Raw genomic sequence first — 142,916 nt, forward strand, 5'->3', positions numbered from 1 at the left:
GCAGCCGCCAAGGCTACGGTGTCCTGCCAGAGGGCCCCCTGTGCCATGCAGCCGGTGAAGATCAACAGGAAAAACAAGCACGCTCCCCTTATCCTGAGCAGGAAAGAGGAACTCACCCTCAACGTCACCATGTCGTGGGATTGCCCTGAAGCCATGGTCATTCGCAAGAGCTGGCTGTACTTTACGGTGGCCTCTGTGAACGACACGCCTGACTGGAACCATCCTGTGCACCTGCCCCGTGTGCGGGTGATGAAGTTTTCCTCCATCCACATCCCCAAATCAGCCCTGCCTTACGGGGTGTATGTGTTTAACTTCACGCTGTCCATCATCAGGTGGGATCCCACCTTGCCCCCGCTGACAGACTCGGATATTATCTACATCTGGGTTAAAAAACGTCCCCTGAAGGCTGTTCTTCTTCCCAGCGCCACCAGCATGACTGTGAATTTCTCCGATGAACTGATTCTGAATGGAACCATGTCCTCCGACCCAGAGGCAGACATCCCCACGGCGGGACTCCATTTTTCTTGGTACTGTACCACAAATCCTAGATACTATGGTGGCAACTACATACCAGTGACCACCCAGGATGTCTGTCACCCAGAGCAGGATACACTGAACTGGCCTTGGGCAGTGGGCCCCGTATTAACCATTCCGCCAGAAACTCTTAGGGGCAACGGTGTGTATTACTTCAGAATGGTAGTCCGGAAAGAAAACAGAACTGCATTTTCCGATAAGACTGTACAGGTACTCAAAGGACTTCCACCCAGGGCGCACATTTCATGCATTGAAAATTGTGGTTCCGCTTTAGTTGTGTCCGACAGATTCTCTCTGTTTCTGGATTGCACAGGTTGTGCCAGCCATGATTTCTATAGGTGGTCCATTTTGTCTCGATCAGGTCAGGAAGTGACATTTGACTGGGCAGGACAAGCTGTCACCGGGAGGAATGGGGCTTATTTATCTATAAAAGCATTCGCCTTCAGGAATTTTTTGGAAAATGGGTTTTGGGTTTCTCTGCATCTATTATCTTGGAGTGGGACAACCTTGAATTTGAGACATCCCTTTTTCGTGAACCATGGCCCTCAGGTTGGCAAGTGCAAGATCGATCCAGTTAAAGGGATTTCAATGGTTACTAAATTTGTTGTTGAATGTAGTGATTTTAAGGATAAGAACCTCCCCCTTGAGTATAAGATAATAGTATCTGAGCTGGACAGCATTGGCGAAATCAGTTCAGTAGAAGAGCAGACACTGGGGCCCATCGTGTATTTAGGGGCACAGTCCACAACGCCCGCCTTTTTTCTTCCTGTGGGTGTGATGTCAAACCACTACAGTTTGAAGCTGTATGCTCAGGTCTATGACTCACTAGGGACTTTTTCTCAGGTGACTTTGCATGCCACTGTACAGGTGCCTACTGTCAGGGACTCCTCAAAGACCATTTTACAACAGCTGTTCAATTTCACCACAGACCCAACATCTCCACTCTCTACTTTGTTTCAAAAGCAGGACTGGCTACCTGCAGGCTACTTGATATATGTGGTGGCTTCTGTCTTGAATAACATAAAATGGGAGTTGGAACTCCAAGGCGATAGAGCCCATCTCCTGGAGCACCTTGTCAATCAGTCTTCTGTGCCCGCCATGAACACCCTGGATGAGATCTGCCAGGTGGTGATGGTGATTACCAAATTAACCCAGGAAGCCTCTGGCTCTGGTCAAGCAGTTTCAGAGGGCGCCACGTTACGACTGTGGCAAGCAAACGAAGCCCTGCAAGCGTACCAACGCAAGAACCAATATTTTCACTCCCGGCACATTGAAATTGTGGGCACTGGCATCCTCGTCAGTCTATCTAACATCCTTAAGCTGATTAACCCCTACTACGTGTTCCAAGATCCTTTCTATGTGGTCGAAGCCCTATCAGACACAATACTGGCTAACAAGGTGCCAGGGAGCGAAACCACTGTAATGAGGACCAGCAACTTCAACATGTACGTGGAGAAAGTGGAAAATTCCCATGTTGCTAAGGTCTTCAGAAATGAGACACTCTGCCCAAACTGCCTGCATGCGACACTGAATGCCAGCAGGGTTCCCAGTCTGCCTTCCAACGCTCCAGTTTCGACGATGTTTTGTGAGTTCACCGATGACCCCTTTCCTTGGTTAACTTACCCGGAAAACATTTCTGCAGAGGTGGTGGGGTTCAGGATGACAGGAGCCACAGACAACGGTAGTGTCATAGAGATCACACCCGACGTAGCAGAAGTGTACGTTGTCAGAAAAGATTTGACCTTTGCGAGTTTTAACCTTACGGTGGGACCAGGCATTGACAGTGCTGGGTTCTCAAAGATAACGACAGGTGGAATTAGCTTTGAGGTGGACAGCAGAGGCACTGGAGGGGTACTGATCCACATTGTCACCAAAGTGACAGTGTTGTTCAAGGCCTTGATATATGCGGGCAGTCAGGTCACCCCCACCAATCTGGTTGGCACTTTCCTTGTACCTCATGACATCCCTCCCATCGTCAAGTGGAGCGGCCAGTTTGACTCGACCTGTCCAACCAAGGAGGCCCGTGTGGTTTGTCTGCCCTCATCCCTGCTTCGAATCATAGCTGAGCGCCACCATTCATTCAAGTATAACATATCCATGGTCCTGCAGGCACCTCGTTTTGTCTTTAAGCCCACTAACAAGCTAGTGAGAATTGCTCTCTTCATGGTTCACTGTCTGGACATGTACGGGATTCAGAGTGATTGGCGAGAAGGTACCTGTGTGCTGGGCGAGAAGACCACGTGGAGAAAAGCACACTGCGTCTGCAGGAATGTGGGGCGGAGCCGGCGGCAGCTGGCCTCTGTCAGGATGGCTTACCTTCATTTGCACACCCACTTTGTGACGGCTAAGGTGATCGTGGTCCCTAACCCTGTGGATCTGCAGCTAAAGGTCATTACAAACCTTGACCAAAACCCTGCGACCTTCCTGGCTGTGATCTTCATTATGATCCTGTATGTTATTCTGGCTTTCTGGGCCTTGCACAGGGATGTGATGGATCAGTATCTTCGGGACCATGTGGTAGTGCTGCCCGATAACGATCCTTTTGATAACATATGCTACCTGGTTACCATCTTTACTGGGAGTCGCTTGGGGTCGGGAACCAGAGCCAATGTCTTTATCCAGCTTATGGGAGCAGAGAGTACCAGTGATGTGCACTGTTTAAGCCATCCATATTTTAGAACTCTTTACCGAGGAAGCATCAACACATTCCTCCTGACGACAAAAAATGACTTGGGGGACATCCACTCCATCCGAGTGTGGCATGATAACGAAGGCAAAGCGCCTAGCTGGTACCTAAGTCGAATCAAAGTAGAAAATCTCTTCAGCAGACGCATTTGGCTGTTTGTGTGCCGAAAGTGGCTCTCTGTGGACACCACGTTGGATGCAACATTTCCTGTCACCAACCCGGATGAGCCTCTGAGAAGGACAGACTTCTTCCTGATTGACCTGAGCCATAAGCTGGGGAAAAACCACATGTGGTTCTCTGTTTTCACCGATGTTGTCCCCAGACCGTTCAATAGGCTCCAGAGGCTGTCCTGCTGCTTGGCCATGTTGTTAAGCTCTCTCGTTTGTAATATCATGTTTTTTAATCTGAACAGAAAAGAGCAAACCCAATCCAGAGAGGGGCGTATCATCAGGTCCATGATGATAGGAATCGAAAGTGTCTTAATCACAATCCCTGTGCAATTATTGATAACCTTTTTCTTCACCTATTCCCAGAAGGAACCTCGAGTGAATCTAGACAAGGTGGCACCTCAGAAGCACCCCCTGATGTCAGAGGAAGGTCTCTTCTGGAAAGAGCGATTGGACAAATGGCATAAGTATGAAATGGAGGCTCTCGCCAACAAAGCCAAGTCCACCTCTGCTGCCAGGGCAAAGTCTTCAAAGAGGGCCCCTAAAACCTCCCAGAAGAGTAAAAAAGCAGACAGCATGGCCCCAGACACCCAAAAGTCCAATAGAAACTTCAGTAACAATAACATAGAAGACAGTGAAGATGCCTCTTCGAAAGCTTCCTCTACCCAGTTGGAAACTACTGAGCCTGTTAAAAACAAGACCCAGATTATCCTGCCCAGATGGTGTGTTTACATAGCCTGGTTTTTGGTGTTTACCACTTCTGGCATATCATCATTCTTTATTGTGTTTTATGGCCTGACTTATGGCTATGACAAGTCAGTCGAGTGGCTCTTTGCATCTCTCTGCTCTTTCTGCCAGTCTGTGTTCCTCGTACAACCAGGCAAGATTCTATTGGTGTCAGGCACCAGGACAAAAAATCCCAAGTACTGTAAAAACATCTCGTGGTCCAGCAAGTACCATTACACAGAAATCAGGCTGCAGGAGACAAAGATGTCGCCAGAGGAGATGCAGCAGCTCCATGAGGCCATGGACTACCTCCGAGGCTCGAGCATATACCAGCCCATCACCGAGGACAAAATACAAATACTCAGGAGGAAGAAGAGGATCAAGAGGAGGTCCCTTTTGTTCCTGAGCTACCTTGTGACTCACTTCATATTCCTGACCCTTCTCCTACTGCTCATTGTCTCACTGCGCCATAATGACAGCTTCTACTATAACCAGTTCATCCGCCATCAGTTCTCCGTGGGTCTTGCCACCGTGATGAAGCTGGGAGATATCTACACATGGCTCCACAGTGTGCTCCTGCCTTTGTTACACAATGACCTGAACCCAACATTCCTTCCAGACAGCTCATCCAAAATCCTTGGCCTTCCGCTCATGAGGCAAGTGAGGGCCAAGCCTAGCAACAAAACATGTCTGTTGGCCAAGAAGTTTGTGCAGAGAAGCATTGCGGGAGAAATCCATTGTCACCCACAGTATGGCATTGACCCAGAAGACACAAAACACTATTCCAGTGTTTGGAATAAGGCTGGCAAGCGGTCTACAGACCAAAGCAGCAATGGGTTTACTTACAAGCCTCCCGGGAAGAAATGGGTGTATCATTCCTATGGCGTGTTAAACACCTATGGATCTGGAGGCTACACATTCAATTTCTTTCCAGAACAGCCGATGTTTAATTCCACACTGAGGCTCAAGGAACTTGAGGGAAAGAATTGGCTTGATGAGATGACATGGGCAGTGATTGTGGACCTAACCACCCTGAATCCAGATGCCAGTCTGATGTGTAGCGTTTCAGTTGTATTTGAAGTCTCTCCCTTAGGTATCGTTAACTCCAGCCTCTCTGTGTACTCCTTCTCACTGGCTGATTTCAACAGAGAAACTTCGGCAGAAATCTACCTGTACGTAGCCATCCTCATTTTCTTCTGTGCCTATGTTGTGGACGAGGGCTACGTCATCACGCAAGAGCGAGCTTCCTACTTCAGAAGTGTATACAACCTGCTCAACTTGGCTCTGAAATGCATGTTTACTCTGCTGATAGTGCTCTTCTTCCAGAAGCACCTCCTGGCCACCAGCATGGTCCGGCTTTACCTGAGTGACGCCGAAGCCTTCATCCCCTTCCATGCCGTTTCTCGGGTTGATCAGTTCATGAGGATCATCTTGGCTTTCTTGTTATTTCTGACTATCCTGAAGACACTCAGGTATTCTAGATTCTTCTATAATGTGCGCCTGGCCCAGAAGACCATCCTGGCCGCCCTTCCTGGCATCTGCCACATGGCTTTGATGGTATCTATGTATTCCTTCATGTATGTAGCTTTTGGGTACCTGGTGTTCGGTCAGCATGAATGGAATTATAGCAACATGATCCACGCCACCCAAACCATCTTCTCCTACTGTGTGTCAGCCTTTCAGAACACAGAGTTTTCCAGCAACAGGGTTCTTGGGGTCCTGTTTCTGTCATCTTTTATGTTGGTGATGATTTGTATCTTCATCAACTTGTTTCAGGCGGTGATTCTGTCTGCCTACGACGAGATGAAGCAGCCTGTGTATGAGGAGCCATCAGATGAGGCAGAGGCAATAACCTATCTGTGTGATAAGCTAAGATCTGGGTTTGACTTTCTCACCTCCCGATCTAGGGACAAAGATCAATCTGAATTCTTCGTCGACATGATGTATGGGCAGCCAGAGAAGAACAGTCGCCGGTTCCTGGGGCTGAAGACCAGGAACATCAATGGGAAGAAAATGGTTTACCTTGTTGTCTGACTGGTGAGGATTGTAAGGGCCACAAGCAAGAGTGTCCCCAAACATTAAGAATGTTTGTTAAGGGGACTGAAGAATGTTGGATGGCTCGGTCATACACGTCTCCACATCTGAAGTATCCCCACTCTGGGCCCCGCTTTTGGGAGTAAGAATATATGAACAGAGGGGAATGTTGGGGAGCGAAGAGGATGGCAAGGTGGGATTCCCTCTGGATGGGATTCGGTGACTCCTTTCCTGGGAGCCTGCAGCAGTGTGGAGGATGACGGCCACTGATTTTGAGATCCAGCTTCAAGGGAAAGAGGTGGCCAGGTCCCGTAGTGTTTAGCCTCAGGCCAGCTGCCTCTAAGCAGAAACAAATTGGCCAGCCTTCCTGGGAGTCTCCTTTGCAGACCATGCCTGGGAAGCCCCTCTCCTGCAGCCTTCTTGCGGGCCAGGGCTAGAGGGGTCCTGCAGGGGAGTTCCAGGACTGACTTTAGAGTTTGAGAATGTAGAGATGAGAGCAGGGGACAGGGATCTGAAGCTTCCCACTTAATTCCCCCAGGCTAAGCATTTCTAGTGCAACCGGTAACATTCCCTGACCAAGAGACACGTCTGTTTCCAACAAAGGTGCACAAAGGTCCACGTGGGAATATGGTACACATTCTATGTACTGAATATAACAGTATGTGTCTGATGACTTGGGCGTTTGGTTATTATATTTTTGACTTGGTGGATGATTTAAGAGTAAGGAAATGTGTCAAGAAGAACAAGGGCTAACAGTTTATTCAGAAGCAGGTGCCTTTATGCTGACACCACTTTAAGTTTTATATGAATTAAATTCGAGATTTCTCCTGTGACCTGTGCAGTGATTTCTGTGTAGGGGATCAAGGCATCTATGTGGCTGCCTTCAAAGGTAAGGGCCAGAAGAGGAAGACACACAAATGAGGCCATGGCTGCACTAGACTCACATCAGCGTCCTGTGACTTTTAAGACTCACCTGGACGGCACTCTATACTTTTTTGGAGACAGGACCTCACTACATAGCTCTGGATGTCCTGAAACTCACTATTTAGACCAGGGTGACATTGAACTCACAGAGATCTGCCTGCCTCTGCTTCCCCGGTGCTGGGATGAAAGGCTTGTATTACCATATTCAGCTTTATTTTGGAATTTGTTCTTGGACAACTGCATACAAGTATATAATACACCTTGAATCTATCCACTCCCACCAATCCCTTCCACTCCTTCTGTACTCACCCAGCACTTCCTCTTCCAACAGTCATGATGCCGCCATCATCATCATCATCATCATCATCATCATCATCCAGAATCCTGCCTACTTTGGATGGGTTTAGGACCATGACCAACCTATAAGTGGCCACACCCCCAAAGAAACATGACTCCTCTTTTCCCAATAGCCATTAGTTGCCAGTAACTCCTCAGATAGGGTGGTGCCACCTAAGTCCCTCCGCATCCATGCTGGAATGTTGACTGGCTTGGTCTTAATGTAGGTTTGTACAGGGAACCTGCTGTAAACTCATGAGGCCAACAGCCATGTCATGCCCAAAAGACAGAATTTCACAATGTCCTCCCCCCGACCCTCCCTCCGCTCTTATGCTCTTTCTGACCCCTCTTCTGAGATGTTCGCTGAGCCTTGTTGGGGTTGGGAGTGATACAGATGTCCCTTTTAGGGCTGAGCACTCAACAGTCCAGTTGTTTTGTGTTGTACTGTACGTTGCCAATGGCTTTGTTATAGACATCCTTCTGCTGCTTAATCTCAAGCTCAATTGGTACTTGCTTGGAACGGCAGGTACTCAGAGATTCTGCCCATCTTCTGTAAGAGGGTTTTATTACATCTGTGATGTAGTGCTAGCCATCAGCTAGTGGCTGGCGGTCATAGGCCCCGGTGGGGAGAGTACCACTCTTGTTAAGTGAACAGACATACCTGTGAAACCTGCCTTCTCAACGCCTGTGTTTCTCAACCCACAGATGTCTGCTGCTGTTCTTTTGGCAGTGGTAGTTACTGAGGAGACTCAAAATCAGTCAAACGACTGTAAATAAATACCTATTCCTGTGGCACAGCCGTCCAATGCCCAATCGTAAATGCAAGAAAGTAAGCAGACTTCTATGTAACCCCTTCCAAGGTTCAGGGAACATTACCCACGAGGTGGAGAAATAAGAGCCGCAGAAAGAAGTTACACAGTCCCTTCCTGGAGATGGAAGCATTCTCTCCTGGAGGCAGAGGAGGATGTACAAGAATCAGAAAACTCACCAAACTTTTACTTTAAAAATATCCATGCTGGGCGTGGTGGCACATGCCTTCAATCCCAGGACAGAGGCAGGAGGATCTCTGTGAGTTCGAGGCCAGTCTGGTTTACAAAACGAGTACCAGGACAGCCAGGGCTCCGTTACAGAGAGAAACCCTGTCTCGAAATAACAAAACCAAACCCAAAACAAACAGACAAACAAAGACTATCCACAAAGCCCCTTCCCAAAGTTAGAGAAAGTCAGCAACTGCTTCGAGACAGGTGGAAAGTCGTGCAGGCAGGTCGTCACCCCCATTGGGTAGGCTTTTCAATGTTGCAGTTACTTGAGTCACCTTTAGCCCTGTAAACAACCCCAATAAATTCACTGGTTCACCAAGCAACACTTGGGGAGGATCAGTTTTTGTTTATTTTTGCCCGTCATCAGTACGGTTTGTCCTGGAGAAGCCCAGATAGCCCTCAAGCAGCGATCCATAACCTCTATAGACATCTGCAGCGGAAACGGAAGCGGCCGGTGAAGCTCTACCCGGACAAGGACGCTCCTTAGACTAATCTTGAGTTCGGAGGCGGGGACCGGGTGGAGCCGGGTAGGCGCCGTGAGGCTCACACCCGCTCTGCGGGGCGGGACCGCGCAGACACTATAGACGGAGGGCGGGGCCTCGGCGGATCGAGGGCGGGGCCTCGGCGGATCGAGGGCGGGGCCGCGTAGGCCCCCCCATGGGGCGGAGCTAGTGTTGTGGGCGGGCCACGCAGGCGCCGTGGGACTCTCGGCGGGGAGGTGGTGAGTGCGCGCCCGGTCGCGTGTGGCGGGGACGCGCGTGGTGAGCGGCACCGTTCTTTCCCCACGCCTGGGCTCGCTGGGTCTAGCCTCGGCGCTTCTGGAAGCTGAGAGGGAGGCGTTAGACCTAACATACCCGGCTCAGGGCGCAGGGAGGGTTGCGCGCGGCTGGCTGGCTGGTGGGTGTGAATCCGAGCCGTAGGTGTCTCTGGTCGCCAGGCGGAGCCCTGCTACTGACCCGGGGAGACTGAGCGGGAGGCGGAGGCTCTGGCGGAGTCCCGCTGTCCTGGGACTGTCTCCTGACTGTCACCTGCTGCAAGGGCAGCGCGCCCAGCAGCCTCGGCGAGGGCCTGCGACGTGCGAGTTAAGATACCAAACAGAACTAGCTAGGTTCGCGCACACCCAAAATAGGACTTTCATTTTTAGACAATCATTCGGAACCCCGGCCAGTTTCCAAGGCTTGTTCCTTCTGGCCCCAAATCCGGTTCTGCAGGACCCGAAGGGGTAGAGGAGGGCACAGCTGGGGTCAGGGGCTGCTTACGGGTTGTGCGGGAACTTTGAAAGTCGAGGTAGGAATTCTGATACAGCGCTGTAAAATAGTCTATGAATCGTGTTTTCTTCAACTCATCAGACAGCTGTTGTTGTGGGCGGACCACTTTTAGCCAGCAGTCTGCAGAGAGGCAGGGCCTCCAAGACCTTAGATACACATGAGAATAGGCGTGCCATCCAAACAGATAGGAATGCTGCCACACCGAGTGGACCAGGACTCGACCGCGGGGAGCCACGGGGGAAAAAAAGGGACTTCGCACCCACCGTGGGCTTTTCACCAGCATGCACTGGGTGCTGGTAAGAAAGGCTGAGGACAGAGCAGGAAGTCTAAAAGCTTTCCTGTAAGCCTACCTGGGGAAGGTTGTGGTTGCTGTAAATTTATCTACCTGGATCTCCAAGGGAACAAAAGTTTCAGACAACTTAGGTGGGGCAGGAAAGTATGCTCTAGGGCAAGGGAAGATTCTTGCATCCAGTGAAGGGAAGGTGCAGGAGGCACATGAATCTTTCCTTAAATAGTATCTGAGAGGCCAATAAATCTCACATAATAAATCTCTAAGCACAAGTAATGCTAGAGAAATTTGAAGCCTGTACAGAAGGACAACCAGGAAAGCCAAACCTACCTCCGTTACTCACTGGATTAAGTCAACCTCAAACAGCACAGGCCTGGCATACATGCCCACTCTGGGCCATAAATACTGTTTTTTTCCTCTGCCACCTTATAGACAAGTCCCACTTATAACCCAGATTGAGACACAAGAAAGAAGAAGGAGACCGCCTTGCTGCCAAGGAGCAAAATAATCAATAGGAGCAGAACCAGACATTGCTCAGATGTTAGAACTATCAGATGGGAGGTTTTAAAAAAGCATCATGGACGTCTTAATCATGCCAGTGGAAAAGATCCATAACAAGCATACACAGATGGGGATTTCAGCAGAGGAGGAGTTAACAGTAGAGAGGAGGAATGCCTTCAAGGGGTCTATGGGTTGATGTGAATTGCCCGTGAACTTTAAGGAAGTCTATAGAAATGATCCAAATCGGGGCTGGTGAGGTCGATGGCTCAGCAGATAAAGGTGCCTTGCCGCCAAGCCTGACCTGAATTTAATCTCCAGGTCCCACATGGTGAGAGGTGAGAACTGGCTCCACATTGGTTCTGTGGCACATTGTGGTGGCTACTCTTGGTTGTCAACTTGACTACAGCCGGAATGAACTACAATCCGGAAATGGAGGGCACACTTGTGATCTGGATCTTGAGGCAAGAAGACAACATGCCTTTGATCCAGATGTTGAGGCAGGAAGGCACACCTTTAATCCAGATCTTGAGGCAGGAAGGCACCCCTTTAATCCAGATCTTGAGGCAGGAAGGCACCCCTTTAATCCAGATCTTGAGGCAGGAAGGCACACCTTTAATCCAGATCTTGAGGCAGGAAGGCACCCCTTTAATCCAGATCTTGAGGCAGGAAGGCACCCCTTTAATCCAGATCTTGAGGCAGGAAGGCACACCTTTAATCTGGGCCACACCTTCTGCTGGAGGTCTGTATATGGACAGTGGAAGAAGAAAGGCTTCATTCATTCTTCACCTGCTTGCCCAAGCCTTGTCCATTCTTGGCCTGGGAGCCTACTTTATGATTCTAGAATATACAGAAGACCAGCTGAAACACCAGCCTTGTGGAACTGAGCAACTACTAGATTCCTGGACTTTCCATTCATAGCTAGCCATTGTTGGACTATAGCCTGTAAGTCATTCCAGTAAATTCATATATATATGGAGATTCATTCCATAAGTCTTATGACTCTAGAGAACCTTGACTGACTAATACACTCATGCATACCTATACAAAATCAGTTAATTAAAATATAATTATGGCTGGTGAGATGGCTCAGGGGTTAAAGACATTGGCTGCCGAGGTTGATGACCTGAGATCAGTCCCCAGGACCTAGACCGTAGGAGAGAATTACTGCAAGTTGTCCTCTGACCTCTTCATGAATTCCATGGATGCATAATCTCTCCCCAAATAAACAAGTGTAAATAATTATCCAGTAGAAGTATGTGGGAATGGAAACCATACTCTCTGATTTCACATTGTTTTGTAGCCCAGGCTAGGCCCAGTCAATATTTTTTGTTTTGTTTTGTTTTGGTTTTGGTTTCTCGAGACAGGATTTCTCCTTGTAGTTTTGGTGCCTGTCCTGGATCTCACTCAGCTGGCCTTGAACTCACAGAGATCTACCTGGCTCTGCCTCCCGAGTGCTGGGATTAAAGGCATGTGCCACCACTACCCAGTAGGCACAATCAATCTTATACACTTGACAAACCTGGGTGACGTTGAGCAGGTGTTATTTGCTCTGGATTTGGGCTTACTTGTCAAGGAGGCTTGCATTTTGTGGATGAGATATGTACAGCAGGCAGAGCAGATTTGAAGTGTGATGGTTCTTGGTTCCGATGGTGATGCCCCCTCTCTTGGTCTTACAGATGGCATCCGAGGCAGAGCCCCGCCCCCTGGGCATGTTTGAGTGCCAGCTCTGTGCCTTGACAGCTCCTTACAGCTACGTGGGGCAGAAGCCCCCAGACACCCAAGCTGTTGTGTGAGTATGCACTCTGGGCCAGTGCTCAAGAAGTTCTGTCCAGTACTGCTTGGCAGGTGCTGTGTAGAGTATGATACCTGGCTTGGGTGTTGTACTTTAGATCAGTCCTTGCCCTAGTTCTGAATACTCCAGGCATAGCCCGAGGAAGTCCCAGGCAAGGCTGCAAAGCTTTTTAAAAAAAACTCCGTGAGGACTCCCTGCCCTCCCTGTAGGTGCTGCTGACAGTTAGGCACTCGATCTGCCTATGAGGTGGAAGCCTTGTGGCCCAGGCCAAACAGCAACGGAGGAGCATGGTGGCTTTTTCATGGGGGGTTGTGCCCTATGCTGTCCCTGCTGGTGGTATCTGGGCTGGGTAGGTTCCCAGTGGTTCCTAAGGACCAGCTTCCTGAGGGTCTGCTTCATGCAGGCCGGGAGCAGAGATGGTCCCAAGCTTGTTGATGTGCGTGGCTCATCCTTCTTCAAGCATCACGTGAGAAAGCGGCAGGGGACCAGGCTCATTTCCTTGTCGTCCCTGGATTATCATTGCCACTCGATTGCTCTCATCCTGATGTGTCCGGGACGGAGAAGACTGTCCCCCTTGCTGACCTCATGAGCCCACCTAGTGACTCCTACCTGCTCTGGGGTGTACTGAGAGGCTTCTTCCTTGTGGAGCTGAGGCCGGGTCAGGTCTCAGTTCCCACCTGTCCACCAGCCGCCAGGCTGTCTACCATTTCCCCTCTGCATAGGTCAACTCGTTCCTGCCTGCTGCGGCTCCTGCTGCGGCTGTACGGCCCTGCCGTAGCTCACAGCAGAATGCCCCTTTTCCACAGCCTCCTGGAGGAGAGCTACATCATGAAGGATCCCTTCTCCTCAGACAAGGCCAGGTTTCTGGTCCTTGGCGCGCGGTGCAGTGTGTGCGGCAGGCTGGTGTGCGTGGGCCCGGTAGGTACACCTGGGGACTTCCCATTTGTGCGGGCCCTCCCCCGCATCTGGGGACCCCCTGATCACCAGCTGGAGAAAGGGTGGGGGTTCTTAGCTGACAGCTAGCCCATCCTTTGGGTCACAAGGGCAAAGGGAAGGGGGCAGTGAGGGCAGGTAGAGCGTCTCAGCCTGGGGTGTGAGTAGAGGGCCTCTTAGCAGTAGTCCTGAGAGCCCCCGGGGAACCTGCTGCAGGGTCAGTGCACACAAGGGACCTTGCCACAGGTCATGCCCAACAACTGTCCCCTCTCTTTGCTGTCTGGTTGATGTACGGGATGGTGGCAGGAGTCTCAGGTCCCACCACTTGGAGGGAAGACTGAGGAGGGAGCGTTTGAGGTCAACAGACTGGGAACGTGGGCGGGGGCCAGCCTCTGAGGAACCTCAAGTGCCACTCCTTGGATTTGGGCTGCACTTGGCAAGCAGATGTGGGGGTTGCCTCAAGAATGCCATGCATCTTCCCCTTTCTTGGATTAAACAATACTCTGTTAGTAAGGTGATCTCCATTGCAAGGGGTTGTTCCTCAGAACTTCAAGCAGGATGGCCACCGCCAGCCCTTGGTGCTTTTTTTTGTTGTTGTTGTTGTTGCTCAGGTTGCTGAATCTCCCTGTGCCTTATGTGGGGGAGGCGACACTGTGTCCCCCAATGTTCTAGCCCTGTTCCCTCTCACAGGACTGCAGCCTGTTCTACTCCAAGAGGGTCTGCCTCCCCTGCGTTCAGGAGAATATCAGTGCTTTCCCTCAGGAAATCCGGCAGGATGTGGAGAAGAGAAAGGGTGCCTCCAAGAGACCTTCCAGCCATCCCTGACTGGCAGGCACACAGCCTCCTGTGCATTGTTGTATTGGCTCGGCCAAGGTTCTGCCTGGGAGCTGTGTAGCTGGCCTTTTCTGAACTGTGGAGTGCCTGCAGCCCTGGGAACCGAGGAGCCGGCCAAGACTGAGGACAGACAGCAAGAGTGGATCCAGCTGCAGCTCCAGGGCTGGCCTCTGGTGGGGGTCAGGAGTGAGGGAGAGGGAGCCTCCTTCAGTGGACAGTTGGTAGATGTGAAACCTCAAGTAAACCCCCCACTTCAAAGAGAAACTAAAACCAGGATTCTTAAATGTAGATAAGAACTTAGACGCCTTTTTCCAGGTGGCTTTATCAACTACAAAAGAACTTCAGGAAACACAGAGTTAGAGACTAAGTGACAGAGTTAGAGACTAAGTGACAGGGTTAGAGACTAAGTGGCAGAGTTAGGATATGCGACCATTTGGCAGAGACTAAATGGTCATAAAACATCCCAAAAACCCCCTAACCCCGGAAACAGCTCATAGAACCCCAAACACGGTTGCTGAACAAATGGGAAATAAAGATGTAAACTTCAAAGAGGGATGCGGGCGGTGGGAGATGAATTACGTGGTCTGTGCCTTTAAAAACTAGCCTCACAAAGAAAGCGCGCGCTCCTTCCAACCTCCCTGCCGTGTGTGAGAGGTTTGGAACGAGCCCCCCTGCCGAGGCTTGTAAACTTTATTTGAATAAACCTTGCTTTTGCAGTCTGTACCTGAGGTCTCCGGTGGCTTCTTTGGGGACACGATCTGGGCACAACATTTGGTTCCCTGACCGGGAATCTCCGGAGATTCCACCGGGGACTTTTTAGGGTCCAGAGGTCCATTGATATCTACCGGTAAGAGCGCTCCCTATCTGTGTTTGTGTCTCTCGTGTTGTCTTGTTACGTTTTGCGCTGGTCGACCGATTTGTACTTTGTAGGATTTTGCAGGCTCGATTTGTACTTTGCAGGCTCTCACTGGGACAGACGTGTCCGGGCAGTGAACCTGGCGGCGAAGGGAGACGTCCCAGAGCCAATTGGGGCCACCTCAGAGGTGACCGTTTGGTTTCGGCAGCCTCCTCCGGGAAATGACCAGGAGCCTCTCCTGTTCATTAGACGACCTGTTAGGAGTGCTTTTGGGTATCTTCCCCCGCTGAAGGAGGAAGAGCCAACTTGTATTTGGACCCGGGAACTTGTCAGAGCCTTCTTGTGTCAATTGTGTCTTATTGTGGTCGTTATCACTTTCTTTTCTCTCTCTTTCAGCTACTATCTTCGACTTCCCTCTTCTACTATGGGGAACACTCCGTCCTCACCCCTAGACTTAACCCTTGCTCACTGGCAGGATGTCAAGGAGATCGCTAGCAACAAGGGCGTGATTATTAAGAAAAAGAGATGGGCCACCTTCTGTTCAGCTGAGTGGCCGTCTTTCAACGTCGGGTGGCCAGAAGGGGGATCCTTTGATGCTGCAACCATCCACCGAGTAGAGGAGATTGTTTCTTGCCCTCGCTCCGGCCTCCCTGACCAAGTCCCTTATATAGTCACCCGGAGGGGCCTGATAGATAAAAAAGATGGACCCCTTCCCTGGGTAAAGCCATTTCTACCCCCACAGCAGGTCCCAGGCACTCAGGTTTTGGCAGCCAAGTCCAAGAGTTCCTCAGTGAAGCAGATGGAAGGAACGAAGAAGCCTGCTGCTGTACTCCAGGGAGGAACTCCTGAAATGGAGCTTTTTCCACCCCCCTACACTCCTCAAACTCGCCCCACCGTGCCACCTGCGCTGCCTGCAGAGCAGGCCCCGGAGCCCCAGCCCTTAGGGGCAGAGGGAGGGGGGCCAGCTCTATCCATCCGCAGCAGGAGGGGGGTAGGGGCCCCTTCCATGGAGTCTCTCAACCAGATTCCACAGTAGCTCTTCTCCTTAGGCCTGCTGGCCCTCCGGATGATTTGGGGAACCAGCCCTTCCACTATTGGCCGTTCGCCACTAGCGACTTGTATAATTGGAAAGCCCAAAACGCGCCGTTTTCTAAGGACCCCAAGATTTAACTAACCTATTAGAGACAGTTTTATTTACACATACCCCCACTTGGGACGACGTGGGCCAATTACTGGGGGTCCTCTTCACCACCGAGGAAAGGAACCGGATCCTGGAGAATGCTCGGAAGTTAGTTCCAGGACCCACAGGCGCTCCCCTGACAGATCCTGCTCTGATTGCTGCTGCTTTTCCATCTACCCGCCCCAACTGGGACTATAATACGACAAAAGGTAAGGAGAATCTCCGAGTCTACCGCCAGGCTCTGTTGGCAGGTCTCAAGGCTGCAGCACGTAAGCCCACTAATATGGCTAAAATTTATGATGTGAGACAGGGAAATGAAGAAAGTCCAGCCGCATACTTAGAGAGGTTGATGGGGGCTTTCAAACAGTACTCCCCCTATAACCCGGAATCTGAAGAAACACAACAGGCAGTTATCCTAGCGTATGTTAATCAGGCAGCACCAGATATTTAAAGAAAGCTACAGTCATTAGAAAGACTAGGAGAAAGAAGTCTGAGGGACCTAGTGGCAGTAGCAGAGAAGGTCTACAACAAAAGGGAAACCGAAGAAGAAAAACAAAAAAAGAGAGAGAACGTCAAAAAAAAAGATAAAAGAGACAGGAGACAAGAGAGGAACCTGACCAAGATATTAGATAGACAGCAGACACAGATGGAGAGAGTGCTCCTAGCCATAGAGGCGAGGAACTATGAAAAGGAAAAGAAACCTCGGCCTAGAGTGGGGAGGAACCAGTGTGCGTATTGTAAGGAAGAAGGCCACTGGGCTAGGGAATGCCCCAAGAACAAGAATAAGAAAGACATGGCAGCAGAGCTAGGGAAGCATACCCCCATCCTCACCACCATGGACAAAGACAGTGATTAGGGGAGACGGGGCTCGGCTCCCCTCCCCGAGCCCAGGGTAACCCTGAGAGTGGAGGGGAAACCTATCCAATTTATGGTGGACACGGGGGCAGAAAGTTCAGTACTTTTGACACCTCAGGGCCCCCTGTCAGGGAAGCAGACCTGGGTACAGGGTGCAACGGGCACCAAACCTTATAAATGGACTACCCGAAGAACGGTGGCCTTGGGAGTGGGACGGGTAACCCACTCATTCCTGGTTATTCCTGAATGTCCATACCCCTTGCTGGGGCGTGATCTGCTCACAAAAATGAGAGCGCAGATCCATTTCACGGATGCAGGGACTCGCATCGAACAACCAGATGGAAAAGCCATTGGAGTATTTTTAACAATGCCCTTGGAGGAGGAATATCGCCTCCATAGGCAAAAGTCTAGCCCCAGCCCTAGTATGGACATCTGGCTCCGAGAATTTCCAACCGTCTGGGCCGAGACGGGGGGCATGGGGCTGGCCAAACATCGGCCTCCAGTATATGTGGAACTTAAAGCTAATGCGGACCCAGTAAAAGCCCACCAGTATCCCATGACCTTAGAGGCCAAGAAGGGAATCAACCCCCACATACGGCGACTTCTGAAAGAGGGGGTCTTACGGCCTGTCCAGTCTGCATGGAACACACCCATCCTTCCGGTTAAGAAACCACAAACGAATGATTATCGACCAGTCCAAGATCTCCGGGAAGTCAACAAAAGGGTAATAGACATTCACCCTACGGTACCTAACCCGTATACCCTGCTAAGTATGCTCCCACCAGACAAAAAATGGTATACTGTTCTGGATTTAAAGGATGCTTTCTTTAGTCTTCCACTTGCCTCGAACAGCCAGGGCTACTTTGCTTTCGAGTGGCATGATCCAGATATTGGAATAAGAGGACAACTGACCTGGTCGAGGCTGCCACAAGGATTCAAGAACTCACCTACTATTATTGATGAGGCCCTCCATGAAGACCTAAGTGAGTATCACATCCAGCACTCCCATGTCTCTCTCCTACAATATGTAGATGACATACTGATAGCCACTAAGTCAGAAGAAGAGTGCCTAAGGGGAACAAAGGACCTCCTAAGAACACTGGGGGCACTAGGTTACCGAGCCTCTGCGAAAAAGGCTCAGATCTGCAAGAAACAGGTAACCTACCTGGGATATGTACTGAAACAAGGAAAAAGATGGTTGTCAGAGGCCAAAAAACAAAAAAAAGGGGGGGTGGCAAAAGGGGTGCTGACTCAGAATGTCGGGCCATGGAGGAGGCCCGTTGCCTATCTATCAAAGAAATTGGACTCTGTAGCCGCAGGGTGGCCCCCATGCTTGCGCATCATTGCAGCGGTGGCTTTGCTGGTCAAAGACGCTGATAAACTAACTCTGGGACAGAACCTTGTGGTGGCTACCCCCCATGCCTTAGAGCCGGTGCTAAAGCAACCCCCCGATAGATGGCTTATCAATGCCAGAGTGACTCATTACCAAGCTTTGCTTTTAAATCCAAGCAGAATCACATTCCAGGCACCGACCGCTCTACACCCAGCCACCATACTGCCAGACCCAGACCTAGAGACCCCTATCCACGATTGTGCTGAGATCCTAGCCCAGGCACACTGTGTCCGACCCGATCTCCGTGACACACTGTTGACAGATGCAGAAGAAACTTGGTATACGGATGGGAACAGCTTTGTACGAAATGGACACAGGTATGCTGGGGCTGCAGTGACCACCACCTGTGAGATTGTCTGGGCAGAAGCTCTGCCAGCCGGCACCTCAGCCCAGAAAGCTGAGCTGATAGCACTCACCAAAGCCCTGCGCCTGGGCAAGGATAAAAAGATTAACATTTATACTGATAGTAGATATGCATTTGCTACGCTACATATCCATGGGGCAATATACATGGAAAGGGGGTTGCTCACCGCTAAAGAAAAGGCTATTAAGAATAAACAAGAAATACTGGACTTACTACAAGCATTATGGCTCCCAAAGAAACTTGCAGTAATGCACTGTCCGGGCCACCAAAGGGGGACAGATGCCGTGTCAAAGGGGAACAACCTGGTGGATCAGTCAGCAAAGAAGGCAGCCTTACTAGAGAGCACAGCGGCTCTACCCATTCTGACAGATCCATGCCCCCGCAGCTTACCCCCCACCCCGCATTATAATTCAGATGAGGAAGCCTGGGCCTCTCAGATGGAGGGAGCATACAAAAAGGATGGATGGTGGCGACTACCCACAGGGAAAGTGCTTCTCCCAAGCCTACTGGGAAAACGTATGCTTCAGAGGATCCATCAGAAAGCTGAGAAGAATTGATCTCTGGGTCCCCCTTAAAAATTCGTCAAGCTAATCAGCTGATTGACAAGATTGTAATGGAATGTAAGGCTTGCCAATTGGTAAACTCCTACAAGGTAAAAGGAGAACGAGGCACTCGAGTTAGAGGGACTCGCCCAGGTACGTATTGGGAGATCGACTTCACGGAGATTAAGCCAGGTAAATATGGATATAAATATTTGCTGGTCTGTATTGACACCTTCTCAGGATGGATTGAAGCCTATCCAACTAAACATGAGACTGCACACGTGGTGGCCAAAAAGATATTAGAAGAAATCCTCCCCAGGTTTGGTTTTCCCCACCTGATTGGGTCAGACAATGGCCCAGCTTTCATCTCACAGGTGAGCAAAGGGATAGCTGCTGCATTAGGGGCCAAGTGGAAACTACACTGCGCTCATAGGCCCCAAAGTTCTGGACAAGTTGAGAGAGTTAATCGGACCCTAAAAGAGACCCTAACCAAATTAGCCCTAGAGACTGGCGGTGACTGGGTAACTCTCCTCCCCTTTGCCTTGTTCCGCGTTAGGAACTCCCCTTATCAACTGGGGATGACACCCTTTGAAATAATGTATGTTCTACCTCCACCTCTTGTACCTAGCCTCCAGACTGAATTGATTCTGCCATCGGAAGAAGTCGACCTCCTTGAAAGTCTAAAAGCTCTGTCCAGAGTGCAGGAGGACATTTGGCCTTGACTACGGGCCCTATACTCACCCTCCTCTCTCCCTGAGCCTCACAGTTAGGAGCCTAGAGACTGGGTTCTGATCCGGAGACATCAGTGCAGATCCCTGGAGCCACGGTGGAAAGGACCCTACCTCGTCATCTTGACCACCCCAACGGCCCTCAAAGTGGACGGCATCTCCACCTGGATCCACCACACCCACGCCCGACCTGTGGTGCCTGCGGCTGAGGAACAGCCAGACGAAACCTGGAGAGTGTCCAAACATCCTACTGACCCCTTGAAACTCAAGCTCCAACGCCATGATACCAATCCTGTTACTATGTCTGGCGGGGACCCTCCAGGCAGGAAGCAGAACAATGCTCAATCCTCACCGACCCCAGAAGGTAACGTGGGCAGTGGTCAATGCCGGTAATGGGGAGGTCCTTAACAGCACCACCCGCGAGACAGTTCCTGGAGTATGGTGGCCCGAGCTTTACTTCGACCTCTGTGACTTGGCTAGAGGCTCCTGGGACGTAGGAGACTGGACACCAGCCCACAATGGACGACCAGAATGCAGTGGAACTAAGGGATGCACTCTCTCTTTGACTGGTGACCCAAACAGCCCAGGATGTTCTCATGTATTAAAGAGGGCTGTGTTACGGGACACCCCTTTTTACGTATGCCCTGGAAACAACAGAACTGCAAAGGAAGTAACTAAGTGTGGGGGTGCAGATGAGTATTATTGTGCTAATTGGGGATGTGAGCAAACGGGGACGGGACACTGGATAATACAAAAGGGTAATCTCAAGGTTCAACGAGTCGCTCAGACTCGTCTTGCAGCCAACCCCCTGTATGGCCGGTGCTCTAAATATAGATGCAACCCAATTCAGGTAACCATTACAGAGACAGGAAAAAAGGCTGTCAACTGGGATATGGGAGGTATGTGGGGCCTCCGGCTATATCAGGGGGGACGAGACCAGGGGTTGCTTTTCTCGATAAGAAGGAGTGTGCAGCCTTCCCAGGAGCCCCAAGTTATTGGACCTGTGCAATATGTTCCCCAAACTAAAATCACAGCACCCCCAACGAAACTAGTCCCAGTAGAGCGGGCCACTTATACCATCACTCACAAGGATAGGGCACCCCCCCAGCTCTACCAATTGCCTGAGGACGAAGGGCTTGCCCTGTCAGCAGTACATATGGCATTTCTAGCCCTAAATTACTCCCGACCAGACTTAACCACCTCCTGTTGGATGTGTTTGCACAGACGGCCCCCCTACCTCGAAGCCATAGGGGTAAAAGGGCGTTTCAATACAGAAAATAGCCCTTCAAAATGCAAATGGGGTGACCCAACTATAGAGGATCCCACTGGGTTCTCCTTCCCGTTGGTTGCCACTAATATGACCTGCGTTACCTCCAAAAATTATCAGGATGAATATTGGTCTGGGTGCCAAAAGATTAATTCCACCACTCCTTTATGGCTCCGACCCACAGATGCAGGTGTGTACTGGCTCTGTTGAAAGACCGGACTATCTCCTTGTGTGGCTACTGAGCTTTTGTTTTTATGGAATGATTCTTGTGCCCTAGTGTTGATGCTTCCTCATGTGCTATATCATAGTAATGAAGAGGTAATGGCTCGGCTAGCCCCACGATCTAAAAGAGAACCCCTGACAGCCCTAGCAGTGACTACACTCCTCGGCTTAGGGGCCACCGGAGCCGGATTAGGAGCCGCCTCCATGGTTTTACAGCAAAATAAGTTTCAAGAATTAAGACATTTAGTAAACGTAAACCTCGATAAGCTAGAAACTTCTGTTAGGTTTCTTCAAAAGTCTCTTGACTCACTGACGCAATTTGCCCTGCAAAATCGAAGAGGCCTGGAATTGTTATTCTTACAGCAAGGGGGATTGTGCAAGGCTCTAGGAGAAGAATGCTGTTTCTATGTTGATCACTCAGGAGTGGTTACTAAAAATTTAGATGAAATCCGTAAAGGGATAAAAGATAGACAAAAAGATCAACAAAGCTTCTGGTATCAGGGGTTATTCAATTGGTCCCCCTGGTTAACTACCTTAATTTCTAGTCTAATAGGGCCCGTTGTGATTCTTCTTATCTTACTCATCATCGGGCCCTGTATCCTTAATAGAGTAGTACAATTTATGAAACAGAGGCTGGGCACCATACAACTCATGGTACAGCAGAGTTATACACAAGTCAGGACCGCCGACAATGAGTCATATGCAGACCCTGAAATAAGAACATGGGAATCTCTTGAATTAGAGCAAGTTAGGGGCCCATGATTGAGCCCCTCTAGGAACAAAGAGAGGGGGAAATGTGAAACCTCAAGTAAACCCCCCACTTCAAAGAGAAACTAAAACCAGGATTCTTAAATGTAGATAAGAACTTAGACGCCTTTTTCCAGGTGGCTTTATCAACTACAAAAGAACTTCAGGAAACACAGAGTTAGAGACTAAGTGACAGAGTTAGAGACTAAGTGACAGGGTTAGAGACTAAGTGGCAGAGTTAGGATATGCGACCATTTGGCAGAGACTAAATGGTCATAAAACATCCCAAAAACCCCCTAACCCCGGAAACAGCTCATAGAACCCCAAACACGGTTGCTGAACAAATGGGAAATAAAGATGTAAACTTCAAAGAGGGATGCGGGCGGTGGGAGATGAATTACGTGGTCTGTGCCTTTAAAAACTAGCCTCACAAAGAAAGCGCGCGCTCCTTCCAACCTCCCTGCCGTGTGTGAGAGGTTTGGAACGAGCCCCCCTGCCGAGGCTTGTAAACTTTATTTGAATAAACCTTGCTTTTGCAGTCTGTACCTGAGGTCTCCGGTGGCTTCTTTGGGGACACGATCTGGGCACAACAGTAGACACTTCCTGTAGCTGTACCTGTGGAGACACCTCACTTCTCTCCAGGACTTCCAAGTAACATGATGTCATCTGCCTGTAGGAAATCAGCCTCTGAGGGCCAGTGGCAAGGCCTGAGGATATGCAAGGGTTATGTCACATCCTGTGCAATGACTGGGGAATGATTTAAACCTTGACCTTGTAGCATGTTTATAATTAAAAACCTGAAGAATAAGCTAATGGTTTAAGTAATCTTTTCACTGACCTGCTTGGACACTCCGTGCATCCCATCAGGGCCAGTCTGTAAGGCTTGGTCTGTGCAAACCAGCCCTGTCCCAGCATCATTCAAAATGAACCAGCTAGTTTTTAAAAATAGTTTATTTTTTTTTTAAAACCATTAAGGCAAAACTGTACCCTGAAATTAACTCTTTACATTCATCAGTCTTACAGTAGGACATTCCAAACATACAGGTTCCCATAAATTCAGGATATAAATCAATGCATATAGTCAGTTCAATCTCCTATGGAGAAAATGAAGAAGACTCAGTATTTTTTTTTTAATTAAGGTTAAGTTATAGCCATTTTCTAATTGCCTGGAACCAATCAGTTCATATGACTAGAAAATTCTATTTGCCCTTCTGTGTTCACCCTGGATTCCTGATGTCCTGGGTAGCCCTGTATCCACAAACAGCTGGGAGGTGTGAGAAGCCGTTGGCACCGGCTCAATAATCCCCACTCAGAACTGTTCTTATCACAGAGGTGAAGGGCTACAAGCCCCTAGGTCGGGCACCAAGGACAGTCGTGAGCAGGTGGCAGAAAGCCGGGCTCAGATCTTGCTTTGGAAATGCTCATGTCCTTGTGTGTGTCCATCAGACCCCTCCCCTTGGGCTCTAGTGTGATGGGACTGTGGAACTTGGAGGGTGTTACGAAGACACACCAAGAAGAAATGTGGCCAGGACACTGGAAATGACATGGGGACGCAGTGGGACAGCTCAGATTGCCATAGTTCTTTGGTAATTCATAGGTCACAATTCCCTGAATAGCAGACAGCTTTTAACCCGACAAGCCTGCTCAGTGGCCTTGATAGAAACACTGGTGTAAAGTTGGTGACTTCCAGCCAGGGTTCAAAAAGGCCTGGCTGGCAGAGATGGATACAAACAGATTGGTTTACACTTGTTGCAAGGGGAGAAAAAAAAAAAAAAAGAATCGACTAAAGGAGCAGATTCACACATTGGGGAGAAATGGTGCACAGTTCAGGTGTGAGGTGTGCACTCATGGGCAGCGGTGTGTCGAGCAGGTTCAAGAGCCAGGCTTTGAACGTAAACCTCCCTGAACCCTGACTTAGAAGATTCCAGGTGTTGGCGATTAGACACACGATCACAAGCTAGTCAACTACTTGTATCAAAGTGTTTAAAAAACAAAAACAGAAATCACAGTATTTAAGATACAGCTAAGAAGAGAATTCTTTTTCACTCAGTGCAGAAAACACAGTGACAAGTAACATGGATAATACTGACATCTTCCGAGAAAGGTGCCAAGTGGCATTCATCTGTTGTGAGGTACACTTAGTTTCAGGCCTGACAAAAGAGCTGGCTGTGCCTTTTTTTTAAAGTGAATTTTCCCACAGTGACAACTTCACTAGGTCAGCAACTCACTGGTCTTCAGGGCCCGAATCCAGGCTCTCTGTGACTGGACAAGTCCCAGGGGCCAGGGAAACATGCCCAAGTGCCCCCCCCCCTGCAGGCCAGGGAGCCCAGAGATCCACCTGCCTCTGCTGTGGCCTCACCACCGTCAGGGTGACCTGTGCCCTGGGGATGAAGCATGTTTCACTGAATAAATGAATTGGAAGCTGGGTACAGGGGAAAGAGAAGAGGAGATCATTATTTCCCCTCTCTACAGAGAACTCCAGGGTTTTCCTATTTGACCCCAACTGGCAAACTTAAATAAAAAAAGATTATGAAACAGAACATGGTTATTGTGTATGACATAAAACTTGATGTTTCTCATTTCCTTTTGCCAAGAATGGCACCTGGCAGCCACTAAGGTGTTGGATGCTGTCAGCTGCTTGGTCAAGACATGGCCCTGATCATGGATGCAGTTTGGTCCATTCTGGTTGGCACAGGACTCCCCAGAAGGTGCTCCTCACTATGCAACCATTCTCCCTGACAAAATGAATTCTCTTGGGGGAGCAAAGCAACGGGCTGTATTTCTCATGTCTCAGATGAGATTCTGAGAAGCGGATGAGACAGCTGTTGGGGTCTGATGCTGAGAAAATGTCCCCGGGGTCCCAGGATGGTGACAGGCCAGGTGGCAGCAGCATCTCACACTCTGTCCTGATAAGGGGCCACACATCACTTCCTGATGAGCCTGAAGCCCACCCCACTTAGGTACAACCAGAGACGCCAACACATTCCTCAGAGGAGGCTCAGTGAGGAACATGATCCACTTATTTAAACCCAAACCTGTCCTGACGCGGATTTTATGGTGTGCTGTGTTTTCAGAGAAAGACAAAGGTCATCTCTGTTCTGAGTTCAGGCTGTTGCTCTAATAGTCTTGTCTTACTCTGTCCCAGGGTGTCAGTCATACAAATGCATACTGGGGGCAGAGTGGGGCCAGGTGGGCCACCAGGAAACCAGGCTGGCCCTCCAGCCATCGGGCTGGTGGTGTCTACTTAAAGGTTGGTCTAGGTTCCTGTTCTCAGCCCTCCAGAGGCTGTGCGAGGGATGCTCCATGCTGGGTGAGCAGCTGCTGCATTTTCCCAGTGGAATCTTCCTCTTGAAAGGCCACACAGGTTAAAGGGAGATTCCGTGAAGGTGGTAGGCTTTCTAGTTGTAGGAGGCCCCGGGCCAAAGGCTGGTCAATCTCGGGGCAACAGAAAAACTTTCAGCTGAAGTTCAGCAAGACATGTTCAAAACGCATGGCCGGTGAGGCAGGACAGAAATCCCTCTCTACCATGCATCAGGCTGCTGAGTGTCCAACAGACCCCACGTCATGGTGTGTTAAGATAAAGGCTTAACGTGAGATATGTTTGGAATCCGACAGATGCAAGGGCCATGTTTTCCTGAAAGGTCTGCTTCAAGGAAACTCTGCTGGGGAAGGGCCTAAGAGACTTTTGGAAAGAGGTGGTGAGGAGGGAGGCCTGGTGGAGAGGCCCTGTAGACAAGATCACAGAGGAAGTCATGATGGACCTCGGTTCAGTAGATGACAGCAATTTCTGCACATGCTCCCTTTAACAGCAAATGTTTCTACACACAGCCTCCTGAACACACCAGTAGTTGAGGAGGGACAGCAAGGCTACTTGGTCCCCATCGGTCTCCAAGGAGTCTGGCACCAGGGGAGTTTTGCCATCAGTGCCGGGAAGTGGCTCCACACCCCTGCTCTAGGGCGCCAGGAGCCAAGGTGGCATCTCTTATTGGGCTGTTGGCTGATGCCACTGACACCTTACACACCATAATTCCTAAATGTGCCACAGTATTTGACCTGGCATGTCTTGGGTTACTGTCACCTTGATAAGTCTGACTAGCGACCTGATTATGTGGCCACATCGCGAATATCCTTCCCATTAACAAGAGTGCACAAAGCCAGTGACTTTCAAGCCGAGGCCACTGTGGTCCCTCCTGGCTTCACTGAGGATAACTTACTGACTCTCTGAGGGAACCAAATCTTCATGAACACCACTGAGCATCAGCTAAGATGCAAACCGACATAGAACTTGTCAATCAGCTCTGTGGTCCATGCTGAAAGCATACATACAGCAAGGGACTACTTTTCATAAGTTTTATGAAAGTTCAAATAGAAAAAAAAAAACTATGACTCAAGACTCACTTTCCAAGGTCACCTACACTGGAGCGGCATTTGCCTAAGGCCCATAAGAACAGGAGCCTACCCTGGTGGGGGACAGGGGCACGGAAGAGATTTGGAACTGGAATCCAACCTTTGACCCTCTAAACCTAGGACCAGCTCTAGCTCTGCAGGAAGGGCCAATGACTTGGTGCCACAAAGGCTGGCTTCTTCCTGAAGGAGCTCAGCCCTCACTGGGGTCATACATGGAAATGGTTTGCTCTGCCTCTGATTCTCAAAGAGCCTGGGCAGAGAGAGGAGGAGGTTTTGGGATATGTGTGCACTGTGTGAAGATGTATTGTTGTGATTGGTGTAATAAAAAGCTGAAGGGCCAAAAGCTAGGCAGGAGGTATAGGTGGGATTTCTGGGGAGAGAAAGGAAGAGGGGGAGGAATCTCAGCACGCAGAAGACTCCAGGAGACATGGAGAAGACACAGGAAGTGCAAGGTGGAAGAGAGGTAACACCACGTGACAGACCACAGTTGCTATAAATGGGTTAATTTAAGTTATAAGAACTAGTTAGGAGCAAGTCTAAGCTATAGGTTGAGCTTTCATAATTAATAAGAAGTCTCTGTGCCATTACTTGGGAGCTGGCTGGTGGGACAGAAAGAGACCCGTTATAGGGGGAGGAAGGGAGGAAGCCAGTAAGTGTGCAAATCTTAGTGTTTTTTTGTTTTTGTTTTTCGAGACAGGGTTTCTTTGTGTAGTCCTGGCTGTCCTAGAACTAGCTGGGTAGACCAAGCTGACCCTACCAGGCTGGCCCCAAACCCACAGAGGTCTGCCTGCCTCTGCCTCCTGAGTGCTGGGATTAAAGATGTGCACCACCACCACCCGACCACAAGTGTGCAAATCTTAAAGCATGCCTTGATCCTCATGTTCCCTTTTTCCTCTTTGAAATGCCATGGCCATATTTTTCATTCTACTGTTTTCATAATACTGATTGCGAACATTTTATCAGCATCAATCTTTAAAAACCAAACAGGGTCTCGTGCAGCACTGACTGGCATCAAACTTAATTATGTATTCGAAGGTGACCTTAAACGTCAGCTGAGGTTAGAGGCACGTACCACCATGCCCGGCATAAAGCAGCACTAGGGATTAGGGGAAGCCCTCTACCAACTGTGAGCTACATCCTCAACTCCTTGGCAGTATCCATCTTGATCATTCTTTAATAATAAATAATGATGACGTCGGAAGAGCCAAAACTTTCTAAAGATGGGGCAGGGGCATAAAAGATACAACCTGATCTGAAATATGCAGCCACCCTCTTGGAGGGCAGGTACTGGCAGGTCTGTGAGGTCTGAGAATTCTTTGTGCATGTTTCTCTTGAAGATAGTCAGCACTGCCTTCCCAATGGGGCCGAGGAAAAGGGACTTTACCATCTAATTCTTTGAAACAACAACAACAAACCAATCAAGTGTTATGAGATCTTTGATTGGGTACAAATAGGATCCAGGGTGACCAGATCCTCCCAGCCTGGGTAGCAAAATCACTTTTGTCTTCTCTACTCCAGGTAGTCTCTCCCCACCAATAGTTTAAAAAAAAAAAAAAAAAAAGCCATAAAGTGTCATATTAAAGGAGCTGCCAGAGGGGCCTGGATAAGAGCGTTTACAAATCTGTCAGTCCATCTCTGGAATTGCTGTCATGCCCACACGCTCCGGGTTTAACATGAACAGGGTTGTAGAACTAGTCACTCAGGGCTCATCCTGTCTTTGTGTATCAGGCATTAGCTCAAGCCTCCTGAGGCTTCTTGAGATTGTAGCTTTCTGGGAACTTCTATGCAAACCCGGAAATGCTCCCCCCTCACATTAGTTACACCCCCCAAAACAGTGAATCAACAAAGAAAATGATGGGGCTGCGTTCTAACCATTTTTGAATGTTCTCAGAAGCCAGCTCTCTTTCTTAGAGCAAGGAAACAGAAGTGAAGCCTTCCCAGTAAACATTTTTTTTTTTTTTTTTTTTTTTTTTTGCCATGTTTAAATGGCTAACCTTGGGCTACATCTTGACTTGTAGGTTTTAAAGATTAAAAAGTGCAGATTAGTTTTCGGGATTTACAAGGGCACACACAGCCAGAAGGACGGGTAGGCAGAGAAAAGAACACTAGGACTTGGGAGGTTACACGTTAATTAATGGCAAATTATAAATGTGATGTAGAGAGGTGCATTGATTAACATTGGACCAGTTAAGATCAGACCGGGGATTGCCATTCTCCGTGATTGTCTGAATCCTATTAGCCTCCGATCACCAGCATTTGAGTAGCAGGCATTCTTAGAAGTGCCCATTCAGAAAGGAAAGATGTGGGAGGAGCCTCCATTACCTAGGCTCAGCCCTCTTCATCTCCAAGGGTGGGAGGGTGGCCATCTGTGCAAATCCCTGCTCTCCTGTGTGCGGCTGCAGACCTCAGAGGTCCCTGGACGGTCATCTCAAGAAAAATCAGTACATGTCCCTGTAGATCTCCTGCAGTAGCGGATGCAATGCGGCGTCAGACTCGGTCTTCTTGATGACCTGCACGAGCTGCGCATGCTCCGTGACCAGCTGCCGAAGGTCCACCATTTTTTGAAGAAGTTTGGGGAAGAGGAAGGTATCATCCGGATGGTTGCTCTGCAGGTGGAGCTTGAGCACGTGCACGATACCCTCCTGCATCTTCTCAATGTATCCTATGTTTAGAAGGCCAGGCCGATCTACGCTCAAAAGAAGAAAGAGACGTCTGAGTGTGACCATCCGAGAGCCACTGGTCCGTGGAGGAGCCAAGTGTTGCTGCTTCGTGTGGCCCCGTGGAGAGGGCGCTGAGTAACCTTCACACGGCAACCTGACCAGAGGTCAGACCGACTTTTCCACAGTCATTGGCTTTGATGGGGACAGACGACTAACACACTTAGTTATTTGCAGGACCAGCACATAGGGCTGGTTCCCCCTTATGGTGCAGTCTCTACTTTTGGATTTGCCTGACAAGCCCCAAACCATGCCACATCTTTGTGTAGTGTAGAAAATGAAGTACTTCCTCCCGGATGAAAGCTAAGCACTTAAGGAGTGGGACAGGATCAGGCTCCATCTCTGGTGAGTCCCAGCAGACTGAGAAGTGACGTGGGCCGGGGAGGATCATGGCTGGACAGTATGCCAAGGAGCCCCTGGAGTTGGGAGAGGACCCAGCAGGAAGTACCATTGCTCACACCAGGTGACCTTCCTGGTCCAGTCTCAGGTCCTAGCCCATCCAGACAGCTGTGCCTTTTAAAGCCTCATCCATCCATGACTAGGGCTTAAAAGCTGCTAATGATGTAGTGTTTATCTTTTCTTTTTGGCATATGTATGGGGACAGAAGACAACATTTTATTTACAATACAGAATTATTTATTTCATAATTCATGTTTGCTATTGGGAGCTGGTTTTCTCTTTCTACTTTTATTTGGCTCCAGAGATCAAACAGAAGCAGTCAGGCTTGCAAGAGCTTTGCCCACTGGCCCAGCTCACTGGTCCTTATTTACATTTGGAACATCTTACTGATAACATATGCTTATTTCATCTATTTTGTTTCTGTTTCCAGAGTGTAGTGACATCTCTTAAGTCATATTACCAATTATTATGTCATTTGTATCAGTTTTTCCTTTACAGAAAGTTCAGAAATTTAATTTTTTATCATGATTTATTTATTTATTTATTTATTTATTTATTTATTTATTATGTATACAGTGTTCTGCCCAGATCTCATTATGGATGGTTGTGAGCCACCATGTGGTTGCTGGGAATTGAACTCAGGACCTCTGGAAGAGCAGCCAGTGCTCTTAACCACTGAGCCATCTCTTCAGCCCCCAGAAATTTAATCTTAATATTTAAAAGCAAAGCAGACACCATGGTAATCAAAATGTAGAGAATATACAATTATGATATTTTAGTTTGATAAGCTGATTGAAATTTAAAATGTGTCCTTTTATAAATTTATCTTGTTTTTAAAAGTGGTTTTATTTTTATATATTTATTTTAATTATGTGTATACAACATGTGTGTTGGGAGGGTGGGGGATGCTGGTGAGTACAGCTCTCCAGAAGGCCAGAACTGGGCATGGGATCCTCTGGAGCTGGAGTTCTAGGCAACTGTGAACTGTCTTGACATGGATTCTGGGAACTGAACTCAGGTTCTCTGCAAAAATAGCACATACTCTTAACCACTGAAGCCATCTCTCCAGCTCCTGATGTAGGTTTTAATCTTCGTTGTTTCAGTAGTAAAATAAATATAATAACTAAGGTTTTCGTGTTTGTATGTATTTGAGGCGGGCCATGTGTGTGGCGGTCAGGTGACATTGTTGTTTGAGACAGGGTTTCTCTCTGGCCTGGGACTCTTCACCAAGGAGGCAGGTCTGGCTGTCCAGCCAGCCCCAAGGATCTGTGTGCCTCTGCCTCCACAGCATTGCGATTACAAGAGCATGCCCACACACCCAGCTTTTTTTTTTTTTTTTTTTTTTTAAATGTGGGTTCTGGGTTTGAACTCAAGCACTCACACTTGTGTGGCAAGCAACTTCCCAACAGCCGTCTTCCCAACCGCACGGCTAACGTTTACAAAGGCAGAAGGATCCACTCTTTATGGCTTTAGCTTCAGCATGACACGTTTCCTATTTTCCCTATGGAGCAGTTTCCATATCCACAGGATCAGGACAGGACTGTAGCCATGAAAGGCTGTGTGTGTACCTCTGCACTGGCTTCCGACCCTCCCCGCCATACCCCATCCCACAAGGGACCCCGACAAACTCTATAGAGCTGTGGTGTTTTTCTGCTCTGCAGGAGTAACGACACTTCTTCCGCTCATCTAGCCACCAGCCAGCCAGTGACTGTGAAGGGCAGGATGGCTTCTGGCAGCTGGGAAGAATGGTTACCCATAGATCTATGCCAAGGCCAGGCAAGGTCAGCTGGGCTTACAGTAGGTGGATGACCTTCCCAGACTAGAGAGACGACTATTTAAAGAAGTGCAATGCTGAGCCAAATATCAGGGACCACAGGGCCAGCTTCCCCAGAGAGGCCTGATCTCCCTTCACTGGGATCGTTCCTTCTGGCAAAGCAGACCTGGCAGCTGCTTCCGGTTAGCATGATCGTTTTCAGCATGAATTAACATCAGCATTAACAGCAACAGCGCTGTACCTACACCTGTACTGTACTTTCTGTACTATTATCTACTACAATCATTATAATATTAATAGTACAAATTATCACCATATATTACGTGTATCTAAGACACTTACATTTGGTATAATTGTATGATCAGTGGAGCATATATTTAATTTAGGCATATAATATGCCAATATGCATTAATGGATACTATAATAAGAATACAACCACAACATATAATAGGTATATTCTCAATTCTTCTCGGTAGTAACTCGGGCTCAGAAACCATCCCACCCTGCCAGTGCCAACTTCACTGTATCAGAGCCCAGGCTGGCACCGTATTGACAACCATTGAGTTCCTCCAGAGAGAAAGCCTGTAAGTACTCAACAGTGGCATGTCAACTTACCTCCACAGCAAATTATAGCAGCCACAAAAAGGGAAATGTCACTGTCATCCAGTTCTAGGGCGTTGAACTTCATCGCAAAATCAAACTTGGGTTCCAGGATGTCACAGAATGGTTTCCTCAGGTTCTTGAGGAACTCTCGCGTGATGAAGCCATTGCCGTAGGCTACCAGCATCCCATCTTTGTTCATCATGGAGGACAGCATTGTGAATATGGCTTCGTACACGCCATACTTTAGCAAGGTAACTTGGTCATTCAAGTCCAAGTTCGCGAAGCCTGGGATGGCCTTGGCGAATTCTGTGAGCTCGGTGACGGTCTCCACGGACATGCACTGGCAGCAGTGGAAGATTCGGACTCCCGCCTCCTTATTTTGGATGCCGTTGGCCACCATCTTGGCCACAAGCGTCTTCTCAGCCATACACAAGGTCTCCATGTCGTGTATGACGAAAGGCTACAAAGGAAGGTGCTGGAGTCAATCAGGTGATACCTCTAGGACAAACTATGCAGTGTCCCCTTAAACATCAGGGAGCTCATGATAAGCTACCGTGGCCGAATCTCCAAGCTTGGTGCCTGGTTGATTCAAAATACGTGTACAGCACAGTCCCGCCATGGGGCAACTTCAAAATCGGACCATCTAAGACTTGGCAGAAAACTAACAAAATCAGTCAGTAAGATAATAACAGTTGTCAGGACTGGGAAGATGACTTGGTGGGTAAGAAGAGCACTTGCTGCTCTTGCAGAGGACATCGGTTTGACTTCCAGCTCACACCCGCTCCTAACCCCAGTTCCAGAGAATCTAATGCCTTCTTCTGACGCATGCAGCACCAGGCAGGAAGGACGTGCATGGATATAAACGCAGGCATGCAAATATATGCTAAACATGACTGGCTTTGTGTAGAAATCAACAGGCCTTGTTCAGCTCTGTGGAGTAGGAGCAGGAACAGCTCCCAGCGTGCCTTTCAGGGCAGAAGACAGCCTCACGTCAGTGGCCTATTCTGGGACAAGGGCCAAATCCCAGCCTGCCCCCCTCGATGCCGCAGCACCATGGCACCCACACCTGCAGGTCCTGCCTCTTTAGAAAGGTCTAGTGGACAGCCCAGCTTGTCACTACTGTGTAAGCATGTGACGGTTCCTCTGGATTGTCAGATTGGTAGGATTCAGATTCACCGATGAGATGAACTGTAAGGACATTCCTAGAGAGGTTTACCTGAGGCGGAAGACCCACCCTGAATGTGGACAACACTATCCCCTAGGCTGGAGTGCCGGACTGAATTTAAGGAGAGTCAGCCCTGTTCATCTCTACTTCCTGACTGTGGTCACAACGTGACCGGCTGCCTCGTGCTCCACCATGCCTTCCCTATCACGACGGACCAGACCCTCAAACTGTGAACTAAAATCAACCCAGCATTAGTTTATGTTAGTCAGGTATTTTGTCAGAGCGACTGGACAAGCAACAAATAAAGTGACCAAAGGAAATTAGCTAAGAGATGCCGAATCTTTATAGCTACTGCCACACCATTTCCAAGAGACAAATGTGGAATCAACAAGGATGTCCACTGACAGACGAACGAATATGCCAACAGAGTATTATTTAGCCATAAAAAGGACATCCTAGTACTTGTCACCAGATGGAAGAAACTGGAGGGCACAAATACCATGTATTGTCATTCATGTGAGTGCTAAAAACGTTGGCCTCACAGAAACAGAGTAGAGAAGAGACTCTGGAGAGAAGGAAGAGGGAATAGAGAGAGGTCTGGCAATGCCATTGACTCCAGATACATTACATTTTTCATAAGGAATTTCAAGGGAGTTAGAACTTTCTGGACACATGACACTAACAAATATTTGAGGAGGGGGACATTTCATCAGCACGCAGTTTGTCCTTGCATCTAATTTTCAAACTATATTCCACAAATGTGTACAACTTAAAAATATAAACTGTTTAAAAAAAACAGCTCGCTGCTGGAACAAACAATTGTTTGCAGTCACTGTGCTCAGAGGGATTAAATGTCAGGGACCCTGAGAAGGCCAGCATTTACCCTACCACTGGCCAGAATTCATATTTGTCAAGCAGAAGTGACAGCATTAAGGAATCTGGATTTTTGTGACCATCTATAACACACACACACACACACACACACACACACACACACACACACACAGAGTGGATGTAATGTCTATATTGAGTGAGCGAGCACAGGTCACCAATGATGTGGCCAGGTATTGCTTCAATCCCTCCTGGTGTATCTGAGCGCAGAGCAGGGGCATTCCAGCTACCTAGGAGGTTCCTGGCACTCTCCCCACCCCACCCCCATGCTCAGCTGTCAAGAGCATCTTCAGGAACAACAGAATAGATGCACAGTCAAGGCACCTGGAATGTGCCTGGTACAGAGGCAGGAAGATGTGTGGAGAAGAAGCAATTGTCTGTGAGGTGTTTAAGCAGCGCCTGGTCTTGAAATACAGTGCTGGACCAAAAAACCTGATTCCTCCATGTTGATGAAAGGAGATAGATGTATTGAAAATGACTCACTGTGGAACTAGAGGGAGGGCTCAGTGGTTACGTGCACTGCCTGCCTTCCAGAGTATCTGGTTCCACGGAGCACCCACATGGTGGCTGACAACAATCTGTAACTCTAGTCCCAGGGGACCCTAACTCCTCTTCTACTTCCAAGGGCACAGCACAAACATGGTGCAAAGATGTACATGCAGGCAAAAGTGCGTATACACATATAATAATAATAATAATAATAATAATAATAATAATAATAATAATACTCACGGACATTCTATGGGCAAAACTCAGAGCCGAGCTTCCGAGTATCTCAAGTCAGAACAAGGTAGACCAAAAAAAAAAAAAAAAAAAAAAGAGAGAGTTTCTCTCAAAGTCTTAACAACAGGTCTGATAACCACTTTTGGAATAATTTGGGGACAGTTAAGCTTCAGAAAAAAACAACAGAAAAAGTCAGATTTAAAGGGACTACAGAAATACAGTAGGTCTGGTGGACGTGTTTTAGGGCAGGTGGAATAGCTTGGTAGGTAAAAGTATCTGTTTCCAAGCCTGAAAACCTGAGTTTCATCCCTGGGACCCACATACGAGATGAAGACTGATTCTGTAGGCTGTCTTCTGACCTCCACGCGCATGCCTACACCTATAGAGACTAAATTTAATATAATTTTCAATGATGAAAATTAAATGTCCATACTGAGTGAGTACCGATTTTAAAGATTGTTTGCAATTCTGGAGATGTGTAGGCTGGGAAAACTTCTCTATCACAGAGTCAGACTCTCGGCCCCGGGACTTTTTTTTCCCCTTGTCATCATTGCCCAAACCCTCCAGCATAATGATCATTTCTATAGCGTTCACATTCTGTCAGATGTTACAAGGATGTGCGTGTGATTCTCTGTGATTGCTGTGGTATCTTAAGAAGGGGTCTTGACTGGAGAGATAGCTCAATGGTTAAGAGCACTGTCTGCCCTTCCAGAGGCCCTAAGTTCAATTCCCAGCAACCTCATCATGGCTCACAACCATCTGTAGTGGAAACTGATACCCTCTTCTGGAATAAAGGAGTACGTGCAGATGGAGCACTCATTTAGATGAAATAAATAAATAAATAAAATCTTTTTATTTTTTTTAAGGGTCTTGAGCATGAATCTGTAAGCAAGATACCTGGCAGCTTGGCTCTGACTTTGGCCCACAGAACGTCCGCGAACCATTTTTTAAAATCATTTAATGTGTATTGCACCACATGTATGCAGTTCCCTTGGAGGTAGAAGAGGGGTTCGGGTCCCCTGGGCCCAGAGTTAAATGCTTTCCTTCATAAGAGTTGCCGTGGTCATGGAGCCTCTTCACCGCAAGAGAACACCGGCTGAGACAGTGTCGTTACCTTCGTGCTACACGGTCCTTCCCTCACGTGCACGCAGCGGAGATAAAAGCGGAAAGCAAGCAAGTACAGAGCCAAGATGCCGAGAAACACAGTGAGCAGGGCGGGGACCTCCTGGAGCCTTTGACATGGCGAATGCGCACTGCAACTCTTCCAGAAGGGGGCTGTGGGGAGTGGTGGGTTCCAGGGGACTTGATTATCCCTGGAGGGCCTCTCCAAGGACTAGGGCAGCCTCAGCTACACAGATCACAGGGTGAAGCAGAATGAGCAGTTGCCCTCTTGCTAAAAGACGATGAAGAATTCTGAGTCAGGGCTGGAGAAATGATGACTCAGGAGTTAAAAGGCAAGCACTGTTCTTTTCGTTGTTGTTTTTTTGTTTTTTGTTTTGTTTTGTTTTTGAGACAGGGTTTCTCTGTGTAGTTTTGGTGCCTGTCCTAGATCTCGCTCTGTAGACCAGGCTGGCCTTGAACTCACAGAGATCCACCTGCCTCTGCCTCCCGAGTGCTGGGATTAAAGGTGTGTGCCATAGCTGCCTGGCGCAAGCACTGCTCTTATAAAGAATCCGAGTACAGTTCCCAGCACCACACTGGGCCGCTCACAACGTCTGTAACTCCAGCTCTAGTGCCCTCTTCTGGCCTCTGTGGGCACCTCCACTCATGTGCGTGCACACACACACACCCATCTACACATGATTAAAAACATAATTACTCTTTAAAAATTCTAAGTCGGTTGGGCATGGAGGCACATGCCTGTTATTCTAGTATTCAGAAGGCTGAGGTAGGAGGGTCCCATGAGTTTAAAAGCAGCCTGGGCTAGTGAGACATTGTCTCTCACACAAAAAAGCTAGGCACAGTAGCACAGGTCCTTAATTGCAGCGCTAGGAAGCAAGAGGGTCTCTGTGAGTTCAAGGCTATGCTGGTCTACATAGCAAGTTCCATGCCAGCCAAAACTACACAGTGACGCCCGGAGGACAGGTCAATATGGTGACTGGACTTTTTATTTTTTAAGATTTATTTAATTATGGATTTAGTGTGTGTATGTGTGTATGTGTGAAAGAGAGCGAGACAGACAGAGACAGAGAGTTGAAGTAAACCAGGTGCATGCAGGTGCCCAACTAGGCTGCAAGAGGCTAGCAGACGCTCTGTAACTAGGGTTACAGGCAGTTACGAGCTAAAGAGCCATATCTCTGGCCCTAACTTCTAGACATCTAAGAAGCTATCAAAAGGCTTCTTTGGAAGCCAGGTTCAGGAGGAACAACTGTTTCCAATTCTGCCACTTTCAAATCAAGAGGGAATAAGTCCCAAGAAGTGTTTTAGGACCATCACCAGGGGTCCTGGCCATTTTCTGGCTCATGTGTCTGAAATCCCAGGGGCTCAAATCAGACCCAGGGTCCAGAAGGAAACCAATGGTCTCATCTGTCTCCTCAGCCCTTCTCCCAGCTAAAGTCACCTTTCCCCCACAGTTGCCTTTACACCTTAACAAAATCCTACCTCCAGGTCCCCATCCCCCGACCAGTTCTAGGATGTCTCTGGGCCTCCACTTTTTCTGGTGGGTCTTTTACAAGGAGGGACTTGACCTCCACTTGTAGTAAACTAGAGACTGCTTGGACATACCACCAGACAAGCTTTCCTGTTCCCCAGTATGTGGTGTGGAGTCTGTGACTGCTCCTGCCCTAGTCGGCCTGCAGAACAGCAAGACTGCTGGGCACTATAGGTGTGAATGTCCATCTCCCCACCTGACAAGTTCATGGTCATCACATCCATGCACCTTAAACTGCTTACCAGCTGAAACACAGTTTATGTTCTGCTAGGGCCTTGCTGGGGCCTGTCATCCCAGCCTAGAACCTGACAGTCACTGAGTATTGTGCCACGGGACACAGGTCAAGCTGAGTGCATCAGGGCTACAGCCTGATCTCCCTAAAGGAACTCCCGCCTTTAAAGGTGCTTGCTTTCTAAATATCATAAAACATGGCGCTGGAAAGATGGCTCAGAGGTTAAGAGCATGTGCCACTCTTATAGACAGGGGTTCAGTTCCCAGCACCCACACAGTGGTTTACAACCACCTGTAACTCCAGTACCAAGAGATCCAATGACTTCCACAGGCTTCTACATAAATGTAGTACACAGACATACACTCAAACACACACACACACACACACACACACACACACACACACACACACACACTCGTACTCGCACATGAACACACACACAAAACAAATATTTAAAATCTTCTAAAACATACAGCCTACAGTCTCTCGATGCCACTGTGGCAGCAAGACCAGAGTTCTGCAGAGATGCCAGGTCAGTGGCGCTGGAGGCAGGCACCCTGCCACCTGGACATTTCCCAGGCTGGGCACAGAAGGAAGAGGAAAGATGGGGTCTCACACTGGACCAGCAAGTTCTGGGAAGCTGGCCAGCAGGCTGGGCAGGAAGGGAAGGCCCGGCCTCTGAAAATGCCATGAGACCTGGAGGTGGGAGGTGCCCCTGGCCAACAGTGTGGTCCAGAACAGTTGGATATTGCTTCTAAAGCTGGTCCCTGCACAGAGACTTGTGGCTGAAGCAGGCAGTTAGCTGCCATAAGCCGTTAATGTGTGTGTGTGTGTGTGTGTGTGTGTGTGTGTGTGTGTGTGTGTTGTGTGTGGGGGGGTGTATGTGTGTGTGGTCTATATGTGTATGTACATGTTTGTATGGTGCATTGGTGCATGAGGGTGTAGGTGGCGGCCAAAGTTGAACATTGGTTGTCTTCCTCAGTCAGTCTCTAATTTTTTGACAGAAGGTCGCTCACAGAACCTGGAGCTCACTGATGTAGCTAAGCCTGCTGTCCAGAAAGCTCCAGGATCCTCTTGTCTCTGCCTCCACAGTGCTGGGATTACAGATACGCATGACCACATCTGGCCTTTTTTTTTTTTTTTTTTTTTTTTTTTGAGACAAGTTTTCTCTGTGTAACAGTTCTAGCTGTCCTGGAACTCCCTCTGTAGACCAGGCTGGCCTCGAACTCACAGAGATCCGCCTGCCTCTGCCTTCCAAGTGCTGGGATTAAAGGCTTGCACCACCACCACCTGGCTCACATCTGGCTTTTTATGTACGAGCTGGGGATCCAAAATCAGGTCCTTAGGCACTGAACTCTGAGCCAGCTCCCAAACCCCTCTCTCCCCGTTCTGTCTTTCTAACAGAGTCGCCTCCAGCCCTGAGCCATTACTCTATCGTTCATTTCCACATGAGTCTTGATTTCCTCAAGACAGAGGATGGTGGGACCCTCCTAAGAACCTTGTGTATCCTGGTGAAGAAAACAGAGGTTACTAGGTAGCGATCAAATCAATGTTAAAGCAGAACATTTGGGCCTGAATAAAGTTGACTCTTAAGTTTGCTCTAAATCTCAAAGTTTGAGGGAGAAACAGAAGGCCTCAAATGGAAACTCTGATTTATCTTATTTGGGGGTCATTATCACAGAAATGCAAACTTTACTTTGTGATCCAGAAAGGGTCAAATCCAGTGGTTCTCAACCTGTGGGTCGCAACCCTCTCTGCGGTCACATATCATGTATCCTGCATATCAGATATTTACATTACGATTCATACCAGTAGCAAAATTACAGTTATAAAGTAGCAGCAAAATAATTGCATGGTTGGAGGTCACCACAACATGAGGAACTGTATTAAAGGATCGCAGCCTTTGGAAGGTTGAGAACAATGCATTGGTCTAATTGGAAAGGGCCTCTGGGGTCAGTCGGTGTGGTGTTGGCTGGGACCCTCTAAAATGCCTCAGCTCACATCATTGGAGAATTCACCAAAGAATGAAAAGATTCAGGAAAAGAGAGGTCGGGCTTGCTCATTAAAGTATGTAGCTTGTGAAATCCTTCATTTTCCTGTGACTGAAAATTCTAGCTCGTAATTCCCAAGGAGGAAGGCTCCAAGCCACTCATTAGCACACAGGGAACCTGTCATACCAGGCACACAGGAAAAAGGCCGGAGTCCTTATGAGCCAAGTGAGGGCTGGTCCCTCTGTGGAAACGGCCCTTGACAGACACCCTTCCTCAGTGCGCACAGGCTTATCCACCCGTGGGAACAGGGGGTCAGGAGCCAGGCAAGTGTTCTAGGAGCTGCAGACACAGGGGTAAGCTCAAACATACGAGGTGTGTCCGGTCAACCAAGGACCCTCCCCAAGACCTGAGCCAATCACAGTGAAGGAAGACCAAGATGGGGACAAGGACGGTGGTGGCGGGGATCACTTTAGCAGAAAGGGTGGGAGTGTTTTGAGTGGGGGAAGGAATAGGTTTCATTTCTGCCCTTAAAATAGGGATTAAAACGCACTTAAGAAACACCCCGATACTAGGTAAGGTATTAACTAGATTATTTTTGGCGTATCAATTACACAGCTTTTATAATGCCTCGGTTGCTAGGAGCTGAGGCGAGCCCAGGCAGGAAGGCAGCTGTTGGTGTCAAGCTACATCTTAGAGTCTCAGAATGACCCCGTGTATTTCCATGGCCCTTCCTTGGACTTCGGGATAAATTCTATTTTCTACATTGGACAATGCTCTCAGGCATTCCCTGTGACTCCAGCTCACATGTCGCCAAGGGATACTTCAAGGTCCCAAGGGCAGCAGGAGCACCTACCGGGTTATTGCTGGTCTTTCCTGCGAGGATGACCTGGGCTTTGACCTTGTTCATGTTGAAGTTCTTCAGGTAGGCCTCGTGGATTCTCTTGGCCAGAGATTTGAGGTCCGCAGTCTCCGAATCTTCCAGATCGTGTTCACACGTGAGAATTTCTGCTTTCAGTTTTGCTTTCTCCGATCTTGGCATTCGTCCAAAGCGAATTGCTGGAGTTGGGGTGGGACAAGGGGATATGTAGAAATGATCCAGGCACTTGATGACCAAGGCAGAGGCGAAAGGCAGAATGGAAAGTTCACACCAGGAATGGCGAGCCAAACCCATTCCTTATTATGACTGAACTTTCTACCAGACAGACTGAAAACCAAACACACAGCTGATAAATGGGTTGGCTTACTGTCCTCAGGTAGGCCATCGGCCAAGGTGAAGGGGATGAAAGTGAACTATCATCTATCTATCTACCATCTATCATCTGTCTTTCAGTCATCTATCTGCCTATCATCTGCCTATTAATCATCTATCTATATAGCTATCTATGTACTTATCTTTCTATCATCTATCTATCTATGTATCATCTATCTATCTATCTATCTATCTATCTATCTATCTATCTATCTATCTTCTTTTTGAAACAGGGTCTAATGTAGGGTCTCATGCTGGCCTCCACTAACTATATAGCTGAGGATGATCTTAAACACCTGAGATTCTTGCCTCCACCCCTCAAGTGCTCAGATTACAGGCCAGGTCTACATGGTGCTGGGAACCCAGTGCCTCATGCATGCCAAAGCACTCTACCAGTTGAGGTACATCTCCAGCCCTATTTTGCGGTTTTTGAGACAGGGTCTTTCTATGTCACCCATGTTGGCCATGAAGTGATAGAACTCTTCTTGCTCCAGCTTTCTGAGTGCTGGGATTACAGGCATGTAAATAAATACATTGATTGATTGATTGATTGATTGATTGATTGATTGATTAACTGATTGATTTACACTCACGAGGAACCATGTTCTAAATTAGATTAAGGCTGAGAAAATGAAACTCCTAGTGTGGTACAGTGTTTGAACCAACACGCATTTAACAGAAGTGATGTGACATCTTGCCACCCCAGTGACCCCCCACCCCGGTTGACAGCAAAGTCTCACCACAATATTTTCAAGTGCTCTGCCAAATACCAGCTCCTGGAGAGATTTACATGTTACAGCACACCCATTCAAAATATTGTCATTCTGACAAGAAGGATAAACTGAGTCATGGGCTGGCACAGTGTGTCCAGCAGCCTTACCTACCATTGTGTGACATCCCAACGGACAGGCACTTGTGGAAGCGGCAGTACTGGCACTTATTCCTGTTCTTTTTCTGAATCTTGCAGCTCCGATCACATTTGTCATACACCAGCTTTAGCCGAATAGTTCGCCGGAAGAAGCCCTGTGGCATCAACACAAAATTTAAACATGGGCTCTAGGTCACCAGACTGGCGTCACTCAGCTCTCTTGTGCATTTGATTGACTGATTTGTTTGGAGACAGGGTCTCATGCAGCCCAGCCTGGCCAAAGAGCTTGCTCTGTGGCCAAGGATAACCTTGACCTCTTGATCTTCCTGCTTCCACCTCCTAAGTGCTGGGACCACATGGCTGAGCACCATCAGGTCTAGCTTTATGGGGTGCTGGGGATCCAACCCAAGGCTCCATGCATGCTAGGCAAGTACTCTACCCACTGAGTACCGCCCCCAGCCTTATTGTCTCTTTCCAAAGAAACGATGCGCTGAAGTTCTAGAAAGTCTCATGTAACTGGGGCAAATACAAAATGCATATCTCATTGCTTTGAAAATGGAAAATAATATGCTAAGGCCGAGTTCAAAGCAATCATAGAAAGACTCTACCTGGTAGAGGGAGAGGGAACGGTGGTTTCTTGGGTCACAATACCAACTCCTGAAGAGAAGAGACACTAAAAGGGAACCAGCTATTTGAAAGCAACTCTCTTACTTTATAGCAATACTGAGGCTTCCCCCATGAAGAAAACAGCTCGAGCCCATAAAAGCCAAGACTAAACGAAAGCAATTGGACATGACCTTGACAGAAAGTCCTATCACAAGTCGCACTTCTAAAGGGATACAGATGGAAAACCCAGGAAGGGATTTATTTTGGCTTTTGGTCCTCTGCTTTTGAGTGCCCCCTCTACTTGCCTGACATGGAGGACTCTCATGGCCCATGCAGAAGTGATCAGGCCTTTATTGGAGACTGGGGGATTGGAGGCAGGATGGTGGAAGGATGTGTGGGATGGAGAGGAAGGGTGAGGAGCAAAGACTGTGCATGCCAGGGACCACCAGACCCTGGATCTGGATCCACTGTTCCCATGCACTAGGCCTCTAAGACCAGGCCCACCTGAAGACGGATGACAGTGAGTCAAGAATGATGGTACAGGAAGGTCTGTGATAGTCCCTCAGAGCCTGGACACTTCCAGAAGGAGGGAGCCTTTGGATTTTAATCAAACATGTGCCCCTCTCAGTTTTCCATATACGGTGTCCATGAAGCGACAAACTTGGGAATGTACGTGGGGCCTGGGGCCTGCCTGTCTAGAGGTCAGGTTGACTCTCAAGAGGATGGAGATACTCAGGAGGGTACAGGTGCCTAGGAGGATGGGAGTATGTGCCAGAAGTGACCGGTGGGGGTCAGTTACAATAGCAGGAGAGCTAGGTCCTGTGGACTCTGAGCAAGGGCAGGACACATCTGATGGCCAGCCCCTTGCTCAATGCATGGTGACCTCTGCCCTAGCTGGCCTCTGGAGACGTCCCGAGGTCGTAGGTAAACACGCTCCTCTGCATGGTCATCTCTGCTCTAGCTGGCTTCTGGGGTGGTCCCGAGGTAAAGTAAGCAGTCTACACTTGGTGCCATGGGAAGAATCATTTTTAAAGCAACTGCGTTTTCTCTCCTTTTTGGTTTTGTTTTAAAGGACAAATGCTCCTTTAAAGGTAAATGCTCCTCTAGAGTATTTACAAAGTACAGCGAAGCAACCTGCCCTCGATTCTCAAAAGAGAAGTCAAGCTGCCACCGAGGCCAGTTCTCTGCTCTTTCTGTAGGTCTCGGAGCAGTGGACATCTTGCAGAGGAGCAGAGTCATCCATCCACGTGACCACCCCACCCTCCACCCACGGCCTCGGTACCTTGCAGCCTTCACACGCGTGGACTCCGTAGTGGTAGCCTGAGGCCTTGTCCCCACATATCCGACACTCGATGTTCAGTGCACTGCCAGAGGACTCCTCCGTGCTGGCGGGGATCACAGGGCAGCTGACTGAGGAGGGGCTGGAAGCTGGAGAGAGGGTGTCTACAGAGAAGAGGGAAGTGTGTGAAACCTGGGGGGCTACCACCCACGTCAGAGCCAGATCCCCGGGAAGATGACTTGGCATAGTGGAAGGACCTGGGATGTGGTCAGGTGCCCATCTTGCATCAGCCCTGCCCCTGGCCACACACACTGGCCATAGTTACCATGATGCCCCATTCTTGAAGCTCGTGTGCACTAGCCTGCCTCCTGACTCATACCCTACCTCCAGCTCTTCAGAGGCCATGTTATGAGACCTCCATGGGGGCCCCGGCCTCCCATGCCACACGCCTGACGTAGAGCTGGCTGCCTTCCCGTCCTGTTGTCACTGTTACTCGGTGGCACCACGACACGGCCTGATTCTTCATGGGGGTCAGGTGTAGTGACACATGTTTCTAACCCGAAACCTCAGAAGCTAAGGCAAGAGGATTGTGGGTCCAACACCAGCACGGGCTACATAGTGAGGCAGAGACGACAGAAGAGGGAAGAGATAATGGGGAGAGACAGGAGGGGGAAGTGAGAGAGAGAGAGTGGAGAGAGGAGAAAAGAATGTGCAGAGAATAAGGCAGAGAAAAAGAACTGAGAGAGGAGAGAAAAGAGAGGGCAGGGAGGAAGGACAGAGAAATGAAGAGATAAATCAGAGCCTGGGAGAAAATACTTCTAAAAACCCGCTCAATAAAAGTCTTATGTCCAGCCAGGCGGCAGTGGCGCACATCTTTAATCCCAGCACTCGGGAGGCAGAGTCAGGAGGATCTCTGTGAGTTCAAGGCCAGCCTGGTCTACACAGAGTGAGATCCAGGACAGGCACCAAAACTACACGGAGAAACCCTGTCTCAAAAACAACAACAACAACAACAACAACAACAAAGTCTTATGTCCAAATGATACAAAGAAGTCTTCAAACCAAACAATAGAAAACAACACATGTAAAAAGCATCCATAGACCCGAAAAGACAGACACCCAAGAAGACAGACGGATGGGGAGCGAGCTTATGGAAACACGTACGGAGTCCCTGTCATGGGCGGACTGAGTTAAAACCTCGGTGACTATTGCTGCACACCTATTCAACGAAACTCCTTCGAAACTGGCCACCGAAGAGCTGGCAGGGCTGTGGAGTGGCTGCTGTCACTCACGGCCAGAGCACATGGAGAAAGAAAGGGACAGCCACTTTTAAAGCAAAACAGTTGTCGATGAGAAAAGCCTGGTAAGCATCTTTGGTTACTTACCCAAATGACTTGGGAACCGGTCCACACCAGCAATAGCAGCTTTTTTTTTTTTTTTTTTTAACCACGTGTGTATGATGTGTATGCCTGTGTGCATTGTTATGTGTGTGGGCGCTGCCGTGTGCATGCTGTGGCATGCATGTGGGGGTCAGAGCACCACTTGGGTGTCAGTCATCACCTTCTACTCTGTTTGAGACAGAGCCTCTTTTCTGCTGTTCACGCCTGTGCACACCAGGGGAGCTGGCTTGTGAGCTTCTGGGGGAGGCTCTTGTCTCTGCCCACCTTTGCTCCGTGCAGTACTGGGATTGTGGACCCAGGCTACTGCATTTGGCTTCTTTTTTTTTTTTTTCAAACATGTGTTTTAGGTTTCGAACTCAGGTCCTCATGCTTACATGGCAAACTCTCCCCAGCCCCAGGGAACCATCTCCCCAGCCACAGTAGCTTCTCACCTCATCGCTAAGAATTGGAAGTAGCCAAGATTAACGTGTGAGAGTTTGAGGCCAGCCTGAACTATACAGTGAGTTCCAGGCCACCCCGGGTTACAGGTGAGACCCTAGATCAAGAAACCAACAGAAAACAGGGTTGGTGGGAGGGCTCAGTGTATGAAAGTCTGAGGTCCTGCATTCCATCCCAGGAGCTCACAGGGAGAAAGAGAACTAACACACGAAGGTTGTCTTCTGTCCTCCACACACACGCTCCTAAACACACACACACACACACACACACACACACACACACACACACACACACACAAACAAATCAAATTTAAAAAAAACCAACAACCCTCCTGCCACAAAACTATAAAAAGACACCCCATCAGCGATGATCCCAGGGAACTGCCCTGGCAGTGCCAGGCACATACATTCCTGTTCTCACCCTGCACAGTAGATGCCCGTGACTGTGTGGGGCATCAGGTGCAGCACTCAGAGGGTATTTACTGCTTTGGCAGTGAGGAAATCACCTGTCCAAGTAAAAGCTATATGGTTCCATCTAACAAAACTAGAAGCAAGACCTGGAAGGATCAAACATTTCACAGTCACTTAACTGCATCTCTGAACAAGGCCTGGGCACGCTTATTGGAATGCAGACTCCACCACACAACAGAGCTCGCGATGTGTGCCACTCAATTAAAAAGTTACAAGGCATACAAGCAAAAATTTTGGCTCACGATGAGAAGAGAAATGAATGAAAGAGACCCAGGGGTGACACAGGTGATAGAATTTGTAGCCAAGACATTAAAAATTTATTCTGATCATACCCTAAAAAGCAAGAGAGAAGACTGGGTATGTTGGGTAGAAATGAGGGTGCAAGGAATGGACCCTGGTGCTGGTTATGAAAACTATAATATCTGGTATGGACAATAAAGCAGGTAGATTAGACACTGTAAAAGAAAAGATCGGCAAACTGGAAAACACAGCAATAGAAACTATCCAAATTGAAACACAGACACAGACAGACAGACAGACAGACAGACAGACACACACACACACGTGAGAGAGAGACAGAGACAGGGACAGGGACAGAGACATAGAGGGACACAAAGAGAATGCACAACAACTTAGCATTAACTGTGGGAAGAAAGATCGAAGCAGTCAGCTAAGAAAACTCCAGGCACAAATGACCTCATCTATGAAATCTACCAAGCATTCAAGGAAACTCAAGTATCAGTTCTCTAGAAAAACTTCCAGGAAACCAAAGAATAGAGAACATTTCCTCATTTCACCAGGCAAGAGCCAATCTAAGACCAAAGCCAGATAGGAATATTCTAAAAACGAAAACTAACATCCCCTTAATAATAGTTTAGACACTATTACTATATACCAAGAGGGTGAGACATTAGGACAAACTAACATCTTTCTCACTGGAATGCAAGTTTAGCTTAACCTTTGACATGTACAATCCACCACGTTAATAAACTAAAAGGGGCCGGGCAGTGGTGGTGCACACCTTTAGTCCCACCACTTGGGAGGCAGAGGCAGGCAGATCTCTGTGAGTTCAAGGCCAGCCTGGTCTACGGACTGAGTTCCAGGATAGCCACGGCTATAAAGAAAAACCTTGTCTCTAAATAAATAACTTGAACAAACAAACAAATAAATGAACTAACTAAAAGGAAGCTTTTTGATCATCATCCTAGATGCATAAAAATAATGTCCCCAAACATAACACTGATGCCTAATAAAAATTCACAGCAAGCTGGGACAAGAAGGTGACTCCATCAGCCACACAGGAATGCTGTTAGAGGGTATCTAAGAGAAACTGTAGCCAGTACACTCTGTGGCAAAAGACTGGGTGGTTTTTCCATGGATCAGTAATAAGAGGAGGCATCACCATTCCCACCTAACATCATGCTGGAAGCTCTAACCAGTGTAACAACATAAAAAAAGGAAATTAGAGAGACCCATCTTGAAAAGGAAGAGGTGAAACCGTCTCTGTGGCAGATAACATCATTATTTATACGGACACCTCAAGAATCTATAAAAAAAAAAAGTCACCAGAACTAATCAAGTTTAGGAATTAGCATTCAAAAACTGATGATACTTCTATATATGTAACACTGTATAACTAGAAATTTAAATGCAAAATAATCAATACCATTTATAATCATGTTAAAAGTATAAAATGCTTCCATATAAAATCTGGCACAAAATGTGAAAAGTCTGCACACAAGACAGAATAAAACATGCGCCAAGAACTCAGACACAGGAGAAACACAGAAAACTGAGGGATCAGTGGGAAAACTCAGATCAGGAAGATGTCACTTCACCTCAGACTCACTATATACGTAACTCCAAAAGCTCGGCTGTTTTTTTTTTTTTTTTAATTGACCAACTAGGGCTAGAGAGATGGCTCAGTGAGAAGAGCACTTGCTGTTCTTCCAGAGGACTGGAGTTTGGTTCCCAGCACATATTTCAGATAGCTCACGTCTATCTCTAACTCCAGCTCCAGGGGAATATGATACCTCTGGCCTCTACAAGCACCTGCACTCACATGTAGATAAACACGCACACGCACATGCACACACGCACACACACGTGAGCACTAAATTGACCAGCTGATTCTAAAGCACATACAAAGTACATAAAGTAGGAAAGACCTAGGCTATCCAAAAGAATATAATCAGAGAACTGGGCATTGCACATAGATCTACTGTCAGATCTACAAGGCTCTGTCTGGACAGCTGCATTCTTCTCTTGGGTAAATACATAGGAATGGAAGGGCTGGAGCATGGAGCAGATGTTTGTGTGAGTTTTCATTGGTATTCAATGAAATAAACAGATAGATGAAGCTGAGCAAAAGCCTAGATATAGACCTACAATGTCCACTGACTTCAGAGACACAAAGACAATGGAGTGGTCATGTCAGTAAGCTGTGCCTAAACATCTGCAAATGAGAGAGAGAGAGAGAGAGAGAGAGAAACTTTGATGTGTGTGTAAAAATCAAGTGAGAGAAACTTTGATGTGTGTGTAAAAATCAAGTCAGTGAATACTGAACTTCATTGTAAAACCTAAACCTTTAGAAGATGTTCAAGCAAAGATCTCTTACACATGAACACAAAAAGCATGGTCTACCAAAGAAAGGACACTAATAAACTGGACTTTGTCAGTTAGGAACTGTTTTTCACAGCTAATGAAAAAGACAAACTGCAGGCCGGGAGGAAGCATTTGTAAATCATTTATCTGATGAAGTCCTTGTATCCCAAAGACATACAGAAGTTTCTGTCATCAGTGGTAAGAAAACACACAACACAAATAAAAAGTGGATAAATGATTTCAACAGAAACTTCACCAAAAAAAAAAAAAAAAGATATAGGGCAAATTATCACACAAAAAGATTCAACATCGGAGACGTGCAAACTAAAACCACCCCACGGAGCACCATGGCTCACCCACAGAATGGCTAAGGTGTGAAAGAGTGGTTATACCTTCAGCAGACGAGCTTGGGAGGAGCTGAAGGCCCACACTGAAGGTAGGGACAGTACTTTGGAAGGGGTGTTGGCATTTCCTGAAAACTCACACCAACCTCTGCCCCACTGGCCCAGCCCTTCCTATGTGTCTACCCAGGAGAAGGACACGGACATCTGGACAAAGCCTTGCGTGTAACTATTCTATAGGCAACAGCTGGGATCTGCCCACAGCTCCTGTGTTCACAGGCGGAGACAGAGACAGAGACGGGGACCATGGTATGTCGGGCAGCACACAGCAGGGAGCGGCGTACAGATACACACCACCATGCAGAGGCATCACAGACAGATCCCAAGGAGTGTGGAAGCCTGTCTAGAAAGAACCATGCCGTTTACAGAAAGTTCCAGGAAACACAAACTAGCCAACACAGAACACACACACAAAGCCTGCCATGCTAGAAAACATGTCAGAAGTCATGAGGTGAAGAGGACGGCAGGCATCGCTGGGGAGCACCAAGCAGTTTGATGGGTGTGGTCATTGTTTTGATTGTAACGATGGCTTCAGAGAGAGAGAGCGGGGGGGGGGGGAAGAGACAGACAGACAGACAGACAGAGATATTCTTTTTTTAAAGTCTTATATTCTCTGAGGAAAATACACATCTAAGATCTTTCCAGAAAGCAGCGCTTACCTGTGATGACGGAGCCCTCGGAGCCCGGACAGCTTCCTAAATACTGGTAGTCCGTGAAACTAAAGCTTCCGGAGCTCTCCTCCCCAAGGGACTGAGAAATCTCTTGAATGTTTCCCATTTCTTGTAAGAATTCTTCCGATAAGGGACTCTCCAGGTCATCTGTCTCAAGTGGGGAGAGGGGACAGATGGGACTCTCTGTGTCCACCATGTTGACTGGAAGTGGCCAGGCAGGCCACAGAGCGCCAACCTGTGGGATGAAAACAGCCAGAAGAGCATTCACTTTCTGTTCTGAAATGAAAACATCGTGTAACCTTGAAGAGCTATCTAAGTTCAAATCTCAACAGGGACAGCTTTGACTCTCCACCCTTGACTGTTGGAAAACACAGTACGAACATTCTCTCAATAGGAGAGATGGCTCAGCAGTTGAGAGCACTTGTTGCTTTCACAGAGGATCTGGGTTCACTTTTCCCCTGCACCCACATGGCCACTCACAACCATCTGTAACTCTGGTTCCAGGGAACACTGGCCTCTATGGGCATCAGGTACCTGTTTGGTGCAAATATACAGATCCAGGCTAAATTCTCAAATGCATAAAATGAATCTATATTTTGAAATCTCTAAACAACAAAACACAGAAGGAGCCAAACTGTGCAGCGGGAAACCCTTCATTGCTTACTGAGTGTTCACTACACATGAGCTCAGCTTTCCAGCCATGGATGAAAACAAAGTCCACGTTCCCTAGAACATGCCTTCCAGTGGGGGCACAGGTGGGGGCCGAATGAAGGGGGTGTCTGGTGGGGGCGGGAGGACACAGCGAGAGCAGATGGAGAACAGATGCCTCGCACGGGGAAGCCCCAGAAGGATGGGCTGTTCTGGAGAAGAATGTTCCAGCAAAAAGAACACCAAGTGCCGGTGCATGCCAGCACATTCTAGGATCAGCAGGGAGGCCACGGGGCTTGGTTGAGGGGCACCAGGAGGGAAGAGCCAAGCAGTCAGTGTTGTGTGGCGCTTGCTCTTGGGTGTTCTTCTGTACACATGAAGGTCAGCCTACTAGAGATAGTACTAGAAAAATGACATCGTAACAAATGCTTTGTGGGGTTCTTAAAACATCTGAAGTAGGTAAGTCCTAGGCAACGCCAAACTCCTGCAAGCAAAAAACAGTGTTCGTAAGGGAAAGTACACTCTTCCTCCATAATCTTAAATGACTTCCTATGATCTCCAGTCCAAAGTCCAATCCCCTTAGCCTGTCAGTCCAGCCCATGGGAATACAGCACACTAGGCTTCTTGGTTATTTCACCTGGACTGTGCCCCTGCTGCCTTCAGTAGGTCCTGATCCCAGCCCACCTCCCAAAGCCTCACAGGGCCACCAGACACCCAGCCAGACTGACTAGGTGACATCCAGCTTCCTGAACTGTTTTCCTATCTAGTCGTCACAGAGAAAGCCACAGCTCACGTCACATAGAAGGCCAGAGTCACTGCGTACTAACTGGGCTGTGGGTTCCAAACAACGCAGCTCCTGTCACGCCGTGGCCACAGAGAGCCACTGTCTGAAGAACATTCCCCAGAGCACTGAATGAACACACGTGTGCTGACAGCGCCACATTCTCCCATTTGCCAAATGTCAACAAACTTTTCAAGTGCAAAGAGGAAGGGGTGTTTTTGGCTTCCTCAAGAAACAAACAAACAAACAAAAAGGGTACAATTACATATTTTTGTGAAAAATTCACATCTCAGGCTTGGAATCCTGACAGGTAATCATAGGCGATCACTATCCACAGGGAGAAACAGTCAAGAATCATCGTCACGGGGCTGGGGGATGGCTCGGTTGGAAAAGCGCTTACTGTGGAGTGTGAGGACCTGGGTTCACTCCTCATCACTGACATACAAAGCCCGGCATGACAGTGTGCTCCTACAATCCCAGCGCTGAATGGGCAGAGGCAGGAGGATTCCTGGGACTCGCTGGCCATCTAATCCTAGCTGAATCCAAGTTCAGTGAGACTCTGTCTCAAAAGATCAGAACAATGTCAGGAGGACAACTGAGGTTGACCCCCCCCACAGACACACACACACACACACACACACACACACACCACACACACACACGCACGCACGCACGCACGCACGCACGCACGCATGCATGCATGCACGCACGCACGCACGCACTCACTCACTCACTCATTAACCTAAGACAACCTTTATTGTCTGTTTGTGTTTGCTGTGCCACAAATCTGTGCCTCCCTTTTTATTTGGAGGGGCCGTGCTGGGGATCGAACCCAGGGCTCATGCACGCTCAGCACACTCCACCAATGAGCTACCACCCAAGCCCATCTACACACTGTATTCTGCATTGTATTGAAAGGGCTAGTTCTCCAATTGGCAAGCCAGATAGCGGAGTGATAAGCATTACATAAGTTACTTTTCATCATGAACAAAAAGTCCAAAAGCCGCAATCATGAGATTGGACATAAAGTTCATCCCCATAAAAAGGCCAGAGCTGAGCAGAGTCTGTGCTAGGAGGGCTGGGTCTTCTCCTTTTTCTGTCCCTGTCACCGACAGGAGCCTTTGTTCCCACAAACCAGGAACACTGGGCTAAGGCCATGAGCTGGTTTCCTCATCGTGACCTTCAGAGAGCCCCAGTGTTTGGGAATCACGTCATTTGACTCTTTGGTTGCTTTTAAAGAATAACCAGATTCACCTAGAGGAACATTGATCTTGCCATTTAGGAGATAGACGGGATAAATACCTCTTCAGGAGTGGGGCAATCCTGATGTGAACTCTGGCCACTGGCCTGGCATCGCACAGAACACATCAGTCCTTCTTGATTCCAACCAGGGCAGATAAGAGCCTTTCCCTTTCAGTGAGTCCCCCAGATAGATAACAGAGGTCATACGGACACACCCCAATATGCTTGTCCTGAGGTTCCCAGCATGCCCTGGCATCCTTGCAGACTTGGTTAGGAGCAAAAACATCCGGGGCAGTCCTACCACTGTGTCTAACATCCACGGTTCACTGAGAAGAGCAGCCAGGCCAGCCGGTGACTGTGCCCTGTGCCCCAGATGTCCCAGAAGGATAGAAGAATGCGAAACAATCCCTCATCTCAGGAGTGCTCACATAGCTTGAGGACTTTTTTTTTTTGGGGGGGGGGTTAGTAATTGAATTAAGTAACAAAAATATTCCTTTGGGAATTAGGAAGTTGACTATTTGAAAACTCTAGAACATTCAGTAAAAAGGAAACAGAAGAAACAGACAGACAGTTTCATGTCGGGACAGAACAAGGCACATGAGAATTTGGGTATTATCCGTTGACCACCTTTGATTCTGAAGCATCTTGCATGTTGCCACTTTAGGACACTGGATGATTAGGCTAGCATTATTTGCTAATGACACAAGGTGCACGTACTGTGTGAAGCCAAGTGGGGGCCAGCTCACTGTCTTTAAGGTCCACCTAATTCTAGCATGCCCTGTTTTCAAGTGGTGGTGTAACTGTTTATGCCCATCCCTCCTATTAGATTTGTATGTCTTGCTAGAGCAAGGGGTGTATTTGCCTGGTGTTTGCATGCTTACACCCAAAACGATCTCTACCATGGAGCAGGTGTTCAAAAGCCATTTCTACCACTTGGCACAGAACAAGCGCTCATGCCATTACCTGTGCCAGGTGGGGCTCTGTGAGAGTCCACCTTGGCTCTGTATGAGCAGCTGCCCAGGTATCACTCGGAGAGTGCACACGGCATCCAAAGACATCATCTGTGCAGCGAATACAAAGGACAGGAGTCAAGGGGAATTTTTCACTGGATATATGACCAGCAGTTTTCAGAGTGAAGTATAATTACAGGGACTGAAGAGTTTATGAGAAGAGAAAAATCATCTCAGCAGAATAATGAACAGAGAGGTTCCCAGTCATAAAGCGAGAGCTGAGGGGAATGGGATGACGGGCATCAACCCCTCAGTTGAAAGCAAAAGGACTTGGCCAGGCTGGTTCAGCACATTCACTGGCTTGGGGGTGAGAACCAGCCACCAGCAGACAGTAAACATGAAGAGGCAAAAGCTCATCATTCCGACTTTCCCCTTAGAACTACAAATGGTGAACTTTGGATATGTTCTGTGACAAAGTGTGCCAAGGGAGAGTCCAGAAGTTCATCTGCCAGCAAAGGAGCCAGGTGTGGTGAAGTACACCCTTCATTCCACAGCTTGGAAGGTAGAGGCGGGGAGATCTCTGTGAGTTGAGACCAGCCTGATCTACACAGTGAGTCCCAGGCCAGCCAGAGTTGCGTGTCTCAAAACAAACAAACAAACAAAAACCCCAAAGAAACAAAAAAACACCACCCCCACCCAAAATAGCAAAGTGACATTCACCTGGAATCCTGGCTACTTGGAAGGCTGAGGCAGGAGGATTGTGAGTTCTAGGCTAGCCTGGGCCACATAGAAAGACCTTGTTCAGGGAGGAAGGGACAGAGGAAGGGCTAGAGGGAGGGAGGAAGGAAGGAGAAGGGAGAGAAGGAAGGGGTTTCATCCTTTGGATGGAATAAGACACTGGGGTCGGGATGTGGCTCAGTGTGGCCTAGCTTGGTTCAACCCCCAGAACTATACAAACAAAGAAAAGACTAACAACAGAAGAGACCATAGCAAAACCACTCCGGGCTCCGCAGGGGCACCCGCTGCCCCGCCCCATCATCACATCTCTGTATTATTAACAGAGGTTTCTTGGCGCGACAAGTCACTGCCTAAATACCTGCTGGAATTGCTTATGAAATAGCGGGGCACATGACACTGTCCCAGCTACGGAAACAGTTTGCTGCCCTCCATGAACCAACGAACCAGGCCTGGAACATTCATCACAAAAGCATCCAGACAGCCACAGACTCTGGATTCCCCACTCGGCCTTCTCTATATGTTCCCTGGTTTACTGTATCACAGAACCCCCCAGCTCATTGCCTCCCAGTGTTCCACACTACAAACCTAGAGAAACCGGTTTAACCCTTCCACTGCTAGAAGATGCGTGGTTAGGCTCAAGGAAGCTTTGGAAGGCCAAAGAGGAAGTCTTATCAAGGGACCATTGATGCCCCAGGCAGCTCCCAGATGGAGACTTTCTCTCCACCAAGTCGAGTTCACAAGCTGTCGTACTTTGTGGATGCCTTTTACATAATATAGTCATATTTACAAGTCTCCGGGTTCAGTTTGTTGGGCAAAGGCCTAAAATAACATTTCAGAATAAACAAACAAAAAGCCACAGAAACCCTCTCTGTACCTTCACCTATGGCCCAGGGGTTCCACAAAATAGGTTAATCATTACCAGCCACACAGAGATCAACCTGCCAATGGTCAGTGTAGACAATGTCCACAAAACATACAGGAAACCCAAGGCCAAGGTTAGCACGTAGCAGTGGTAAAGAAACATGGGGTGGATTTTAACAAATCAAGTCCAACACAGCCCCAATCATTTCCTCATCACCCAAATCTTGCCCAACAATGCTGCAGGCAAGATCTTGAAACCCTGTGATCATGAGAAGCGGTTGGCATGAGACATAAGATGGCAAGCCCGATGTGGCCCAAGACAGCCGCTTTGGGCCGCCACAGCCCTTTCACTGACAACCTAAGATGAATGCTCTCAGCTGATTCTAAGGGACAGGTCCCCACTACATGATGGGGCTTATTACTTCCCACTGAAATGCAAAGTGCCTTTTTGAATTTTCTGAAAACGTTTTGATGCAATCTTACCTTTGTGAATATGTCAAAATAATGAAAGAAAAGTACAAGCTTGAACACATTCCGCGTCTGTTGCAATCGAAGGTGAGCGAGCGAGCGAGCCCAGAAGTCTGTCCTAAGAATCAAAAGTCAACTAACATGGCACCTGTATTTGTCCCTCAGAAGCTTCCATCCTGTACAGACAGAACAAACAGCCATGGGGACAATGCTGTGATGTTTCGCAGGCAGGTTACGGAAGCCACGGATCGATGGCCCTGCCACGTGTAAAGTGGACTGTGGCGCAGAGCAATGCCAGCGCTCCAGAATGAGGAAAGGCCACAGGCACTCGGCACAAAAAACCAGTACGTGAAGACTCCTAAGGAGGTGTCTCTGCTTCTAGACTTACCCTGAGGGTCCCTTTGGGAAGAGAGACCATGTTTCATGAATTCCATCAGACACATACAAGCATCCACTGAAGCTGATGCTTGTGCTCAGCACTAGAAACCACGGTCTTGGAGGAGCCCATGAGCCAGGGCACTGGAATGAGGAGTGGGGATTAGGGAGAAAGCAGGGACAAGGGAAAAGTAAACATTTACTAAGCAACGCATTGTGTCAGGTCCTCACTAAAAATGGCTTTAATTCTCCCAGTACCGAGACAGAGTGGGAGTTATGGGTCCCACTCACAGAATCGAAAAAGGGTCAGAGAGCGAAGTCATTTGCCCAACTAGTACAAAAGAGGCACACGTCAGCAAACAGTTGGAGATGCAAGGTGCTGTGTGGGAACCAGGGCAGATCAGAGATCAGGAACATCAGACATGAAGCTTAAAAGATGACCAGAAATTCAACAGAAAAGGACAAAGGGCCTCTCACAAAGAAGGGCACAGCACACCTACATGAACGTCCTAAGACATTACTGAAAATAGAACCAACAAAGGCCAGACATGCTATGCCAAGAGTTGTATCAGCTACATGTGACTGCATAACAAATAGCTCTAAACATGATGGCTTAAACACACCATTACTTGCTGGGCGGTGGTGGCACACACCTTTAATCCCAGCACTCATAGCCAGGTGGATCTCTGTGAGTTCAAGGCCAGCCTGGTCTACAGAGCGAGATCCAGGACAAGCACCCAAACTACACAGAGAAACCCTGTCTCAAAAAACCACCACCACCACCACCACCACCAACAACAACAACAACAAAACACCATTACTCTGTTCCCAAGTCTGAGTCAGCAAATAGAGCTGGGCTCAGCAAGGCAGATTTTTCTGCTGGTCAGAAAGACTCTGTCACTCGCTCTGTCATTGAGCCACAGTTCTTGGAAGTCTCACTCATGGCTGGTGGGTTCAACATAGCCTCAAGCACATACCCAGCCATTGGTTCTAACTTCTGATTGGTCCCTTCCCATCTTCACTGGGACCGGGAGCTGCTGGGCTTCCTCAGAGGACAGCACCATCTTGAGAGGGTGAAGCCTCTTGGGTTAGGCCAGTTCTCCCTTCTAAGTTGCACAGCATCTCTCCAGGCATATTCTGAGTTTCAGATCAAGCTGCAAGGCCAACCCCAACCCAAGGTTGGAGAAATAAACCCTGCCTTTGGGTGGAAGAAACCATGAAAGATTTGTGACCACTTAGGGCTTCTCATGTTGGGGAAGTGGGAAGAGATGACCCAGCAGATGTAGGAGAAGTTGTCAGGCCTGCCATGGTGCCTCAGGACTCGCCATGTTTAGGGGTTTGGATGTCACCCTCAAAGCAACCAGGAGTGGGCTGTGAAGCAGGAACTCCAGCTATCCAGAGCTACATGTGCACTGCTCTGGCAGCAGGATGGGATCTGCACTCACAAAGTCCTCATGAGGCTGTCGTCCTGTCCCTCTACATCTGGAGGCTGCCTCAGAGAGCTGGGATGGGAGGCAGGGGGGCCAGAGGCAGAAGATGACGGCATCAGGCATTTGGAGTAGAGCCTGAGGCTGACAAGGACCCTGTCTTAGCAAACTGGCAGATGTGGTGTCATCTATGAATATAAAGAGAAAGAGTGTTTGGGGGTGAGAGGTGTGGGAGGTGGGGAAGGGAGGTGTTGTTTTTAAAGTCTATGAAGGAGATAAAGACCAGGCCCCCTGCACACTTCTGAGAAACAACAACAAGGGTGATGTGCTCGCCTCGAGGTTCTCAGTGTCTGTGGGGGTACAGGTCACATCCTCGGGGCAGTGAACACTAGGACACTATAAACCCGCCCGCACTTCTTGGAATCTCAGTCTCAACCAATGCAGTTGAGGTTAATGGCAGCCACATGGGGAAGTTGTTCTGAGTGCACACGGACCAACGGACACCCCGTGAGTGCCATTTCTCCCACCGACTCATTTCCACACCCCTCCTTTAAACCATGATCTCCTCCCTGCCTAGCGGGTCTTCCCCAAGCATAGTATCTGACAAGGCAGGACTCAGCCTTATTGAAGCTATAACACGATACGTCCTTCAGTGAAACATGTCTGGACACACTGAGCGGATGGAGGGAAAGGAGATATATCTGCAGAAGACCAAGGTCAAACAGGAGAGACACAGAAGCACTTCAGTTGCCTAAACAACGTGATAGGACCTGAGGCAAATGCTTTAAGAAGGCCGGGCAGCATACGGCCCACGGAGGTGAGGCTGTGTGGCCAACCCTGTGGTACACATTCACAGAGTCGGGTGCAATGTGCGTTGTGAAGGAAAAATAAAAGCCTTTTTCTTGTGCCTAGGAGTCAACTCAGTGGAAGACCAACTTTTCTCAAGACCAAACTGACTGTATAGACCAGTGGTCCTCAACCTTCCTTGTGGTGGCGACCCCCAACCATAAAATCATTTTCGCTGCTACTTCATAACTGCAGTTTTTGCTACTGTTATGAATTGTGATGTCAATATCTGACACACAGGCTATCTGATATGTGACCCCTGGGAAAGGGTTGTTTGACCCCCCCCAGGGGGTCGTGACCCACAGGTTGAGAACTACAGGTACAGAAAGGCAATAGCTCAGGGGAACAGTCCTAGATTCCAAATGGTGACTTTAATTTTGTGGCTTCTGGAAGTGGACAGAAAGATGGGTCTACTTTGAGCACATTTCCCTGAACTTTCGCCTTCAGGTTTTTACACGGAGCCAGTGGAACCATATTTTGCTAGAACAGGTGTGCCCTGAAGGTGCGGGAGGAGAGGCCCACAGGCGAGTCCTACGACTAAGGTGGAACTCCCAGCTCTAGGCCAACACCGGAAAGGCCCTGAAAGTGGCAGCCCAGAGGTACCCACTCCGGACAAAAGCCTGCTGAACAATAAAATCTGTCCCACAGACTTAACAGAAGGCCTGGAAGACGAAGGCTGGAAGCTCCCTGAGGGCAGAGGGACAAGACAAGCGCAAGCGTGGGAAGAATGAGAGAAGGGCTGCGGAGGCACAGTGGTCAAGGGCTTGGTGTGCAAGCATGAGGACCCGAGTTCGAGTCCCCGGAACCCACGCCAAAGCCAGCATGGTGGCGGGTGTCTGTACCTTCAGTGCTGGGGGCAGAGGCGAGAGGACCCCAGAGGTTCGCTGACCAGCCAGCCAGTCCAGCTGCTAGTCAGTGGGTGCTAGGTTCAGTGAGAGACTGTCCCGAAAGTTAAGGCAGAGGGAGCAGTAAAGGAAGAAAGTAGAGGATGGACCAGGAGATGAAACCCAGCAGCAGCAGCAGCAGCAAGAGGAAGATGCTGGGAACAGAGCAGAGGGAAGCATTCCCCGTGCATTCAAGAAAATCCCTCAGAAAGGAAAGCCATGAATCCCTCAGAAAGGAACGTTCACAGGTGCCAGAGTCCAATGGGATCCAGATAGGATGAGGAGAGAGGCACGGTAAGGCCAGTTTCTGGAAAGTTCCAGAGCACACTGGGGACCGAGTGACTTTCTCCAGGAGTCAGAAGAGGCACATGGCATCACTTGCAAGGGATCAAGGATGAGAAAGCTTTTGAGTCTCTTAACAGCAACCACAGGAAGGGGCAAAAAGGAGTTGATACCATCAAAACGCTGAAGGAAAAGCATTTCTGGCTGGTAACCCCAAGTTCAGAAAGCTATTCAAAGGGTGGGGAGGGTGCAGAGCTCCTGATCACCCTGTTCACTCTCTCTCCAAGGTTCTAGAATGCCTTCTTCACCAATACTCAGTACCCACCTCTTTTTGGTGAATATGGTTTTCGCGGGTGGGACTTAACGGCACCCTCTTCTAGATAACCAATTGGCAGTGGGGTGCAAAGTTCCTGTATCTCCGCCTGATGCACTTTTTTTTTATAGCCTTACAGACTTTTAAGCCCATCATCGAGGAAGTAGTCATGATTAGGTGTTTGTCTGTCAGACACAACACTGTTGTAAATCAGATATGTGGCCGATTATATTGGTGGTGAGGGCGATGGCGACAGGGCTGACCCTCCTGAGTCCTTATCAGGAGCCACGCAATGAGTCCTAAGTACCTAACATCTAAGTTACCAGCTCCTGTAGATAGGCGCTGTTATTGCATTCGCTTTACAGATAAGGAAACTAAAGTACAGAGAGGCTCGGTAACATGCCGAGGGTCACAGGTTATGAACTGTAGTAAACCCAGGCTGCCGACCTCCGCTTCTCATCCCCCACCATGACTCCCAGTCAGTGCTTACGGTTTCCTTCCTGGTTTGTATATCTCTAGAGTACGAAGACTACAGAGACGGTTCAGTTAGTAAATATTGGCCTTGCAAGCATGAGAAACTGAGTTCGATCCCCAGAAACCACTCAACGCACTGTGTGTGGTGGCGTGGGTTCGCAATTCCAGCACTGGTGATGTAGAGACAGTTGGGTCCCTGGGGCTTGCTCCAAATTGGAGGAGCTCCCCCCCCAAGGCCAGTGAGAGAAGATGTCTCAAAAAATAATAAAAAAAAAAAAAGGTGAAGAGCAGCTGAGGAATGGCACCTGAGGCTGACTTCTGGCAACCACATGCACATCCACTCCTGTGCATAAAGATGTGTGTGCATGCACACACATAATGCACACACACAATGGTGCATGTTCCATTGAGCGGTATAGTTCTATGTGTGGGTTTTTTGTTTGTTTGGGGTGTGTATGTGTGTTGGGGGAAATAGGGTCTTGCCATGCAGCCATGGTTAACTTTCTAATAGACTAAACTGGCCTCGAACTCACAGAGACCCACCTGCCCTGCCTCCTGAGTGCTAGCATTGAAGGTGTGCGCCACCACACATGGCTGAGTGGTGTAATTCTGTGTTGGTGTCCGTGATAGACTTTGGTGAAGAATGTGGGGTTACTTGACTCTCCGGGAAGGCTCAGGCTGCTGAACACTGGGTGGTTATGCACATCTATTCGTCTACTCACTCAGCAATTGGAGACACTGTAGGTATCACTATCTAGGGCCACCTGAGTCTGGGTCTCAGATGAGACCTGAGCCAAGGCCTCAGTTCTAGTCCATATTCATGCTCCAACTATTTTTCCTTTTCACTTAAAAAAGCAGCTTCAGGAGCTGGAGAGATGAGTCAGTGCTTAAGATCGTGTACTGCTCTTCCAGAAGACCCCAGTTTTATTCCCAGCATCCTTGTCGGATGGATCAGAACCTCCTGTAACTCCAGCAGTTCCAGGGGAGCTGACGTCTCTGGTTTCCTTGGGCAACTGCACTCACAGGCTCATACCTAAACACAGACATCCACACATCCACACGATCGACAATAAAAGCAAGTCTTAAGGAAAAGGAAGTTTCACGGATATATGACAGTCTCCACATTGATAGTGCGCAAAGGTGACAGGCTACGATGTCACACACACACCTATGACAGCACTGTCACCAAGCTGACCGCATGCATGTCCATCACCCCTGAGAGGTCCCCCACACCCTCGTGCCGAGCATGTCACCATCCCTACCTGTCTGTGTTTGTTGCTGCAGAACTGTGCACAAAGAATCTGCTAGATATGGTTTGACCCCTTTCTCTCAGCAGCATCATTTTGAGACTCATCCCTGGCATGGGCTGTGTTACTCGTCCAGTTCTCCCCAGCTATGAGTATTATGGGTAACCAGTCTGACCATCCATTCACCTGCCGATGGACATTTGAGCAGTCTCCATGCTGTTGCTACTACAAGCAAACCAGTGAGAGGCATTTGGAAGCTAGGGTGTACATGAAAACATGTGACTTTCTTTTCTCTTGGCTGAAAAACCCAGGGCTGGGAATGCTGCATTGGTGGTACACTGTTTGTTCAATGTTTTTTAAAAAGATTTATTTATGTATGTATTTAAGGGTATGCATGAGTACCTGCATGCAGGCATGTGCACTGTGTACATGCCTGGTGTCTATAGAGGCTAGAAGAGGGTGTCTGATCCTCTGGAACATGATTTCCAGGCAATTGCCAGCTGAACTGTAGGTGCTGGGAACTGAACAGCCAGCAGTGCTGTGCTGAGCCCTCTCTCCAGCCCTTTGTTGGGCATCTAAAGAAACCACTAACTTGTTTTCCAAAGTGTTTGCATCACTTTCCCTTCCCGCCATCAGTGTGTGCAAGGCCTGATTTGGTGTTTGTTTGGTATGGCTGGCTCTCTGAATCCAGACACTCCACAGGCGTGCAGTGCCACATTGAGACTGCGGAGGCCCTAGGATGGGAGCACGAGATTTAGGTACCAGGCGATTGCTCCCATGGCGACGGATGTTGACCGTTTTTTTCATAGGTCATTTACTACACCTATATCTTCTTTGGTGTTCTGTCGTTCAAAACTTCTGCCAGTTTTAAAGCTTAGATCTTCGTTCTCCAGGTGATTTTGAGAGCTCTTTTTGTATGATGGATATGACCCTTCACCAAGCACAAGCTTTGTGTAGGATCCCACCTATTCCACAACTTGAGTCTATCTTCTCCTAGTACTATCTTTGGAAGAGCAGAGTCTTGGTTTTGGTAAACTCCATTTTTGTTTGTTTATTTTATGAGTGAGGTGGCTGCTGTCAAGCTATGCAGGCGTTGCTAAAACAAAGTCACGGGGCTTTCCTCCCATGATTTCTCCTCAAGTTCTCCTGCTTTAGACTTTGTATCTGAACCTACGATCTAGTCTGGGTTACTTTGGGTTATCCGGTGTGAGGTGTAGCCTGGCATTCATGTACCCAGTAATCAAGCACACAAGCATGGCACCGTGTGTTGAAAAGAGCTCCCTTTCCTCCATCTTTGTCAAGAAACATTTTTTTTAAACTAATAAACAAAATTTTTTTTCAAATTTTTTTCCCCTGGGGCTATTGAGATGATCATTCAGTGCCCTGCATCCTGTTGAGATAGTGACTCACCTTTTGTTGTTGTTGCTGGTGTTTTTAAGCTGTCAAGCCATCCTTGCACTCCTGAGATCGTGTTCTTTATCTTGTTCTTTTTTATTGACTCTTGAATTCTACATCCTAAAATTTTTAGTAGAATTTTCGCTTCTATATTCACCAGGGACATTGATCTTTAGTTTTGTTTGCTGGTCTTTCCTTTTTCTAATCTTATCATTAGATTAATGCTGAATTCACAGAATGAACTGGGAACTGTTTCTACCTCCTTGATTTTTCTGAAAGTATGTATAGAGCCAATATAATTTCTTCCTGGTCAAATTCTGTGGAGTCATTTGATCTTGAAATTCTCTGGGAGAAGGCTTTTAGCAAAAATCTTGATTTAATAGACTTAGGGCTTGTTGGGTGATGTATTTCTTCTGGAAATGGGTTTTGAAAGGCCATGTAGTTCAAGTAATTTGTCCTTTTCATCTGCGCTGTCAAATTTATTGATGTAAATGTGCTCCTAATACTCCTTTATTGCCTATTTATGTCTGTAGAACTCATGATGTCTCCATTCACGCCAGATGTTGGTGATTTGATCCTCCAACCCCCAATCAGTCAGGCTAGAGGTTTCTCAAATTTATTTACCTTCTCAAAGAATACGCTTAACTGTTCATGGAATTTTCTTTCTCTTTCCACCTGTTATCCTAGCAATTCCTTTCCACCCTGATCCCTCTTTTCTTCAGCTTTACATTAGATTTAATTTGTTTATCCTTTTCTAGCTTCTTTAAAAATTTATTATTATTTTGTGTGTTTGTGCATATGTATGTGCAAATGCGTGTGCCTACAGAGGCCAGAGGTTAATGTCAGGTGGTTTCCTCATTATTTTTCTTAACATATATCTCTAACTATTTGAGAATTTCATATGCTGTGTTTTGATCATATCCACCCTAATTTCTCCACTTAACTCCTCTCAAATACATCCAATCCCATTATCCCTGTAACTTTACGTTCTCTCTCTCTCTCTCTTTCTCTCTCTCTCTCTCTCTCTCTCTCTCTCTCTCTCTCTCTCTCTCTCTCTCTCTCTTTCTCTCTCTCAACAATCCATTAGCTCCAATTGTATTGTCCATATACACCTGGGTGTGTGGCCATCCACTGAATCGTGGTCAACCCACCAGGGGCCACTTGAAGAAAACTGACTCTCCCTCTCCAGGAGCCATTGACTGTCTTTAGTACATCCGTTAGGGGTGGGGGCTCATGAACCTCTCCCCACTCCTCGCTGGAATGTTGACCTGCTTGATCTGCACAGGCAACCACAGTTGTCCAGTTGTCCCCAACCCCAGTTGTCCCCAACCTCTGGCCTAACAAACCTTCCACTCACCACCCCCGCTTCACTGTGGTCCTTGGGCTGGTTTATGTTTTGAGACTCGTTCGTACTCACTGGATATAGAGCTCACTGATTGGCTACACCGAGTGGCTACCAAGGTCCAGAGACTGACTTGTTCCCGTCTCTCAAGCGCTAGGATTACAGGTGCTTGTTGCCCAGCTTCTTACGTGGATGCTGGGGATCTGAACTCAGATCCTCGTGTTTACATGGCGAGTACTTTACCAACTGAGCAAACTTCCTGGACCTTTATTCTGGTTTAAGGTCACTTATGGGAGTTTTTTCTCTTTCCTCCCAATACATGTTTTTAGTGCTATAAATTTCCACCTAAGCTGTGGAAGCATGCCACAAGCTTTTAACATGTTGTTTGAAGTTTCCATCTGGTCCAAACACTTCATAATTTCATTTGGTATTTCCTTATTGGTCTGGTTTGTCATTTAGTTTCCGAATGTTTGCTGATTTTCCAGTCATATTTTATGTGACTAATTTCTAATTTAATTCCATTATTAGAATTACCTACTTTCTATGACTTGAATCACTTTAAATTTATTGAGAAATGTTGTAGAACCAAGACATGGTTTGTACTAGTGAATGAGGCAATTTAACAAGTGTGCCCTGCTGTTGGTGGGGAAGTAGTTGACATAAATGACAGATCAAGTTGGTTGGCAACGTTGTTCTGGGCTGGTGTCTGTAATTTGTCTTCTACATCTGATTATTATTGTGTACTTGGGTATTTCTCCTTCAGTGATATCATTCTTTGCTTTGTGTGGTTTTTTGTTTTGTTTTGGGCTTTTCATTTTTGATACAGGGTTTCTCTGTATAGTCCTGGCTGTTCTGGAACTCACTCTGTAGACCAGACTGGCTTCGAACTCAGAGACCCACCTGCCTCTGTCTCCCAAGTGCTGGGAGTAAAGGCATGTACCATCATCATCCAGCAAAACAATTTGTTTGTTTGCTTATTTTCGAGACAGGATTTCTCTCTGTAGTTCTGGCTGCCCTGGAATTCGCTCTGTAGACCAGGCTGGCCTCCAGCTCACAGAGATCCACCTGCCTCTGCCTCCTGAGTGTTGGAATTAAAGGAGTGAGCAACCACCGCCTGGCATACTTTGTGTGTTTTAAAGCTTTGTTATTAGATGAAAAAACGTTTAGGATAATTAACTCTTCCAAATAAATCAACTCTATTATTTCCTCTAAAACTGTTTTTCTGTCTCTCCTAGTTGTCTACTTGACACAGCATAGAGCCACTTGAGAAGGGAGTCTCAATGGAGGAATTGCCCAGATCAGATTGGTCTGTGGGCATGTCTGTGGTGGGGGTGTCTTGATTTAATTGATGTGGGAGGGCCCAGCCCACTGTGGGCAACACCATTCCCTGGGCAAATGGTCTTAGATTGTATTAAAAAAAACCTAGTTAAGCATGAGCCTACAAGCAAGCCAGAAAGGAACTCTATGGCCTTCGCCTCAATCTCCTGGAGTTCCTGCCCTGACTTCCCTCAGTGATGGATTGTGATCCAGAAGTGTAAACCAGATAAATCTTTCCTTCCCCTAAGTTGATTTTGGTCATAGGGCTGGTCACAGCAACAGAAAGGGAGTTAGAACCCTGTTCCTCTTTTATTCCCTGGGGTTTCCAGTTATACACACATCAGATGCTGAAAGTCATACCACTATCACTGATGCCATCTTCACTTTTTAAAAGATGTCTTTTCCCTGTGTGTTTCATTTTAAATGGCGCTTTTGACTAGGCTCAACCTCACCAGCTTTTCTTCTGCAATGTCTGATCTGCTACCAATCCCACTCAGTGTGTTTTATCTCTCGGCTCTTGCGATCTCCACTGAGAACTTCAATTTTTGCTATAATACCATCCATGTCTCCAGTTGACTTGCTGAACCTCTGAAATCCAATCATAATAACTTTAATGTGCTTGGCTGCTAAATCTAATGTTCATGGCCATTCCTGCTACATTTCTTTTTTTTTTTTTTCCTGCTACATTTCAAAGCATTGATTTTTATCCCCATTACAGGCCCTCTCTGCCTGTGTCTTCCCATGACTAGCAACATTTGGTTAGATGCCTGGGTTGTGATCTTTTATGGCTTGCTGTGGGACAGCTTTTTGGTCCCTAGATATATTCTTGACCTCTGTTCTGGGATGCAGCTGAACTAGTTGGACAATTCTGGTCCTTCCATATCTGGTCCTTGTGATTTGCTAGGCAGGAGCACAGCAATGTGTTATGCCAGATAATTGCTCCCCACTACTTAGAAGGGATCTCCTGTTGGGGTCCCCCTGAAGCATGAGGGTTTTCAGGTTGGCAGTGGGAGCTGGCACACAGTTCCTGGCCCAGTATGAGTCCTGGGCATTGTTCCTTCTAAACTTCTACGACAGTTCTTTTTCTGGCCTCAAGTAGTTTTGTTCCCAGATATGTACCCAGAAGCTCACTGACAGATGTCTGGGGACCAGAGATCTTTCTCCTCTCATCACCTGCCTGGGGGCTATGGACACTACCCTTTCCACTCACAGTCCCTTGACTTAAGGAGTTCTCAAGCTCTGCCTCGGTCTCCTCCCTGGGTGGCAGCCTGGCCAGCCTCAGGTCAGCATGTCTCGCATACATGCTATCATCTCAGAACCACCCACATCCGGCACCTCCGAAAGCAGGGTTCAGTTTGTTCGTCTGGGTTTTTTTGGTGTAAGCTGGCTATTATCTTACCTTGATAAGGGGCCGGTCATTTTCACACATATATAATAAGTTGGCTATGACAAGGCCATTTGGTTGGTATTTCTCAATACTTTATAAATGTTTTTAAAAGTTGTGTGTGTGTTTATGTGTATGTGTGAGTGAGTGTCTGTGTTCCTGCATGCACAGCTAGAGGCCAGAGTAGGACACTGGTGTCTTTCTTGATCACTTCTGAGACTGTCTCTCACTGAGCCGGAAGCTCCCTGTGTGAGAGCTAGGCTCACTGGCCAGCAAGCATCCAGGATCCTCCTGTCTATCAACCCACTCTGGGGTTCCAGGCATGCCCAGCTTTCAGGTTGAGTGCTTGGCATTTGAAAACTCAGGTTCGCTTACTGCATGGCAAGTGTCCTTAGACCCGCTAGGCCATGTTCTCAGCCCCTTCAGTGTTTTGAAATCCACCCTCTCTTCCCAAGAGAAGCATCTCCTATTCGCTAATATTGTTTACATAATTTCAAAGTAAAATTGACCATTATACTTAAAGATCCTAGTACACTCCTTGGGTATACACCTGAGATTCTTGTTTAATTTTAAAAATGTTTATGAGTGTCATATCTGCATGTGTGTGTATGTATATACCACATGCATGACTTGTGGCCACGGAGTCCAGAAGAGGCCAATGCATCCCATGAACCTAGGGTTACATATTGTTGTGAGCCACCACATGGGTGCTGGGGCCCCAACCCTGGTTTACTGTTAGAGATGTGAGTGGTCCTAATCATGGAGAGATCTCTCCAGCCCCTGCACCTGAGGTTTTATGTAGCTCTTTAGGTGTCTACTTGATATCCGGATATACAGTCTTTGTGTATACACCCAACAATCTGATAGATTGCTTTCTTCATACGTTGCTTAAACGCAACAATTAGATCCATGCCCAAATCCACACTTAGATTTCATTTTAAGTCTTAGAAAATATGAAACTATAAAATCATCAGATAACATCATTGTTCATCCCTGACATAGACACATTAGGATTAACAAGGTCTCAATAAAAGGGGGAAAAAAGAACATTACTAGGCTATCATGGGGAGTCTTTTTAAAAGCGTTATACCGAGAGGATGAACTGCTGTCAAGGGATTCACCTACCAGGAAGAAGTGATAAGCAAACAGAGGGCCTCCAAATACATGGAGCAAAGCTGGCAGAGCTGAAAGGAAGACAGGACAAGTCCAGAGTCAGGGCGGAAGACTTCAGCATCTTCCACTTAGGGACCAATAAGTTAGTAAGGCAGGAAAGTAAGCTTGGTTGTGGAAGACCCAGGGAACATAATTAATCACCTGGTTCTAAACAAACAAACAGAACACACTCCACCTGTGGCGGTCAGGTAGCTCGATGGTCTGTGTCCCTGCCACAGCTCACATGCTGAAATTCTCACCCCCCCCCCAAGGCAATGGTATAAGGAAATGGGTCCTTTGAGGGGCGTGTTTAGCTCAAGAGGGTGAATGGGAATAAAGCATTTAGGGCAGAGGCCAGTGAGCCACCTCCTCTCTCTACCAAGTAAAGATTAAGCAAAGAGATGTCTCTGCAACAGGAACCACAGAGTTTGAGCCTGGGATCCTGGCCTTCCAGCCTGCGAGACATGAACTCACACTGATTATGTATAACTCAGCTCATGATAATGTTTTTCTTTTTCCATTTTCGTGTGTGTGTGTGTGGGGTGTGTGTGTGTGCATGTGTGTACCAGTGCATATGTGTATACATATGTGTACATGCATATACAGGTGCATATGAGTGAGAGTGTGCATGGAGGCTGGAGGCTGACATCAGGAATCATCCTCAGTTGCTTTTCTGCCTTAGTTATCGAGGAAGGGTCTCTCAAAGAGTTTGTTGATATATCTACTCTTGCCAGCCACATTGCTCTAGGAATTTCCCGCTTCCACAGATACTGGAATCTGCAGGAAGACTGCAAGACCCACCCAGCATATACCTGGGTTCTGCAGATCCAAACACTGGTCCCCATGCTCACATAGCATATGCTTCAGCACTGAATTTTCTTGCTGGCCGCAGCTTACTATATAAGTTTGTCACAGAAGCTCAACAGGACTAAGATACCATCCAACAGCAAGTTACATTTGCAATTACCTCAAGAGCCCGCAGAAAACTCACCAGGACGTGTATCCTGGGCCATTGAGTAAATTTCGATAATTTTAAAATAATCAAGACCGTGACAACTCTGTTTTCTGATAACAATAGAATCAGACTGGAAATTAACAAGAGACAGATGACATAAATATTTCTAAATGGTTGAAAATTCAACTGTACACCTCAAAACAACGCACAAGTCAAGAGGAAGTCTCAAAACAAATTTGGAATATACAGAACTAAATGAAAACACAACGTATCAAAATCACAACAGAATCATGAGAAGCTGCAGGAATAAGACAGAAAGAAATTCCTAGCCCTAAAAAACCCACAGCAGGGGAAAGAGGAGAGGAGAGGGCTCAAAACAATAATCTAAGAGTCTTCCTCAGGAAGCCAACAAATGTAAAGCAAGCGAAGGAAGGAAATCATAAAACAGAAATAGCAATCAATGAAGTTCAAATTTAAAAAAAAAAGCAATAGGGAAAATTAATAAAACGAAAAGTCAGATCTTCAAGGAAAACAATCGGATTGGCAAACCTCAGTTAGACTGATAAATACAAGATACCAGCCCCCAGCATTGGGAAATAAAACAGAGGAGAAGAAATGGACAAATTCCCCCGAAAGTTACTGTCAGAACTTTACCAGTAACGTGACAGCCACAAAATTTAATTTGTGACTTAAAATATCCCAACAAAGAAATTCCCTGCTTCAGCTGGTTTTACTGGAGGATTCTACCAAATACCTAAAGAAGAATCCATAAATAATCTTATATAATCTCTTTTTTTTAAAAATGAAGTATTCCTGTCTCATTTCTGTTGCTGTGATAAAACACTATGACCAACAGCAACTTGGGGAGGAAAGACTGATTTGGCTTAGGTCACAGTCCATCACTGAGGGAAGTCAGGGCAGGAACTCAAGCAGGAACTTGAAGCAGAGGCCATAGAAGAACACTACTTACTGCTCACAGACCCAGGCACAGTCCTTTCTTATATAGCCCAGGACCACCTGCCCAGGGAATGGTGCTGCCCTTAGTGGGCTGTGCCCTCCTACATCAATTACCAATCAAGACAAACACCCCCCCCAGACATGGCCACAGGCCAACCTGACAGACAAGAAGGCCAAAACCAGAATATACAGAGTTCTTTGTTTTTGAGCCCCTTCCTCTAGGTGATTCTAAGCTATGTCCAGTCATCAGTTAATTGTAATGAGGACAAGAAGGAAATGTTTCCCAATGCATTTTCATGAAGCTAGTACCACTAGTACCACTTACAAACCCAGCAAAGCCATTCAAAGGCAGGAAAGCTGCAGATGCATTTTGCTCATGAGTTTCAACATAAAGGTCTTCAGCAAAATATTAGCAAATCAAATCCCAAACTACATGAACAGTTACAAAAAACAAAAACAAAAACAAAACAAAAACCAACCCAATATGCCACAGCCATATGAAACTGATTCCAGATGTACAATTTAACACTGGGATATGCATGCTGTCATATCAACACTAAAGAAGAGACACTGGGCAAAATATGACAAGACCTTGATGAGTTTGGATCAGGGAAGACCAAACCAACTCAATGATGAACATCTATCAGACTAACACTGAGGTTAACGATGAGATTAAGGGTCTCTGTGCCATGGCCAGCAGCAAAGCCTAGGATGCCCCCAGTTACCACTCACTCAACAGTGCAGGGGTTCTAGCTCTTCTTACAAGTAATAAAGGGATAGAGGAAAGGGGGAGAGGTAAATGTGATCCAAATGCATTGTGTATGTATATAAAATTCTAAAGGAATAAATAAAAATTACTTAAAAAAAGAAATGTAAAAAAAAAGGAAACCCATTTTTTTAAATTTAGAAAATAAATGAAAAAATGTGATGTAAATTACAAGTTTAGGATTAATTCAAATGAAGGAATTCACGTATTTGTTGAATAAAGTTAAATCTATAATGAATAGGAGTTTATGATTGCACATTACTTTTTTTGTGTATTTATTGAAAACAGGGTCTCAACTATGTAACCCTGGCTGGCCTGAAACTTGTGAGGACCAGCCTGGCCTCGATTCATAGAGATCTGCCTGCCTCTGCCTCCCTAATGCTGAGACTAAAGATGTGGGCTCTCCACGCCTGTCTACCAGCTACTTCTTTACAAAAGATTTAAATAACTAAGCCATTAAAAGGCATACAGATAAAAGGAAGAAAACTATTTGCAGTCTGGGCATGGTGGCCCACATGTATAATCCCAACACTCAGAAGGCAGAGGCAGGCAGATCTCTGAGTTTGAGGCCAGGCTGGTCTACAGAGTGAGTTCCAGGACAGCCAGGGCAACACAGAGAAACCCTGTCTTGAAAAACCAGGAAAGAGAATTATCATGCAAACATTGGGTCCTGAGTTTCATCCCCTGCACCCATCTATAAGCTGGGCCCAACAACATGCATCTGTAACCCTGGCACAGGGGCAGAGTCTGAGACATGTGGATTCCCGGAGCGCTGAGGCTAGGAATCAAGCTGAATTAATGAGCTCCAGGTTCAGTGAGAGACTGTCTTACGAAATAAAGTAGAAAGAGACATGACAGTGTCTTCTGGCCTCCACATGCGTGTGCTTACACGAACACCATATGCAAAAAATACAAAACAAAAAACAAACAAACAAAAAAAAGTGCGCAAAACATTTCCATGCCGTCTCCCCAAAGAAGACAGCCAAATGACCAACAGGCACATGGAAGGTGAGAGGGAAATGCAAATCAAAACCAAGGTGAGATGCCACTTCATACCCACCAGGCTACGATCACCAAGAGGCCAGGGAGACAGCTCACTGGGTCAGAGCACCTGCTAGGTAAGCCTCACAGCCCGAGTTCAATCCCCGTGACTCACAGTGCGTGAGAGAACAGACTGCCAAACGCTGTCTCCTGACCTCCATATGTGAGTTGTGGCCTCTGCATGGCTGCACAGACGTCATACACAAACAGACGCGTAGCTTTTAAAAAGGACATGTAAAGAGATGGTCATAGCAACCCTATTCACAGTAGCAAAAACTCAGATACCAAATGCCTGCCCAAACCATAAATAGTTAAATAAAAAGCATTCTGTCCACACAAGGAAACATTTTGGCAAGAAGAGGCATGGGCCTATGTTCCAGCAGACTTCCTATGTGGGGAAAGTTATCACAGAGACCAGATTGTGTCTGCTTCTAGGAGAGGCCAATAGGATGCAGATTAGCGGCTGTTAAGGGAGGAGCTGGGATACCTGGAGACAACGGGCGGCGACTGCTAATTGTGTAAGAGTTACACCACCAGGTGCATCAGCCCAGTATCCTGGAACGACACACTGTGAACCAGTGTGAACTGCATGTCAACAGAGCCTTTAAATAAAAAAGAAAAGGAGGGGCTGGAGAGATGGCTCAGCAGTTCACAGCAAGTACTGCTCTCGCAGTGAACCCAGGTTCCCAGCATCCACACTGGGTAGCTCACAATGCCTGTAACGCTAGTTTTGGGGGATCTGATGCCCTCTTCTGGCCTTCACAGGCACCGCACACACATAATGTACATAAACTCAAGCAGGCACACATATATAACAACAAAAAATAAATAAATACATACATCTTTAAAAAGTTGGGGGGGGGGCTGACACAAGTGTTGAAAGCATCTCTACCAGTAGTAATCCCAAGCTGGAAGCAGCCTAGATGTGTTTTTGTGGGTAAATAGCTTTGCACACCGTGGTTTACCCACAATGCAATGCAGAGTGGGACTCGGGAGCAAACAGTAGGGATCTACTAAGGAGCCCAACAATGCAGATGCCTCTTAAGGAATCACACAGGGTGAAAAAAGCCATGCCTAAGAGGGCACACTGGGTATCAGGCCTACAGTAAGTTCTTTCTCAGTGTAATTTCCATTTGTCCCTATGGCATGCATGTGAACACAGGTGTGTGTGTGTGTGTGTGTGTGTGTGTGTGTGTGTGCGTGCGCGCGCGCGCGCATGTCCATATGATTGGAGGGTGAGCCATGGCCCCATGCCCCAAGTACTAAACTGCATATTTGCTATGAACAATGGTGTTCTCCACACACCAGGGCACACTAACTGCTTTCATCAGATTTTAACAGAGACACAATTCCGTAGTCTAAGATCCACATTCACCCCTGGCGAGGTAATCTAGCTCTCTCCAGGATAGGCGCCAGTTTAGGGCTCGCCACTGCATTCTGTTGCCCTCTCTCCCTGCATGTGAAACCCGCCTGTGGCTTTTTCTTTGCCGACTGTGTTGATGACCCTTTCAAGGGGTACCACGGGCAGCTCCCCTCTTTTTAAACAGAACGTGTAGAAACTGCTTTCGTGCCTCTCGGGAGTCCTTCTGGGAGCTGTCCGCACAGCTGGGGCTGCACAGATTGAGAGTTTCTAGCCCAGGCTCTCTTGTGTCTCATTCGCAAGCTGGTTCTTAAATAGGCTCCGGGCCTCTCCCCACTTGCATGCCCTCGGTCTCGTCCCTCTGCCAGCTGGAAGCGTGTACAAGGCTTTCCTGTTTGGAACGAGAGGTCCCAGAGCTACATAGCTTCCATTTTTATTCAGCACAACCAATAAAAGAAACTGAACGCATAATTAATCTGTCCACCTTCAAGTAAGGGAGTAGAGGGCCCCAGCGTCCACCCCCTGACACTGATCTGAATCTATTTCAGGGATTTCAATTCTTCCTAGACATGAAGACTCCTAAGTCAGGCACCTCCTGTAATAACTGGTTGAAGGGAAATAAGCACAAAAATGATTTAAAGCGGCACAAACACGAAGGGACCAGAAGGCAATCCATTTTGGAGGGAAATGGAATTTTCTGCTTTAAAATTCTGAATAAAATTAAGAGTCAGGAAACATAAAAAAACGGGTGTGGTGGCATGCACCTGTAATCCCCAATACTTGGGAGGCAGAGGTAGGAGGAGGGTCTCTGGACTTGCTGCTCAGCCAGCCTAACTGAATTAGCGAGGTCCAGGCTCTGCGAGAGACCCTGTCTCAAAAAATAAGGTGGAAGAGTAACAGAGGAAGACAGCAGACATTGACCCACACGTATGCATACACAAACATGGATATCACATACATATGAACACACAGCGACAAGAAACCCACTATCGGTTATTAATGAGACCTCAAGGGGACAGACGTGTATCTGGGGTAGATCATCATGGAATTGTCCAGGGCCCAATGCAGGAGCATGCTGAGCAGTTTGTGAAGCTGTGATGCTTCTGCAGAATTCTGTGCAGCTACTCGACCAGCAAGAGCTGTCCGCGAGCCTTGAACCCAGCGTGCCCCATGTGACCGTGATCTTTTACTTGTGCGCACAATTGCCGCTGGTAGCCTTTAAACTGCCTGCTTTGCTTCCATGCTGTTTGTTTTGAAAGACTGTTTCCCCTTCCACCGGTTTTCACCCAACCCCTCATCCCCCATCCTGCTCGGCAGCATCATCCCCTCCTCTCCAAACTCTGGCCATGGTCTACTCCACACCACAAGAGTCACATGCGGTGGGGCTGGGCTCATGGTCCTGGGGGTGAATCCTGACCATTCTACTCCTGCTGAGGACAGCATGGCTCCCAACTACCTGGGTTTGCAGCTGGGGAGCCAGAGCAAGGCTTGGTCTCAATGAAGGTCGTGCAGCTGCCTGGAAGCTAGCTAGGTCTTGGATCTAAGTCAAGGTCTCCTTGACCCCACATGGTGCAGCATCTTCCCACATGGCCCCTTGCTCATCAGGGCTACACCTGCCCAGGCCCTCTATAACCATGCTTAGCCACCTTCAGCTCTGCCCTCAGCCTGACAGCGGGGGGTGGGATGGGGTGGGGGAGCTCTTAACAGCTGAATCAGAGCCCATCCCAGCCTCACTCACGAGCGCCCCCCATGCCACTCACACAGCATGCCAAACAGGCCTCATGATGGACACCATGGTGACCCGGCTCCCACCGCTCTCCTGGGACCTCACCTCCTCCTCTCTGGGACATCCCAGTTATTACACTGCCTTGTTGCTCTTTGCATGAGCCTAGCTGGCTGCCTACACTGCCGGGACAATCCCTGATCCAGTCTGCTCAGCAGGTTCTCACCTGAGTACAGCCTCCCCCACCATACTTCTTTCTCTCCAGGCCAAGCAGGGCTATCGCACACTGTTCCAGACCCAGCCGACCCAAGCTAAGCTTGCTCTTCCCACTGTATTTGTCCTCTTTGGACCTTGCCAGGTCCCAAACTCAAGTCACTGTGCTCACAGTCCCACTCCCCTTATATTAGAGATGGGATTTTGTATTTGTGCCTTATTGATGTACAGGAAGATGTTTGACACAGAGGAACTCGATGAATATTTGAAGGCATCTTTTTTTCCCCCTTTTCCTTTGCAAATCCGATCCTCTGGCCAATGTAAGCCACTCAGAGCTGGCCAGGCCCACCATTTGCTCTCAGCCTCCACACTTGCCCCGATTCCTTCGACCTGGAACATCACCCATTCTTATACATTTGAGGGCACTCAAGTATCTCTCCTCTCCAAAGCCTCCCGGCAATGTCCAGGGTGGAAGAGCCGCTCCCTGACTCACCAGAGCCCCGTTCTGAGGTCCTGACTGACGACCTACCCACGACCTGCCCACATGAGCAGCAGCAGCTCGTTAAGCAGAATTTTCACTTCGTCTGCCTCCTCTCACTCCTACACGAAACCATTTCATCAATAGCTATGAAATGAATTTCACACTGGTGCTAATGTCTGAACAATGCTCCCTGACGTGCTGAGCAGTGAGCCTAAGGGAGGGGCCTGGCCAAAGATAACACCAGTGTTGAAAGGACAGAGCTGACTTCAAGGCAAGGCCTTTCTTAAAGAAACAGGATGAATGTCACTTAAAGCGATGAGAATATACAGGAACAGAAGCAGCTGCTTAAGAAAAGCATAAACTAGAGCGTGGGGGTGCATGCTTTTGACCCCAGTACTCAGGAGGCAGAGAAAGGCAGATCTCTTGAGTATGAAGCTATGTAGCAAGTTCCAGGCTTGCCAGGGCTACATAGTGAGACCCTGTCTAGACAAAGAAAAGCACAATGATACTTTCTGCTATAAAATTCTTGATAGGTGCTATATTAGTGTTCTCTAAAAGAACAATTGATAGAATGAATGAATGAATCTATATCTATCTATGTATCATTATATTGATATCTATATAATTATACACATCTTTCTATCTACCTACCTATCAATCTATCTCTATATCTATCTACCTACCTATCTTAAAGGAGACTTATGAGAGTGGCTTACAGGCATGCATGGTCCGAGTAGTTCAACAAGGTGGTCTCCAGACAGAAAGGCCAGGGATCTGGTTGTTGTTTAATCTATGAGACTCAGTGTCTCAGCAGTACCAATACAGTTCTGGAGTCTCAGAGATTTCCTAGAGAGCTCAGTCTTCACTCTGGCTGGCAAGCTCATCTATCCTGTTACTAAGGCATTCCTTTGCGTCTTCAGGATTCCAACGCAGACCGAAGACTAAGCAGGCAAAAATCAAAGGCCTCTTTCTTCCATGTGCTGTTTTTGTGGGCTGCCATTAGAAGGCATGGCCCAAATTTAGAGCGGGTCTTCCTGCTTCAAATAATCCAGTCAAGAAAATACCTCACACCTGGTGTGCCCAGATGCTTGGGTTTTAGTTGATTCCAGAGGTAGTCAGTTGACAACCAAGAATAGCCATCACAGCCATCCTGGAACCTCCTGGAAAGAGATATGCTTAAGGTGCCCCAGGCCATTGAAAGCATCAACAACCAGCTGTGTAGGATCCACACTACTCAACTAAACAAGGATATGGTTGGTATTCAACGTCAGTATCCCAGTATATCACACAGGGCTTTTCTTAAGGGAAATGACATCTTTACAAAATCAGTGGTCCCTATCCATGAATATAGTACACCCATCTATTTACTTGGTTTATGATATGGTTTGCTTTTCTGTTGCTGTGATAAACATCACAGCCAAAAGCAACTTGGGAAAGAAAAGGGTTTATTTCATCACTTATTCCAAGTCACACAGTCCATCACGTGGGAAATTGAGGCAGGAACTGAAACAGAAACCATGGAGGAATGCTGCTGTGTGATGGTCTTTCTGTATGCTGTGAATACGTGTTGCTACCACTGGTTAATAAAGCAGCTGCTCTGGCCTATGGCAAGATGGGTTATAGTCAGGTGGGAAATCCAAGCAAAGACACAGGCAGAAGGAAGGCAGAGTTAGGGGAGACACTGAGCGCTCCCGGGGGAGCAAGATGTAATAGAACACAGGTAAAGCCATGAGACACGTGGCGATACATAGATTAATAGAAATGGGTTAATTTAAGATAAAAGAGCTAAAGCCAGGGGGTGGCGGTGGTGCATGCCTTTAACCTCAGCACTCAGGAGGCAGAGCCAGGTGGATCTCTGTGAGTTCGAGGCCAGCCTGGTCTACAGAGTGAGATCCAGGGTAGGCACCAAAACTACACAGAGAAACCCTGTCTTGAAAAACAAAACAAAACAAAACAAAAAAAGAGCTAATCAGCAGTACACCTGAGCCATAGACTAAACAGTTTATAATTAATATAAGCCTCTGAGTGATTATTTTATAGGCGGCTGTGGAAGACGTGGGTGGGAGAGATTGGTCCAGCTACAGAATGCTGCTTGCTGGTTCTCTCTCTGGCTTGCCCAGCTAGCTTTCTTATATATTCCAGACCCACCTGCCTAGGGACGGTGCCACCCACAGTGATCTGGACCCTTCCACATCCATCATTAACCAAGACAATCTCTCAGACATGCCTACAGTGCAGCCTGAGGCAAACTGTTCAATGACGTCCCCCTCTTCCCAAGTGACTTTGAGTTGTGTCAAGTTGAGAGCGAGAACTGACCAGGACAAACCATTGGTTAATTTCTTCCAATAATATCATCAAGTTACTTAGCAGAGGCCGCAGATGTCTTGCTCAGATTCATTCCTAGGTATACGATAGATGCATTTAGTTTTTAATCCATTATTGCAACGTGTTTTAAGGTTTACAGAAAATTTGAGCAAAGCATGTTTTCCAGACACCGCTTCAGTCCTCACCAGCTCCCCTAATCACTACGGTCTGGCACTGGGGAGACAGGTGGGTGACCTCATCTCAGCGTACCGTTCACTGACGTCCCTAGTTCCCATTGGCAGTCACGCTCTGTAGGACTGAATGTGTTTTGTGGCTTTTGACAACCATATTGGAACGGCATCGGCATTACGGTATAACAGAGAGCCGTCTCCCTGTCCCCAAAGTGTCCCATCCATGTTCACTGACTCCCTCCTCCCTCCCTCCCTCTCTCAGGCCACTGCTCTTTTTACTGGCTCCGTAACCCTGACTTCTCCATCACGCCGCTGTAATCATATAGTGCGCCACCAGTTCAGGGATGCCACACGTGTGACTGTGGTCTAACAGAAGCCACTGGCCACCGTGCTGTCTGAAGGGACCATCCTCCTTCAATGGCCAAGAGTAACGTCTGAGATTCCCGTCCCCAGCCCCACACACATGTGGCCAGTCTGCCTCATGCCACCTGATCCAGCAGGAGAGTCACGGTCCCTCTCTACTTGGTGAGAGCTGGTACCACTCACTTGCTTTTCCCAACGGGCTAAGGATGCGAGACACCTCCCATGGGCTTTCTCTCCATCCATGTAAGACCATGCCCTCTGTTCATGAGTTAGATAACTCTTTCCCCATTTAAAATTGGACTTTCCTCTGGCTGGATGGTACGAGCTCTTTGTATACTTCTGGGGTAACTCTTTTTCTCATACATGCTTTATAATTTTTTTCCCTCTGAGCCTGTGGCTTTACTTTTCATTTTAAGTGTCTTTTGACAAGCAAAAGTTGACAATATGTTCCCAGCATGCATAACTTTTATTTTTTTCCTGTCCTATTACATTGTCTAATGCTTATACCTACCGCAAAGCTGAAGACAACTACGTAATAAACCCGTGGCTAATTTTAAAGAGCTTTGAGCATTCACTGTTAGGTGGGAGGTATTTCACAGATCCTTTCTCTTTGCATTTTTCTCTTTGGAATTTAGTTCAATGTTTTAACTGCATTACAACTCTTTTCCTTATCCAATCAATATTATGAATCACACTGATCTTTCTCCTTCATTCCATCAATTCTGTGAAATTATAGATCAATTTTTTTAACTTGATTTTTTTCAAATATTTTCCAAATACCTAATCAGTCAACTTGCATTCTTATTGGCTCCCTGACCATGTGTATAAAACATATTGTATTTCTGCATACTACTACATTTAATTTGGTAATATTTGGATATGATTTTTACCTCCTTACTCTTCTTTCTTTTTTAAAATATATATATATATATATATGTGTGTGTGTGTGTGTGTGTGTGTGTGTGTCTGGGCATTTTGCCTACCTGTATGTCTGTGCACCATGTGCATGCAGTACCCACACAGGCCAGAAGAAGGCACTGGATCGTCCAGAACTAGAGTTAAAATACAGTTGTGAACCACCATATGGGTATTGGGAACAGAACCCGAATCTTCTGGAAAAACAGCCAATGCTCGTAACCAATGATTCATCTCTCCAGCCCCACTCTTTTTTCTTAAAAAAAACCTGGAAATTGGAAGTGTGAAGTGGCTGCCTTCTCCTCACTGAGTGAGCTTTTTTTTTTTTCCTGTGCCACCCAAGCTATCAGACTCACTTTGATGTCTGGACTTGGTACCAATATGTGATCCTTTGCACTATCCGCCCCCCCCCTTCTATTTTCATGTGTGTGTGGTGTGCATGTGCATATGTGTGCACACATGTGTGTATGTGTATTTTTTTTGCATGTGTGTGGGTGCATATGTGTGCATGCACGTGGAAGCCCAATATCGCTGTTGAAATCATCCTCAATTGCTCCTCCACCTTATTCATGGAAGCAGGGCCTCTCGATCAAACCCAGAGCTCACCGATCTGGTTAGTCACACTCACTAGCTGGCTTACTCTCCACTTTCTGAGGCTAGAATTACAGGTGGGCTGCCTCACACACTGGGCACTGATATGGGCTCAGGGGCCAGTGTTCCAGCCCTCCTGTTTGCAGGGCATGTACTTTAACCACTGGGCATCTGCTCAGCCTCTACCCTGTGCTCTCTGGAGGTCACAAACAGCTGTGTGAATCCCTTTAACGTGTGAAAGTTGCTTCGCATCGCGGTCACTTTCTCAGTGTGCGCGAGACGGGGACCTCAGGGGCAGCTGGCCGTTCCTCTTCCACTGTTCCTCCCACGGTGCTCCCTGGCATCCCCGCTGGCTTCCTCTCTTCTCATTCACTTGTGGCACACACCTCTCCCTATGGGACAGCGCCTCTGTTATTTATTATTATGTTTTAGTTAGTGTACAAAATATCGGGCCTCATTAGCACTTTTCACTCAGATATAATTATACTTTGCTTATCTTTGTCTCACTACACTTCCCTCACTCACTTGCCTCCCACCCCAAATGTTCCTCCTTCCTCTGCTTCATGTCATGTATGTGCTTAAATCCCGACTCCTCCTGTGAGGGGAAGCCTGGGCTATTTTGCCTTTCTAGCCCTCCCATTAATTTCTCTTGCCTCTCACCACTCCCTTTCAACCTCATCCTCTCCCTCAGAGTCTCTCCCAACTTCCATGTCATGTCCACACATACGTTTTTAAGTCTAGACCTCTCCTGGCAAGATTCCACTCCTCTCTGTGACTAAAGAAAACTCCTTTGCCCCACATTTCTTTCTCCACTCATCTACTGACAGGCTGATACGATGATTCCTTATCTTGGCTGCTGTAAATGGTGCCAAAATAAACATGGCTGCCCAAGTGTCTCTGAGGTGTATTGCCTGGGAGTCCTCCTGGCATATAGCTGGACCATGTGGTGCGTCTATTTTTAGCTTTGGAGACACCGCCTTGATGGTTCCCTCAATGGCTGCACCAGTCTACATTTCCACCAACAGCGTATGACCTGCTCTCTCCTCACGACCTCGTCAGCACTTACGGCCACTCTGACTGGGACCAGACGGAAACTCAGCGCAATTACGATGTACGCTTCCCTGATGGCTAAGGATGGTGGGTGGGCTTTGTATATTTATGGCCCGTTCCTCTTTCACTATCCCAGTTTTATAAAGCACTGTGTGCATTTATCACTGGGACTTGAGGAGACCATGCAGCTGACGGTTTGCTGTCTGTGCCTGGTCTCAAGGAGAGGGGCCCAGATCCGATCACTTTGAAACTGGGCAGGAATCATGAACATGACCACACTATCTCGCTTTCCTCTCTTCAGGGGCCAGGAGCTGTGACATCCCCCAAAGACCCCCCTGCCGCTGTGTGCACCATGCCTTCTCCCCTCATTCACACCCAAAGCGAACAGGGTGCTGGCTTTGCCCTCACACCAGCCTCACATCAGCTGGGCTATCACATCAGCCTTAACCCTCTCATCCCCGTCCTGTGCAAGGCTACTGTGACCAGCACTGCACCAGCTTCTAACCCACGCCACGGCCAGTCACAGATTTCGTCTTGGCCATCACTAGCTCCTCCAGCCAGGTCCACATTTAGGAATGAACAATTGAGAGGCCTCGACACTCCACACCTCTGACACACTGTGGGCTTGAAGGCAGAAGCCATGAGTGACCGCGGAACGATGGCTCCAGAGCTGCCTGCATCCCGAGCCTAGGCTTTGCAGCCTGTTCTCTCACAGGACAAAGGGTTCTGCAGTGAGCTTGGGAGGTCTTGCGATTAACTGATCTGTGCTCCTTCAGAGAATGTTCTAGTTCAACTCACCATACCTCCGAGATAGAGGTTATTTGAAAATGAGTCACCACCGATAAAGTCAAAGTGAGTTTCCGGTGGTGTAGGTTAGGCCTAAGGCAAAGTGACAGATACCTTCCTCAAAAAGGGGAAACGTGGGTCTGGGAAGACAGCTCAGCAGGTAGGCAGGCTAGCTGCACAAGCCTGATGACCCAAAGTGCAATCCTCAGAACCTACATAAAAAAGCTGGATGCGGTGGGGCATGTGAAAACCAGCACTCCCATGGGGAAGGAGGTAGAGACAAGAGACTCTGGCTAGCTTTCAGGCCAGCTAGTTTGGAGTATAGAGTACAGAGGCACCAACAAGGGAAACCCTGTCCCCACAAAGTGGAAGGCCAGAACTGATCCCCAAAAAGTTGTCCTCTGACCTCCAACATGTGCATCCTCACACGCATTAACGTGCGTGGTGATATTTTGTTTGTGCTCTAACAAATAAAGCTTGCCTGGAGATCAGCGTGTGGAGCTAGCCACTAGAGGCCAGGCAGTGGTGGCACACACCTTTAATCCTAGCACTTGGGAGCTCATGCCTTTGCTCCCAGTACTTGGGAGGCACACACGCCTTTAACCCCAGCACTTGGGAGGAGGAAACAGAAGTGGTAAGGCTGGGCAGAGAAAGGAAGTGATAAGGCGGGGTGGAGACAGGAGCTCGGCCCCTTTCAGTCTGAGGATTCCGAGAGGTAAGAAGTCTTTCTAGCGGCTGGCTGCTCTGCTTCTCTGATCTTTCAGCGTCCACCCTGATATCTGACTCCGGGTTTTTATTATCCAAGCGGGTTAGAATTCGAGCTACAAATGTGCACACACATGACCATGCACACACACTAAATAACACCAAAGCGGAAATGTGAGCACAGGCAGATATGAGAGAAGATACGCCGTGAAGTGAAAGCAGACACAGCAGGGCCACACTGATGGGCTGGGGAGCGCAAGGGCTGTGGCCATCGTCGACACTACAAAGACAAGGATGGATTCCGCCCAGAACCTTCACAGGCATGCAGCTCCGCGGCCTGATACAGACTTCTGTCTCCAAAGCCAGGAGAAATACCTATCCTTGGCACTTAGTTCTAGCGCTTTAGGAAAGTCCTACAGGGACTCTGGCTGGAAGCAGAGATGCTGTAGAAGAGGCGAGTGACGTGAAGACAGAGGCAAGCCAGGAACAGGTGATGTGAGAAAGAGCTCACAATGAGAGGTTGGTGTCAATGACAACAGAGGGGCCACTAAGAACAGATAACAAGGAACAGCTAACATAAACCTTAGCTAACATCTAGCAAGAAAATGGGGATCCGATAAGTTTCTCAAACCTTGCAGAACTGTAGACTGAGGACAGATGGATTTCACTGTATGTAAATGACATACAGTAATTTTTTTTTTTTTTTTTTGAGACATGGTTTCTCTGTAGAACAATCTTGGCTGTCCTGGAGCTCACTCATAGAGCTCCGCCTGCCTCTGCCTCCTGAGGACATAGAGTAATTTAAATAGCCTGCTTTTAAAAGAAAAACTAAAACCCTCAAACTCCTCTCACGACCTGGGTTCCCATGCACAAGGGAGAGCAGCCAGGGTACCCTGCCCAGAAGCATCAGGGGCCAGGTCGGCTCCCATCTGATCTAACAGGCTCATGACCCCCAGTGTCCTCCTCATCCCTCAAACCCACCAGGCAAACCAAGGAGTAGCCTGGGCTCACACTCATTTTAGATTCTTCTAGCAAACAGGCCTGGATGAGAGGCTTATATTTGTCTAGGGAACAACTTACCTCATGCAGGCCAATCGAGCTGAATGGTGTGGCGCCCGCTTACCCTCCCGGGCTCCATCTCAGGAAGCCATTGACCTGCTGGCCAGGTGTAGACTGCCACTACTCCGAGGCCGCTGGACCCATCCGAGACAGGAAGGGGACAGGCAGGCGTGGTGATTAAATGGGCAATGCTTCCTGAATATCGGTCATTAGATTCCTGATTAGAGTTAATAATCACCTAAGATTAGATCCTGGCGGCCGATGTGGGTCAAAAGGAGTTTAACTCGGCACTTAATGCCTCAAGAGCACAATGAAGGAACAGAAAGGGTTCTGTGAATTCACGAATTTTAGCAAGTCTTACTTTCCCTTCCATTTCTTTCCTTTAGCAAAGGGAAATTCCGAATTCTTAGCACAAACGTGCTCTGAGATGCATGTTGGAGTCACTGTTAAGCCCTGTACATGCACCCTGGGAAGGCCGCTGGACCCTCTGTGCAGGGTCCTTCCACACCACGGGTCATGCTTCATTACCCATCTGCCTTTCCTTGTAGCCAGGGAGAGAGACTGCAGAAGTGAAGCCATGGAAGGGAAGGGTGGTCCCTGGGCTTTCTCACTGTTTGCTCCGCACTCAGGACAGAGGCTGGCTCTGGGATGCAATAAACATCTGTTGAATAAATGAGCCTAGGAACAAGTGGCTGGTAGACTCCAAGAGAAGGCAGAGTGAGTAGAAACAGAGATTCAAACTGTCTCTGGGTATGTGACAAGCAAAAGTCTCGTATGCAGAGCTGGGGAGAAGGCTTGGGCAGTGAAGTGCCTGTCACATAGGAATGAGGACTGGAATTTGGATGCCCAGCTCTGGATACGCATAAAATCTAGGCACAGAGACGTGCATCTGCAGCCTAGCACTGGAGGAGCAGAGACGGGTGGCTTCCTAAAGCTCACTGGTCAGTCAGCCTTGTCAAATCAATAAGCTCTAGGTTCTGAGAGAAACCTGGTAGAGAAGGCTAGAGAGCCAGCTCGGCAGCTTAGAGTGTTTCCCAACACCCACATTAGGCAGCTTGCAACTAACTGCCCATAACTCTAGCTCCGGGGAATTCAATGCCTCTGGCCTCTGGATATACATATACATGGATCATGCGCGCGCGCGCGCGCGCACACACACACACACACACACACACACACACACACTCACTCAAAAGCAACATAAATCCTTGTTAAAAAAAAAAAAGGAATAAGGTGGCAAGCAACAGTAGAAGACACTAGAGTTGAACGCTGGCTTCCATATGCATGCACACACACATGCACACACGCGAGCACATGCCCCCACACACTTGCACCCTGTTCTGGGAAGAATCACCAAGACTTCACGGAGGAAGTGGCATTGGACGCTACCTTGAAGAAGTCTCAGCAAGTGTGCTTGCTGCCACTAAGCTGTGAGTGGAGTGTGAGCGAGGAGGTCCAAGGCTTCTTGCAGCTGTTGGGTCTCAGGGAGGGTCACTTTCACTAAATCATATGTGAACAGACATCACACACACACACACACACACACACACACACACACACACACACACACACACACACACACACACATGCTTTGACAGGAAGGTCCCCAGCATTCTGTGGGTACGCATGTCAGAAAGCTCCAACCAAGGGAGGCTGAGGGAGGAACCTAAGAAGGAAGTCTTCAGTTGCGATCTGAAGGGAAGAGGCTACAGGACAAGAGAAGAGCTGGGTCAGGAGCAGGGTGCATGTCATCTTCGTCTGTGGGAGAAGCAAAGAGTAGGAAAAGAACTATAAGATGCCGGAGTGGAAATGGTCAGCCCTGGGAAGTGGGGGCTGTGCCTTTCTGGTCACCACTGAAACTCCTGTGTGTCTGACATGTGAGCTGATGGATAGTGGGAGGGAGTTAATAAGGCAAGCAAACTTCTACAGAGTTCTTCCAGCCTGCCAGGCAGGACTGTCTATGAAAAGCACTGGCATTCATCCCATGTATGGGCAAGGAAACTGAAGCACGGGCCAGGTAAAAACGTGAGTCTGAGGGCTGCTAAGTAATGGGAGAGGAACCATTAGCTGTCCTGCTCCAAGCTTCCCCTTGTCCAGTCCAGGTGGGGGCCAGTGAGACGGGGATCAAGGAGAGGGGACAGTGCCAGGTGGCTCAGAATCAGACACACAGAGCTTGAGAGTCACGCAAGGTCACAGGTGATGTCTGGACTTGGAGTTTGGAGAGAGATGGCAATCACAGGGGCCAGGCAGGCAGTGGAGGGGCTGGCTGGGTCCAGGGGACTGGCCCTGAGGATTCTGAGAATCAGGAAGTCCATGTTATCTGGTCCTTTGGTAATTTGCCTTTGTGTGTCTAAATAAGACGCTCTTAAAATATCCGGGGTGAAGCCGGGCGGTGGTGGCGCACGTCTTTAATCCCAGCACTCGGGAAGCAGAGGCAGGCGGATCTCTGTGAGTTCGAGGCCAGCCTGGGCTACCAAGTGAGTTCCAGGAAAGGCGCAAAGCTACACAGAGAAACCCTGTCTTGAAAAAAAAAACAGGGTGTAGATGTGTTCACTTTATACTACAATACATATTGCCATATCTCAAGGTCTAGTTTTGAATTGCTTCCTCAGCTGAGGCTTCATTCTTAGAGGACTCTCCACTAAAGTTCCTTTCAAACATGGGCAAGGTAGTGTTTTAAAATACCTACTAGAGGCTGGGCATGGTAGCATGTGGGACACCAGCTCCCACTTTTTTCCCCCAGGGTACTCTTGAGGAGTAAGGGGTAAGAGATTTAGACAGAAATATAGAGGGGAGAGACAGATAGAAACACAGAACAGCCTCGGGTGGGCCTGGGTCAAAACCCACCAGCCCCTTCTGTCTCCACTAAAGGGCTTTTAAAGGAATGCCAAGGGGTGGCTCAAAAGACCTTCCCCTTACACAGCCAAGTGCAGCCCCTTCCAAACACCTGGTAACCATGCATGTGGTCAATCCATCCCCTTATGCAGCCCTGCTGGGTAAAACAAGCTCAGATCTCACTAGGAAACCTCTGTGGACCCCAATATGGCATGCACCTTTAATCTCAGCACTCTGGAGGCAGAGGCAGGCAGATCTCTATGAGGTCATCTCTGGTCTCTGTGAGATCAGTCTGGTCTACAAACCGAGTTCCAGGATAGCTAGGGTCGTACACAGAGAAACCCTGTCTCAGCAAACAAAACAAAACAGAACAGAACAGATCTACTAGAAAATGCTTTCTCCCACCAGTAAAGCCCCTTCTAAATTCATCCATTCCCCCAAAGGGTCACAGTTCATTGTAGGGCTGTGCTCTCTTAGTCAAGGAAGTCCTGGCTGAAGTCTTCCTCCAGGCTCCCATTTCTCCAAGCCTGTGCCTCTATTGCTATTGAGATTATCAGCTGCCCTTGAGTGTGGTTAAACATTCACCTCCCTTAGACTTCTGCCCTAGACACTAAAAGCTCCCTTTCGTAGATTCATCCAAGTAGAGAACAGGGCAAGGAAAAAGTCGATAACGTTTGGTCTCCAGAGTAAAAGAAGGTCACTCAAACACGGCTCTTCCTTCTGAGTCCTGCTAAGTCCCCCGCTGCTCTCTACCTACAATCCCTGGACCCTGCAAGGAGCCTTCACTGGTCCCAGAGGGGAGCTGGGCACGCAAGGCTTCCTCCCACGCCACTGCTTTCCTCTTGGCTGAGAATGACGACGACTTTCCTGTTGGCCTCTTTAGACCAGCCCAGGTGCACACCGCCCACTCCTCTCATGGTCCCGTCAGGGTTCCAGGTTCCGTGGCCAGGGTGGGTGCCCTTTGTCTGCCATCTTTGATCCACCGCTTCCTCTCGTCACTCTCCACCCTATGCTGCTTTTGAATGTTCCCACTTTTGTCGGAACACCTTCATGCATAAAATCCTCTCTGCTTCAGATAAAGGCACCAGGCACCAACCTTACCCCTGCACGTTCCCTTGGTGGTGGCTGTTTAGCCCAGGCTATTCTAGAACTTGTGGCAGTTCTAGAACTTGTGGCCTTAGATGCCCAAGTGCGGACTTTAGGCATGTGCCACCATACCTGGCTTCATCCCACTCGTCACAGGAGCCCTCCCAACTCTGTATTTCATAGAGCATTGGCCCGGGGCACATTCAGACACAAAGACCCCTTTCTTTGCTGCACACTTACTTTTCAAGCCTCCTTCCTCACACATCACTTTCTGTGTTGTGTACACCCTACACATCTTTGCACACCTGAACTCTTTAAAAAAAAAAAAGTGACTTTCCCATGTCAATACTCCACACTGATTACAGCAAGCAGGCCAGGCTCTTTTTTTTTTTTTTTTTTTTTAAAAATGATTTCAAAAGAACAGCCACAGAATGTCTTTTCTAATGAAAAACACATTGGACAAAGTAACTTTTGAAGGAGAGATCATGGAGGTCACACTCTGAAATTTCAAGTACTTTTGGCTCCTGCTCACAAAGCAGCAGGCAGGAAAGGTGAGCCAGGCTTCCCCTGCCTGCAGCTGGCGACATCTGCAGTATTTTTCAAAGTGAAGAAATGATAACACTTGAGCAAAATGCTTCCCTAAACTGTGAAGTCCAAGGTCACTGCAACCACACACTGCCCGGCTGATTTCCATGGTCAATAACTTTCACCTACTCTGACATGCATGACCCCCTGGCTGCCAAAGTTCGAAGTTTCCCAGAACAGGTTTTTCTTTATAGCATCACTCTTTATGCACAGGAACAGAAAGCGAGTGGATGGTGACTAAAACCCTCCCCCAGTTACCAAACTATGCCGCGAAGCAGGCTGGTCTGTGACGGGAGCCTGGAACGCATCAGAGCGGTTTGGCTCGCGATTCTAGACAGAAGAGACAGGGCTCTGCTGTTGGCAAACCATTAGATATCACTTCGACCAGTCGGAAAAGTCACCTGGGAAAACGCAGCCAAAACTTCTTCCAGTAAAAGCCGTCTGCATTTGGCATGGAGCGAACACAGAAACACCTGCTTCGGGGCCACTAAGATTTGTCCCTTGCTGTGTGACTTAACCCTGCATTTTTACAAGCCATCTTCTTTCCCCGTGAATGCTCACGCAAAGCTGCCTGCTAACGTCTTGGTGTACTTCAGAATCGGGCACATCCACCCATCCACCGCTAATTACTAGGTCGCTCCCTCTGCTGCTACTCAGAGTAGTTATCACATAACCGCAGACTTGTTCAGTTACAAATGGCTGTCAAGAGCCCGGGGGGCCCCTCACTCTGGATCCTACCCTAATCTTGAATTGTTCACAAGTTTCAATGACCTTTGGGACAATTAACCATTCTGTGCTCTACCCCTGACTCTTAGGATCCAGAGTGATGCTTTTTCAAAGGCTTCCTTGTATTCTTCCCCAGCAGACAGTGTCAAGTAAGTGGATCCAATTAGAAATACCCCCTCCTCTTTTGTTTCCAAATCTCTTAAAAATCCAGCCGAATAAAAGCAGCCTGAGGGGTGCTACCTGCAGGGCCATTTAATCTCTTCAATTTCTCCTAAGAACATACATCCCACGCAAGACCCGTAGCCCATTAGATACATACACTTCAGGGCTTGGGAGATGGCTTGGTGGTTAAGGCACTGGCTGTTCTTCCAGAGGACTCGGGTTTGATTCCCAGCACCCACATGGCAGCTCACAACCATCTCTAACTCTAGTTCCGGAAGACCCAATGCTCTTTTCTGGCCTCCATGGGCACCAGGCATGCATGTGGTACATAGACATGCATGCAGGGAAAACCCTCATACACTGAAAAATGTAAAAATTAATGCTACATGTCCCAACTCACAAAACTTTAACCATATTTCTCTCTCAGCCAGGTATTAGTCATTTGAGTCCAAGGTCTTGCAAAAAAAAAAAAAAAAAAAAAAAAAACCAGCATTTTTTTTAAAAACAGATCTTCAGGCTTTGTAGTATTTTTTTTTTTAAAGTCTATTTCACACACACTAGCTCCCAAATCTAGTGATAACTCCAAACACACGGTTTTGACTGCAACCACCTCATCTTAACCCCACCGCCACAGACACTACATCCTGGGCATGAGGGGAGCTGCCAACAGTCAAGAGGTATCCCACCGTGGAGAGGAGGGTGTAGCACTTGCCAGCTCAGAGATACCTGCCCTTCCACGTAAGTGCCCCTGCGCACAAGGGTATATGGCAGTGACTTCTTGCTGATCTCAATTCTGCCAATCATTGACATATTCAATGAGATTCTACAAGTTCCTATAAAATCAATCTATGGTGCTACAACCCCCAACCCTCCATCCCCAATACCTCGTCCCCACCCCCATCCTCAGGTCTCAGTGATCGAGGGGCAGACTCTCCAGAACCATGGTGCCAGGCACCACCTAGACATGAGTCCCAGTAAGCTGCAGGAGGCTGCCCTTTAGGTCCCCCAGTATGGTGTGGTCTGATGGGCATCTGACCTTTTGACATCACACTGTTCTATCACCACCAACGCACTGAGTCACACTCGTAGCTTTCCTGGGCCACACATAGCCTGCTGGCCATAGGACAGACCCCTCTGGAGACACACTGGAGGGCGGACACAGGCAGGGCTTGTCTGTCACCACCAAGACCTGGAGTCACATTCCCATCCTAAGCTAACGGGAACGAACCACTTACGACAATTGTGTTCTTACGGACAGAGCCCTCTACCCGTTTCAAACTGAAATCTGGTGGGAGAGTACGGGAGGGTAGTCAGAAAGTCTCTTTCTCAAAGTCTCTGCGAGTTCAAAAAGCTGTGACAGCAACAAATCGGCTTGGGGTAGGTGAGCAACCCGGGTGCCCAGAGCCTGACTGCCCTGACGGCTACTCGGATGGGCACAGTCGCTTTCGGCTGCTGTTTCTCAGCGTCCCAACCCTTCAAAGTGATCTAGAGAAGACCTTCATTTTCTGTTGAGAAACAGCAGCTTAGGGAGGTGGACAGACGTCTGTGGCCTCGCAGGTGGCAGCTGAGAGGAGGAGGGGACCCAAGTGTCATAATGAATGCCATCACACTTTCCCTGTCATATCCAGGTGCTTCTCCAAGGCAGACTTTCCAGTGCCCTTTCCTTCACACTGTGCAGACCCCAAACCAGCTCAGTCAACTAGGAAGACTTCATCCAAGAGCACGGGTGGGGTGGGGGTGGGGTGGGGGTGGGGTGGGGGTGGGATTTCACCATGTGATGTGCACAAACTCTTCCAAGACACCCAAGTCATCACCTCTTGATGCTCAGCCACTGAAGGCTGCAGACACAGACACACAGACAGACAGACAGACAGACACACACACATACCCTTGAAGAATAAGCAAATCCGTAGAACAGTCTAGAAAGCCACACGCACGGTGTTCTCTCAAGGGAAAAGCAAGCTCTGTGAAACAGCACATGCTTCTTCTCTCAGGAAGCTTTGACTGAAAACCCGACCGCAGCTGAGGGCGTTCTTCAGCATAGCACGTGCTGTGAACGAGGCACCCTGGACTTGATGTCTCTTATCACCAAGCTGGAGACTTAAATTCTGTGCCTAATTTTCTCTAAGCCCATGACCTTAGATGATCTAGCTTATTTTGTGCATTAAAAGGGTTAAAGCCACAGACATAGCAAATGATTGTCCCATACACAGAAACTATAGCTTATTATTTAATTAATCTATTTATTTATTTATTATTTATTTATTTATGAGACAGTGTCTCTCTGTGTAGCCCAGGTTAGCCTGGAACTCCCTATGTAGCCCTGGCCCTGGAACACACAGAGATCTGTCGGCCAATGACGCTCACGTGCTGGGATCAAAGGCGTGCACCACCACTGTAGTGGGTGGCTGTTTGAGCCATGCCCTGAAGCACAGGCCCTAGTGAGGCAGCGGTCGCTGTTACTGCCCATGACCTTGAGGTACCTGCCCCTGGGGTGTGGCCAAAGGGGGCCTTTAAGACCTGGGATGCACATAAGCGGCTCTCTCTTGGCTACCTTGCGGTTTGGATGCTGAGATCTTGGACCAAGCCGTTCGGCGTGGGACATAGCTCAGCTTTCCTGGACCCTATGATAAATCGCCCGTGGTTGTGAGTTTACCCCCCAAATAAATTCCTTTGATCATTAAGCTGATTTTGTGGATTGCTAGTGACTTAGTCACATTATCTAGCGCCCAACTCCCCTACATGGGAGCATGGGTTGGCCATTCCTTTTACCCATCCAGATAGCTTCCACGGATTGCACCCACATCCAGTGCCATCTGCCGGTACCAGTGGCAGCATAGATTTCTGCATTCTAACCACAAGCGCACCCCTTCCTTCTTCCCTCCCAAGTTGCCGCGTCTTTGTCCCGCACGCCATGGTAGCCTTGCATCCCTTCCTTAATTTGAGCTATTGTATGGGTACCAGCACTTACTCGCTGCCCCCCCTCTCCCCGTAGCCCATTCGAACTAGAACTAGCCACAGCTTACACGTGCCCCCACTGGGTCCCATACACACCACTGAGCATACCTATTGTGTGCGAGGGGCCTCCATTCACCATGCAGCATGGGTGGTTCAGTGGTAGAATTCTCACCTGCCACACAGGAGGACCGGCTTTGATTCCAGGCCCATGCACCCATGGATAGGTATAGGGCATTAAGGTAGATTATTGTATACACTAGTAAACTAATTTAGTAAAGTATCAGCCTTAGATAATTTGCACTGTTATGGATTCTTGTATATTGATACAAATGTAAACTATTTTTATATTCCTATTTAAGATAATTTGTATATTAATACAGATACAGAACTATATTTGTTGTAATGTACATATTTCTACTATTTGAAATACTTTATATATTGATAAAATGTAAAATTATATGTGTCATACTGTATGTATGTTCTACCTCTGTTTAGGATATTTTGTATACTGATACATATTGTTGTCATATTGCATACTGCACTATACATTTCTACCTCTGTTTACGATATTTTGTGTATTGTCCCAATTTTGAGGTCATTGTCCTTTTACTGTACATCTGTTTACAGACTGTTTACCCTGTTTATATGAAGTCTTAGTCGCTAGGTTATTTAGGTAGAAAAGACTTAGAGGTTTATAGTCGCCCATGCTTGTCATTTCTATAGTTATATTATTTAGGTCATCCAGATTTACAGATACATAGGTTAGATGGACAGGTAATATTCAAACGCTTCATAGGCCTAGAGAATATGACATTTAGATAACTTAGAATTCTGTTGATGTGAGACACAATTGCTCCTGGCAGCACTGATATGATCCTGAGAGAATGTTGGGCTTTTAAGACACTCCATTTGGAAGTTTGTCTTCTTCCTGGTGCATAACGGCCTGCTGGGCAAAGAACTGCCCTTACCTCGACTGCTGACAGTATGAATGCTGTCCTTTCTGGGCAAGCGAGACACAAGGAAAAGTGACTACTGAACTCTTCCAAGGCAGGGTGAGATGGACTTTCAAAATTCCTGCTTCTGAAAATGGTCTGTCAGATATTCTAGACCTGCAGCCAAAATAGATGCACCAATGATGCTGACTGTCCAGACTGCCAGCTGTCTCTGTCTACTCTCACAAGATTCCCAAAAGTTGCTTGCATGCTTCTCCTGTTTTCTCAGGTATTATTATTATTCCTTCTGAGGTCTTTGAAGACTAACAGTCACAGTTACAATCTTCTCATATCTTAGCTAGAACATACTAAGTACTAGATTCAAATTCTTCAGGATAGGACAGACACCTTTTGGAAAGATCTCTGTAACATGCCATTTACCTATGCTCTAGACTTCTCTGGATGTTAGTATGTGTCTCTTGTTTAATGTTGCGCTCACTGGTTGTAGTTCCATTTGTTTATGTCATTACCCTTTAGTTCTCCTTGATAACCATTCCTATTGTATATAGTTTTGTATTAGAACTTTTTTATTTAGACTAAAGGGGGAGATGTAGAGGGTGGCTGTTTGAGCCACGCCCCTAGTGAGGCAGCTGTACCTGTTACACCTGCCTATGACCTTAAGGTACCTGCCCCTGGGGCATGGCCTAAGGGGAACTTTAAAACCTGGCTGGGATGCACATAAGCGGCTCTCTCTTGGCTGCCTCATGGTTTGGATGCTGAGATCTTGGACCAAGCCGTTCGGCATGGGACATAGCTCGGCTTTCCCTGACCCTATGATAAATCGCCCATGGTTGTGAGTTTACCTCCAAATAAATTTCTTTGATCATTAAGCTGATTTCATGGATTGCTAGCGATTTAATCACATTATACCACGCCCACTGAAACTGTATCTTTTAAAACAGTACCTATTAAGCTTCCCAAATCAGAAATAAAAAGAGGCCCTCTCCCTTCTGCCACCCAAAGCAGACATTCAACAGGCCACAACCTTAGCTGCAATGCCACAAAGTTAGGACAAACATCGGCCACCAAGAATATCACCATCCCACATAGGCCACAAGAGTAAACATGGGGAGAAAAATTCATTGTAGTTAAAATGTATTTATCTCAAGCAAAGAGAGATTTTAATTGATGTTTTGATAAAATCTTTTCAGACAATATCATAAAGCCACAGATGATCATAACATTTAGAAAAGGCACAGGGGTTCCTAGGCACTGAAGGGGAAGATCTCCATTCTCTCACTACATTCCAGCCTCTTCATCTTTTAACCATTATGAGGACAGTTATAAATTTCTTTTTTTTTGTTGTTTATCTGCTTGTTAACTTTGTTATCACTGTTTGCTTATTTTTTAAGAGAGGGTCTTACTGTATAGCACTGGCTGGTCTAAAACTCTGTGTAGATCACGCTGGTCTTGAACTCACAGAGATCCTCCGGCCTCTGCCTCCTGACTACAGGGATTAAAGGGATATGTCTGACTATTTTATTTGTTTTTGAGACGAGGTCCCATGGAGCCCAGGCGAGTCTCAAACTTATCATATATTTTTTATTCTCCTGCCTCTGTCCCCTCAGTGCTGGGGTTACAAGCATGTGCCACCACACCTGGTTTATGTGGTGCGGAGGATCAAACCAAGGGCCTTGTGCGTGCTAGGCCAGCACTACACCAGCCCAGCTCCAGCATGAAAATCAGTTTCATGAGAAAGTCCATGGCTGTCTTGCTTATGAATGACACAGTAGCCCCCAGCTCATGAATGACACAGTAAGCATGAAAGAAATGAATGAATTATATACTCACATATATCAATATATGCATTGGCTAAATACTGTATCTAAACCTAGTGAGATGTTATACACTTTAAATGAAGCAAAAAGTACATTTTATTCACATGAAAATATTTTTTCTCAACCTAATAGTAAATAAAGCAAATTATAAAAAGTCTATGCAGAAGAAACATGTTTTCTCTCCTCTCACTCTTTCCACCCTTTCCACCCTTCACACACACACACACACACACACACACACACACACACACTCTTTAGGACTCTGTTTATAGGCTTAACAAAAATAAATCACAAAGAACAACTTCAGCCTTCAGTACTCAGGAGACTGAGGCAGGAATATAAAGAATTCAAGGATAGCCTCTGCTACATAGCAAGATCCAGGCAAGCATGGACTACACAGCAGGATCCTGCCCTGCTAACCAACACCGTGAGTCTGGTGTGTTTCCATACATGTTTACTATGTGGGAAAAGAAACACTTTGCCTTTTCCCATCGACCACCAGGCCCACTTTCTCTGGACTTTTACATGGTCGCTAAGGGATGGTCACCTGACTGTTTCTTAGGGTCATCCCTGCCGTGGCTAATGATGAAACTCACCTACCACATAGTTGAAGTTATCTGAAAACAGCGAGCAGACAGCAGGTCAGTCTTACTAGTCAGTTTATAACCAGTCAGGAAGACCCTTCCTAAAGCAATACCGCCTCCTTTCAAACAGCGCCAAAGCAGCCTGCCATAAAGAAATGAAGTTCCCGGGAAAACAGACACACTCAGAGACGAAACATGGTTCCATGCATTTGCCTGGCTTTACAAGCCCTGGAAAATGCATTCACTATTTCACCACAACATAATCTACCCGACGCCCCCCTCCTCCAACTCTCCTTTCAGTCTGAATCGCAACCCAAGACAGCATTTACGATATTCCAGTCTGGAAGCTCCATGAACCCTCTTTACCTGTGACGACAACGTCTTGCTCCTGAGCTGAACTTGCCACAAATGTCAGTTCCACCGGGAAGACAGGGCCTTGAACTTCAGCCTTGGCTGTAGGACATTAAGAAAGGAACCAGTTACAATATGTCCTCTGGATCCCCCCCAACTCTCCACCACCTTGGGAAAGTCACTGTGACCCTGCTGCCTGCAGCCACTACGGTGTTCCAGGGTCGCCCAAGAAAGTTCTAAGTTCCTCCCCCAAGAAGTGCTAGGAGGGGAGGGGCCGTTCTGGTTTCCTTAGGGGAAACCAGTGGGCTGGGGTTGGTGTGGGTGAGCAGCCCCAACTGTGGTAGAGTGCCCCTCAAAGACTAAGACATTATAACACCATGGGTTTTCTTATAAAGAATCTTAACTTCAGAGAAACACGTCTTTCCTTTAAATTTAAAAAAAAAAAAAAAAGTTTGGGAAAAGGAGGGGTGCAGTTGTTCCAGGCTAGTTGGAGTGGGCACTGGGGCAGAGTCACGCTCCCGACTAGCCCACTGGCACTCCCGGCTCCCTTCATCCCTTGCAGGTTGGCCTCGCAGTCAGAGGCAGAGGAGACTTAAGTTGCCCCCACACAGGACCCCCCCCGTGGCGCTGGGCTCTGGAGAGGCAGAGACATAGGGTGTCTTTGGCAGTCTCTATCTCCCCACTACGGTCAGGAGCAATGGGAACTGGTGCTCAAAAAAGAGGGTCGCCTGCTGGTGACACGAACCCACGGGCGTTTCTCCAGATCCACAGGAGTGGCCGGGCTCAGTGATCCCAGGATCGGTCTGTCCAGTCCTCAGGTTACCTCGCCTCTGAGATCCCTGAGGGTCTCAGGAAACGCCCCCCGGTGGGTGACGCCCAAATGCACGGCGCCGTGGGAAGGGCGCGCCCCGATGTCCCCGCCCGCGGGCCCTCCCCTCCAGGGGACAACCAGAGGACCCAGCGTCGCTCCAATTCAAGGACTCCGCGAAGCCCCCTAGCCCCACTACCAGCTGCGAACACCAGAGTTCGGAGCCGGCGCTCGGCACTCGCGGGGACCCGAAGTAGCCGGCAGTTCCGCGGGCCCCCGAGAGTCGCACGCGTTCCCAGCCTGTGCCCTCGCCGGTGCCTGTGGGTCTCCAGACCCGCGCCCCTGGTCCGCGCGCATGCGCCACCGAGCCCCTCCTCTCCCTGTCCACCCACTTCACTGTCCCGGGACAGGGGACGCCTGGCTCCCGCCCCCGCGCGTGCCCTCCCGCCCCCGGGCACCTGAGGCTGCGCTCCGCCTGCGGGTCCGCGGGGCCAGCGCGCCCGGGGAGGCGGCGCCAGGCGGGGCGCGAGCGGCTGCCTCCGCCCCCGTCACCCCTGTCGTGGGGCCGCCGCGTCCCGGGCCCCGGCCCGGCACCGCCTCCGTGCGCCCGTGCCAACCGCGCCCCCACGACACGCGCCGCCCCTCAGACGTCCCCTGCGGGGTCCCGCGGCGAGGTGACCGCCCCGGAAACCCCGCCCCCTAGGCCCGGGCCGCGGCTCAGGACGAGACACACACCCCAGACAGCAGCACCTGATTGGCTGCTGCGGGGCGGGGCGGGGCCGAAGAGGCCCGGGACAGCTCTCCCTAGCGCCCATTTAGTGACTGGGTGGGGAGCCCCTCCGCATCCGTTGGTAAACTGAGGCTGACCAGGTGTAGGGACTGCCCAAGGTCACCCGACGGGCGAGAAAGCCCCGCGGAAAGGGTACACTCCGACGCGCGCGCGCTCCAGCTCCCTGCCCCGCGCAGCAGCCCGGACTGAAGTTCAAGGCTGCGAATGGGGTACAGCTTCCAGCCTTGTGCCCTCGGTGTGCTCGTCTAGACCGCCGAGCGCAACACCCCCCAGTGTCCCGGGAGTTCGTGGGTGGGGGGTAGCTGGCGGGAGGGATCTGATCTTCAAGGCTCCAGGATGCGAAATGGGGAGAAAGGAAGAGCGAGCCGGGGCACGCGGCAACAGGTGGCCGAGGTGCCAGGGTGGGTGTGGCGGGCGGGGAACTAGGAGGCTGAAGGGCATCGGGGACGGTCGCAGGCAGGCGCCGCCGCCGCTCCGACCCTCCACCCCCGCCCCGCCCTGCGCAGTGCCCCCTCTGCCTATGCTGGGGTTGACCGTACCCAGCTGAGGTGCTGGGGCTCTGCCAACAGCCAGCACCGAGGGGTGGGGGTAGCGGGGATGGGGGAGAGGCCGTGGCCCGGCGCAGTCGCTTAGTTTGCGTCGCCACTGGATCTCCGCTCACGGAATGCACAGGGCCCCCGGGGTGCCAACGCATCAGGATACCTCTCTTTGGAGAACGAAATGTGTGCTATGCCAGCCCTCCTCTCTGTCCTCACGCTGCGCCTGCCACTATGCTATTTGTGGAGATGAGCGCCCGGGAGAACCTACCCGGGAAAGGAAACTTTAAGCGCACATCTCTTTACTTGGGGAACTGCGGACCCGACCAAACTGTCATATTCAGGAACTTCTTTTAAATCCACCCTTGCTGATTAGCCTCATACCTGTGGTGAACTTTGCCCCACCCTCCAGACACCCACAGAACATTCCCTACTTGTCTACTAGCAAGTCCTCCTTTTCTTGCTCACGCTGGCCAGGAAATAGCTGCTATTTGTATAATGCTTCAGAGCTTGCAAAATGGGGACCCTGGAGATGGCTGAGCGGGTAAACATGCTTGCCACCAATCCTGATGACTTGAATTTGAACCTGGGGACCCATATGGTAGAAGGAAAGAACCAACTCCTGAAAGTTGTCCTCTGACCTACACACACACACACACACACACACACACGCACGCACGCACGCACGCACGCACACGCACACGCACGCACGCACGCACACACACACCAGCCACACTGCCACATACAATAAATAAATGGAAAATATTAAAAGAGCTTGCAAGGTGATCTGCCTATATAATTATGATTTCCTGAATGACCCAGGGGACAGGCAGGGACAGCATTAAGCCATTGTTCTACCAGCAGCAGCATTGTGCTAGGTGGCATGTTTATAACAGTGAGCAAGGATGGCTGGAGGCTGCTCATAGACAGGGCTGCATCTCCGAAGGACATCCTTCCTAGCACACCAGGTGGCCAGAGTGGCCATTGGAAAGAGAGATCTTGGTTACCAGGTGTACACCAGGTTCCAAGCTCCAAGGACCAGAGTCCACACGCAGGGATGGTGCCTCTTTTTCTTCTTCTTCTTCTTCTTCTTCTTCTTCTTCTTCTTCTTCTTCTTCTTCTTCTTCTTCTTCTTCTTCTTCTTCTTCTTCTTCTTCTTCTTCTTCTCCTTCTTTTTCCAGAATGTTCTGGCATAAACCTAGTTCTACCAGGTGTTTGGAATGATCTGGAAAGAATGGTTAGGAGTGAGAACTAAGAGGGGCCAGCAGAGTCGCTGTGAGCACAGAGAACTCAGACACACAATAGTTGGAGTTCTTGAAGCTCCCAAGGTTTTAAGAAAACTTGTTTTTTAACTACATGTCCAGAGGAATCACTTTTGAAAAAAGGCCTCCCTTAGATATCTTGAACGTCTCTTCCTCAAATGGCCCTCTGTCACTTGCCCCAGAGGAGACTGCTTTCAGAGGAGAGAGATGCAAGGATTTGTCCTACACCCACCATGAAGGAAGCTGTCTCAGTGGGTGCACACCTGACTCCGGGATGCCTCTGCATCCTCTCTCCTCGCTTCCTAAGGTGTTGACGGGTGTGTAGACACATAGAGCAGAGCCCTGTACAGGGCTCAGTGGACCCCTGTAATTCTGGGGACTCATCAATGCTCTTGTGTTCCCTAGTTGGCATGTTAGTAGCCCCACTGGGAGTTTCTGGGCATGCGTCTTAGTTCACTCTGGGATGTCTTTTGAGATTGCATGATGATGTCACATGCAAATGTGTTGGGCCACATTTGTAGCTATCCTGGGATATATGTGGCCTACAGGATGCAGGTTAGACACACTTGTACCTTCCAAGTCCACATTTCCTGACCAGTTGCAGGTCCAGGAGAGAAAGCCAGTCTGTGACGCTCCTGTTGCACACACCCACCTGAAGGTGGATAGACAATATAATGGCAGGTAGTTTCCTGCAGTAAGCATATGGACAGTAGGTTAGAGCCCAGTGCAGGAAGCATATGAGTCCCACCACCTGTCCCCCCCGCAGCAGTTGGAGATTCTCCCATGGGTCTGGGGTCCAGGCCCATCTGTATTTACCTTGTAGCTTATGTAAGTCCTTTCCAGGAACCACCCAAGGCCTCCGAGGGTCACTGCCTTGCCCTCTGCTGATCTGCAAAGCCCTCCTATCATGTGTCATCTGCCAGGACAGTGGCCTCTGATCCCCTGGAAGCCTGCCTTCAATCAGGTGGTGGAAGTCCACCAGGGCAGGAGAAGTAGGTATTTGCTGATGGAAAATAGGAAGCCGCTGGTGGCCAGAGGTGGACTTCAGTGAAGGCCAACCCTGGTAGGTCCTTGGCTGCCACCCTTGGACCGGCACTCACCATTACAGGAAACAAAGTATGTTCACCTTAGACACGAGACTCGCAGTAGCCCTGGAAGGCAGTCAGTCCCACCTACTCCCACTTCAAATGAGGAAATCAAGGGCAAAAGCCACCGAGAGAGAGTGGGGATGCTCTCAGACCTCATATCCATTCTGCGATCTGCCCTTATCTGGTACAGAGGCCACCTGCTGGCTTTGACACCTCAGGCTCTGGCAGACATTGGAGCCTGGTGCTCTGGACAGATAGTCCTGGCCCCAAGACTCTTGGGGTTGGCATCAGACAATTCAAAAACCATGACAAGAAGGGGAGACAGGTTCAAGGAGGGAGCGTGTGGAAGTGATCTAAGGTGGGCAGAAGTGATGGGGTCCTATCCAGGAAGGGCCTGGTAGCTGGGGAGGATGAGGGGGTTATGGAGGTCTGGCATTTGTCCTAAGGTCTGTGGGAAGCCTGCCATGGGTGTTTTTTTTTTTTTCATTTTTCTTTATTAAGAAATTTTCTACTCCCTCCACATACCACCCACAGATACCCCTCCTCCCTTCTCCCCCCCCCAGCCCTCTCTCCCAAGCCACCCCACATCCCCCAAATCAAGGTCTTCCATAGGGAGTCAGCAGAGCCTGGCACACCGAGCCTAGGCAGGTCCAAGCCCCTTCCCACTGCACCAAGGCTATGCAAGGCATCACACCACAGGCACCAGATTCCCAGAAGCCTGCCCATGCACCAGGGACGGATCCTGATCCCCCTGCCTGGGTGCCCCCCCAAATAGTTCAAGCCAAAAACCATCTTCCGTATCCAGAGGGTCTAGTCCAGTCCCATGGGGGCTCCACAGCCACCAATCCACAGTTCATGGGCTTCCACTAATATGGCCGGTCATCTCTGCACGTCCTCACCATGGGTGGTTTTAAGCAGGGCTTCAATCCCATCAGAACAACAGATGAGAAGAGAGCTATGTCAGCTACGGGTGGTTACCCAGGCAGTGGAGATGGGTAAAGCTATAAGCTCACTGGAGGTCTGCAGGATCTGGAATCTTCGGCCCAGAAACTGCTGCATCATGGACACTCTACCCTTTTTGATAATTAACCCGTCGCCAGCCTAAGTTTACAGACTGCCTTTGCTCGCCATGGGTCAGATGTCTGTCTTTGTAAGTCTCAGAAGGTCAAAGCAGCCTGCCCACAGTGATTCTGCTCTTTGCCCCATCCCCTCCCAGTGCACACAGATACTCCCCTTGTGGACACATGTGACTATATCCCTAGTGGGCCCTGTCTTGGGGCACTGGGTCATAGGTGCCTTTTATCCAGCCTGGAGCGCAGACTTGCAGACTGACCCACTGTGTACTGTGAGAGTCTCAGTGTCCAGTCAAGTAGACAGATTCACTCCCCGAAGGATATGGACAGGAAGTGGAACCATGAGCCACATTGCTGTGAGTGGGCAAGGGTCAGGAGTGTAGCGATAAGGCGTAGTGTGCTAGTCACAAAAGCATGCCAGGTGTGGTAGCCTGTGCCACTGACCCCAGCACTTGGCAGGCAGAGGAAGGTGGATTTCTGTGAGTTTGAGGCTAGCCTGGTCCATGAGCAAGTTCCAGGACAGCCAGGGCTGCATAATAAAAGAGACCCAGTTTCAAACAAACTAACAAACAAAATGTGCTTTGTTTGTTTCCAAGAACCTGTGGCCAAATTTAGTCTGAAAATACTAAATGGAAATAAACATTTCACATATTTTAAATAACGTTTATTACAGTGTATTATTAGTTATTCTGTTTGGTTGCTAATCTCTTATTATGCCTGCTATATAAATTAAGCTTTATCCTGGGCAAGGATGATTAGGGAAATCTCAGGTTTTTCTTGGTTTTCTCCCTAGGTTCTGGTACTGAGTTTCAGCATCTCCTGGAGGCTTGGGAGTACACACATCACCTCTGCTGGGGATGCTCTCCTCTCAGTCCCCCTTAGTGCAGAGTCCGCTCCACCCATTAGTCACTCTGTAACTCTGGCTTTGGACTTGACTCCCACAGGAGCCTCCCCATCTAGCAAGCAGGGCCATTGTGTCTTCCCCAGGGTCCCAGTGCGAGAATGAGGAAGGTGCTTGTATGATTCCTCTGAAAGGCAGGTCACAGTCTTAATGCGGTGACCGTTAGCCTGAGAAGCTTCCTCTAGAAGCTTCTTGGCATCCATCTCCTGGTCGAGCTGCCCTCTGTTACGGCCCCTCCTTCCATACACCATGTAGCTAGCTCGGTTCCCCACTATCCGGCAGTTTCTGGTTGCCCTGCTGTGGCTATCAGTCAGCATAGAGGATCGCAAGCCCTCACTCCTGCTGACACCAGGGCAGTGCATGCCTCTTCCTGCTCCCCTCCCTCCACTCTGTTGCCTTCTATAGAGAGGCTCTCCTGTCCAGAGCAGCCTGCAGGCCCCCGGGGCCCAGACCACTCTGTAGAAGGGGCTGCGGCACCCTGCAGCATGTCCTGAGAGCCCAGGAAGGATGCCCTTGTAGATAAGACCAGCGGGGTGGCCCTGGGTTTTACTAAAATGTGGACTGTGCCCTGTACCTGGTTCCCTAGAAGTGGGAACAAAGCTTTTTGCAGCCTTTATTAGTTGATCAAAAGAAATGTACTTTTCTTCCCTGAGTGTCCTTTATAATCTATTATGGTTGAAAATAACCTTTCTTAATGAAAACTCCCTAAGTAACATGCTGATGTTATCGGAAAGGGATGAAGTTGCTCTGACTTGGCCTCGCCAAGCGCTGGCAACCCCATGATGGGTCTCCAAGTGGGTGAGAACCCAGGCCCCTGCTTCGGTCTCCCTCCTCTGGCCTGAATGGCTCTGTTTACAGATCCACACAAGGTGATCGGCACAGGCTTCCTGACATGGTTCTGGACTTTCCGTGCCCAGCCCTTTCCCCCGGCTTTATTTGTGATATTTATTTGTCAAGTCAACACACTGGCTTATGTCGAGACTTGCAGCGTGAAACACAAGATTCTATGCGAGGGCTTGATTCTGATCTCGCAGGAGGCCAAGGAGCAGGGTGTGGGCGGCACAGCCTGAAGGAGTTTTGTACACACGGGGCTCTGGCATAAGGCACTGGGCGCCCTCCCAGGGCTCCGATTGGAGAGGTATGTTCCCTCTGTCTGGGAGCCTCGGAGGGTCCCGAGGAGGGGCAGCTAGAGACAGGGAAGGGAGCTTCATGCCTCGTGGTCTGAGAGGCAGTGCATTTCTCTGGAAAAGGCCTGGGGACGGTGAAGGACATGGGGCCAGGCCCCACGGGAAAGATGGATTTGCTCTTAGTAAAAAGCAGCCAGCTCTCGTAGGAGGTCAGCCTGGGAACTGGAGCCCCCATCCTCACATTCCCCGGGTGGGAGCACTGGCATGAACTGGGGTCTCTTGTCAAGTTCTAGTGCGTGGCTTCACTTTTAAAACAACCCTAAACCTATGTGGCAGCGCTAAGTGGGAGCCAAGGGCTGAGGTGGTGCTTTCCAAGCACGATTCCCATCTTCCTGCCCAGCAACCACAGCGCCGACAGACAGCAAGCTGGGCTCTGGGATCTCACCCAGTTGCTGAACCACATCTCGGCACTCCCTCATTATCTTGGGGCTACAATGTCCTAGGCTGGCCATGCACTGTCTAGCCTAATTACTGTCCCTGGCACTTGCCTTCACAGTCCCCTCGTGCCTTGGGAAAACCTCAATCTACTGCTTACTGGGTCATTTGCTGACTTGCATCCCTCCTTACATGGGGAAGAGTCAGCCTTCGCTAGCTGTATGGTCTTGGCACCCAGAGGGCTCCCACAGAAGACTGCAGGCTGACTGGGGGGTTTCTCTTGCTCTGAGATGGGCTGGTGACAGCCACATGCTGTCCACCTGGAAGAAGAACCAGCTCTCTAGTCGCGCAGTCCAGAGGTATGGCGGCCAAATCATCCTGCAAGGTATGGCTGCAAAATCATCCTGCCAAGACACGGAGTCTTGGAATGTAGGCAAAAGGGGGGCTTGGTCTTACAGGCAATGGGCAGCCAAGAGGGGTGCCAAGCAGCCATAGATGCCGACACAGGGACTTCCCTGCCTACTTGTCCTAACCTGCCCCAGGTCCAGGAGAAAGGAGTAGAGGTCAGTATGCAGAGATGGCACACACAAGAAACAGTGGAACTCTGATGTTGAGCTGGCCAGAGGTTCTTCGGCCATGACACAGAAAAGCAGCTGTTTTGGGGGTGCAAGGGGAAGGGGGTGGTGCTGCCATTAACAGAAGCAGGCAGGTCCAAGTGGTGGATGCTGAAATTCAGTAGTAAGCATGCCGCTTACAGGGGTGACTTAAATAACTTTGGAGATTTGAATTCCAAGCTCACTAGCATTTCCCAGGTAGGTCTGGGAAATTGCAAGCGAAATTAGAAAGAAAGTGATCCTGAAAAACAGCCGGTTTGTTCAGAGCAGGGACTTTGCCTCGCCGGACACATACATAGAAGCGGCCCTTGACTAGAGCTGTTCCCATTGGGTGCGTGTTCCTGTGGGCATGGGTGCAAATGGTAGATGTGCAGACACACAGCCCTGGGTGTTGTTCCTCAGGCATCATCCACTTTTTCCGTTGAGACAGTCTCGCACTGGCCTGGAACTTGTCAAGCAGGCTAGGCTGGCTGGCCAGTGAGCTCCAGGATTGGCCTGTCCCTACCTCCTCAGCACTGAGATTGCAAGTGTGCCTTTTTTTTTTTTTTTTTGGTTTTTCAAGACAGGGTTTCTCTGTGTAGCTTTGCGCCTTTCCTGGAACTCACTTGGTAGCCCAGGCTGACCTCAAACTCACAGAGATCCTCCTGGCTCTGCCTCCCAAGTGCTGGGATTAAAGGTGTGTGCCACCACCGCCCGGCTTTTTTTTTTTTTTTTTTTTTTTTAACATGGGTTCTGGGACTTGAACTCCGTCCTCACGCTCATAAGGCATTACTGACTGAACTATCCCCCACACTTGCTTACACTTAAAAAAAAACTTCATTTTGCATCTTTAAAAATTTATTTGGGGGAGGTGCACGCCGTGGTCCACATGTGGAGGACAGAGGAAAACCTCTCAGAGCTGGGTCTCTCTCCTTCTACCACATGGGTTCCAAGGATCGAAGTCAGGTCATCCAGCTTGACAGCCAGCGCCTTTATCTTCTGAACCATCTCTCCAGCCCCTTGTTTATACTTAATTTATTAAGAGCAAATCTGTTTCTTCCTGTCGGCCCTACCTTGAGGTTGAAGACAGAGTGCCATAACAAGTGTGTAAGAAAGTCAGGACACACCCTCTCCCTGCTTCTGCCCTAGCTACCTGCCGGCAGCCACCTGCCCGTCTGTGACTCCCAGGGCAGGACAGTCCTCCGCGGGATTCTTGAGGGAAGGTGAGGTACTCGATGCATGTGCTGGGCCCAGATGTGATCATCTCTCTATCGCGGTTAAAGTGTGATTTCTGGTAGAGCCTGGAGAGCATGGCACTCCAAAGCCATGCAGGTGGCTGCTGCTCAGTCTACAGCTCTTGGGTTGAGGCTGAGCCTTGCTCTACAGCTCAGACTGGCCTAGAACTCATGATAATGCTCCTTGTCTCAGCCTCCCAAGTGCCAGGATGACAGGCACATACCGTTATGCCTGGCTTCTATCTGTGGGTTCTTTTGGTAGCATCTTGGTTACGTTTTCCTGTGGGCCTTTGAGCCAGTCTTCGCTGGGTTTATATGAGACTTAAGGTGGAGGTTCCTTCTAATGATTTCTGTTTACTTACACATCTGCCACCCCAGATCATTTGAAACCAAATGTCCTGAAGTCCTCTGGGCCACCTACTGATAAGACTCATGATGCCAAGCCTGTAGGCCACAGACTTTGTGATGGTCTATTATTCCTTTCCTTTCCTTCCTTTGGATGCTAAGAAAGTCTTCCTTTGGGATTGCTAGTGGAAGTTGAAGGGGAGATTCCAGTTACCTCCGCTCCACTCTTACCTGAGAGCGAGGCATTGGACCCCTGCTGATTGGGACCCCTGCTGATTGGGACCCCTGCTGATTGGGGGGGCCCTTGACCTCAGTCTGTACACCCACTCCAAGGTGAAAGCCTGGATTCTCCAGACTGGTGGATGCCTCATGTTGGGAGACTGTGAGAGTCCAGCTCCTACCTTCCCTACCTTTTCTAGGGTTCTTAGGAAGAGAGAGGGATAAGAAATATTAGGTAGAAAGAGAGACCCAGCCGACGAGGAGACAGACAGAAACACAGGATAGCTTTGGGAGGGCCTGGATCAATACCCAGTAGCCTCAAAGTTTATTCAAAAAGGCTTTTTGTAATACGCCAAGGAGAGGGACAAAAGACCTCCCCCTTGCAAGATCAAAGCACACCATACAGCCAAGTGTAGACCCTTCCAAACACCTGGTATACATGCTGGTGATCAAATCATCTCCTTACGCAGCCCTGCTGGGTAAAGCAAGCTCAGATTCTCTGACCCTGAGTAATTTGGGCCTCCACAGCCTCAGAGCAGAGGGCTGTGACATCCTCATCTGGGTCTTTTTCCTCCATACAGGACCTGGATTTCCCTTGGTCCTGGCATCTTTTCTACCCTTTCAACATAGTTTTGAAGATTATTTTACTCACAGCTTATTCCCAATTACCAGAGCAGGGGTTGATCTGAGCACCTAGCATTGCTGTTACTGCACACAGCTGGAGCTTTTATTTTATTGTGTTGTTTGCGTGGCGGTGTGGCATACATGTGCATGCTTACATGTTCATGTGGAGGCCAGAAGTTGAAGTTAGTAGTCACTCTGTTGCTCTCCATCTTAGTTTTGGAGACAAGGTCTGTAGCTAGAGTTTTCCTGCCTTGCCCACAGTCAGGACAAATCTGTCACCCATCGCCAGTCCCACAGCCGCTCAGACCCAACCAAGTAAACACAGAGTCTTATATTGCTTACAAACTGTGTGGCCGTGGCAGGCTTCTTGCTAACTGTTCTTATAGCTTAAATTAATCCATTTCTATAAATCTATACCTTGCCACGTGGCTCATGGCTTACTGGTATCTTGACATGCTACTTGTCATGGCAGTGGCTGGCAGTGTCTCCTTTTCCCTTCCTGTTCCCTTAATTCTCCTCTCTGTTAGTCCCGCCTATACTTCCTGCCTGGCCACTGGCCAATCAGTGTTTTATTTATTGACCAATCAGAGCAATTTGACATACAGACCATCCCACAGCAAAGGTCCCTCATTGCACCTGGAGCCCACAGATTTAGGTACGCTGGCTGGCTGGCTGGCTGGCTGGCTGGTTGGCTGGCTGGCTGGCTGGCAGGCACCGGGACCTTTCTCCACTTCTCCCACTAGGACTGAGGTCACAGCCTTGTGTAGCCCTATCTAACTTTGGTGTGGCTGTTGGAGTTCCAAATTCAGGCCTTCATGCTTGTGAGGTCTGGTGTTCTACTGACTGAGGTATCCCCCAGTCCCTGGAGCCCTTATTTAAGTCATGAGTGTCACTGACTTCACGTGCCAGATGTTAACTGGAGATGGTACCTGCCCTGGTACATGTGAGCCATGACTTCCCTTAGTACAGGAAGGTAGTCACTAGGCAGAGATTTTGACCACAATTCTGAGGGATGTCACTAATCCAGAGGAAAGAGAGTCAAACAGCCCAGAGCTAACTCTCCAGCTTCACTGCCTAGAGAGGCAACTGATGAAACCTCAAGGTACTGATCATCCTGAGGGGGCCTCCTGCAGCTGTTCCTCTGCCTGCTCCCAGCGGTGGAAATTGAAGCATGGAGGCTAAAAGGAAGTTCAGACCTGACCCAGATGCATGGAGGCCCTGCTCACATGTCCTCATTTTTTTTCGACTGTTCCCCATGCTCCCTTCTGGGCTAAGTGACCTTGGCCTCCTGGCAGCCCATTCCTAGCTGTAAGATGAGAGGCTAAGTTAGCTGAACAGGAACACCCCTGCCAGCCTGGGATCCTGCATAGTATCTGGAGGTGTGACTGTGACAGGCCTCAGAAGGGAGAGTGCCAGGGAGGCGTGTCCTGACTGGGGGGTGGGGGGAGGCAACCACATGACCTTCCAGACTGAGCCTCATAGTGAATTCCGTCCCATGTCTCGTGCTCTGTGCTTTGGAAATGTATTCAGGACTAGTCCAGGCCAAGAATTAGCCCCAAACCCATGGCCCTGGGGACTTGATTCCTTTCAGTGAATCCAGCAAGGCCAGAGCAGGCCCGCTGAAGGTCACAACCTAAGTCCATCCTAGGGCAGGAATGATCTGTGTTTCTACCTCGTGGACAGCTGGCTACCCCTGTTCTGCCACTGTTCCATGCTGTGTCTTTGGTCTGTAAATGAACAGGGACACATCCTGCTGGGAGCAGGAAGAAAAGCCAGGGGAGCTTGTTCTGGCAAATTCTCAAAATAGCAGACCCAAAGCCTGACTCCCGTGCATGCTTGGCTCCCCAGTCCAGAACGGGGGTGCTCAGTCTTCAAGCTGAGGGAAGTAAAGGCCAGAGCTTCACCTCTCTGCCTGGTCACCCTTGCCTCTTTTGGGAGGAAGCCCAACAAGTTGGCTAGGATAGAGCTGGCAGGCCCCAAGGTCACCAAGAATACTCCAGACTGGGTGGGTGGGTCCCATGGAGCATTCTCTGGGTCTGGGGGAGGTGTAGGCTCCAGGAGGAAAACCCCTCCACTGAAGGAAGGCTTTCTCTCTAACCCAATGTTTTTTTTTTTGTTTGTTTGTTTTGTTTTTGATTTTTCAAGACAGGGTTTCTCTGTGTTCCTTTGCGCCTTTCCTGGGACTCACTCGGTAGTCCAGGCTGGCCTCGAACTCACAATGATCCACCTGGCTCTGCCTCCCGAGTGCTGGTTTTAAAGGCGTGCGCCACCACCGCCCGGCGGTTTTCAGGCCCTTAGAGGGGCTTCAGGAGGGCAGAGTGAGGAAGGGCAAGCGTGGAGACTCTCCCTCCACCTTGTGACCCTGTCTGCTCATGTCCCACCTGACTGATTCTCTGGGCTGTCTCTGGCCACCTGCATAGCCCGCTCTCTGTCCACACCCCTTCGCTGTGGCAGCCAGCAGTCCTGGGCAGCAGAGCCCTGCGATCCAAACCCGGGAATCAGCACCCGCCACATCTCACCTCTCGCCCGTCACTGGACTCAAGTTGTGCAGCTCCCTGTTCACATTTCCTTCTGTGGGGCATTGTCTGCTGCTCACTTCTGCTTCTCCTTTGAAGTCTCACTTCAGGTACCAGCTCCTCCAGGAAGGCCTCCCTGATCTCGCCTCCCTGTGTCCTGCTGTATGCTGCCTCCATGTCTGTGCCATCCACTGTTAACCACTGTACTGTATTGTCTGCATTCTAGCTGTCTTTCTCACTAGATTGGGAACCCATTGGAAATTAGAATTTCTTCTGAGATTAATGATAAAAAATAATAAAATGGAATGAAAAAAATCATTTAAGCACTGAGACAATGGAATCAGGCAAAAAAAAAAAAAAATCACCCATGACGCGAGAATAAGTAGGTGAAATTTTAACCCAGTATTTATGGTCTCAAAGTCTCTCCTCAGGAGGACACAAGGACACATAGTTATGAAATGTAACAAGGCAAGTACAAAAGGAAAATAGTAACTTTGAGAGCATTCGGCTGACTCCACACTTCTCCAGGGATGGGACTCCACACTTCCCCTGGCTTGGGACACATGGAAAAGACACAAATTCTCTCCTGTGGCTCTCCTGCTAGGGAGCGGGGTAGCTTGGGTCTTCTGACAGACGTCCTACCAAATCAGTGGGTTGTGTTCCTCACGTCACCAGGGGCATGGGATAACCACACACATGGGCAGAGGTGCCGTTCCAGATTAAAAAGAGTATGCATGTACATGTACGCGTGAGTACGCATTCATGCTTTTATAGACGCGTAAGGGTTTGTCGGCGTGCTCCTATCCGGGTGGGTGCATCTGTGTGAGCTTGTGTTTGGAATGTGTGCACACACTTATGCTTGCTGTTTGCCCTCTCTCGAGTAATTAGGAGTCCGGGAGACGGCTGAGAACAGCGGGCGTCCTGAACTTAGTCCCATGACCCACAGTCTCCTCACAGCCAGGAAGGCCTTGAGACCTTGAACTCACAAAGTCAAGGTTGGTAGGCAGGGGCACGCTGCTTCTTTGGATGATGTTGACAGCTTTGATATCGACTTTCTCCATTGCCTGTTTCCCGATTTCTCCCGCGCTCTACAGCAAGCAGCGTCTTCTGATTGAAGGTCACTCAGCTGAGATGCCCTTGTAGCTGCCCCCCCTCTTTCAACTGGTTCCCCCCGTAATGGTGGGGGTGCAGCCTGCCCTGGACCTTCTATTTAAGGCTCCACTGAAGGGCCATCCGTTTCTCTGGCCTTTGCTTCATTAGGGGAACAAAGATAGAATTGTAATCGCTTACGGGAAAGGGCTACAAAGAATTTACTTCTTTCTTTCCTGATTTGAGCCTGGGAATTCAGACTTAGCTTCAGGAAGTGGGGCGGGCAGTATGGATAGCCTTCTGAGCAGGTGACTGGTTTGTCCTGCCTTGCTCACACTTGGTCCATGTGTGTGTTTGGAACAATCTTTTTTTGTGTTTTGGTTTTTGTTTTTATGTGGGTTTTTGTTTGTTTGTTTGTTTGTTTGTTTTGTTTTTGTTTTTGAGACAAGGTTTTTCTGTGTAGCCCTAGTTGTCCTGGAACTCGCTCTGTAGACCGGGCCGGCCTCGAACTCAAGAGGATCTGCCTGCCTCTGCCTCCTGAGAGCTGGGATCAAAGGTGTGCGCCACCACCTCGGGGCCCCTCCCCCACACCAGGATCTCTAGCCCTCCTAACTCCAGGCTCCCCACTGGTGTTCCTGGATTCTGCTCTCCTAACCCCCACCCTCCCTGTGTTCTTCCCTAGGGCCTTTCATCCCTAGGAACCAGCATTTCCTCCCACTTGCTTCCCGCTGAAGCTGATACCTAGAATGCTTCATCTCATCACTGTTGTCTAAGATGCTCCAGTGACTTGTCCCCGCTTCTGTAAGGGATGAGATTGCTGCACCCATGTGTGTGTGTGGGACTGAGTGTTGCATGCAGAACCCCCAACAGCCACCTGGCAAGACTCTGTGCCCCATCCTTTTCTGCCCCTGGATGGTATCCCCCTCTGCTGAGGGTTTCTCCCAGAGTCCTGTGCCCCAGACATGGCCTATCTGCCCTGTGCTTGGGAGGAGGGGTATAGTTCATACAGGCTACAGCCACGGATTTCATCTCTCCAGAAGCCATGTCTTAGATTCTTGAAGGGGCTCTTCTTACATCATGAATGAAGGAGAGAGGGCTGGCTTCAGAGAGGGCGGGGCCCAGGACTGCTCGGAGCTAGGTCTGTCCTGGGTGGAGGTGCAGAGGGACTCTACACCTACAGTCACCCCTCCTGAGGTCCCTCCCAGGTATGAAGCCAACTGCTCTCCGGGTGACAGGGATGGGGACAGAGAAGAATTATGGGGCAGAGACAAAAGAAGCAGGGGCCAAGGACTTCAGGTCCAGAGCAGCGTGTGGAGCCAGGCCAGGGTCCATGGAGGAGACTTCTACCATATGGACCACTCTGCAGATGTTGACAGCATCCACAAAGCCAGCAGGCAGCTATGAGAGGGAGGAAGTGGGGTGGGCAGGAGGGGAGGAGGGAAGGAGGGAGGGAGCACTGAACAGGGTGTGGGCTAGGAGGACTTGGGTTTTAGACGTTTGAGAGGAAGGTTGTAGGGGAGAATTTAGAGTCCTGGGGCTGACAGACAGGTGGTCCTCCATCTCAGGCAGGGGTCATATCTAGCAAAGGCCAGGAGGGCCGTGACTGTCTCAAGCCAGATGAGAGCTGGGGTAGAGAGAGCCCTGTGTTCAGGATTGGTAAGAACAAACATCTTCAATCTCCATGCTGGTCCCCTGGCGTGGTAAGATGTTCTCTGTTCTGAAGACAAAAATCAGAGGCCCAGAGGTCAACGAGCCAGAATAGGGATTGAACTCTTCCTGGGACCTGGCTGATATGGGGCAGAGCCAGGAGAGGGGTAGACAGAGCACAGGTAAACAGGGGTACAGAGATGTCCAGGCTGGGCCAGGGTCTTGGCCTTGAGCCCTGAAGTGACTCATAGGATCTTTGCCCTGGAAGAAGGATGAGGACAGAGATCTGGGGTGAACAGATTAGCAGAGGTCCAACCACAGGGAGAGGGAGGGAGGCAGAAGCCAAGCTGGTGCTCAGAGGCCCCAAGGGCCCTCTTTGGCATTGGGGTTCATGTGATCTGGACTCATGTGGCCATACTGCCTTTGGGGCAGGAAGCCTGAACTGCCTGCTAAGTGTGAATCATGTCTTCCCGAAGACCAAGCAATTGGACACCTTGGCTAGCTCCCAAGGAGATCTGTAAGGCCAGCTCCACTAGAAAGAGCAAAGACGGGGTGCCCACAACATGCTGACCACTTATCCCAAGTCATGGCCCCCGTAGAGAGCTGACAGTGTCAGCAGTCTTACTAGAAGCCCCAGGTCACCTCTCTGTGATTCCAGATCCCACTAGATCCTGGGCCCAGGGCTGATAGATCCTGCAACTGTCTCACTCAAGGATGGGAGGAAATCATAGCCCATTCATCCCTGTCCTGAGTACCAGAGAGAAAGGAGCTCAACCTGGGAGCTGAAGACCTGACTGCCATCTTGGATGCCTGGCCATGGTATGACCTTGGCCTGGTCTTTGGACTCTGGGGGTCATGTCACACTGTGTTAGGGTTTCTGTTGCTGCAATGAAACACCTTGACCAAAAAGCAAGTTGGGGAGGAAAGGGTTTATTTGGCTTACACTTGAGCATTGCTGTTCATCACTGGAGGAAGTCAGGACAGGAACTCAAACAGGGCAGGATCCCGTAGGCAGGAGATGATGCAGAGGCCATGGAGGGGTGCTGCTTACTGACTTGCTTCCCATACCCTGCTCAGCCTGCGTTCTTATAGAACCCAGGACCACCTGCCTAGGGATGGCACCACCCACCCTGGGCTGGGCCCTCCCCCATTGATCACTAAATAAGAAAATGCCTTACAGCTGGATCTCATGGAGGCATTTCCTTAGCTGAGTTCCTTCCTCTGATGACTCTGTCTTGTGTCAAGTTGACACACAAAACCACGAAGTACACACACAGACACTGAGGGAGGAGGCCTGTCTTAGGGTTTCTATTGCTGTGAAGAGACACCGTGACCACAGCAACTCTTATAAAGGAAAACATTTAATTGGGGCTGGCTTACATTTTCAGAGGTTCAGTCCATTATCTTCATGGCAGCGTGCAGGCAGACATGGTGCTGGAGAAGGAGCTGAGAGTTCTACATCTTGATCCACAGGCAACAGAAAGTGAACTGTAACCCTGGGCATAACTTGAGCATAGGAGACCCCAAAGCCCATTCCTACAGTGACATGTTTCCTCCAACAAGGCCATACCTCCTAATAGTGCCACTCCCTTTGGGGGCCATTTTCTTTCAAACCAACAAGGCCCTTCTACCTAGTGGCTCCCAGGACATCCATGCTTATCACCCCACATTCCCTGTCATTGCTGACCCCCAGTATCCCCAGACCACCAAAGGGAAGAGCTAGCCAGTGCTGCAAGGCAGAGGGCCAGCATCCAGCTGGGGGTGGTTGTACCCATGGCTGGGCCAGGAGAGTGCTGTGTCACCCACAGTGGCTTTCCACTCCAAGGGCTTCCATATGCCAAGAGCACCCTCCCAGGTGCAGCAAACAGATGACTTTTGGTATCACACTGCCCACCAGAAAGGGCACATAGACAGTATTAATGGCCGTTTTAGCTGAATCTGCCTGGAAGGCATCAGAGAACACTAGACCCCTGCACACAATTCCACACGTGACCTGAAGACCAAAAGGCCAGCATGAGGACATACAATCATACTGTCTATTGGGACCTGGGGTCAGGACTGACGCAGCAAATGTGGGTGCTGACAATGAGCTGGGAGTCCATATTAAACATAGTTCCCTGTCCCAGTCCTCAGATCCACCTGTGGACCCTGCCCTGACCCTCATCCTTGACATCAGCAGAAGGCTCTGTCCTGACCTTCACCCCTGACCCCAGCGGAGGACCCTGCCAAATGCTCCCGAGAGCCCTTGGCCAAGCCATAGCTTGTAAATGAAGGATTCCTGGGGGAAAGGCCCTGTACAGCCCAGCCAGCTCCTGCCTACACCAGGCATATCACTCCCTGGGCCTGTTCCCCCAGACCCTCCCCACAGTCAGTATTGTGTCCACCAAACCACTCCTAGGTCCAGCACCGCACCAGGCCCTGGCCTCAGCCATATTCTAAGGACCCCATCAGATGCCAGAACAGGCTGACTCCTGCTAGGGTAACGAAGTCCTTGATGTACTCTGGAGACTGGAAACTAGAGTCAGTTCCAGAGGAGGGGGCTTGGAGACAAGGTGACAAGCTCTGTTGAGCTTTGGCGTCTCTGCAGTATGCGGCTGCAGTTGTGTGTGTGTGTGTGTGTGTGTGTGTGTGTGTGTGTGTGTGTGTGAGAGAGAGAGAGAGAGAGAGAGAGAGAGAGAGAGAGAGAGAGAGAGAGAGAGAGAGAATACATGTCCCAGCTTGAATGGCCTATTGGTCTCACAACCTCAAGAGCTGTTCACCCATGTCTCACAGCCTTCTCTGGGCGCAGAGGCTCTTGGGAGGTGTGACACCTGTGTGCGGATTTATGGCAGGGCGCTTCTACAATGGCCTGACGCTGGACCTCATCAGAAGGTGTGTGTGTGGGGGCGGGGGAGGTTCCTCCTCTCAGTCTGTAGCTTTGAATCTCTACAGGTGTGTAACCCTGAATCTCCACACATGTGTGTAGCCCTAACTGAACACAGTATGAAGCTGGCCACTGAGAACCTGTGTCGATCCCCTGTCCCATCACACCGACTTGAGCTTGCCATCAGGGAAGCCAGTGGGGGCTTCGAGGGGAGCTGCCCACGGAGCACAAGCCACCCAAGGCCATGATCAGTATCTCCGCCTGTCCAGAGTGGTAGGGATGGGTAAGGGCACTCCTGAGCGGTCCTTGGTGGCCACATAAAATAGCAGGTCATGACTAGAAGGCTGGGCAGTTGGGTGTCCTGCTACCAATGCCTGTCTTGAGGCCTGTCCTACGCACACCTAAGTTCCAATGGCCTGTCCTCCAAGAAGCTGCCCGGGTCTGTTAGGGAGAAGGATGGAGGCCAGAGAGAATGGATTGCATCCTAGCTGGGTGGGTGATGGTAGGGAACAGCCAAGTGCTCAGGCTCCCAACAAGAAGAGGGACAGGTGGAGGGAGGGGTCAGTTAGAGGGAGGTGCAGGGTGTGGGGAGGAAGGGAAGCTTGGTGAACAGGGACAGAGCACCCTGAGGAAGGGGGACAGGGCTAGGTCAGGGAGGCATGGGACTCTCTGGGGTATATAGTTGGATTTTTCTTTGGGTCACCAGCTCACAAATTACGACATGGGGACTGATTAGTAATTATGAAAGCTCGGCCTTAGCTCTTATAACTTAAATTAACCCATTTATTTTAATGTGTATTCTGTCTCTCCATACTGCCCATAGTACTTCTTCCACATCTGGCTGGTGACTTTACCTTCTTCTTCCCAGAGTTCTCTCTCTGCCCAGAAGTCCCGCCTATACCTCCTGCCTAGCCATTGGCCGTTCAGCTTTTTATTACACCAATCACAGCAATACATTTTCACACAGTGTAAAAAATATCCCACAACAGGGGCACTGGACAATGTCAATGGCCAGATGTGGCCAAGGCTTGGAGGGATGGGGGTGGGGTGGGGTGGTGGTAACTCAGCAGGGCCCCTCGCGGAAGCAGTGACAGAGGTATTAGCATCAGTGCAGCCGTGGAAATGAGTGATCGGTTTTTTTTTTTTTTTTTTTCCTTACAAAGAACCCTGTTGGGGAACATCCTCCTAAGGGGAACAGAGAGTTAGGAGATGAGCGGGGCTGCTGGGCTGGGGGTGGGTGGGATGGACACCCTGACTGTGCAGGTATTCAGTGTAAGGACCCCTGGTCTCCATCTCTACGTTGGCCTCAGGGCAGAGATGGCGAATTCCCACCTGACCCATTCCAGGTTTGCCTGGGGTGGGGGTTGGGAGGTGGCTACATCCCTTTGGCATCTTGCCGGGCCTCAGTAGCCTTTCCTGTCCAGCCGGCCGAGGGGAGAAGTGGGAACGGGGTGGGAAGTGTTACAGAGGCTGAGGGAGACAGGAGGCAGACTTATTGAAGTTAGAGCAGGGACCAGGTATAGACAGAGTGGCTCTGGACAGACCGGGATCCATTTCCCCTCCCTGACAGAGCAACCTCAGCCCCTCTACCCACCCTATGTGTCCTTGTTACCCACTCATACCGTAGGTTCCTACCCTCACTCAGACCTTTGTGTCTTCTGTGCCCTCTGCACAAGACACACCCCTCTTCTCCTCCACAAACTCTTATTCATCCCTTAGAGCCCAGACTAAGATGTACCTTGCTTCCCGAGCTCACTTAGCGTCAACTCTATGCTCAGTGGGGGCTGGGGCACAGAAGCAGGCGGCGGGGGGCGGGGGGGCGGGGGGGGCAGGAGGAGAGCATGAGAGAAGAGCTGCAGCCAGTCCCCACCGCAGGCACCTCCCCCACAGCCCGGGTCTCTCCTGGGCTTTTGTCACCTATGTCCTTGTGGGTCTCACTGTCCAAACAGGCCTCCTCTGAGACCGCGTGGCACATGGCTTGTGACAACACTGGACCCAGTCAGAGGGTGGTGGAGGGGAGATCTGGAGCAGATAGGGGCTCTCGGTGCCAGGTTCTGACCTCCCTGGGTAAGGGGTACCATCACCCTTCTCCCGGGGTGGTGGCGGGGGCATACGGCTGCACCTTCGCCCTGTGAGTTACAGACATGTCGCCTGTCTGACTGGCTCCCCTCTGTCCCGGTAACCCACAAGCATCCTAGGTGCCAGGGCTTGTGGGCATCTGGGTATAAGAGCTGGGGCAGAGAGGAGAGAAGGAGTCCAGGAAAGCTCCCTGGAGATGAGAAGTCACCCAGGGCAGGTGGCGACGGTGTCAGGGTTTATGTAACCTGAGGCCACAAGTGCTTTTGACACGAGTTTTCTAGGCTCTGGAACTTGGGAAGGTCTTACCCACACCCCTCAGCACCCCCGGGTTTTCACCCTTAAGCTGGAAGAGAGTAAACGCCAGGATGTGGAAACAGATGCAATTCTCAAGAGCTCCCCGACAGGCAGGTGGTTAGTGCTCACACATGCTGGGGGTGGAGGGCCTGAGAAGGGCCTGGTGTGAGCTGAGGCTGGACACTTGTGCCCTTGAGGGGCAAGCAGACCCCGGTGGCTGGGAAGGCTGGAGAGAGGGGGTCGCGCTGGCCCCAGGAGTGGGAGATTGAGGCGTAAATCAACATCTAGGAAGGGGGTGGGACACACAACGCGGCTACTCTCTCCAGCCCGAGCTGTCTCCCTGGGCATCGGACCCTGTCTCCTTCAGAACAGTAGAGGGCACTGCCCATCACCCCTAGACAAGGCGCCCTGTCTAAAATTCACTCCAGCCGCCAGAGTCTGGGACCCGGTCCTTGTACCCACCAGGGTCCTTCGGTGCTGGGCCAGCAGCTGCCTTTGCCCAGGCCTATGGGGAGAATTTACCTGCTGGCCACCAGCCCCTCAGTGGGACATGGGCCAGCCAGGTCGCATAAGGTGCTGGGAACTCCCGTCGGTACCACATGGCTGACCCTGAATTGCATCCCCTCCCCGCTACAACATCCCTGTCGGTCCGTCACTTTGGAACCTGCCTTGGGGCCTAGTGACCCTCTTGGAGATCAGTACCCCCGAGGCTCTCATGATGAGAGATCCGGGGTTACCCAGTGGTGACCAGTCATGTTGACGGCTACAATTCCCAAGATCAGGCTCAAGATCAGAGGTCATGGAAGGAACACCTCTGTGTGACCCTAAAAGTGGCGTTGGCTTCTCTGTCTTGATGGCCTGATCTGGGAAAAGCAGATGAGAGTTGGCCTCTAACTCTGTGCCAGGACCAACTCCCACCCACTATAGCAGTAATCTCTCAGCCTTCCTAATGTGGTGACCCATTAACACAGTTTCTCATGTTGTGGTGACCCCCAACCATAAAATTACCCCATTGCTACCTCATAGCTGTAATTCTGCTACTGTTATGAATCATAATGTTTTCCGATGGTCTTAGGTGACCCCCATGAAAGGGTCTTTCCATCCTGGGGGGGGCGCAAACTACTGGTTGAGAACTACTGCACTCCTGGGACCAGTGGTCAACAGGGCTCCCCCTTCCCTTACTGTTTCACCTCCCGTTGAGTGTGACCTCGGGCCACATGACCCGTAGCCAGCCTAAGCCAGGCAGCAGTACCCTCCACTTTGCAGGACACGGGACAGTGGGGGAGGAAATGGTGCTGGTTGGAGGGGATAGGGGCAGGCTTTCTTTGAGGCAATGGTCTTATGGACCCATGGAGGAGTCCGGATATCTATTTGCAGATGGGGAAACTGAAATTCAGAGAGGCAGAGCACTATGGTGAACGCGGGTGGACAGTCCTGGGAACCTACAAAAGAGATTTGGAGGCAGGGGTCCATGTGGGTTGGAGACTGAGGTTTTCCCTCAGGCCAGGCTGGCACTGAGGCTATTCTGCCCAAGCCTCCATCTCCAATACTCTTGTCAGAGGCTGCCACACCTGGAAACCTTACAAGAACCCTTAGGTCTCCTCCCACACCTTTACTATGGGCATATTTGCCAGTGCAGGGCGCCACCTGGTGGACAGGCTTGAAACTGCCAAATGGGAGCCGCAGACTCTATTCATCTGTGAAGAGGGAACTTCCATTGAGAAAATGCCTCCATCAGGCTGACCTGTGCGCAAGTCTGTAGGGCATTTTCTTGATTAATAATTAGTGTTGGAGGGCCCGGTTCACTATGTATAATGCCACCCCTGGGCAGGTGGTTCTGGGTTGTATAAGAAAAGTGGGCTGAGCAAGTCACAGTATTTCCTCATGACCTCCGCTTTATTTCTTGCCTCCAGGTTCCTCCCTTTGTGATGGACTGTTACCTGGAAGCATAAGACAAAAGGAACCCTTTCCCTCCCCAGGTTGCTCTTGGTCATGGTGTTGATCGCAGGAATAGAAAGCAATCCATGCCTCTTGGTTGTCCACGTTGGGAGACGGAAGCCGTTAGAAAGGCTGGGAGCTTTCCAAACTCTCTAAGCTCGTGATGTCCCTCTAGCTCATGCTTGGCTGGGTGACCAGGCAAAAGCAGCTGGAGGATGAAGGAGCCACTGGCCCAACCATACAAGGGCTGCAGACCCCCGTCTCTGGCCCGCATAGTCCAGACCATTCCAGACCAGACTGTAGCTGAGAAACACACTATTCCCAGCATCCCTAGCAAAGGCAGCCAGGACCAGGGGCAGATGGGCCACGCCTGGGCCTCACACTCAGGAGCCAGGCTCTGCACCCCCGAAGTCTCATGTACAGGGAAACAGGGCAGCACTGATGGTCAAGGACCTTGCCTGAAACTGGAAGTGGCTAGGACCATACCTCACCTTCTGTCTCTGGAGTTCCTGCCTTGTTCCGGCCTTGGGACCTAACTTAGGACACTTAGAGCCCCCTGGCTCTGAGCCCATCCCAGTGTTCTGTGGGCCCAGGTGTACACGTATCCAGGTGCCCATGTATCCAGGTGCCCACATATCCAGGTGCCCACATATCCAGGTGCCCACGTATCCAGGTGCCCATGTATCCAGGTGCCCACATATCCAGGTGTACACGTATCCAGGTGCCCTTCCCTCTGCTACTCCTGACCTTGCCCGAGACTGGATTTCTACAGGAGAGGCTACCACGTAGGGCCGGGCAGCCTGAGACTCTCCCTGGATGGCCAAGGAGGGTGGGAAGGGTGAGGGCTGTGGCCCTACTGATCACATCTAGCTTCTCACTGGCGGGCCACTCTGCCATGCTTTGCATGGGTCTACTTTGGTCTGAGGCCTAATGGCTACCACCTCCCAAGACTCTCTGCCCACTTGAGACTTGCGTTGACTCAAGCAAGCCCCTGACGTGGCTCTCGCTCTGTGGGACAGCCACTAACATGAGTGAACCTGATCATGTGGGCCTGCTTCCTCCTTTCCAGACCTTGTCAGAGCCTCCAGTGGGTCACCACTGCATGACTTCAAGAGATGATATGGGGTGTGTGTGTGTGCAGAGCTGTAGACCTTAGGAAGGTCTTACTACCCCCCTGCACCACCGGGAGTCCTCACAAGAGCACGTCACAGGCCATTACAGGAGACAGCGGTCACCTCCTCGTCCTGTCCCAGGTTCCCACTAACATGCAGCAGCCTCTCCCGAGTTCTCCCTTGGCTCTGGCCTCATTTGACCCCTGGCACATCCCCTTTAATTTACATGCTGCTCTAGTTCAGTTTCTTGCTGCAGCAAATCACCGACCACAGCTCACTTGGAGAGGATAAATGTTGTGGAATATTAGTTGAAGACGTGTTACATTCGTTTATGCTGTGGGCTATTTGTTTAATGATGCAAACAAAGATGTGTTGCATTCTTTTATGTTGCATTTGTTTAACCCTGTGAAGCTGTGTTACTGTGCCTGTGTAAAACACCTGATGGTCTAATAAAGAGCTGAATGGCCAATAGATAGGCAGGAGAGAGGGACGGATGGGGCTGATGGGCAGAGAGAATAAATAGGAGAAATCTGGGGAAGAGAGTGAGGAACAAGAAAAGGAGAAGAAGAGGACACCAGGGGTCAGCTACACAGCCAGCTATGGAGTAAGAAGTAAAGAAAGGTATATAGAACCAAGAAAGATAAAAGCCCAGAGGCAAAAAGTAGATGGGATAATTTAAGAAAAGCTGGCTAGAGATAAGCCAAGCTAAGGCTGGGCATTCATAAGAAAGAATAAGGCTCCATAGGATTATTTGGGAGCTGGGTGATGGGCCCCCAAAGAGGTAAGATTTAAAAAACAACAACTACGAATAAAATTTGTTTTTATCTTAACAAGTTAGAGTCCATCATTAGGAGAAGCCAGGGCAGGAGCTCAAGGCAGAAATCTGGGAGCAGGAACTGAAGCTGAGACCATGAAAGACACTTTACTAGCTTACTTTCCATGGCTTCGTCAGCCTGTCTTACACAACCCAGGCCCAACTGTCCACGGGTGGCACTACCCTCTGCAGGCTGGGTCTTCTCCCACAGTCACTAACCAAGGAAATGCCCCCACAAGTTTGCCCACAGGCATTTTCTCGGTTGAGGTTCCTTCTTCCCAGGTGACTATTTGGTATCAAGTTGACAAAAACTGTCACTTATTCACTTAATAATACACTCTGAATGCCAAGCAGTGGGACAGGTGTGAGAGACCCTGGAGCTCTAGAGGACTTTTGGGGGGACCACATACCAGGGGTACAGGACGAATTGGAGTGGGCATAGGAGGACTGAGAAAGAGGAGGCGTCGCAGCGGCTGGGTGTGGCTGGACAATAGGCTAGCCTGTGTGTCCACCTAAAACCCTAGCAGTCTCAGGCAAGGCTTTCCTGAGACCTCAATGAGTCAGGACAAGACAATACCCACAAGTTTGGCATGAACACTGACGACGGAATCATGAACAATGTCCGTGCCTTGGAACGCCCCCCCCCCCCCACACTCCTGAGCAGCTAGCAGGATGACCACGACTGCTTTACCATCACATCCCTGGCCTCACCCTAGCCAGCCGGCCCCTTGTAGCCCACCTCCCAAGGGGCTACTCTCAGCAGAACCCTCCTTCTTCAGACTCCTTCCATACCTGCTTTTCTGATACTCCCATGGGACCTCTTGGGTTCCTAAGCTGGAGGACTTTGCCAGTACCATGTGCTCTGAGTATATCCAGTCCGCAGGACAGAGGCTCTGTCAACTTCACCCGACTCCTCAAAGGTTCCTCCACATTCGCTGGGCACCCCCCTTGAGGCCTCCTCCCCACACCAGCCTGGCCTCCATCCAGGACTCTTCGCTGCCCTCTTCCTGGGGCCTCTGGGGCTGTTCCTGTCTTCAAACCCACATGACCTCATTCCTTCCTCCTGTGAGGGCCCTTCCGAGGTTTCAGAGCCTCACACATTCCCCAGTCTCCCCCTCCCCAACCTCCAACATCTCCACACCCCACAGCCCTGCTCAGCTGCAGGCCAGCCCATGGCGGTTTATCAAACACAGAAGGAAGCGGTGTCTCCTTAGAAGGCCCAGTTCTTGCTGTGACCCTGAACTTGGGCCAAGCTGACCCAGGGAATGAGCAGAAGACAGAACCAGGAGACAGGATGCCCAGGGTGAGGGTAGCAGTGCTGGGGCCCAGTAGTGGAAGGAGAAGAAGAGAGGAGGGGGGAGGAGGGGAGGAGAGGGGAGAATAGGAGGGGAGGGGACTAGAGGGGGAGGGGAGAGGAGGAGAGAAGAGGGAAGGAGGGGAGGGGAGAGGAGAGAAAATGGGAGGGGAGAGGAGGGAAGGAGAGGGGAGGAGGGGAGAGGAGGGGAGAGGCAACAAGGGGAAGGCAGGATATACTTCACTTCAGCTTCCAGAGACCACAAGAAGGCAGTGCCTCCCCCTCACACTGGCAGGTTATCGCACACCACCAATGTGGTCGTGCTAGAGGCTTGTCTGATGCCTAGGGTCAGAGGGCTGGGGTGCCAGAGCCTCTAGGACAGGCCACCTCCTCATCCCAGTTCAAACCCAGGGCAGTCACTTCTTTCTTGGGAAGCCAGACTGGTGAGCACTGGCCACGGTCCTCTTGCCAAGGAGGGCAGCTGTGGGCAGAACAGGAAGGACCCTGTGCAGACTCCTTAGTCCCTCCCCCTGCCCGCCCCTTTCACGCCCCCAGAGGCTGGGAAGGCAGGACAGCCATAGATGATGCTGTACGTGGATAGACATGGCCTCCTAGACCCCGCCCCTTTCACAGCCCCCAGGGGCTGGGAAGTCAGGACAGCCATAGATTCAACGGGTGGATAGACATGGCTTCCTACAACCACTCTACTTAGCCGCCTGTGCAGTCTTGAGAAAGTCGCTCCATCTCTCTGTTCCTCGGTCTCCGTGTCCATGAAGCTGGTTCGGGAAGAGCGCCTCCAGGGCTCGTGTTGAAGACTGGAACGAGACATCCTGAAGGTGGGCCACCAGCACTCCTGTGTTTACGCCAATAGCCTGTGCCTCCCATTCCCACCCCCAGGGAGCCATCCCTGCAGAATAGAGCAGCCTGGCTTCCCACTTTGGACCACAGACAGTTGGGGTTCTAGGCTGGATCCTGGTTGGGCAGGAAGAGGCTGGGGCTAGCAAGGGTGTGCTTGATGAACTTGGGCATCTGGATGCAACAAGTGAGGGGGAAGCATGGGGTGACTGGCAGTCCCACCTGCCTTTGTACTGGGGTTTGGGCCCATGAGCAAGCCAGACCCAAAGACACTCTGCTTCCCGGCCTATCTCAGTTCTCCGGCTGTCCCAGTTTGTACAGTTCGGCTCTTTCCACCTTGTCCCATTCCTGAGAGAGAGTGGCGTGCTCAGCAGCTGCATTCACCAGCTGGCATAGGGACTTCTCCGGTGCCACAGTGCATCTCAGCAGGTGACACCAGAGACACATGCCCGCTGAATGTCACAGGACAGATATGCATCTGCCAGAGGGTCATGGGCACATGTGCATGTGCAAACACCCAAGGAAGGCCCAGCCATAAGAGATACCTCCCAAGCTGGGGCCTTCCCTCAGCCACCTCCCTTGCCCAGGCCACCCCCATCTTCAGGTCTCAAAAGACTCAGGCATCTCCTCCTCACATCACCCTAGTCTTGGGATGGTCACCTTCCCTTTTAGGCTGGTTCCATGATGCCCATTGGAAGGGTGTTTGAATAGTGCTACTGACTCATAGGGGGCAAACCAGACCTGATCAGGGTGCTGCCAAGCTGTGCCCTGGGCTCACTGCCCCCCCCCCCCCGTGACTCAGAAAGACTCCCGGGCAGCCCATTACATAGCTGTATCATGCAAAGAGCCGAGAGCCGAGTGGAGACAGGGAGAACAAGGTAGGTACCAGGTAAAGTATGCTCGGGGACATCAGGAACTGCTCCAGCTCCTTGCAGACCTTCCCTGAATTATCTTTGAACCCAGTGTCGGCATAGACCAGAACAGCGCCCCCACCGCCATCTCCACCCCCATATCACAACCTCAGTGGAGCTGAGGGTGGGCGGAGCTTGATCTCCGTTCACAGTTGCCATAGTCTCCCGCTGCCACACAGTGTCGCTGCTGGGAAGCACACCACCCAGCGGAGGAGGTGGAGCAGCGCCTTCCGTGCCTCTCTCTGGCTGGTCAGAAAGGGTGGATGGCAGAGACTCAAACAGGACTCCCTTCCCAGGACGGGCCCCACAAATACACCCTGGGGCCTAAGCACTGACCTTCCTACAGCCTCTGCACACACACAAAAAGAATCCCCCGCCCATACATGCCTGTCAGGTAGACCCCAGATGGCCTCACTCTGGGTCTTCCCTTTGTAAAACACTGAACGAAGGCTTTTATTCATTCTGCTATGTAATATCTTCTGAATCATAATACTATAGGCAGTATTCATTATATAATCTATATCCAGTATTTTTTTGTTCATTTAAAAAAAATTTTTTTTAAGAAGTAGACCTGTGGCTCTGGGACTCCTGAGCCCCCCAGAACTGCTGGCTCCTCTGTCACTGCTGCACCTGTCACACCCAGGAGACCCCCACCTCCCCACTAATCTCTGGTGAGTCATCCCAGGAGGAGCACGGATGTACAGGTCTTGCTCCTGCATGACTCAGCTACACCTTCTCCATGCTGCCTGGGCTTCGAGGGGTTAATGTGGAGTCTGGCTTCCTTGCATTGAGGCCACCCGGAGTTCCAATCTGCTCTCCTCCCTGGTCTTGAACTAGCTTGTCGTCAAGGTCTCTTATGTACATCCTTATAGTGCCAGCCTGCCTGGATGGGTGTATCCTAGGACCTCCAGCCTGCTCAATCCTCTCGGACCCCCGAACAGCAGCCCCCATCTCCTCCCCTCATCATACCCTGGTACAAGGGCCAGTGCAGGATCCACTTCTTAGATTGGCCGGCAGGTGGCATCCGGTGTCCGGGCAGGGACCAGGAACCTTCCTGTGCACTTTCCCTGAGACCATCATCTGGGGTGTCTGGAATACCGACTCCACCCTCTCAAGTGGGACTGTTGTGCTCCCTCAATAGGATGTGGACGTGGGGGAGTGAGTACAGGGTCTCCCTGGGCCGAAGCCCCTAGATCTTCCATTCTGCAGAGTGCTGGGTAGCTCCCACCCTGACCCCCACATGCACCCTTATCTCTAGTGACAGCCAGTTGTCAGAGGAGAGCCAATAGAATATAGAGGGGACACAGGACAGGGCAGGTGTCATCTCCCAGGAAGGTACCCTGACTGCAGAACTCCTGGGGGTCTCTCAGATGTTCCCCCCCCGGCTGCTTCCACAGGTGGCCGCTGTGTGTGTGTGTGTCCTCATCTGTGCTCCGAGGACTTGAGCTCTGCAGGGCACAGGCCATCTCCCACTGCAGTGTAGGAGTCAGGAGGTGGGCGTGACTTGTCCATGTCAGTCTGCTCACACAGACACAGCTGGCTGCAGTAACCAGAGGTTGGGTCTGTGTGGGGATGAAGGGGTGGGGTGCTGGGCTGAGCAGGAGTATGGTGGGTGGGCAAGGGATAGTGAAGGTACTGGACAAGGCTATGCTCAGGGAAGGGCAGGAAGGACTCCCCTCTCGGTCCTGAGGCCTGGCAAAGGTGGATGGACAGAAATGACATTCAGAGGACAAGAGCTGACAGATGTGACTGACTAACCAACCACAGGATGAAGGAAGGCACAAAGGTGAGTTTATCATCCACCATGGCCCCAAAAGATGGCAGGGAAAAGACAGGACACTCCACTGAATGTCTGAGCATCTACGTCTGTGTTTAGCTGCCAACTCCTACACAGCCATCAAGACCCAGCTCAGATAGCCCCTACTTTGGAAAGTCCTCCCTGTTACGTAGACTCCTCTGGGTACTCTCAGCCCTGGGCCTAGCACAGCACTAATTAGATCTTCAGGAGTGGCAGGCTGTGTTTGAGAGGCCTGGTAGCCAAGGATGGATGTGGATGGGCACTAAGATTGCTGGTCTGCCCAGGCGTGCCCATGCAGGTGTGTGGGTGCTCAGAGCTGAGGCGGCTCAGGATCCAGGATGGAAACTGAGACTAAGGGCATTCAATATGGGGAGAAAGCCAGGACACCAGGGCCAAGGAATCGACCCAGCCATGCCAACACCCACAAGCGAGAGGGCCCTTGGCATCTGGTCAGGTAAGAAAAGAACAGGCCTCTACGTTCCTAAGCTAACCCTAGCTGAGGACTGACCCCTCCCCCAACAGCTGCCTGAATGAAGGCTTAGGGTCCCTGGTAGAAGGTAAATGACATTTGGCCTAAGGATGGAGAGTTATAATTCAGGGTCACCCCAATACTGTCCCCAAGGGAGGGAGGCAGGGAAGGACAGGAATTTTTTTGGATCTGGTCGGGACCACGGGTTGAAGGACACTGGGAGCCAGCCTGGGGGGCGCTGTGAACACTGACTTGGAGTCACAGGATCTGTCACTCCACTGGTGCAGGGAGAGGCCCAGTGGCCTCTCCAGGGCTCGGGTCCCAGAGGGGCACATGCCGTGTGAGAGATGGGGAGCAGCCGCTACCCTGAGCAGCTCTGGCAGCGTTGTCCCGACGCCGCGGTCCGCGCTCTCACGCCCTTCCTCTGCCGCCCGTCGTCATACTTCCACAATGACCAAGGACCAGGTGTAAATTCATGTCACCGCAGCCTTTATTTTGACCCAGCCCCCACACTGCCGCCCCCACCCCATCTGTGGCACAGGCTCTCCACGTGGCTCGCTGGGCGGGGGCCTCCGTACAGCTGTGTTCCTGGGCTCCTCAAGGAAGGCAGTAGGTTGTATAGTTATCTTCTAAGGGGCAACATCACTGCCCTGAAACCACACAACCTACTACCTCACCCTGCGGGGTCCATGTTCTGGAGGAGGCCCAGCCCCTCCCCACCCACCCTGGCCACAGGCCACCAGAGCCCTAGGGCACAGCTGGCACAGGGCAGGAGGGGGGGAGTGAAGAAAGTGGTTCAGAGAGACCTGTACCCACCAGACGGGTGAGGGAAGCCTCCAGTGTCTGAACCCATCACCCCGGGGGACAGTGGCCTACCCAGTCCAGTTGCGTGGTTGTGCTCACGGGGTACCCAGCCATGCTGAGAACCCCCCTCTCATTTCCTTCATGGAAAAGATGCCCCGTCTCTATGTCTCGGAGACCTGACCCTGAGCTGGAAAGCCTGGGCATATGCCACGTGTGGAGTGTGTAGCAACTCTGGAACAGAGGTGAAGGTCCAGCCCAGACCCTTTCCTCGGGGAGGGCTGTGAGCCCAGGCCTAATGTGACGAGGTCAGGGGAAGGAAAGCCCTTCTGTGTGGTCAAGGGAGAGGAGGTGCCTGGAAACGCTACATGTCTGCTTTCACCCCGATGCCCCAACGCTTGCAGATGAGTAACAGACCAGAGGTCAAGGGACTGTCCAAGGTCCCCCCTGTTGGACTTGCTTTGTGCACGGCAGCTACCACCCCTGTGCCTCCCTCAGCCTCCCAAGGCAGGGCTGGCGGATCCACTGCAGATATTGCGGCCACTTCAGGAAAGACAGTAGATTGTATAGTTACCGCTGAGCGGGGCAGAGCCCAAAACCATACAACCTACTACCTCACCCCAAAGGCCGTCGGTCAGTCTTGGTCAGTGCAGAGCTGGATGTTACCGGCGTCTCGAGATACCTCCTGGAGGAAGAAGGAGAGCTGGGAATATGGTGAGGGGCCCAACATGGCCAGCTCGGTGCTGAGGGTATCAGCCCAGCGGCAGACTGGGATTCCCCCCAAAGTGGGCCAGGACACTTAAAATCACCAAGCAGAGAGAATGAAGGAAGTGAGGGGGTGGGGGTGGGGTGGGGAAGGAGAGAGGAAAAGCTGACCAGTCAGTCACTAGGCAGGAATGGCCACCATGGGGGAAGGATGGTCACTTGTCAAAGGCCAGCCAGGTCCAGGGGGCTTCCAGTGCCCACCTGGCTGAGACCCAGGCTCTGTACACTCAGCTGTAGCACCCACAGAGCTGAAGGCACCAGAACTCCGGCCATGAAGAGGCCTTGGGCATGTACCCTCCTCCTCTTACACAGGAAGAGCCCCTCCTTGAGGGCTCTGGGTCTGTCCCTGCCTCCCCGCTCAGGGTGGCCTCAAGTGACCTTGCTGCAGAAGGCTCAAAACCATTTTTTTTTCCTTGTGGGAGGCAGCCTAGCTCCCCATGGCGGCCAGCTGGGCGGAAGTGCAGACCCTGGCTGGACACTGATGGCCAGTCTGTCCTTGGCGACTAGCACTTCCTGAAGCCCGCAGGGGCTCTGGGCTTGGCCTCTGAGCTTGGGGCTCCCAGAGCCTTGGACAGAGCCCAGCAGGGAGGACGCCCTGGTCAGGCCAGGCAGCCTGGTGTGGCCCATACTGCTCACTGTGTAGTGGGACAGGTAAGATCCACTCTGGGGCAACAGTCAGCCTGTCCACACTGCCCACAGCCACTAGCTTGCCGGGGAAACCTTGGGCCAGCGTATTTAAGCCTATCTTATTTATAACCAAGGCTTCTAGCCTCTCCAGCGGAGCAGTAACGGTGCGTTGGAGCATTCTTCCCACCTTGTAAGATGGTCCTGGAGCTCTCTGCTCTCTGGTTCCAACATAGACTTGGAGACTCCATTACAGGCCCTCCTTCCACAGTTTTTCTAGGCAGGCACCCGGCTGGGCAGTCATCTAACCCTCCAGCTGTGAGGTGGGGTCACTGTGAAGATACTGAGGCTCAGAAGGCCGAGCTTCTAGTCCCAGGTGGCTCTGCCTTCAGAGGGAAAATGGCTGCTGCTTACAGGCCTCAGACAGGTCTGCCCGGCAATGCAGAGGGAAGCTCTCTACCCGGTCCCAGGAAGCCTGGCAGCTTTTGCTCTCTGTGTGATGCCACACCTCCCTCCCTCCCTGCCAAGGGTCACAGGAGCAAGTCCGAGGACCCTGGGTCAAAATGGAGCCATGAGGTTGAAGTCCACACTGTGTACCCAGACCTGGAGTCTATGAGGCAGAGTGGCTTGGGAACAAGGCCCCCCGAGTGCTAGTGTGGCCCGGCCCTCGGTGGGCAGGCACTGTTCAGTCCCAGAGGACATCTATGTGAGCCACTGGTGTGCCATCCCCTGCCTCAAGCCTGGACCCCTTCACTAACAGACAGGTCGAATATCCCCAAGGATGGTCCAAGCAGAGCCAGCAAGGCAGGAAGGCCTATGGGAAGAGAGTGTGGTTCAGGCACCCGCCTCATGTTCTGTCTATGATGAACGGACCAGGTGGGAAGGTAGAGGAGTGTCACTGCCTGGCCACAGTTAACCTTGTCAGTTCCCAGGATGCACCTGGCTGTGGGAGAATGACTAAAGGCCACTTTGGCCATCCCCATCTGAGCCCCTCAGAAGCACCTTGAAGAAGGCACACCTTGACAGGGGCCTCTCAACACTTGGGGTTCTGCCCCTAGCGGGCAGGACACAGTATGGTGAGCAGGACTCCCTGGAAGGTCTTGGCTGTCTCTTTTCCCTGGGCGATCCTACGCACACCCTGCATTTCTGTGGGGTCCCTTTAGCTGGCCCTTGGGGATTCTCAGCAGCTCCTTGGCCACTCGAGTTAGGAATCAGCAGGGGGCTGGTGTGCCATTGTGACGGCCCCCAAAGGGCCTGTCCTGCACCTGTCCCTGCCTACCCTCCCCGAGGTTTTGGGCTTCACTGCGACCCAAGCCATGCAGAGCCGAAGCTGTGGGAGAGACATAATGGGAGGCAAGCATCCTGGTCCCTCCTTGGCCATGACTCAGGCACCCCCTGTGCCTTAGCCCAACCTGGGGACAGAAGTGATCCTGTTCCCCTCATCTGGCCTTTCTTCTTACTCCAGGCACGGCACTTCTGGTACGTCCTCCATCAACGCTGGGTGGTATGGGGGGGGGCGGGTATTAGCACCACACTGGAGGGCTGCGTGATGGCGGTGGGGGACAGAGAGAAAAGAGCTGCCTTTGAAGTCCCCAGAGAGCTCTCAAGGCTGGGTGACCTGAAGGGTGTGAGCCTCCGGACAGTGTCTCTTCAGGGTAGGGAGGCTGCTCCTCTTCCACTCAGAGGCAGTAATGAATGGAACTGGAGCTCTGTTAAACCATGTCCAGCCTGGGTCGGCTGAGAGGGGGTCAAAGAGCATCATATCGCAGTGCATTATGGGTAGATGAGATGAATCATCTGGGGGCAGTCTGCTGGTGGGAGGCACAGTCCTGGGGTGCGTGTGTGTGGGGGAGTACAGGCCTCCAGGCAAAGACATCTAAGCTGAGGTGCTGGAGCAACGTCAGTGATGTGATTCTGACCCTATCCTTTCTCACTCTGAGGTCTCCCATGGCCCCCTATTTTCCAAGGAAGGACAGCGGGGTCCCACTCACCACAGGGGAGTCAGCTGCACACAGAAGCTCCTGCTTGGTACCACCACCTCCTGACCTGCCTGGGTTTAGAAACAAAAGCAATGATCATCAACCTCTGAAGGGAGAAAGCCTGGCCCCCGGATGCCCACCCTGGCTGCACCCTGACAGCCCACGGCACAATGGCATTTTCATCCAGTCCTGTCTGCTGCCTGGTGACACTCTGCACGCAAAGCCTTGGATGGAATGGCTTCTAAAACCAGCCCTGCACGCTGGACATGCTGGTCAGAGACTATGACTCCAACTTCATCCGTGGTGGCCGAGCATGTCTATGTGGGTGGCCAGTGGCCTTCCTGGCCACTGGCTGTGAGGTCTGAGGGAGGGAGAAAGCACCATGAGGAGACAGGCTCATGTACACTGTGGTAGTTAACTGGACCCGAGAAGGAGAGTTAATCCTTTCAGACGTGGTCAGCGAGATGCAGTTTCCCTAGGACATAGGGCAAGAGATGCCTCTCTCCCGCAAGAGCAGAGACCCAGTGAAGGGGCTCACTGGATCACACAGGCGTGCTCCATGGATCAAGTTGCTCTCTTACCTCCTTTGGACCCACTCTGGCCAAGGCATCACAGCAGAGCCAGCAGAAAGATGGAAGGCCAAGCAGGGACATGGTGGCAGTGAGAAGCGGCCTGGCCGGCCGCAGGGCTCTGGAGCCGAGCCTAGGGTGCGGAAAACAGAGACGAGCCCTGCTTGGGATCTGCCCGGTTCTGTCCATCAAGCCAGGGTGGTTTGTTAGAAGCCTTGTTATTCCCTCACAGCTCAAGGAAAGGAAGATGAGGCCATTGGTTATTGAGGGTCTGGTGAGGACACAGGGGTGGGAAAGCCCTCTCCCTGACTACCACCAGCCTTGCCCGCACCCTCAGACAGCCAAGCTATCCATCACACAGACACTCTTTCTCTGATCCTTCCCACTGTGCCCATCGGCCCCTCCCCCAACCCACAAAGCAGCAAAATGCCCTGGGCAAGCCTCCTCTGCCCTCCTTGGCCATCTCCCAGGCCCTCCCCACCTCCTGCCTTTTGCCCTGGTCTGTCCCTCTGCCAGGAACCGCTGACCTGTTCTTCCTGTTTCTTTCCACAAGGCTCCTGCTCTCCAGGGGGCCTCACTCTGCCCAGGGTTCGAGTCTAGTGAGGCTGACCCACAGGTGCCCGTCTTGGGTCCATTTCTCTCAGGTGTCTCTCCATGCTCTGGCGGCAGGCATGGCTACTACCATGGTCTCCTCAGTTCTTAGGCAGCTCTGCCCTACACCGGGGGCTTACACTGGTTCCACAAGACTTCAGGAAGGGCCACCCTTTCTTGGTCTGGACTCCAGAGCCATTTGTGAGTGAGTGAGGAAAAGGCCCAGTTCCATACTTGCGGGGTGTCTGGCTGTGCCAGGCTTACCTGTACAACAGCTAGGCCTTGACCACTGGCCTCAGCCCTGGGGGCGCTGGGACCCACATAAAATGCCTCCTTTCTCAAGGGGTAACAGGGAAGGGGTCCTGAAACAAACCAGAGGGACCCAGTGAGGCGAGGCTGGGGGAGGGCGGGCGGGCAGTGCACATGAATGGCGATCCTGAACAGGTCACCAGGGAGTGAGCAGTCAGCTGACGCCCTGCCATCTGCCAGCTGCCGGCTCTCAGCTTTGCCCCAGTCCGGCAGTGTCTGCCCACGGGCAGGGTGCCTGGAGGAGGAGCCAGGCTGGCCAGGACAGGTGCGCTGAAGACCTAGGCAGGCAGGTGGCCCTTTCAGGGCTGGGCGGATGTCTGGAGAAAGAGAGAGGCAGACAGACGGTGTCACCCTGAAGTCACCTCAGGCTTGGCTTGGGGCCACCAAGAGCCAGACCCCCCTCCCCTTCATGGCAGCCCCCGCCCCCCCCCCCCATCCTGGCCTCCCTGATTAGGTTTCTCCCATAAAGCGACCAGTGTCTCTGCTCAGTAGGCCATGCCAACAGTGAGTCTGGGAACGATGGGAGGGTGGCATCCGGCTGGGCAGAAGGCGGGTCTCCTTGTGAACACGGCCCATAAAGTTAACAAGATGAATGCTCACTGACGAGGCCTGGGTCGGCGTGCCCAGAGGCAGGCCATGCCCACTGAGGACCATCTTGGGTCTGGCTAAGACAGGCGTGTTGGGGGTGACCAAAATCTCCGTCCCCAAGGCAAGTAACGCTTTTGTGTGTGACGTTTAGAGAAATGACAAATGCAAACACCCCTGAGCCATTACAAGATCGTATTTGAGCGAAGATGACCCAGGTTTTGCTCGGTGTCCCCTGGCTGCAGACTGGACTGCTCTGGCACTGGGGGTGTGGGGAAGTGCCCCACAGTCTTGAACACCCTCTTCCAAAAGTGTACCACAGGGATGCAAGGTCAAACCTGGAGCGAGCTTCTAAACGCCCTGGGCCTGGCTCTCTCCGGCCCTACACACGTCATGCTGACCCCCAAGATGGATCTGACCTGCACTGGGCTCTGGGTAGACTTGAGACCTGTGGTACCCTGGTGGCACGCCCACCCCTAGAACAGAGGTGATGAACGCTGACTCGCAGGAAGACTCACAAGAGACCAGGGGAGACTCAGGGTCTAGAGCTGCCTGGGGAGGCCCGGATCTGAGCCTCGCTCTCTCCATCTAGAAACAGGGTCCGAGGCAAAGGTCAGCTGGCTCTGTACCTTTTCCGGAGAGCCAGTGAGATAGCTCCAGTGAGATAGCTCTCTGGTATGGACAGTAGCCGGGGGCATAAGGAAGCTGCTGGCTTATGCCTAGGGCAAAGCACAGATGGCCTGGTGTACACTGGGGGAAAGGCCATTGCGTGGGAACTGACTACAGGTCCCACATCGTGAAGCATGTACTCTGCCTGCTCTTTGACGGCCCCCCTTCCACCAACTCCCTCTGAGCCTGGCCTCCCTTGGGAAATTTTTCTTGTTCTAGGAAGCCTATACCCCAGGACCCCCCGGCAGGTTCTATGGTGGCCTGGCACATGGGAAGGCACTGGTCTGGGCAGGTGAGCGTTGGGACATTCTGCCGGAGCTCCCTTGAAGGAGGGCATGGCCTGAGCAAGCCTCACTTCAGGGTGACAGAATGTTCTTCCTGAGAGCTGTGGGAAAGAAGTCTGGGGTCGGCCGGCATCCAGCTAGCTTCCTAGAGGAGACAGCAAGGCCCTGCTGACTACACACAGCTTCTTGCTATCCTGGCAGAGAGTACAGGGCCCAGCAGGGCCATGGAGCAATCCCCACGCTGCCCAGGAAGAGTCCAAGGCATTTTATGCCATACCCTCTTCCCTACTTCACGGGAAACCACCTCGTAGCTTCTTTAATGGACCCCCATCACGGAGCTGGCCACGCCCAGCTCCCAGAGCTTGCCCTGTTTGTCCTACCTTGGGAAGCTGGAATGCACTGTCAGTATAATGATGACTCGGGGGTGCTGGGGGTGCTGTGGGCCTGGATGGCATCATTATGGCATTGCTCTGGGATGGGCTGCTTCTGATCTCTGGGAAGGCAGAGGAACAGTGTTGATCGGGGGAAAAGCTTCGTGTACCTCAGAGCCTCGGGGGTATGGTGGGTGGCCTTGCCCTTGGAGCAAAGCATCCTCCTCTAGCAAGTACCTGGACTATGTGACAACGTCACAGGCGACCCAGGCCAGGAGGCGGTCTGGCCATTGTGAAACCCTGGCATTCTGTACCATGCTCAGCCAGGGAGGCCCAAGGTCCCTGGGGCAGGTCAGGGGTATGAAGGGCATTTGCAGGTAGGAGGCTTTCCTCTCCGGGGGACCTAACTCAAACCTATGTTTGTTGATGGCTCCACTTAGGAACCCAGTACCACAGTGCGGACATTATTTCTAGGACCACCCCTGCCAAGGACTCCCTCTAAAAGTCCAGTGTTGGTGGCGGGTTTTCTGGATTCTGATGTGCAGCCTCCTCCTCGTTTGCTTGGTGGGTAGCAAGGGATCAGTGGATCTGGGTAAGAGGCCAGGACTCCCAGGCTGCCTTGCCAAGCTGCTGGCTGTGCCAAGCCCGGGGCGGCCATGGCCAAAGCCAAGCAGGGTGGGGGCTGGTCCTGGGCTCCATCCAGGCCACTCGGGGGCAGGCAGGAAGCAGGGGTCTCCCCCTCTGCAAGGCTACTGCTCGTTTCAGCTACAAAATGGCGGAGGGCTGTGTCGGCCATTTTGTGGCACCCTTGCAAGACAAAGGCCGTGAAAGCCAGAGGGTGGGACCAGTGGATGCCTGGCCCGGGGAGGAGGAACAATCGCCTAATGAAACAAGCCTGCTTCCAGAGCCTTCCTCCCACCCAAGCTCCAAGCATACTCAGGGCTTCCAGAGACTTCCATACTTCCCTTCAAGGGGCTCCGGGGGGTGTGTCTGTCAAAGAATACTGAGGTTCTCCCACTTTATGGTGACAGTTGGTCCCACAAGCCGTGAGGCTTCCCAGGGCTGAGCTCTTCTGGGTTACAATTCTCTGCCCTAGGGTCTCGGCAGGACATGTCCTTAACTGCCCAGGTTGGGGAGGGCCCAAGCCAGGGGGCTCAAGTGCCATCCTGTGCTCCAAGAACTAGTGGGCTAGATAGCTCCTTTCCCGTCTGGGGCCCACAGGTCAAGGGGTCAGCTGCCAAAGTGGCCATCAACAGAATGCCAGGGGGACTTCCTTCAGGAGCGTATGGCCACGCCCTGTTCCCCCGCTTTCTATGGACCCAGCTAGAGACAGCCCTTGCTTTCTCGTCTTGTTCCAGCTGCTTCTTAAACAAGCGACCAACATCTACTCACACCCCCCCTTTCTGGCCTCTGGCCAGGGGTCCCCCTGCCCGGCCACCACGGCTGGTCTCCAAGCCTCTCTAGGCGGAGGGCAGTAGGCACTCAGTGATCAGCCAGAGTCCCACAGAGGAACGGATCTAGGTGTTGTAGGGGCTCCTTTGTGTCCCCCTCACCACCCTCGTTTCTGTCTTATTCAGAATCCAGTTATAAACCAGAGGCGGAGAGGTCGGCCCTAGGGGCTACTGGTCCCACTCAGGCTGTCTCCTTCTGACCCACGCAGAGCAAAAATCTGTGTGGCGTACAACCCCACTTCACGGGTAGCTAGTCTGAGGCCCCGGGGGGGGGGGCAGGGATACTAGTCACAGAAGCCACCGTGCAGGGTGGCTGGGTCACGGGAGAGATGCAACTCACACAGCCAAGGGCTCGGGCCTCTGACAGGGACGAGTCGACATGAATCCAGGGAGGGGCCTGTGACAAGACAAAAACAAACAAACAAACAAACAAACAAATGAAAACAGGAGTGGAACTGAGAGGAGTCCTCCTCATCTTTGCGGGGTGAAACTGCCACGGCCACATGGCCAGGGTGGACCCCCATTCATCAACCATAGCAGTCCTGGGAACTCCGGGGCATTCATAGCACAGCGGCCTCTTTTTTTTTTTTTTTTTTTTTTTTAACTTTACAGCACTAAGGGCCTCTCCTCAGTGGGAAGCCCCAGGGTTCTGGCTTCAAGTCCCCATCCACTCAAGAGTGCTGTAAACTCATGAGTCAGGTGCTGGGTACACACTAAGGACCCATAGATATGAACACAATTTGGGCGGGGGATGGGGTGGGGGAGGGGACAGGGTTGGTGGTACTGGGGACTGAACCCAGGCCTCTACCACTAAGTGACATCTCTAACCCTTCAAAAGTCTTATTTTGAGGGCCTTGCTAAGTTTCCCAGGCTGACCTTGGATCCACTCTCTACAGCTCAGGCTGGCCTCAACATCTTCCCGAGTAACAAGGATCACACAGGCCTTTGCCACAAGGTCCAGCGAGCGTGAGCATTTTGTACCTTCAATGTGCCAGGCACTGCTAAGTCGCCCACAACTAGGGTCCACTCTGTCCTTGTGACAACGTGGTCCTTGGCTAGAGGGTGGAGGAGAGAAACGTTGGGATTTTACTCTCTACCCCCCCCCCCCATCCCCAGTCACACAGCAGCATGGGAGTTTTCATCCTCCCATGTTTTAGGAACAAGAAAACAAAACTCAGCGACATAGTGAGGGGCCACAGAGTTGTTCCGAGGGATCAGAGCTTCTCTGACAGAGCTCCAGGAAGCTGCACATCCCAGAAGGCCAACGGTGCCTTCCCCGGGGCCTTTTAGCTTCCCAGGAACATTTCTCCAGAATCATTCTCACTCAGCCTGGCTGGCCGGGGGTCCTTGGGAGCCGGAGGCTGGAACGCCACAGGGAGACAGAGCTGGTGCTAGACCAAGGCTGGGTCTGTGTGGGTCAGGAACTGCACTGGGGCCAACGAGCAAAGGCAAGGTATTTGTAAGACGACATAAAGAGCATCCTGGCGCTGGAGCAATGTTTCAGCAGTTAAAAGCACTCTTTGCTCTTCTAGAGGACTCCAGTTCTATTCCTAGCATCACGCGGTGGTTGGAACTCCATCTGGAACTCCAGTTCCAGGAGACCCAGTGCCCTCCTCTAGGCTCTACGGGCACCAGGCACAAACATGGCACACAGACACATATGGAGGCAAAACGCTGATACACATTGATTTTTAAAATAATCCTTTTTGTTTGTTTTGTTTTTCTGAGACAGGGTTTCTCTGTGTAGCCTCAGCTGTCCTGGAACTTGCTTTGTAGACCAGGCTGGCCTTGAACTTACAGAGATCCACCTGCTTCTGCCTTTCAAGTGCTGGGATTAAAAGTGTGTGCCACCTTTGCCCGGCTAAGAATCCTTATAAATTTTTTAAGAGATCTAGAGCTGGAGCTCAGAGGGTGGAGTACCTGGCCAGCAAGCCTCAAATCCTGGGTTCAGCCCCCCAGCACTATATAAACGGGCTGTAGCGGCTCACACCTATAACCCAAGCACTCCCGAGGCAAAGGCAGAGGATCAAGAGTTCAAATCTAGGCTAGAGACCTTATTTTAAAAAACACAACAGTATCCGGCTATTACATAGATCTGCACATCCTTTCTCACCATCCAGAGGACCCTGGGGGCAGCTGGTCTCTAGGCTGGGAGTGCCAGACCTTGGGAATCTGGAAGCCACATCTATAACTTCTAGTGTGTGTCTACCTTGGCTGTCCAGCTCACCGCTCCCAAGCCTCAGTTTCCCTCAGAGACTGAGCAAGGCCATGTGGCCGCCATTTGCTAGGCTGGTGGTTGGCTGTGCTTGGCTACTTGCTGGGGCCGATACTCTACGAAGCACGGTGGGGGTCATGGCTGGCTAAACAAGCATGGAGAGAGCACAAGGCCAGGGGCTTGCCTGTGCTCAGACCTCCCAGGCCCAGATCCAGTCTGGCAGATTCCTCAGGGTGCAATTCCAACCTTGCCAACTGAACCCTAGAGCCCCAAACTTGCCACAGCCCCCCAGTCTAAGCAGGTGCCTCAAAGACCTCATGGTCCAGTGTCCCCAGGCCACAGGTGAGGCGAGGCTAGCTCTCTCTACCCGTAGAGGCCCCTGGAAAGGAGAATGGGATGGTAAGCCCCATATTGTGTATGGGGGTGGTGGGTCTCTGTAATTAACCCTCACTAACACTCGCAATGAGTAAGCACCTACTGCATACATCCAGTGTATCTTGTGTGCCTGGTGCTAAGTAGGGGCTGGGTCATGGACCAGGACTGGCCACTCTCCCCAACCCCGCCCATCCTTTTCTCTTCTGGACCCTTCCTCATAGGTCTTGGCCCAGGGTCCCTCTGAGACTCCCAGCTTTGCTCCTGGAGCCCTACACCCACAGTCTCCCACATATATTAGCACTCAGGACTCAGAGACTCGGGGGCACATTCCAGGACTGAGCCCTTATAAAAGGTGCACCCCATCTATGTCCAGGGGACACACTGGGAGATTGTGTGTACTAGAGGCTGCCTGTAGCTGAGATGGGGTATCACAGGCAGGTCTGGCTTAGGGTGGGTTCCTAGGAAAGCCCAGGATCTGTGAATCAGAGCCCCTTGGCCAAGAGCTCCTAGGTCCCCCGGGATACCTGGGCCAGCTGCACTCCTGAGGTATGTCCAGGTGTTCCGCTCAGTCTCTCTTCCATCTCTGCCTGTGCTTTCCCGCTTTGTCCTGTCCCATCTACCGAGGCCTGGAGGTCTCCTGCCCTGCCCCCAAACTGTCTATTTGCTCTCCTCTCAGGCACTGGCTAGCATCCCTGACCCCAGGTGCAGACACAGAGACCAGTGTGTGTGTGTGTGTGTGTGTGTGTGTGCCCATACAACCAATGCACAGATAGCAGAGGGGTCCCAGGCCCAAATATAGGTTTCTCTGGCTTATACAAGATGGCGTGGGGGCCCTGCCTGCACCCTGAGAGATGAGACTGCCCCTGACCATGGCCACACCAATGCCTTGGATCTAGATTCATCTAGGTGGGTCCAAAGCTGTACTTGGCATCTGGCTCCTTGCCGGCGGGGACAAGTATGAGCACAGCTTCCAGGCTGGCCGCCACCTCTGAGCACAAGACGCCCCAAGTGCACAGGTTCCCGGTTATAACTAACTGCAAGGTATCCGTGGCAGAGGAAGCAAGGACCTTTACCATGGAGCCCTGAGTGATGCTGCAGGTAATACACATGCCCTGGGGTCATCTCATTGTTCTATCTCCCTCTTGGTAGCTGGGGCATAAAGATGGCCCAGTCTAGTGTCCTGGATACCCCTGGATATGTCCAGACATCCTAGAGTCCCAGAAAGAGGCCGGCAGGAGTTGAAACTGCCCAGCCAAGACCCAGCATATGGAAACCTCCAGGTCTGCATGGCTGCATGGACCCACAGCACTATCATCCAGGAGAGTTGGGGTAGGTGGCCCTGAATTCCATAAACAACCAAAACACTGCACTGACCTGGGTTGGACATGATCCTTGAGCTTCAAGAGTCACCTGGGAAAACCGTCAAGAAGAGGTTGAAGCCTAGAAGGAAAGAGACACTAGTTGGATGTTGGGGTACATCCATGGGCACCCTTTTTGCATTTATATTTCTTTCCCATGAACACCAACCTGTAAGGGCTCCCAAAAGGCCTTGGCACAGCTTAGGAACCATCTGGAACTCAGGGTAGCTCAAGGCCAGGAGACTATTTTTATCCATGTGGCCTCACGGCCAAATGTTGGGGCTCAAATCTCAAAAAGTCCTGAGCCTGCCCCTCCTACAAGGACCTGGAGGCTGCAAGGATGAGCCACACACAGAAGCCGTCCCTGGAGGTAATGACATGCCAGAGAACCTCAGAGTTCTGGCCAAACCTGCTGCCACTGGACCTCTGGTGGGTGGCATAGAGAGCCTGCCAAGGGCAGAGTGGGTGCCCCTGCCCTACCTAAGTGATGTACAGCAGGTCCAGGCCTCCAAGTGGCTAGGTCATCCCAACTGACGAGGCCTCTTGCACACCCTATCATGAGAGAAACCATCACGGCCTCTTCACCCACTGGACACGAGCAGATACCATTTCCCAACCTACCCTCCTGAGTATCACCAGCATGCACAGACTCCCAACTGGATGGCTCTGAGTAACGGAGGAGCAGATGCTGAGCCTGCTGAGGCTGGCTGAGGGGAGGCTAAGGAGAGCTGGGACGGGGGGGGGGGGCACACTCTGGATCCAGCGAATTAGCACAGTCTGCCACCTCAGGGAACCTGCAGTTTCCAAAGACCGGGTCTTTCCTCTGAGCTACAGGTATCCAGGGGGTCACTTACAGCCCTGGATCTCCACCAGCAGGTATCCCGGCCCATTTCGCGGACTATCACACTGAGGCCTAAAGAGTGACGGAGCCAGTCTGGATGACAACGTGCAGCAGGGGGGGTTGGAGGACAGGGCCGGGTGTGCCTACTGTGTCACTGGGCTGCAAGAGGCTGTCTCGGAGCTAATTCTGCCCTCCACCACAGGCAATCTGTCCCTGCCGGATTCCATCTGCTTCAAGAGGACAAGTCAGGTCATCGCGGCCTGCGGGGCAGAAGGCAGGGCTGAAGCAGGGGCCTGGAATCCTTGGCACTGTCCCCTGTCCTATCCTGGGCAAGGATCTTTCTCACTGGGTGGAGGCCAGGCTGAGCCCCGGACGGGCTGGGGGCAGGGCCAGGCCTGGCACCAGGTAAAGCCTCTGAGGAGAGGACCGGTCCCGTCTTCTTCGGAAAAGTGACTGTGGATTCTTGTCGGCCAGTCCACTATCCTATCCAGGGCTGTCTCTGATGGAGTGAGAACTCTGACCAAGTAGGGCAGATGGCTACCTGTGTTTGAGGTCCCATGGGGTCTTCTGATACACACGACAGGCTTTCACTTTCCTAGGAGGCTTTCTGGAGCAGCCATGTTCTGCAAGACAAAATAAGGAAATCAAACCAGAGGTGTCAGCTTGGCAGGCCATGTGACTTGGACAGAGAGAAGGGTCAGAGGTAGTGTGGCCTTCTCTGCCTTGGTCCCTCCCACAGCCATCTCCAGATAAGAAGACCCACACACCATTCACCGTGGCCTTGGCCTGGAGTTTCAGGTCACAAGAGACAGACAACGGCACAGAGAGTCATGCTTGGCTTTAACCAGTTCCAGCCGGCCAGGAACCACATTCCAAACCAACTCCCTGCCATGGCTCCTAGGCAGACAGAACACAGAGAAGACCTAACCCCTACCCTAGAGTCCTCTGTGACTATAGAGGAAGGGCTGCCAGTGCCTGGCTAAGATCTCCCCTTCGCCCCAGCCCGGCCGTGGCGGCCATAATTCCCCATGGCCAGAATGTTCTCCTACTACCACAGACCACCCTGGCCTACACTGTCAGACAGTACCAGGCCCCGAGAGTCCCTCCCCTTCACCTCACATTGCCTGTACTGCCCCTGCAGACTTGGGATCTTTGAGACAAGGATGTTGTGGATTAGCATATATCCCTGGGCCTGGCATTCACAAGTGTCCCATCTTTTGCCTTACTCTGGGAATGACACTTGATATCTGGGGTTTACGAGGTACAAACAGGACTTTGGGGCATTACCAAGAAGTAACTTCAGTAGTCATCAAGAGCCAGGAAGAGGGACAGGCCAGGACTGATAAATGGATACCAAGACCAGGAGGGGTCAGACCTGGTCAGAATGATTCCTGGAATCTCCCCTCCTCTTAACGTCTCTTGGGTGTTTCGGCCTTGGGCAGAATTGCCTGCTTCTTTCCTGCCCTCCTGAGCCCGCCATGGGTTCAGGCATCCACACTTCCATGAGCTCTGGGTTGTAGGAAGGCTCAGGGTATCCTTTTAGGATTATGGTCCTCTCCAGAATTTGTCACCATAGGACCAGAGGCTACTCTCCCATGGACCAGCCAGAAGCAGTGAGGATTGTCACATCACCCTGCTTACAGCACTACCTGCAGAGAGTGATTTCTCACTGAACTCTCGAGGACCTAGAAACTAGAGGGACTCGCTGGGAGCTCCTTACGAATGTGCTGGACCCTGAGGCCTGCTGGGGACTGCTTGGCTCCCTCCATCTCCAGAGGCCACTAGTATCTGCAGGTGGAACTGAGAGCCCACAAGAGCTTCGTGCTATTCTTCATCCACACAGGGCTTTGAAGGTCCCAGAGAAGCTAGTGGGCAAGAGGGCAGAGGAGAGCCCAGGGCCGGGGCTGCTAAGTCCAAGCCTCCGACCCTATCTCTTGAGACGGGAATGTCCCTTGGCCATTCCAATCCTTACCTGACAGCTTGACCTCCCCCCATCTCTTCTTTTAGCCTGGACCAAAAGTAAAACCCCTCTACTTCTCAGCCCACGGTGTACAGATTACCCAATTTAATTATCTCAGAACAGCTATCTGTTGCTCCCTGATACTGCAGCCTGGACAGGCAACCCTGTGTCCTAACCTCACCAGGAGGACACGGGCAGGACCCAACTCTTGGGCTCCCAGGCCTCCCTAGGAAAAGAACCTTAGTGGCGTTGAAACCAGTAAAGCTTGCGCTTGCTCGGGTTCAAAGAAGGGAAGTTCCAGAAGCGAGATGGCGGGGTGCCCACAGAGTCAGAAGAAGAGCCCTCCTGATTTCTTTCTTTTCTTTTTCTTTTTTTCCGAGACAGGGTTTCTCTGTGTAGCTTTGTGCCTTTCCTGGAACTCACTTGGTAAAGCCCAGGCTGGCCTCGAACTCACAGAGATCCGCCTGCCTCTGCCTCCCGAGTGCTGGGATTAAAGGTGTGCGCCACCGCCGCCCGGCCCCCCTGCTTTCTCAACAGCACCGCTTCATGTCTCTAACTAGACAAGGTCACAGGGACAAGGCCAGCTGACATAGGATGAAGAAGTTCAGTCATGGGAAACAGAGATGTTCACCAGCCCCTGGGTGGGGTTGAACATGGCCCTATGGGGTCAGTGGCCGAGGCTGCACAAGTCACCTCGGGCCCACTCTGGACACAGGGAGTCATACAGTTCCCATGCTGACAGTACAGAGCTCCTGCCTGCAGCCCAAGAGTGGTTCTGAGGGCCCTGGTTGCACCCTTAGAATGCACCTGGCTGTAGGTAGCTGGCAAGCTCTGACGGCTGCCCGGCTGTAGAGGGCTTTGCTGAGTTCCCTTTAACTTCGGACATTGGCCCCGTGTGTGTGTGTGTGTGTGTGTGTGTGTGTGTGTGTGTGTGTGTGTGTGTGTGTGTGTGTGTGTGTGTGTGTGTGTGTTTCACCCACTCTGCCCATGGAAACAATAAAACAGCAAAACCAAGTGATCTCCAGGGACCCGGGCAGGGGGACCCCACTGGGATC

At 50.2% G+C, this 142,916-nt stretch overlaps 3 protein-coding genes and 1 long non-coding RNA gene across 7 annotated transcripts in view; 2 read left to right on the forward strand and 2 right to left on the reverse strand.

Annotated features, from left to right (window-relative positions):
- Positions 1 to 6,980, forward strand: part of Pkdrej (polycystin family receptor for egg jelly) — a 7,265-nt gene extending 285 nt beyond the window's left edge. Inside the window, exon 1 of the mRNA XM_028878146.2 lies at positions 1 to 6,980. This exon is cut by the window's left edge and continues 285 nt beyond it. Within this exon, the coding sequence (XP_028733979.1) occupies positions 1 to 6,147 (6,147 nt within the window). The 3' untranslated portion in view covers positions 6,148 to 6,980.
- Positions 6,981 to 9,089: 2,109 nt separating this feature from the next.
- Cdpf1 (cysteine rich DPF motif domain containing 1) lies at positions 9,090 to 14,787 on the forward strand. Of its 3 annotated transcripts, none has more exons than XM_037197468.1 (4): positions 9,090 to 9,168; positions 12,182 to 12,294; positions 13,104 to 13,215; positions 13,903 to 14,787. In XM_037197468.1, exons 2-4 carry the CDS (start codon positions 12,182 to 12,184, stop codon positions 14,053 to 14,055), a joined length of 378 nt encoding a protein of 125 aa, XP_037053363.1. In that variant the 5' UTR covers positions 9,090 to 9,168; the 3' UTR covers positions 14,056 to 14,787. The 3 variants fall into 3 exon arrangements, with proteins under 3 accessions (XP_037053363.1, XP_028733977.1, XP_037053365.1); XM_028878144.2 differs by having other exon boundaries at positions 13,921 to 14,787; XM_037197470.1 differs by having other exon boundaries at positions 9,162 to 9,208.
- Positions 14,788 to 28,572: 13,785 nt separating this feature from the next.
- On the reverse strand, positions 28,573 to 96,751 carry Ppara (peroxisome proliferator activated receptor alpha). 2 transcript variants are annotated; one of them, XM_028878143.2, is made up of 8 exons: positions 96,666 to 96,751; positions 95,415 to 95,501; positions 49,745 to 49,991; positions 43,776 to 43,936; positions 41,904 to 42,042; positions 40,624 to 40,826; positions 32,131 to 32,578; positions 28,573 to 29,311 (listed from the first exon to the last, which is right to left on the reverse strand). In XM_028878143.2, exons 3-8 carry the CDS (start codon positions 49,950 to 49,952, stop codon positions 29,064 to 29,066), a joined length of 1,407 nt encoding a protein of 468 aa, XP_028733976.1. In that variant the 5' UTR covers positions 49,953 to 49,991; positions 95,415 to 95,501; positions 96,666 to 96,751; the 3' UTR covers positions 28,573 to 29,063. The 2 variants fall into 2 exon arrangements, with proteins under 2 accessions (XP_028733976.1, XP_028733975.1); XM_028878142.2 differs by lacking the exon at positions 96,666 to 96,751 and adding an exon at positions 96,145 to 96,568.
- Positions 96,752 to 126,582: 29,831 nt separating this feature from the next.
- LOC119086358 lies at positions 126,583 to 132,147 on the reverse strand. The gene is made up of 2 exons (XR_005089624.1): positions 130,865 to 132,147; positions 126,583 to 130,354 (listed from the first exon to the last, which is right to left on the reverse strand). It is a non-coding gene; the product is annotated as an uncharacterized LOC119086358 (long non-coding RNA).
- Positions 132,148 to 142,916: the final 10,769 nt, after the last annotated feature.

The sequence above is a fragment of the Peromyscus leucopus genome, chromosome 20 (genome assembly GCF_004664715.2).
Source record: "Peromyscus leucopus breed LL Stock chromosome 20, UCI_PerLeu_2.1, whole genome shotgun sequence".
In the NCBI taxonomy this organism is placed as follows: domain Eukaryota; kingdom Metazoa; phylum Chordata; class Mammalia; order Rodentia; family Cricetidae; genus Peromyscus; species Peromyscus leucopus.

What these genes read in the sequence shown, in the direction of transcription:
- Ppara (XM_028878143.2), bottom strand. Translation starts at nt 49,952, where the DNA reads ATGGTGGACACAGAGAGTCCCATCTGTCCCCTCTCCCCACTTGAGACA. An exon ending in CGAGGGCTCCGTCATCACAG is followed by an intron (nt 43,937 to 49,744) that starts GTAAGCGCTGCT and finishes TCTTCTCTGTAG; the next exon opens with ACACCCTCTCTCCAGCTTCC. An exon ending in TGCTATAATTTGCTGTGGAG is followed by an intron (nt 29,312 to 32,130) that starts GTAAGTTGACAT and finishes TTTTGAGCGTAG; the next exon opens with ATCGGCCTGGCCTTCTAAAC.
- Cdpf1 (XM_037197468.1), top strand. Translation starts at nt 12,182, where the DNA reads ATGGCATCCGAGGCAGAGCCCCGCCCCCTGGGCATGTTTGAGTGCCAG. An exon ending in CCAGACACCCAAGCTGTTGT is followed by an intron (nt 12,295 to 13,103) that starts GTGAGTATGCAC and finishes CCTTTTCCACAG; the next exon opens with CCTCCTGGAGGAGAGCTACA. An exon ending in GGCTGGTGTGCGTGGGCCCG is followed by an intron (nt 13,216 to 13,902) that starts GTAGGTACACCT and finishes CCAATGTTCTAG; the next exon opens with CCCTGTTCCCTCTCACAGGA.